Source organism: Schistocerca gregaria, chromosome 3, assembly GCF_023897955.1.
Source record: "Schistocerca gregaria isolate iqSchGreg1 chromosome 3, iqSchGreg1.2, whole genome shotgun sequence".
Taxonomy (NCBI): domain Eukaryota; kingdom Metazoa; phylum Arthropoda; class Insecta; order Orthoptera; family Acrididae; genus Schistocerca; species Schistocerca gregaria.
In genome coordinates this window covers 717,981,384-718,125,562 of record NC_064922.1, presented here as the reverse complement: position 1 = coordinate 718,125,562, position 144,179 = coordinate 717,981,384, and positions in this window count along the sequence as shown.

Sequence of the window (144,179 nt, the reverse complement as noted above, 5' to 3'; positions counted from 1 at the left end):
TCCTTCGTATAAAACGTAAGACAGGTCGACTAATAGGGAGTGGGTTGAAACCTTGCAAGGCCTTACTAGGGATTGTGCTTTTGAACGTCAATGTGGACTCCCTTATTCAGATACTAATGTGCGTTATGCGATTGCACAGAACGTTTCTGTTGTTCGTATAAGGGAACAGATTTTGAAACTAGTAAATCCCTCCCTTCAACATTTAATGGACATATTGGATCGGCAGGACGCACTTGACTTCGATCAGGAATCATTTGAAACTTCGCCAGCAGTGTGTCAGGTTAACCGGCCCGCCGGGCGAGCTGCACGGAGCAGTAAACAGCCCTTGTGCCCTGCCGCGCCGCTGCCGCCAGGCTCTCAGCCACGTGTGCCGCGCTGGCAAGCAAATGCAGTGATAAAATCATGCCCGCGGTGTGCTACTAAACATTCGCGTGAGAATTGCCCGTCACGCCAAGCTATTTGCTTTTATTGTAATAAGAGAGGACTTGTTCAGAGTGTTTGCCAGAAAAAACTCAGATCGGAAGCTCAAAACCGTTCCAGGCCTTTTGCTTCGCTCAGGAATCGGAAGCTAACCCGGGATACTCAGGCTCGCGAAACTTCGCCCATGGAAATTTATGTAGTTCATTCCACTCCGCGCAGTGCCACTCTCTCTAACAGTGACTGTGTTCGTCCAAAAAATGGTGTGCGTCGACATCGCCGGAACTCCCGTCAAGTCGCAAGTGATTATGTACCAGTGTCAGTTCACGTTACACGAGACAGTCGCTCTTGTCGTCAGCAGGACATTAAACTTTTTGTAGACTTGGACATTAACGGGAAAGGGATACCATTCCAGCTCGATACCGGAACTGCAGTTTCGCTGATCAATCAACACACTTACAAACTGCTGGGCACATCTCCGTTTTCTGCCGCAAATGTTAACTAGTTATTCAGGTCAACGTATCCCTGTGTTAGGACAGTGCAGCCTTCTTGCAACATACAAAGGACAAACAAAACTTACGTCAATTTATGTCCTTCGTTCTTCTTCTGCAGTGAAATTGTTTGGTTTCGATTTATTTCAGTCGTTTAACTTGTCTATAGTAAATCAGGTCTTCTCAGTGAACCAGAGTGTGCCTTCAGACAGTGTTTCTCGCCTATGTGAAGAATTTGCAGACACTTTTGGTTGCGCTAAGAACCATAAAGCACATTTGGAACTGAAAGTAAACGCGCTACCGCAATTTTTCAGAGCGCGAAATGTTCCCCACGCATTGCGTGCTGAGGTCGCTAAAACATTACACGATTTGGAATCACAAGGTGTGATTGAACGTGTGCAGGCTTCTCTCTGGGCATCACCCTTAGTAATTTTGCCAAAACCTTCAGGAAAATTGAGACTTTGTGTGGACTTCAAGAAACAGTGAATCCACAACTAGTGATGGCAACTTTTCCTTTCCCCGCCCGGAAGACCTTTTTGACAAACTGTGCCCGGGTAAATATTTTTCGAAGTTGGACCTAGCAGATGCTTACTTGCAAATACCGGTGGACGAAGACTCCCAGCGCGTTTTGGTGGTTAACACGCATCTCGGGTTGTATCAATTCGGGTGTGCATCCGACCCTGCATTGTTTCAGCAATATCTACAAACTGTTTTTGCGTCGGTTCCTACTGCAGCTAATTATGTGGACGATATTGTGCTCTACGGAAAGACGGAAGAAGAACATTTGGCCAATCGCAGAACATTATTTCAGGTCTTGCGACAAAATGGTCTTCCCTTGCGGAAGGACAAATGTGTGTTTTTTGCTCGGGCCTTGCCATACCTGGGACATTTACTCAATGCCCAAGGCATACATCCCAGTCCAACGCACCTTCGTACAATACAGGACTTGCCGTCGCCTCAGAATTTGAAGCAGCTACAGAGTGTGCTGGGAAAAATAAATTATTACCATCGCTATGTGCCGCATGCCTCTTCCATTTCAGCTCCGCTTCATAGCTTACGCCATAAGGGTGTTCCGTTCATCTGGACGACGGAATGCGAACGCGCCTTTCGCCAGTTGAAATCGGCGTTGCTTTCCAATACTTGCCTTACGCCATTTGATCTCCAGAAGCCTCTTTTGTTAATGGTGGATGCATCGAATTTCGGGATCGGTGCTTTGCTTGCGCACAAAGATGGATCGCACGATCGTCCTATTGCCTTTGCGTCCAAATTGCTCTCGTCTGCGCAAGGAAATTATTCACAGATCGAGAAAGAAGCATTGGCTCTCGTATTTGGTGTTACAAAGTTTCATGATTTCTTGTATGGTCGTCACTTTACCATAATCACAGACCACAAACTTTTGACATGGCTTTTTCATGCGGCGAAGCCTGTACCTCTACGTACAGTGCAGAAATTCATTCGCTGGTCTATTTTCCTCTCGCAGTAGCGCTAAGATATCTTGTATCGGTCCACTGCTAAGCACGGAAACTCCGATGCGTTGTCCCGTTTGCCTGTTGCTGAGGATAGGGCATTCGATTCCTCCGAACTTGCTTGCATGTTCATTGATGCGGAAACCGATTATGTGGTCTAATCATTTCGGATTGATTTTCGTCGTGTAGCTACAGCCACGGCTGCCGACCCTGTCCTTGCTCCCGTTATGCGTTTTGTTGCTACGCAATGGCCCTTGTCAAAGTCACGGATCGGGGACCCGTTGGTTCGCCGATTTCTTGCTCACAAGGAGAGACTTTTTGTACGACGTGGTGTTTTGCTGTTGTGTTCTGATAATGATCAGTCCAAGGTCGTAGTACCACGTTCGTTACAGTCCTCTGTCTTACAGCTTCTCCATCAAGGACATTGGGGTATAGTGAGAACGAAACATCTTGCTCGTCAGCACTGTATTTGGTTCGGAATCGATGCCGCGGTTACGAATATGTGCTCTTCTTGCATGGTGTGTGCCGAACAACAATCAGCACCACCGCTGAAATTCTTTGCATGGCTACAAGCCACTTCCCCTTGGCAACGCTTACACATCGATTTTGCTGGTCCCTTCTGGAATGCTTGATGGTTGGTTGTGGTAGATTCATTCAGTAATTTCCATTTTGTTGTCCGGATGTCTTCCACGACATCATCTGCCACCATCCAAGCGTTATCCGCTATCTTTTGCATTGAAGGTCTTCCACAGACTATTGTTTCCGACAATGGCCCACAATTCATGTCCGCACAATTTCAGTCATTCTACAAGGCCAATGGTATTCAACATCTGACGTCCGCGCCGTTTTGGACAATTTTCTCAGATCTTCAACACACACGACACACTGAAACGTCCCCTTAGAAAAATTATACATTACTGTGCTTAAACTGACACACAGTACTTTTAGCGCAACGCAATCGCACTTTCAATAACCCCTACAAAAGAATCGCTCTGGCTCGCAATAACCTATATCATTCATGAATCACTTACCTCACAAAAATCTTCGTTACTCAAACTACTGCAATACAGCGAGCCGCACTACTGCCAGCTAAATAAAAGATTCAAACTACTGAAGGCACTAACTACTGATAGGCATAGTTAGCAAATGAAAGATTTTGATAGAGAACAAACAATGTATTGACCTTAATAGTGTTCAAAAGTCATAATATATATCAGTCCATGATATCCAATATTAGAGATTTACTCTTTCTGTAGGACACACGTCCAGATCGTCCGCTCTCTAAATTCCGCCATCTCTCTCCCCACATCCACTACTGCTGGTGGCTTACCTCCAACTGCGAAACGCTACCCACTGTTAACAGCCAACTGCCCAACACTACAATAGCATATACTCCAACAATGCAAACCAACCACAGCTTTCACACAGCACAGTCAGTAATTTTCATATAGAGCGCTACGTTACGTTACCAACATAAAAACAAAAACAGCCTACTTACAATACATTATGAGGCCCCCAAGATTAAATCACCAAGTTTAGTTCAAAAATATGATAAACAGACCTTTTTCAGCAAGTCTGTAGTGTTTCGTTGGTGTTTTTCAATGACAAATTCACCACAAATGGAACAAAAACTGTCAGCAGAGTTTTTACAACCACGATTAGATATTGTGCTGAGCTCATGTATAGGCAACGGGCAAGTGAGGTTAGGCTGAAAGTAAAGAAAACACTATCTGTTAAAAAAAATAGAATCGACCTTTTTCGCCAGCAAATGTTTCTCAGCAGTGCTACCAACGTTATCGACATTCATTACACCTCCTTTTTAAATGACTTTAACTATTTAACAGCTCTTACATTCCTTAAATAATCCTTTAATTTAATAAATTTGACTCTAAAATGTGAAGAAATGTTGGGTGATACAGTTTCTTAGGTATTATCTTTGGATTTCCCATCTTACAAAACATAAGAATAAGATATTTTCAGCAAAAAGTTTTTACATCGTTGGCCTGTGTTTTTTATACACAAACTATAAAAATGAATTTATTATTCAGTGACGGAAAGAGAGCTGCAAATTTAATAATAGATTGCTAGCTATGAAGGCCGGTATTTGAGTTATTGCTGATATTTGATTTATGAGTACAATGCCTTGGACAAAGGTATAACTACCGAACGTTTCGCCTTCCAGTGTTGGTGACATCAGATTCTTTGACGACTAATTAAGCAATTTCATTCTGGTAAGATCTCAAACAGCTGAACTGCTGACAGCAGTCCCTGAAGCTGCCCGAGGACTATGTGGTCATCTGTATCGCCAACGTGTACGATGAGCGTACAGTTCGCGAATGGGGCTGAAGACTGTCGATAATTCATGATCGACGGCTGACTCTCGAGTCCGCAGTCACGTTCCTATTCTTTGCGTTGTCGTAGTTATTACAATGGGACAAAGCAATGAATACCTAGTAAATAATATAATATGTGCACAGTATTTGACCAATCATTGCAGCAGCTCCATCTTTAATTATTAACAGAAGTAGCCTTAAATACCGATCCTGTTACACACAAAAATGCCATCCAATGGAAAAATAGTAATAGCTTATAACAGTTTTGTCATGAAGTCAGGCATTGAATTTACGGTTTTGTGCACGTTTTTATGCGCCATCTGGTCTTGTATGGCTTTATATCTGAGTTATTTGATTTTAATACAGATGTGGTGTTGTCCTATGTTTGTCCATGACTGAAATTTTGTTTTTGATTTTCTTATCCCCGCGTAACCAACTCGTCCTTCATGTTCCACTTACTTCTGAACGTGAATATATCGTTCCTCTTTCCTCCGAAAAACTAAAGACACGTTCAGACGTCACCAATCGCAGATAGAAAGGCGATTAACCATTTGCAATTCGATATAAGCACAATACAAAGACACAGTGATCAAGAATATAAAAAATTATCTTTTCACTGTGTGTCTTGGTAATGAGTATTTTAATGCCGTAAAATAATAAACGTTCCAAATTATGCGGCGGTTCCGTTCTGCAGCGAATGAGGTAGGTTAGGTGGGGGGGGGGGGGGGGGAGGTATGGGGAGTGGCACAGAGGCGGTACAGAGATCAAGAAACATAGTAAAATACCAAAAATCTTGCTCACAAATACAACACAAGGCATAAAGCAATAAGCAAAATACTCATGGTTTCTTATTAAAAATTTATTGTATCAAACGCCTATCAACTTAACACATGTAAACTTACAACTGAGTGTAGTTTCACCTCCTTTCTCATCGAAGCTGCAATACCAGACTTTTGACCAGTCATGGCAGTAGCTCCAACTGTTTCAGTTAACGAAAGTTATTCCGAACGGAGGACATATATGTCAATTATTACCTCAATTATGTTTCTCAAGCAAGGAAATACATCGGCGGCCATAGCCTTATCGGGCATTAGCACTATGTCAAGGATTTCCTCTGCGTCACATCGTCCCACAAATACATCAACCTGAGCAACATCTGCTTTCATCCAAAGTCATAGAGAAAAAGTCTAATCATTAGTGTTTTTTCAGATCAGTTTCCATGTCTTTTGCCGTTTTTTCCATGCGCCAGCAAACTATTCTCCGTGAAAGAGGAACTGTTTACAATACCTGAAGAGTATCTGGACACAGGATTGATCCAGCAGAAAGGAAAAACTCATTAATAAATTCTGAAACGCTCTAGGAACGCACTGTTTCAACTATTTTAAGAGTTATGTGGTAGCTCTCACCCAATGTGGCATCATTGTAGATGACATCGTTCTCTGCCAGAACATACTTTACAGGGAAGCGGTAAAATCAAGGGCAAAACCAAATGAAAAATTATAAATAAAAGTAACATTTTCGAAAAATCATAAATGCCTGCAATTCTATAGGTATGGGAAGGGGAGGCTGGCTAAGTTTATAGGTGAAAGTGTACTAGGTGGTGGTGGTGGTGGTGGTGGTGGTGTTGTCACTCATGGAAAAATTCCTGTAGAAGTTGGTGTTAGAGGTGCACTTTTCTTAGATTGAAGTCAGCTGATAGGTATAGCTGTTTAAATGAAGTCTAAGGGCTCACCTCCCGACGATGTAATGTTTCCAAGTAGAAAGAAATTAGCATATTTCATCAGAATATAAGAGGTATTTGAGATAAAAGTGAACTGCTTATAGATGTTGACTACGAAATTATTTGTATATCAGACCACCACTTAAATAATCTGACAATTCAGAGGCCTCCTTTACCAGGCTACAGATTAGCTGGCTGTTTCTCAAGGAGTTCCTTCCGGGGTGGGCGAGTGGCTCTGTACGTAAAAAACAGTATTCAATTTGAGTCCTTAGACATATCACGACTCTGCAACGAGCAGATATTTGAATGTTGTGCAGCGGTAGTTGAATTTAGTGAAACTGAACTTCAAATTGTTGTTTTTTATAGGTCCCATAACTCTGATTTCAGAGCATTTCTGCTCAAACTAGAGTGGGTTCTAGATTCACTTTGTAGGAAGTACCAGAAACTAGTTATATTTGGTGACTTCAATATAAATTCTGTATATGATGGTGCAAGAATAAGGATGTTGGTAGATCATCGAAATTCACATGATCTGATGCCAACTGTGTGTTTTCCAACTAGGGTGCAGGGGAACAGTAGCACAACCGTAGACAATATTTTTATTCATTCTTCATTACTAGATGGGCATTCAGATAGTAAAAGCGTGAATGGTCTTTCAGAACATGATGCACAAATTTTAACACTAAAAGGCTTTAGTACTCAAACCAATGTCATATTTAATTACAAACTATGTAGGAAAGTTAATCCAACAGCAATAGAGAGTTTTTTAAACCTTGTCAAGGAACGAGGGTTGCAGGGTGTTTATAGTGCCGATAACTTAGATCATAAATATAATGCTTTCCTTAACATATTTCCTAATGCTCTTTGAGAGTTGCTTTCCATTACAACATTCTAAATGGAGTACTAGCAGTAATGGGCAGCCCGAGTGTCTGATTAGTGGGATAAAGATATCAAGTAGAACAAGGTGGGAATTATAGCAAAATGTTAAAAGAAGTCAGAATCAAGCTACAGTAGCCCGTTACAGACAGTATTGTAAGGTGCTTAAAAATGTTATCAGGAAGGCAAACAGTATGTGGTATGCAAATAGAATAGCTAATTCATAGGATATAATTAAGACTTTATGGTCAATTGCGAAGGAAGTGTCTGGTCAGCAGCAGAAGGTCGAAGATATAAAGTGAATCCGCAGTAAAAATATTTCTGTTACTGATAAATCAGATATATGTACAACATCTAACAAACATTTTCTCAGCGTTGCTGGTGAATTAAATAAAAATATAGTTTCTAGAGGAAATCATCTAACTTTCATGGCAAATGCCTTTCCAAGATTGATGTCTGAAATACTCCCCTGTGATACAGACAAGAGGTAGATTGAGTCCATAATTAAATCACTGAAGAATAAGGACTCTCATGATTATGATGGAGTGTCCAGCAGAATACTGAAGTACCGTGCTGCACATGATGGGCTTGCATTTAGTCATATTCGTAATTTTCCCCTTAGGAATGGCCAGTTTCCTGAAAGATTAAAGTACTCAGTAGTAAAGCCACTTTATACAAATGGGAAACAGGTAATGTAGATAATTTTAGACCTATTTCTATGCCATCAGTGTTTGGAAACGTTATTGAAAAGGCTATGTATGTAAGGATAATTGATCATTTTGTATCACACTATTTGCTATCAAATATAGAGTTCGGCTTTAGAAGTCATTTAACAACTGGAAATGCTATATTTTCTTTTCTCTGTTAGGTACTCGATGGGTTAAACAAAAGGTTTCGTATCCGTGGCATATTTTTTGATTTAACTAAGGCATTTGATTGTGTTGATCACAAAATATTGCTCCAGACGTTGGACCATTACGGAATATGGGGAGTAGGTCACAATTGGTTCAACTCTCACTTTAGCAACAGGCAGCAAAAGGTCATTATTCACAACGTTGAAAATGGCTGTGATCTGGAGTCTGAGTGGGTTACTGTCAAGTGGGGGATGCCCCAGGAATCAGTGTTGGGGCCACTCCTGTTCCTTATTTATTTAAATGATATGTCCTGTAGTATTACGGATAACTATAAAATTTTCTGTTTGCTGCAAAGTAAAGGGTCTTGTGTGCAACATTGGCTCGGTTTCAAATAGTGCAGTGCATGACCTCAGTTCATGGCTTGTAGAAAATAAACTAAGGCTAAATCGCAATCAGACTCAGTTTTTACAATTTCTAACACACAATTCTACAAGATCTTACTTTTTAATTTCACAGAATGGACATATGATTAGTGAAACTGAACAGTTCAAATTTCTAGGTGTACAAATTGATCGTGGAAAGCCCACGTTCAGGATCTTGTTCAAAGACTTAATACTACCATTTTTATTCTTCGAACGGTATCAGAAGTGAGTGATTGTTCGATACGAAAATGAGTCTACTTTGCTTATTTCATTCGCTATTGTCTTATGGTATTATATTTTGGGGTAACAGTTCTCATTGTAAAAGGATATTGTTGGCTCAGAAACGGCCGGTTCTCATTGTAAAAGGATATTGTTGGCTCAGAAACGGCCGGTTCTCATTGTAAAAGGATATTGTTGGCTCAGAAACGGCCGGTTCGGGCAATAAGCGGTGATAGTTCCCGAACCTCTTGTCGACCAGTGTTCACGAGTCTGGGTATTTTGACACTGGCCTCTCAATACGTATATTCATTATTGTCATTTCTTGTTACCAATATTAGTTTATTCCCAAGAATAAGGAGCCTTCACTCGGTTAATACTCGGCAGGAATAAAACCTGCATTTGGATCGGACTTCCATAACTCTTGAGCAAAAATGTGTGCAGTATACTGCTGCATCCTTTTTCAATAAGCTGCCACTCGAGTTTAAAAATCTTACCATTAATCCACGCGCTTTCAAATCGAAACTGAAGAATTTTCTCATGGATCACTCCTTCTATTATGTCGAGGAGTTCCTTGAAAAATTATACTGATTTATATTGCATTGCTGATTGCGTTTACTTAAACTTATGGACTTACTTTTTTAAGGTTCATGAACATTTATATTTATCTGTTATTACGTTTGTCGTAATTCCATGTACTGACACGTTCCATGACCTTGGAGATTTTGGTCTCTAATTGGTCCTACGGAAGTTGTCGAGTAAATAAAAGTAAATAAATATATCAAATTTCTTCCTTTCCTCTTCTCTGCTTTAGTTCGAGTACTATGCCCTGCCTTTCCTTAGTATGTAGAGTGATTAGGAATTTCTCATCAAGTATTGGAAAATATCGCTTCACATTGTACTTCTTCGACACCGAAAATATAGCGATACGAACCAAGCAGAGGAATCTTCTTCCCACTGTGCATTTCGACGTAGGGATTGGAATGATATTTGTGTTGAGGACTTTAACTTCTCCTGAGTCAGTTTTCGCTCACTAATTTAGCCCTCGGCCACTGACAGTTAGGCACCGACAACACTCACGACACTAAGTAAACGGGTCTGTCCTTTCGCGAACACTTCGGTAACAAACGGTCGATATTTGGCTGATAGCGCGCTCGAGCAAACAGTATGGGCATTCTTGGGCGCCAGCGCCCGCTATAGCATATCACACCCCCCCACCCCACCCCTGGTTTACTTGTATCTACGGAACAGTCGCTTAGTGACGTCAGCAGACCATTGCCAAGAACGCAAAGAGTCACCCGGACGTGTGTTACGGAGCTCGTAGTGGGGATGATTTGGTATTGTTTGTTTTGATTAGTTCTAGGGCACACAACTTATCTAATTTCAACCCTTCTTCTTCTCTGTTAAAGTTGTTTCTGTGCTTCAGAACTTAAATAGCCTGTTTATACCCTCTAGCGTACTGTTGGTTAGATCCTACTAAGACCACAGTATGAGAGAAACGAAATTGTTAGATCCCTGGCCCAGTGCACGCATAATCTGCTACTGCAGATTTCCACCTCTATTCTAAGCGATTTATTGCTACATATTCGTTAAGGAAGGTGCCAGTGCTCCATTTTGCACTGACACGGAGAACGAGCCTTATCGTTTAAGAACCGACTTCTAAAGAAACTGCTCCTACAACAAACAGTTAAATAGAGTAATACACCTTAAAGGGTCTACAGCTTCTAGTAGAAGAGCCACCCTAAGAAAAAGTTTTCATTCCTTTTTTAAAAAAACTGTTATAGATCTCATCTGCAGACTTCTCAGGAAACACCGTATTAACACAGTGTTTAAACCAATAACAAACGTGAGCGAATATTAGACCACTGCTAAGGGCCCACGCCCGCCAGTTGTCACAGCTGGAGTATATTAAATCCCCTATACATGCGGACCAACTTCAGTTAGTGACGACCTGCATTCGGGGACGATTTCTTTACTAGAAAACTTAATTTCAAAGCACCTTGGTTTACCGACAGAGTTTCACAGCTTTTAGCGTCTTGTCTATTTAGACAAGGAATTTAATTCGTACTTGGTATTTAGACGCGCATGTAAGCATACGTTATCTTATCTGTTGTACTACTACCGCATTTGGTTCATACAGAGGCTTCAGATATCAGTTATTAACAGCAATACTTGTCCTTTCGTATATTTAAATATTTTCTAAGATTGAACATTTCGCGAAAATGTTTGAGGTGGAACAGCTTTGTACGAAATTAGGAATTGTTAAAAAATACTTTTTATAATGTCAATGTAAAAAGATACTCGACAGTCATAATAAACAATGACATGAAACTTTACTGTTTTCACTGTTACTCTGGTATTTCATGCCACATTGCTTTCATACATATGCCTGTGCGTGTGTGTTTTTATAGCAGTACGTTGAGTGCCCATATAGAGAAAAGTTTTTACTAGTTATCATTTCTCTGAAATGCAAACCATCTAGACTCTAGAGCGACGTCTCATGTAAACTGCTCTAATATGACGCGTCAGAGACAATTGCTTGTATCAGCATCGTAGGATTAAAACCCGAACTTTGTTTTTGGAGCACAGTTTACCTTTGATATTTACCTACAACAAACATATACGCTGAGACCACACGTAAGGCGTGCGTGGGATGGAACCACTGGAACACGACAGTCGTTTGATGGATGCCGCATCGATCAGTTACTGTCGCTGACAGTCGCTGTCATCCGAAATGCGGCCGAGGAAGGGAGCGGATTTACGTGAGATGATATTTGTGCACTGGTTGCGACGGATTGCGATATGTGGCGTAGAGATGAGACATGTTGGCCTATGTAAGCTCCCGTACATATAAAAAGCAAGCATACACACACTGGCATGCACGGAAAAGCGCTAGATCCGACACACATTTTGTTTGTCAGTGATGTAAGAGTTTTCAAATAACGATGATAAGCTCGGTTAGACTTACATCTTGAAAAGCATTGGTATTGTGATAGCTAGTAAGTGATCCTTGAATATTCAAAAACACTTGTTGTGTAGAAATATAGAATCAAACTTTCAGATTACAGAGATTGGTTTTGGAGAGCGCTGTCCTTGAGCAAAAGACTTTTTCTTTGTCTTCTTTTTATTTTCGAGGCATGTTTCACTTAAGTTGCAGCATCGTCAGTGGGTTTTAGATATTCTGTGATACACGAAAAATGCTACTTACTACTAGTACACGTATAAATTTGGGTTTATTAAGTCAGTATTTACAAATCTGAAAAAGAGATTACATTCTGAATATGTACCTTTTGCAACATACTATTTCCTTGATTTTATGTCATTCAACGTAGTTGCTCTGTTTCACACTTTTTATTTAATGTAGAACAGTTATTTAATCTGAATATTTACAACTGGGATTGTTAACGTTATGCCTACCATTAAGCAATACTATGTGGAATGTTGTGTGTTTGTGCCTCTTCATTTTTGTTTTAATTTTGTGATTCAGTTTCTCTATAATGTTTGTATCACATCCATTCTCCGTTGTTACTTGTCTGATTGCCTCTAATTCGTTTTTGCAGTTGTTTTCACTGAGGGGAGTTTTGTTCAGTCAGTGTAGCATACACCGGAAACTAGCTAGTTTGCGCACGGTCGGTTGATTCGAATTTTTATGTATGGCTGTGTCCGTGACTTTCTTGGACAAGGAAAAATGCTGAATGCTGTTGTATCTGTGTATCGTGAGATCAAGGAAACTTAACGTATTTTTGTTTCCTGTTTCTATGGTGAATTTTATTTTGGTGTGAACTGAATTATACAGTTGTGCTACTGCTGGATGCTACTGGGTTTCAGCTAACATGTCTGAGGAATAAAAAGAAAAGAAGAAATTGCGTTTTGCTCAAGGTGGACTCTCTGCAAAAACAAATATATCTGTAAGAACTTCAGTCTCAAGACGATAAGTTCAAATTACATTGTAACCCATGCCTTATACGACAACTACCCTTCCAGAAAAAAAAACACCACAATGGAATTATCCGAAAGTGGCGGAAATCATTAGAAGTTTTGGAAATGCACAGACAAACAAATTATTACAATTTCTGAAAAAATTGGTAATTTGTTCAAAAGAAACAGCTGAATGAATTAAGCAAGTCAATAATGCGTTGTTCCACCAATGGCACTTATGCAAGTAGTTATTCAACTTGAAAATGACAGAGTTGCTGGAAGTCATTCACACGTACATCAGAAGAAATACTGATCAACAGGAGTATTATACCATCATAATCCCGAACTAGTTGCAGGGCCCCTCCCATAACGTACCAAACTGTCTCAACTGCTGAGAGATCCAGAGACTTTGTTGACGAAGGCAGCGTTTGGAGAATACGAAAACAACAAGTACCAGCTCTCATCGTGTCATGGAAATCATTAACTTGCTTACTTGTAAGCCCAGGATGGCTTGTCATGAAGGACAGCAACACGGAACGTCAAACATTGTTCACCCACCACTGTGCTGTAAGAGTGGCATTGATGACAACCACAAGGGTACCACTGCGGAGGGAAGTGCACATCACACATTCTTGGTTGTCGCGCCGTATGGCGGGCTACAGTCATTCTGCTGTCCCTCCACTGTCTGGGATGTCTCCACACACGTCTTCAGCCTGGAATCTCACTGACTGGAGTATAATTTCCTTGTGATGAACCCCAATGACCAGCGAAGACATGTCCGGAGATGCAAACGGGAGTGGTTGTGTGGGGTGCGATGTCTTACCATAGCAGGATCGCCTTGGTTGCCATCCGAGGCATCATTACAGCACAGCGGTACGTTGACGATACTCTACTCTCCATTTTGTTGCTTTTCGTGGCTAGCCGTCCGGGGATTACACTTCAACAAGATGTAGCCAACCCACACACTGAGAGAGTTTGTATTGGTTGTCGCCGTTCTTGGCAAATCCTAAATTGGCCGCAAGGATGCCGAATCTCTTACCAGTTAAGAAATTTTCGAGCGCTGTGGGCAGGCGCTACAACCAGCTCAGGATTTTGACGGTCTGAATCCCCAGTTGTAAGAATGACACGATATGCCTCAGAACATTACAAAAATCAATCAATTTATGCCGAATGTTTTCATAAGGGCCAGAGGTGAACCAACGTGTTATTTAGTTGATCCTGAATAAATCATTAAGTTTTTCTGAAATTGTAATAATTTGATTTGTGTGCATACACGTTACAGACCGATCGAGGTGGCGCAGTGGCTAGCACACTGGACTTGCATTCGGAAGGACGACGGTTCAATCCCGTGTCCGGCCATCCTGATTTAGGTTATCCGGGATTTCCCTAAAACGCTCCAGACAAATGCCGAGATGGTTCCTCTAAAGGGTATGGCTGACTTCCTTCTCCGTCCTTCCCTACTCTGATGAGACCGATTACGTCGTTGTCTGGTCTCCTCCACCAAACAACTTAACCCATGCCCGTCACAGCCATCGTTTTCCGTTCTATTCGGATAATTCCTTCGTAGTGCGAGGTCTTTCTATTTGTGTTACACTTTAATTCTCAAATACCAAAAACAGCAGTGCGTCAACAAAAGTGGTTTTCATAATATTGCAAGGTGTTCGAGGATTAAACCTAATATTTCATTCCAATCGAAAAACAGGGTTGTGTAAAACGCAAGGATGACCCTAACTTGAAAATGATGAGTCACAGGCAAGTAACATAACTCGATGAACCTTCAAGATACATATTTTAGTACAGAAGGTAACAGAAAAATACACAGCGAGACAAATTATCATAATCGACAGTGTTTCGGATGCGTTACGTGTTCACGCTTCTCACTGTATGAGGGTACGTCTAGAATCACTACACATTTTGAATCTGCTCTTATGCGAGAAGAGCACGCGACCCCACCCCCAGTAAGTCCCTTCACTTTGCTTTTCGCACCATCGTGAACACTAACTCGGATGTGCGTTCGTCAACGGAACACAACGCACCGGACATCGGGAAGAGAGACCACCGCAGGGCAGTCGCAGTACCACTGCGGAGCGTGAGATTGCGAGCCTTGCTGTCCCGTTAAATGTTGTTGCAGTCTCACCTGTGGTTCTGTATGGGTCCTGTCTTGCCAGTTTCAGAATGCAGCCGTCATCTGCTGCTGTTGTTGACCTTGTTCGACCACCTACTCTCCTTCGGGCAGCAGTGACTAGGGTTCCAAATGTTTCCCCTGTAAGTAGGCTGTCTAGGTTTTTTTATTGGTAACGCCACATAGCGCTCTGTATGAAAAATCACTGCCTTCACCATTATTTGCAGCCCGCTCCATTTCCCTATGCACAATTACCAAATTACAACTTTGAACATTAGTTAATTCATTACATGGTGGCGCTAACACACTGCTTTCGTCTTCACTGTCATTTCTCACTTTACTTTGGAGCCTATTATTACGTTTTTTCACACGCCATTATTGTCACAATATTTCACACGATAACACAGAAAAGCACAATTTGAAGAGCAAAAATAAGAGAACACATTAACATATAACTGAAAATAATATCTGGTTAATTGCAAGAGCAGCAGCGAAATACTTCGTGCAAAACTACATGCATGCCACAAATGTTTTACTGTACAACAATGAAAGACTACAACCACAAAGGATATTCTCCCTATAATTACGCACTAGCGATAAACAATAGCTACACTAACTACACAAACTACAAGAAAAAATCAGAAGATTCCAGTGAGGCATGCTCAGCTAATGGTAGACATATGAAACGTCCCCTAAGAAAAATTATACACGATAGTGCTTAAACTGACACACAATATGTTTTAGCCCAACGCAATCTGACTTTCAGTAATCGCTACAAAGAATGGCCCTGATTAACACTAACCTATACGTTTCACAAATCACTTACTCACAAAAATCTTGGTTACTCGAACTGCTGCAGTACAGCGAGCACCACTACTGCCAGCTAAATAAAAGATTCAAACTACGGAAGGCACTAACTACTGATAGGCGTAGTTAGCAAATGAAAGACTTTGATAGAGAACAAACAATGCATTTACCTCAATAGTGATAAAAAGTTATAATGTATACAGCAGTTCATAACATCCAGTCTTACAGATTTCAAAACTCCGCCATCTCTCTCCCTATATCCACCGCTGCTGGCGGCTCACCTCCAACTGCGCAACGCTACGCGCTGTTAACATCCAGCTGCCCAACACTACAATGGCGAGTATTACAACAATGCCAACCAGCCACTGACGGCACACAGCACAGCCAGTGATTTTTCATACAGAGCGCTATGAGGCGTTACCAATAAAAAAACCTAAACAGCCTACTTACACCCGTGTGAAACATTACAGTCAGTATTGCTAAATTCGTAGCCTACACATACTTCGTTCTTCTTCCAGGGTACCGACGATTCTTTACCGTGTGTTGTGATCCAGATCTTGGCTCCGCGTGATGTAATGAGAAGAACTAGATGATTCACATACACTACGGTTTCCCGATCCCTCAATTCCCTCGTATTGCGGGGACTCCCCAACGCCATGTGACGTGTGGCATCCTGTGCACAAAAGGTGTATGTTTTGAAATTTTTCTGCATTTCATTGTAAAGTAATCAGTGCTCATACGTTTACTATGTTATCAAAGAATGCTAAATACAGAGGTTTCACTACCAGTAGTTAGAGTCGCATTCTGAGATAACACGTTTGTTGTTGTTGTTGTTGTGGTCTTCAGTCCTGAGACTGGTTTGATGCAGCTCTCCATGCTACTCTATCCTGTGCAAGCTTCTTCATCTCCCAGTACCTACTGCAACCTACATCCTTCTGAATCTGCTCAGTGTATTCATCTCTTGGTCTCGCTCTATGATTTTTACCCTGCACGCTGCCCTCCAATACTAAATTGGTGATCCCTTGATGCCTCAGAACATGTCCTACCAACTGATCCCTTCTTCTGGTCAAGTTGTGCCACAAACTTCTCTTCTCCCCGATCCCATTCAATACTTCCTCATTAGTTATGTGATCTACCCATCTAATCTTCAGCATTCTTCTGTAGCAATACATTTCGAAAGCTTCTATTCTCTTCTTGTCCAAACTATTTGTCGTCCATGTTCCACTTCCATACATGGCTACACTCCATACAAATACTTTCAGAAATGACTTCCTCACACTTAAATCAATACTCGATGTTAACAAACTTCTCTTCTTCAGAAACGCTTTCCTTGCCATTGCCAGTCAACGTTTTATGTCCTCTCTACTTCGACCATCATCAATTATTTTGCTCCCCAAATAGCAAAACTCCCTTACTACTTTAAGTGTCTCATTTCCTAATCTAAATCCCTCAGCATCACCCGCCTTAATTCGGATACATTCCATTATCCTCGTTTTGTTTTTGTTGATGTTCATCTTATATCCTCCTTTCACGACACTGTCCATTCCATTCAACTGCTCTTCCAAGTCCTTTGCTGTCTCTGACAGAATTACAATGTCATCGGAGAACTTTAAAGTTTTTATTTTTTCTCCATGGACATTAATACCTACTCCGAAATTTTCTTTTGTTTCCTTTACTGATTGCTCAATATACAGATTAAATAACATCGGGGATAGGCTACAACCCGGTCTCGCTGTCTTCCACTAGTGAAAATGTGACAGAAACATAGCAATGACTGGAACACTATCTTCAACTAGAAGCACATCATTTTAAGTAAACCCTAGTTGGACATACCTAACGCATGCAGAGCATTCTGGAAGCAGCTGTCATAGAGAAACCATGACTGAAGCGAAAAAGTTTACGTCATTTAAATTCGACAGTTGACTAACGTCAAAACCACTTTTTCACTTCAGTGATGGTTGCTCTATGGCAGCTGCTTCCAGAATGCTCTGCATGCGTTAGGTATGTACAACTAGGGTTTACTTAAAATAATGTGCTTCTAGTTGTGTTCCAGACATTGCTACGTTTTTGTCACATTTTGACTAGTGGAAGACAGTTGGTATTTAACTAAATTCGTACTTAAGGTTACAGTCAAGGTTGCTAAACCCACGAAAAGGTTGCATCCTTATAATCATACGAGGTGTTGTACAACAAACGGGTTGCAATGGAAGTAGTAGATACGCGGAAAGATGGACAACTCTGTAAACATTTCGGAGATGAAAAATTAGTTTCTGGCTGTTTTTACTGTTGGCGCTACCTGGTAAACAGTTCGATCATAATCTTTAATCTGCCACAGAATTGACAACCAAGTGAAATACAATGGTTTCATATTGCTTAATAGGCAACAGAAGTAATTGTGTGTTTTTAGTCTCGAACAGTGAAGTCTGCAATAGAATAATCCTTATTTCCAGCAATGTATACTTCGAATACAATCCCTTGTTAAATAAACTGCTTTCAAGGGTTCTCATTTTCTTTAGAACATAGCCCTAAAAGTAAATTCATTCAGCCTCGTTACTGCAATCCATTTGGTGCACCGTCTATGGCGGAAGATATTTAATACAATTATTATGCAGACACTGGTAGTGCTATTCTACACGCATGTGGTGTTATGAGAGACGACTGCCTATATGGGTCTTTAAACATTCGGCTGTTTCTTTTTTTGTCCTGGTTTTTCATAGGAAAATAGGACGGTGAAGGCAACTGGATCCTGTCTGATCATCTGCATCCGTTCAAGTCCACTGTGCATACCTACAGACTTGAGGAATTCCCTCGGGACAATGTGACACCCCACATGTCCAGAATTGCCACAGAATGAATTCAGAAACGGTCTCCTGAGTTTAAAAACTGCCGCTGGCCACCATACTCCCAAGACATGAACATTATGGAGCATATCTGGGATGCCTTGCATTGTGGTGTTCTGAAGAAATCTCCACCCTCTCGTACTCTTACGTATTTATGGACAGCCATGTAGAACTCATGGTGTCAATTCCCTCCATTACTACTTCAGATATTAGTGGAGTCGATGCCACATCGCGTTGCAGCACGACTACGTGCTCGTGAGGGCCCTACGCGGTAATGGACCGGTGTACGAGTTTCTTTGGCTCTTCAGTGTATCATGAGCAACTGGAATGCTGTATTAGGGAAAGGAATGGAAGAGAGGGTTAGAGGAGAACACAGACTTAGTAAGAGCAATGAGAGAGGAGAATAACTGAGTTCTGCAATAAACTTCGACGTGTAATAATGAATAATCTCTTACAAAAATTAAAAGAGGGTGGATTACTTTGGGAAAAGGACTTTATATACGCAAAAGTTTCTCCTGAATAACATTCGAGTCACACAGATTTTCGGAAATCAGATTCTGCGCTGAGACATATAGCCAGGAGCAGATACATACTCAGATCACGATTTGGTAAAGGTTACTATTAGACAGCTGCTGACATTTTCACAATGCCTTACCAAAAAAAGAAGCTCGAAGAAAGGGAAGAGGTAAGGAAAAGCTCCCAGAAAGGGAAGAAGAAAGGAAATTAAGCTTGACGAATTCAGTGGACACGTTGTGTTTTTCCAGCCATTTCTTTAGCGAGACAAATTTGCAGAGAATTTGGCAGCATGAGCAGATATCTCACACTGGCCGGGATGCACAAACGGCATCGGTTGGGAAGGATGGAATAAAGTTGTCCTAATCCTTCCTGAGGGAAACTGGACTGCAATTGTTGTATCCGGCCTTTGATACCCAGTATAGTGCCACCTGAGCTAGTCCAGACAAACATGTTCAATATCGAGGAGGTCTGGGGATGGCCACGGAGTACCTCAGCGTCACACACACAGTTCATAGGGAGAGGTGCCATATGTGGACAAACATTGTAACACTGAAAAATAGCGCCACGAAATTCCTACGTGATAGGTGACACATGAGTCCGCAGAAGGTCCGCGACGTACCGTTGCGCAGTCAGATTCCCTTCAGTCTAGCAGCCGTGGCCTGAGGTCACACACGATGGCTCCCGGCACCATAATGGCAGCAGCAACAATGAAAGTACAGGACGTCTCCGCCTACTCGCCGACGATGGTCATCCCTGGTAGTGCGAAACCGCTACACGTCAGTCAACATTTATCAGCAGTCCATGCTTCCCCGGTCGCGACAAGCCTCTTTGCCTCTGCACAACTACTGCCCCTACATGCATATGAACCTGCTTACTGTATTCAAGTCTTGGTCCCTCTCGACAATTTTTAACTCCCACTCTTGTTTCCTTAACCACAATGGTGACCTGTTGATGCCTCGGGATGTCCCAACAACTGTTCCCAGTTATAGTCCTCCCATAATTTAAATTTTGCCCTACTGCGATTTAGAACCTTGTCATTAGCTATCCAATCTTTCCATCTAATCTTCAACATTGTTCTGTAGAACACCATTTCTGTAACACTTTTTTCCCGTCTTATCTGACCTATGTGGCATTTATGTGTCACTTCCATTCATTTCTAAACTCCACACAGCTATCTTTAGAATATGTTTCTAACAATTAAATTTATATTTCTCTTTCTCAGAAACACGTTTCTTGACAATGATTCGGTAACTTATACCCTGTCTACTCTGTCCAACTATAGTTACTTTGCTACCCAAATAACGAAACCGATTTATTGTTTTTAGCCTTCCATTTTCCGACCTTTAATCATCTGACTGGTTTCAACTACACTCCATTACCTATTTTTACTTTTGTCGGCTTCCGTTCAAGACTTTGCTCTTTCTATTCATTCGGTGATCCACGTCTTTTGCTGTCAATGGAAGACTTACAAGACCGTCGACGAACTTCATATAATTTATGTCTTCTACCGGAAGTCCAATTCTTTCCAAAATTCTGCTTCGTATGTTTTATTGTTTTTTCGATGTACACATTGAGCAATATCGAGGATGTGCTACAATAATGTCTCACACCATTTTCGGCTGCTGGTCTCCTGTCATACCCTTTGACACTTATAACTGCAGTATGCTTTCTGTACATGTTGATCATCGTGTCTCTGTATTTTCTCTCTATTATAGAATAACAACAAATTTTATAATATGGGTATCCGCAGCTGAACATTACATATTTTCCTGAAAAATAAAATCGCGAGCAGCTGTATTGTGATCCTTTCATAGTGCTACATCTAAATAAAGAAGCGTAGCAAATGAAGGAATGAAGAGTTATAAAAAGTTATTAAACCATAAATTTTTCTTTTAAAATGACAAGAATACAGTGAGGAGAATATGGCTTCATCTACATAAGGCTGTAAACGATAGAGGCAAATTTAAATACAGAAATCAACTTAATTTAATTACCAGACACTGACATTAACAAGCTGAGCTCATTGGACATTCTATCATTTCCAGTCAGGCAGTAATAACTCGTGAACAGTGATCAAAGTAAATAGTTAAAGTAAGCGGAATGAAGAAGGCAGCCACATTAGGAAGTCAGATCCAAGCAGAACTATAAAACTGTAATACCAGAAAATGTGGTACTCAACAATGACAGCGAAATTAAATACCAATCGTAATAAAAAGACAGAGAAGGGGTCGTACAAGTGAATAACAAGTACTTGCAATTTCACACGGCTGCCGTCTTTTCCGGGTAAGCCACCCCTGCTCATTTTCTTTTTACTGACATATACCCTCCGCATCCTGCCGTAATCCACCCATTATGGTTCTCATGACATGTATCACACCCTGCTGGTAAGGTTATAAAATAACAAGGCTTAATTTACATATTTTTGCTGTTCCTTTATTTATTGTAATTTTATTCTACGGTCTTTTCTTGAGCTTTCCACTACAACCTGTCTCTTATCACGATTTCTATTTAATTTCACTTTCATCGAAATGCCTCCCTTTTTCTGGATTTACAACTTTATGGGTCTGTTGCAGCTGACTTCCTTTATGACCTTCTTCATCATTCCGCCAGGCTTAACTTTTGACTTTCATATTTTCACGAATAATTACAACAAGACTGGGAATGAGTGCACGTCTAATAAGCTCAAATTTGGCCTGTAAACCATCTGAAAATAAGTAAGCTGACAATGACTTCTATGTTTTCATTTTCATATGTCAGTTACGTTCCTAACATATGATGTTACGTTCTCCTTACATTCTTGCCATTATACATATAAATAAATTGTAATTTTACATTTCTTTCTAATTATTAATTCCCTCATGGCTTCTTCATTAGATATGCTCGAAGATGCAGCTCTAACGTTATGAGACTGGTAGTACTATTAAAGGATCATGTAACAGTTATCTGTGGTTTATTTTGAAAGAGGGCATATCTTAAGATATTAGAGTCAACATTACCAAAAGCTTTCTCAAAGTTTAAGGATACTGTTAACAGTGGTTTGGGTCTCTTCAATCTAAGAGAGGCCAGTAAAGCCTCACATGTTCCTACCTTTCTCCGGAGCACAAACTGTTATTCCTTGAGGACGTTTGTTTCTATTTTGCCAATACATATATTAATAACTTACACCTCTATGATACATTAAAAGTAGACTGGTAAGATTCATGCTATAATTTCTCATTCTTTTTAGTGAAATGCTGAAAGTTATTTGTTTTGATTGGCTAGCAAGACGAGAAAGCTGAACTTCCATAGTGCATGGAGCAGAGGTGGCAAATAGCGTAAAAAAATAATTGTTCAGTCATTATTAAGAAGGTGATGAATGACCGTGAGAAGAAATAACAGTATTACAATCAGTATTTGCTTTGTTTCGCAATGGTTTTTAAAAGGTACCGGACTTTGTAAAATTAATCGCGAAAAAATGCAGGTTTATTTTTTTATTTTTATTTTTTTAACTGAAGGGGTAATATGCATACAAGGTTGCTGCAATGGCGGCTGCTCAATAGCATCACTCCAAATTTCATTCATCGCTCACAGTCATAAATCTGTAAAGCATTTTAAATTAGATTTGGACAAGGAATAATGATAAAAATAAATACACTCTAGGAAATTGAAATAAGAACGCCGTGAATTCATTGTCCCAGGAAGGGGAAACTTTATTGACACATTCCTGGGGTCAGATACATCACATGATCACACTGACAGAACCACAGGCACATTGACACAGGCAACAGAGCATGCACAATGTCGGCACTAGTACAGTGTATATCCATCTTTCGCAGCAATGCAGGCTGCTATTCTCCCATGGAGACGATAGTAGAGATGCTGGATGTAGTCCTGTCGAACGGCATGCCATGCCATTTCCACCTGGCGCCTCAGTTGGACCAGCGTTCGTGCTGGACGTGCAGACCGCGTGAGACGACACTTCCTCCAGTCCCAAACATGCTCAATGGGGGACAGATCCGGAGATCTTGCTGGCCAGGGTAGTTCACTTACACCTTCTAGAGCACGTTGGGTGGCACGGGATACATGCGGACGTGCATTGTCCTGTTGGAACAGCAAGTTCCCTTGCCGGTCTAGGAATCGTAGAACGATGGGTTCGATGACGGTTTGGATGTACTGTGCACTATTCAGTGTCCCCTCGACGATCACCAGAGGTGTACGGACAGTGTAGGAGATCGCTCCCCACACCATGATGCCGGGTGTTGGCCCTGTGTGCCTCGGTCGTATGCAGTCCTGATTGTGGCGCTCACCTGCACGGCGCCAAACACGCATACGACCATCATTGGCACCAAGGTAGAAGACGACATGTCTCCATTCGTCCCTCCATTCACGCCTGTCGCGACACCACTGGAGGCGGGCTGCACGATGTTGGGTCGTGAGCGGAAGACGGCCTAACGGTGTGCGGGACCGTAGCCCAGCTTCATGGAGATGGTTGCGAATGGTCCTCGCCGTTACCCCAGGTGCAACAGTGTCCCTAATTTGCTGGGAAGTGGCGGTGCGATCCCCTACGGCACTGCGTAGGATCCTACAGTCTTGGCGTGCATCCGTGCGTCTCTGCTGTCCGTTCCCAGGTCGACGGGCACGTGCACCTTCCGCCGACCACTGGCGACAACATCGATGTACTGTGGAGACCTCACGCCCCACGTGTTGAGCAATTCGGCGGTACGTCCACCCGGCCTCCCGCATGCCCACTATACGCCCTCGCTCAAAGTCCGTCAACTGCACATACGGTTCACGTCCACGCTGTCGCGGCATGCTACCAGTGTTAAAGACTCCGATGGAGCTCCGTATGCCACGGCAAACTGGCTGACACTGACGGCGGCGGTGCACAAATGCTGCGCAGCTAGCGCCATTCGACGGCCAACACCGCGGTTCCTGGTGTTTCCGCTGTGCCGTGCGTGTGATCATTGGTTGTACAGCCCTCTCGCAGTGTCCGTAGCAAGTATGGTTGGTCTGACACACCGGTGTCAATGTGTTCTTTTTTCCATTTCCAGGAGTGTAAAAAGAATGATAGCTTTGAATCAGTGTAATTAATCTAAGTTACACAGCGATAAAGAAGACCACCTTCTGCTTTCCGTCCAAACAGGGGTGGTGGCAGAGGAAAGATATACATGAAGCTGAAGCAGACCCAGTAATTATGTCTTGAAATAAATTCATAACTAAAAGATAACACAGATTTTATTTGTTGTTGTTGTTGTGGTCTTCACTCCTGAGACTGGTTTCATGTAGCTCTCCTTGTGACTCTGTCCTGTTCAAGCTTCTTCATCTCCCAGTATCTTCTGCAACCTACATCCTTCTGAATTTGCTTAGTGTATTTATCTCTTGGTCTCCCTCTACGAATCGTACCCTCCTCGCCGACCTTCAATAGTAATTTTGTGATCCCTTGATGCCTTAGAATATGTCCTACCACTCGATCTCTTCTTCTAGTCAAGTTGTGGCATAAACGCCTCTTCTCCCCAATTTTTTTACTTATGCTACAGATACTTACAACATTCCGTGAGAGCTCGGGAATCTTTGGAAGCTCTTTTTTATTGTTCTGTCGTAATTCCTGTCAGTACCGGCCTTTCTGGTTTCCTTAACAGGAATTTCTACATTGTTCTTCAAGGCTACAGGTATTATTCCGGCCATCTCGCACATCTAGTACATTTAGTGGAACTAATTTTTCACGGCTCGCTGTATCAAGGTTCTAAATAATTCTAAGTGGATGTCGTCTACATTCCTAAGTGAACCAAAGAAAGGTTAACATAATAAGGAGTAGAAAACATGCGATTAGCCATAACGTGTGAAAATTTCGTATGATACTATAGACGAAGTGAAGAGTTGCTTTGTCCTTCTTCTTAGTAGTCATTTTGATGTTGGAGATCATATGTGTTCTCGACTTTCCTCCATTTTACCACCATGGATCCAAAACTACACCTGATAAACGAAGTGAGATTACCACAGGAAAACCCCTCTCTCGCCATGAAAAGCCTACTTAGTATCAAAACAAGACTCAAATTGCGGAGGGAATTTCTGAAATCGCACGGTCGAGAACTGAATTCTTTTGCAACCCACATCCTCACTTACTTGTAACCTATATTTCTATCTTTGGCTTCCTCTACAACTTTTACACTCAACAGTTCCATCTTGTATCATCGAAGTTATTCCCTGATGTCTTAACACATGACCTGCCTTATCCTGTCTCTTTCTCCTGTCAGTATTTTCACAGTTACGTTATCCGTCCACCTAAATTTCACCATTCTTCTACAGCAATAAATCTCAAGCGTTTCGATTCTCTACTGCTCCGGTTTTCCCGTAGTCCATATTTCACTACCATACAATTCTACGCTCCGACATACATCCTCAGCAATTTGTTTCTCCAACTGAGTCCACTGTTCGATACTAGCAGAGTTCTATGGGCCAGGGATGCCCTCTTTCCCTATGCTAGTCTGATTTTTATGTCTTTTTCGCTCCATTCTTCCATTATTTTGCCGCCTAGGTAGCAGAATTCCTTAACTTCATTTACTTTGTGATCGTCAATTCTGATGAGTTTCTCTCTGTTATCATTTTGTTACTTCTCATTGCTTTCGTCACTCTCCGATTTACTCAGTCATTGTACTACTAGACTTTACATTCCATTCACCAGACTCTGTAATTCTTATTCACCTTTATTGAGCGTAGCAATGTTATCATCGAGTTTTATCAGTAATAGCCTCTCGCCCTGATCTATAAACCCCTCTCTTGAACTTTTCTTCTATGGTCGTCAGTGCTCCTTCGATATATACCTTAAAGGACAGAGTAGAAAATCTGCACCATGTCTTACTCCTTTTGGAAACCGAGAGCTGAATTTTTATCTTCCAATCTTACTCATCCTTCTTATTTCCTGTACTTATTAAATATTCATTTTATTTCCACACAGCGTACTTCTGTCACTATCAAAATTTCTAACATCTTACAGCATTTAATGTTGTAGAACACTTTTTCCAGGTCTACAAATCTCATAGAAGTTTCTTGATTTTTCTTCGGTCTTGTTTCGATTGCCTAGGGCAAAGTCTCAGCTGTCTAATGGGTGCCTTTAACTTTCCTAAATCGAAACATCATCATTCAATAGACCGTAAATTTTATTTCCAATTCTTGTCTATGTTATAGTTGCAAACAGCTTTGACGCATGGTATGCGTGGGTGCTGTTTTTCTGAATATCTGATCTAACGACGCCGGGCTCATATACTCTGAGCTTCAACTTAAATAGTCGTTTGTTCCTTAAAAAATGCCGTAATGAGTTTACAAATTCCTATGGGTCGTTGTCCATCTCTTCTGCTTCATTTAATCTTAAGTCTTTCAGTTCCGTTTTAAATTCTGGATACCTAGACTTCCGTATCAACTCATGTCATCAAAGAAGTCCCTCGTTTCATAGAGGCCTTCAGCACACTCTTACCACAAATGCACTCTCTCCTCTGCGTTCATCAGTGGTTGTGGCATTCAGTACAATGACTGGTTTGTTGATGCTGTCCATGGTGCTCCATCCTGTGTAAGCCTCTTCGCCTCCGATTAACTATTGTTAACTGAATCTGCTTACAGTATTGCTCTCTTGGTCTCCCTCTATGAATGTTCCACCCCCACGCCTCCCTCCAATCGTAAACTGCTGATCCCTTGATGCCTCAGTATGTGTCCTACCAAACGATCTCTTCTTATAGCCATGTTTTGCCACAAATTTCTCTTCTGCCTTGTTGCCTTCAGTATCTCCTCATTATTTACGTGATCTACCCATCTAGTCTTCACATTATTCTGTAGCAAAACATTTCAAAAGCTTCTATTCTCTTCTTGTCTAAATGATTTATCCCCTGTGTTTCACTTCAATACATGGCTACACCGCATACAAATAGTTTAAGAAGAGACATCCTAGCCCTTTCTTCAGAAACGCTTTTCTTGTCATTGCCAGTCTACATTATATATGCTCAGTATTTAGACCATCATCAGATATTTTGCTTCCCAAATAACAAAATGCATCTGCTACTTTAAGTTCTTGTTTCCTAATCTAATTCCCTCAGCATTACCTGATTTGATTCGACCACATTCAATTATCCTCGTTTAGTTTTTGTTGATTTTCATCTAATATCCTCTTTTGGAGACACTGTTCCACTCCATTCTAATGTCTTCAAAGTCCTTTACTGTCTCTCACAGAATTACAATGTATTCTGTGAACCTCAAAGTTTTTATTTCTTCTCCTTGTACTTCCTACTCCCAATTTTTTCTTTCCGTTAATGCTTGCTCGATATACAGATTGAATAACATCGGGGATAGGCTGCAACGCTGTCTCACTCCCTTCTCAGCCTCTGTTTCCCTTTGGTGCCTCTCGATCCTTATAACTGCCATCTTTTTTCTGTACCAGCTGTAAGGATTGGAGAGAGTTTATTCAACTTAACATTGCCGAAAGATTTCTCTAGGGCTACAAATGCAGTAAAAGTAGGTTTGTATTTCCTTTCACTATCTTCCATTAGAAGTCGTAGGGTTAGTGTTGCCTGCCGTGTTCCAGCATTTCTCCAAAATCCAAACTGACCTTCGTCGAGGTCGGCTTATATCAGTTTTCCCATTATTCTGTAAGGGATAAGTGTTAGTATTTTGCCACCGTGATCCATTGAACCGGTATTTCAGTAATTTTCACAGCTGTCACCACCTGTTTTCTTTGGAATTGGAATTATTATATTTTTCTTGAACTGCTACGGTATTTCACCTGCCTCATACATCTTGCTCACCATATGGAATTTTTTTTGTCGCGGCTGGCTCTCCCAGGGTTATCAATAGATCTAATGGAATTTTGTCTACTTCTGGGGCCTTGTTTCGAATTACGTCGTCCCTTTTCAAATTCTTTACGCCGTATTACATCTCCCTTCTCATCTTCATCCTCTTCCATTTCCAAATGTTGCCTTCAAGTGTATCTCCCTCTATGTAATACTTCCACCTTTCTGCTTTCCCTTTTTTGCTTAGGGCTGGTTTGTTTACGTCTTTGCACATTAACGGTATGTGACTAGTTATGCCACTCCAGTATGCTGTTTTCCTAGCAAGTGTCCTACGATCTCCAATCTTCTGCATTTAACTACTATTTTGAGAGCGGGACTATCAACTGTGACAATGGTTCTCAACGGTTTGGTCAGTTATCTTTCGTTTTCAAGTGAGTCCACAGGAGATACGTACTTGAGAGGGTGGAGGAGGCAGTGTGAGGAGTTGGCGCAGTTCGTGTAGAACTATTTAAATTGATTCATTCTCTCTGTCTATCACACTCAGTAAGTCACACACACACACACACACACACACACACACACATTGATACATAGTAATTGACGGAACGGCATTGAGTAAAACAGAAGCAATATCTGAATTTCCCAAGTAATTCGTTTTGGCCTCAGCTATTCCTATTATACATAAAAGATTTATGTGACAGTCGAAGGAGTCCTCTTAAGAGGCATCTTCGGAAAGTAAGGTCCGATCGGTCGCGAAATGGAAATCACAGCGAAAATAATAATTGTTTTATCTGCAAGGCATAGCTACATAACTACTTTACTACACAGTCCCCGCTCTGCCTGAGACATTTGTCGTAGCATTGTACCAACTTCATCACATAAGACAGCAATTATCTACTTTGTTCTGCAGCTTGTTGTCTGTACGGAAATGTTGTCTTCATATCCTGAAGCTCATGTGAGCACATAGGAAACTGTGAGGGAGCCAAGTCCTGGCTGTATGGTGGGTAACGGAACACTTCCCGTCGTAAACGTAGCAAGAGCCACCTCATTGCCCCTGCAGTGTGCAGACGAGGACTGGCATGAAGAAGGAAATGTATACAGTTACGTTTTGTTGGGTGCATGAAATCAGGCGATATCTCTCACAGGCAGTCCTACTTGGCGGGACACACTGTCTTCCAGGTTTCTTTACGCTCTCACTGTGCGATCAGAAGGTAAAAGAATGACGTGATGAGATAGATGGTCATACTAGAGACACTTTAAAAGACACCTATGAGAAGCTTCATCTGATTTTCACCGTAGCTTCTATTTCGCTGTGTATCAGACCTTACTTTATGAATAGCCCTCGAACATTGCTTTCAAATGGTGCTATAATTTACCATCTTGTCATGAGATGATCGAAACCAGCTGCAAAGTGCTTTAGACAAATGTGCTGAAATTGGCGACTGATTCTAAATAATGAAAAGTGTGAAGTCATTCACATGAGTAATAAGAGGTTTACGCTAAATTCCAGTTACATGATAAATCACACAAGACTAAAGGGGGTAAATTCAATTAGTTACTGAGGGTTTACAATTACAAATATCTTAAATTGGAACGATCACATGGACTGTGTTGTGGGGAAAGCAAATTCAGGACTGCGACTCATTGGCAGAACGCTTAGAAAATGTAACAGGTCTACTAAAGAGACTGCCCACAGTACGCTTGTCTGCCCTCTTTCGGACAACGGTTGTGCGGTGTGGGACCCACATCAGATGTGACTGAAGAAGGACAACGAAAGTTGATAGAATACTACAATATAAAAAATGATCACCGTAAGAAAATGAGAGAATGATTTCAATGTTCATTTTTCCGGCACGCACTTGGAGAGTGGAACGGTAGAGACTTACTATGATGATGGATCGATGAACGCTCTGTGAACCACTAAATTATCATTTGTAGAATAGTCATGTATATGTAGTTATTTCATGGATAGTGTACTGTCTTCATAAGATAAGAACTCAATTTATTTTCTGTATTTATCATTATAATTTAAAATTAAGTTTGCTCAACGAGCCAACAAGTTGTGTTAGATACTGGCGTGGCGATCAGAATTTTCCACGTTGAAAAGTTGCTGATTTTTGGCGAGTCGTCTAAACATATGTTTGAGTGGGTAACCATTACTGTAAAGCCTAGGGGAAAAATTGCCGAAAAAGCTCAGTTATGGCTGATTTTTGGCGAGTCATCTAAACATATGTTTGAGTGGGTAACCATTACTGTAAAGCCTGGGGGAAAAATTCCCGAAAAAGTTCAGTTATGGCGCTGAGTCTAGGCTCATGGCGCCTATTAGCCAAAAACATTCTTAACACGTGCGGACTAAGAATTTGCAGAGCATGCACGCTAGTTTCGGTACCAAGGAGAGTCATAATAAAGGAGTATCTATGCAGTCCTCTGAAATAAAACCTAGCGTGCAATTAGAGACGTTTTACAAAACAGTCTTGATATAATTCTTTAATGTAATTAAACTTCTGCTGTTACTGCTGAGTTCGGGCAACTTTATTTAAAATATCCAGAAGCTGTACCTTCATTTTATTCTAGCTTCTTACTTCGAGTATCTGGGAGTAACGTTACAAAGCGATTGGAAATGGAATGTGAACGTCATTTTGGTAGTAAGGAAGGGTAATCCTCAGCTAAATTTTATTTGGAGAAATTCGCGGACGTGTAGGACGTCCGTAAAGGGAGATGGCGTCTAGAACGCTAGTGTAACACATTCTTGAGTACTGTTAGAGTATTTTGGATCCTCACTATGTCGTGGTAAATGAAGACATCAAGTATTTCATAATTGGACTGCTAGATTTGATATCATTAGCTTCAATCCGCATTCAGGTATCACGTAGATTATTAATTAACTCAGATGGAAGTCCCTGGAGGGAAGATGATACTTTCTCCGCATTGGACTATTGCACAAATTTAGAGAAGCGATATTAGATGCCGACGGCAGGACGATGTGAGTGCCGCAAACGTACATTTCGAGTAAGGACCATTAAGGTAATAAGTGAAGAATTACGAATCATACAGAGAGTTTTATGCTGTAATTTTTCCGTCGCTCTATTTGCCAGTGGAACAGGAGAGGAAATAACAAGCGGTGGTATAAGGTAGCTTCCGTCAAGCACTGTACGTTGGTTTGCGGAGTATATATATAGATGTAGATAATTTCATTCACATGTAAAACTATATGCTCTAAAATTCGTTATTTTGTGTCTAACTGTAGATATTTTATTTAGTTATGACAGTTTAAAGAACTTAAATTGAAATTCCACAACTTAAATTTTTATTTATTTTTGCTAAATTATGTATAAGTTAATGGAAACAACGTGTTTGACAGCAGTGTAAACCACCTTGACCTCTTTGCCTCAAATTTAATCTTTGGACTTCTTTTTGTTTGCGTTCTGTAGATGTTGTTTTGTAATAGAGTCAAATCATATTTAGTTGAAATTTGTGCCTAAAGGGAGAGTTGTCAAACCTATATCTGAAGAGTCCAAAGTAAAAATATTAAAAATGTAGACATTTCAGGTTCTTCCGTAGTTAGTAATTTATTCAAATTCTAAAAATCCTGAAATAAATAAGCAGGACGCAAGGTATGTAGTTAAAAATTTTACAATGATTGCTACCCTATTATGTATTTATTTAAGTGTTTTAGTTATTTTCCTCTACGTCTTACATTCTTCCCAGGAACTCAGCATATACTTTAATATCTAATGTTTTCTGTGCGCCATAACTGCGCCATGAAATAGACTACGTCTGCCGGGACAGACTGTCCATTTTGCTTCCACAAACCCACACTTCAATAACTGACCTGTTGCCGGGGCAAAAATAAACTTTAATGGCTCTCTCATGCCACACGTATTTGGAGAAACCATCTAACCTAAAAACGTTCTACTCGTAATACCCGTATTTGAGAAATTTTCGGGAAGAAGGGTACACAGATCTATGTGCCCTTTTCCGGGAAACCCTCTGAAGTTAATCAGCGGGTTATGTAGAACGTATAGTTTCATTATCTCAGAGATAGAGGTCGGGGTAGCGTTTCCTTGATGTGTGTCCACGCAGCACATGTCATTTCAGTATTTTGTACTGAAATTTAAAGCAGATGTTTCAGTACAGCTCACTAAAATACGAAGGTCCGTGTACAACATTCCGACTTTGTAAACCGCAACACAGTAATGGAATATTAGAAAATTTGAGACTATCAACAGTGACATTGAACCCACTGACGTCAGAAAAACAAAAAGATGTCCAGGACTTACTTATCGATATGGATGATGAAATTAATTCGTGTGACACAATATACTTGAATACTGCCACTACCATTCAGATATCATTTAGAAAATAGACATCCATGCATGACAGGAAGAAAAGAGACAACGGTTCTCCACTAACTAGAAACTATACCACAGAAACAGTCCGTTGTAGCGCACGGACGACAGCCCAAAACAGTTGTATTTTGGTACCAATTTACTTCCTGTTATTTCATTTTTGTACTTTACCGAGGATCCATGATCGGAAGTATTATGAAGAACAATATGACCGCTATGTGTTAATTTGCTCTGAAGGTTAAAATAACATTTACTGAAATATATGGTTTTTTATTACAGCGTTCTGTCGCAGATACATGAGAAACGTTATTTTTCACAGTAAAAACATAGGTTAAAATGATCTAGTACACTCCTGGAAATGGAAAAAAGAACACATTGACACCGGTGTGTCAGACCCACCATACTTGCTCCGGACACTGCGAGAGGGCTATACAAGCAATGATCACACGCACGGCACAGCGGACACCCCAGGAACCGCGGTGTTGGCCGTCGAATGGCGCTAGCTGCACAGCATTTGTGCACCGCCGCCGTCAGTGTCAGCCAGTTTGCCGTGGCATACGGAGCTCCATCGCAGTCTTTAACACTGGTAGCATGCCGCGACAGCGTGGACGTGAACCGTATGTGCAGTTGACGAACTTTGAGCGAGGGCGTATAGTGGGCATGCGGGAGGCCGGGTGGACGTACCGCCGAATTGCTCAACACGTGGGGCGTGAGGTCTCCACAGTACATCGATGTTGTCGCCAGTGGTCGACGGAAGGTGCACGTGCCCGTCGACCTGGGACCGGACCGCAGCGACGCACGGATGCACGCCAAGACCGTAGGATCCTACGCAGTGCCGTAGGGGACTGCACCGCCACTTCCCAGCAAATTAGGGACACTGTTGCTCCTGGGGTATCGGCGAGGACCATTCGCAACCGTCTCCATGAAGCTGGGCTACGGTCCCGCACACCGTTAGGCCGTCTTCCGCTCACGCCCCAACATCGTGCAGCGCGCCTCCAGTGGTGTCGCGACAGGCGTGAATGGAGGGACGAATGGAGACGTGTCGTCTTCACAATGAGAGTTGCTTCTGCCTTGGTGCCAATGATGGTCGTATGCGTGTTTGGCGCCGTGCAGGTGAGCGCCAGAATCAGGACTGCATACTACCGAGGCACACAGGACCAACACCCAGCATCATGGTGTGGGGAGCGATCTCCTACACTGTCCGTACACCTCTGGTGATCGTCTAGGGGACACTGAATAGTGCACGGTACATCCAAACCGTCATCGAACCCATCGTTCTACCATTCCTAGACCGACAAGGGAACTTGCTGTTCCAACAGGACAATGCACGTCCGCATGTATCCCGTGCCACCCAACGTGCTCTAGAAGGTGTAAGTCAACTACTCTGGCCAGCAAGATCTCCGGATCTGTCCCCCATTGAGCATGTTTGGGACTGGATGAAGCGTCGTCTCACGCGGTCTTCACGTCCAGCACGAACGCTGGTCCAACTGAGGCGCCAGGTGGAAATGGCATGGCAATCCGTTCCACAGGACTACGTCCAGCATCTCTACGATCGTCTCCATGGGAGAATAGCAGCCTACATTGCTGCGAAAGGTGGATATACACTGTACTATTGCCGACATTGTGCATGCTCTGTTGCCTGTGTCTATGTGCCTGTGGTTCTGTCAGTGTGATCATGTGATGTATCTGACCCCAGGAATGTGTCAATAAAGTTTCCCCTTCCTGGGACAATGAATTCACGGTGTTCTTATTTCAATTTCCAGGAGTGTATTATAGAAAGATGCAGTTAGTAGTAGTACACTCAGTATTAAAATATACTTGTGTATTATTCTAATATATTACAGTGAATTATTTAAACTGCCGTATCTCCCATAACCGTTTTGTCCTATGAGCCTGTCTTTCGGAAAATGCCTCAATTATGTACGACGGGGGCTGTTACTGAATGGATATAATATTATAAAAATCAAATTTTTATATTTCAATTGATATTATCCAGTGCCTTCTCACTGACGGCTAGTTTCAGCTCGTAAATCATGTAGCATTATACGGGACAGAACCACTTCGAAACTCACGTGTTGAATTATCAGCAGCTAAACTCACGTATTGCTCAGGAGGTAACGCTACCGAACCGCGCGCCTACAATTTGACGCTCCAATAGGGAGGCTGGGAGTGGGCCACTTGGGGGTGGAGCCAGGGCCAACCGCCGGGAGTGGACACGCCGTCCATTCTCTTCTGCTGGCAGCTTCTGACCCTGTTAGATACTCTCCTCTCGTGCTCTCTTCAGCAGCAGGTTTGGCATTTTGTCTAGGTCCGCCTTCAGCCACTTTTTACTGAACGTAACCATCATGTCTATCATAGAATGTTACCTTCATCACCTCAACGGATGCCTACTGCTTTCTCTTCCTCGCCAATCCTGACCCATTAATATCTGGTGTCCTGAGTCGGAACGCTTACCGTTAGCCGCGTCTTATCGATCTAACTGAAGTTCAACATGCCGTACCCAATGAGGCTGCCAGTAGTACTTTGCGCTTGACACGCCAGGTGCGACGCGCAATTACAAGAGCGCCTATTCGTGGTTCGCCATGCAGACATCCGCCGTTTTGGCGTTTTCTCCCAACAGCTGCCACAATGGACCCTTGGCCGCTTGCGTGGCCAGGCGCATCGCCGCGAGACAGCCAGCCACCACCTCTGCTTTTCCCAGGAAGTCCGGTGGCACGCCACGCCATAGGTAGCCGTCTTCCACGCCGCTCCGATGCCGCACGGTGACATGTTCCAGCCGAGCGCCGCCATCCAGGAAACGCACATGTTCCGGCCGACTAGCTGAGGCACGTCGCACAGCCATCGACACCGCCGACATCATCTCTGGTGCTGTTTCCTGCCACTTTCTTCCAATGGGATGCAGCCATCGACGTCCCACCACCGCCGCTACTACAGCTTCAGTAAGTTCATCAATAAATTTTTCTTCGCCGTCGCCTTCTTGCAGCCAGCTATGCCGTCATCTTGTCGAGTGTAGGCCCTCTTTTGCCCTCTAATTGTAAAGTTTTTGGCGAGCACTGGGTGTCCTAATATTGTAACCATGCCTCAAACCCATAGTACCACCAATGGTGGAGGGAACTCCCCACACATGAAAAAACCTGACCCAGTAGCTGCCCTTCAAGTAGAAGTCGATAAGTTAACGTTAAGAAAGATAGAATTGACGGAAGAATGCCAAAAAATGGCTCAAACTCGATCTGCCGACCTACGTGTGTCAGAAACACAACCTGCTACAAGCACCGTAGGTAGCACAGTACCCCAGCCACCCATTGTAACTTCGGCTAATAGTTTTCCTGCAGACAATTTCATTCCGATGTTTTCTGGGGAACCTAATGAACAAATTAATTCCCTTCTACAAACTGTCGAGATGTAGGCCGCACATGCGATTGGCCGAACGATTTACTATTAAATGAACTCCACCTTAAATTGTCAGATGACGCCCATACTTGTATCGAATCAGTTCACAACCTTAGGGACACAACCTCTTTTGTCACGTTGGAGGCTGAATTGAAACAGAGGTATTGGGACAGGTGTGACGCCAGCTATTACACGGTCAAGTTGTCCACCTTCTGCCAGAAGCTAGGGGAGGATGTAGAGACATTTGCTGACAGAATTCTCACTGTGGCTTACCGCACTTCCACGCTGGGTTCGGATTTCGCCCGTAACGAGGTGTTCATTGAAATGGCAGAAGCCCCCTCGATTGACATATTTATAAGTGAATCGACCCATCTGTTGGAGGAGAGGTAAAAATAGCATCACCTACCTCGTTGCATGATGCTACACGACTCGAAATGATGATAGAGGAGGTAGCGCATTTTATCGCCAGTTCGGTGCATCTGAACAATCAACTGCGTCCAATTTTTAAATGCGAGCAGGCATGCCAACGCTGCAGAAAGACGGGCTATGCTGCTGCGCAGTGCCGGGTACCTTATTGTTCTCGGTGTGGAACCATAGGGCATATGAGTAGAAACTGCCTGCAGAACCGGGAACAGGTGCCCCTCACACAATGAGCTGAGGGAACACATCACCACGACCCCGAAATCAGCCTGGGAACGGTCGGGGGCACGTCACTCTGAACGACCACAAGCCTTGTAAAAGTCACGCACCCAGTCCGCCACGGTATCGTAAACGAGGCATCGAATATCACCCTCAACGGAAAAGTTCCAAGAAAAAATCCAAGAGTGCTTATCGACATTGGAGCGCAAACCAGCATACCATTTGTAGAACATAGGGATAGACGAGTGTAAACAACACCCCGTTACTGCATTAGCAGTTTGAGTGAAGGAATAATCATACCCGCTGGGTATAGCCTAGTTAAATTGAAAATCAGAACTAGCCACTTCCCTTTTGACATGGATGCAGTCAGGAAACGAAGATGAGATTTTGACGTCTTCCTGAGGAATGATTTCCTCCACCGATATAAGAGTGCAGTAGGTTACAGGACGCAAACTCTCCATCTCGGCGAGGAAACCCACTGTTTCGGCGGCCTCCACTGGAAATCAATCACTGGAGAGAAGAGGTACCGTGTTTGCGTCGACATGAGAGCAGCAAATAAGGTAACCACAGCTGATACGTACCCTCTTTCACGTATCGACAAATCACTGGACAGGCTAGAAAATTGTTAACGCTGCACTACCCTTGATAGGAAGAGTGGGTTCACCAAATACCGAATGCACCACAGGACAGGCCAAAACCAGTGTTTGTAGCTCCCTCCGGTCTATATGAATTTTTGAGAATGCCATTCGGGCTCTGCAAAGCGCCAGTCACCTTCCAACGCTTTGCTGACTTAAGTCTAAGAGGACTGAAACCTACAATGTGTCTAGTTTATCTAGATGATATCATTGTTCTTTCCAGAACCATAGATGAACATGTTACCAAGTTAAGAAATGTTACGTCTAGACTAAGAAGTCCGATTTAAGCTTGAAAATAGAAAAAAATGTTCCTTTGCTGAGAGTAAAGTACACCATCTAGGGCATAGTATTAGTGCTGATGGAGTAAAGCCAATTCCCTGCCCAATTGAAGCAGCTAGGACATTCCGTTCCCATAAAAAGTAAAAGAATAGCCTAGCTACGTGAGACTCACCATCTATTGTAGGCATTTTGTAAAGGACTATGACACAGTAGCCAAACCCCTTACCCACCTGTCGAAAAAAGATGTACCCTATCAATGGAGCCCCGAGTGTGAAGCTGCTGTGCAGCGTATCACAGATATTATGACTAGTTCTGCTTATTGATCTGTCCCTATTTCGAAAAACCATTCATTACTTTCTGTGATGCGTCCGATTTTGCAGTGGGGCCTATTCTGAGTCATATTATTGATGGTTACACATCCCCTAAGCTGAATCAGGAGGAAATTAATTACAGTACTATGGAGAAAGATTGTTGACATTAATGTTTGGAGTGAACTATTTTAAATGCTATCTTCATAGGAGAATGTTTCAGTAGTAACAGATCATGCAGCACTTCAGTGGCTATTAAGTTCAAAAGACCCTATTAGTCATCTCACCTGCAGGGCCCTGAAGTTGAGTGAGTGAGATTACCAATTGAAACACAAAGCTGGAAAATTGCACCAGAATGCTGACACCCTTAGGAGAAAAGTAAGAGTGACCAAATGTTAATTTACGAAATAAAAGACTCATAGGAGAATGACGCACAATGTTGCCAATATCGCTCCCCTCTGGATTTTGTTACAGAAGATGGAATTCTATACCACAACACCCTCCTGGGTAAACGTATAGTAATGCTAAGGACCTACTATCCAGAATTACTGCCCATTGTCACAAAAACATTCACGGTTGCATAGTGGACGAATACACAAATGCCTGCATTGTCACGAAGTATTGGTGGGACAAAATATGGAGATATGTTGCAAACTAATAAACTGTCTACCATGTGCCCAAAGGCCATCACCCCATGAATCAAAATTCCCTTACAATCTCATCCTGAGACATCAAAAACCTTTCCGTTTGTGGCTTTGGACGTAGTCGAGCCACTTCCGGTAAGTACAGAAAGAAGTAAATACATTATATCCATTACTGATCTCTTTCCCGATACCTTACTTCGGTACCCATCGTTGACATATCAGCCGAAACAGTAACACGAGCTTTCATTGATCATCTTGTCCTTCCTTTCAGAAGGCCTGAAGCCATTATAACAGGTCGAGGAACCAATTTTATATCCGCCTTATTTGTCCAAGTTTGCAAATGGCTGAGAATTACAAAATGGACAGCCACCCCTTTCCACCCTCGGGCAAACGGCCACATTGAGCATGTCCATTGCACTGTGAAACGAATGCTTTCCTATCACATCAACTCAGCACACAGTGACTGGCAAAGGTACATTCCGTACGTTTCAAGTGTGTACAATAGCTGTTTCCACGAAGTTTAACTCTTCTATTAACTTCTCTCAAAAAATTTCACTAAATAAATGAGATAAATAAAATCTTTAAACCAACAAAGAAAATAAAATAATTAAAGATAAAGGTAAAAAACTTTTTCAAGCTAATTACATTAATTTATCATACCGAAATCGTGGTTATGTCCCACGAACTCAAATAAAACCAAAAGATATAATAGCAAGCTTAATAAAAATATAAAAGAATAAAAATCACCACCTAAAAATATTAAAGCTAATAATATTTTTATAAAAACAATTCTAGTATACTCAGCTAAAAAAATTAAAGTAAAACCACCCTCACCTTATTCAATATTAAATCCTGAAAGTAACTCAGATTCACCCTCAGCAAAATCAAAAGGAGTATGATTAGTTTCAGCTAACAAGAAGCAAAACAAGCTAAATCTAAAGGAAAAGAAATAATAAAGAATCAACAATAAAGCTGATAATTTATAAAATCAAACATGTTAAAACTACCAATTAAAATAATTAAAGATAATAAAATTAAAGCTAAACTAACTACATAAGACATTGTTTGAGCAACAGAACGTAGAGAACCCAATAATGAATAATTTGAATTAGATCAACCAGCAATCATAACGGTATAAACACCTAATCTAGTACAACATGAAAAAAATAAAAATCCATAAGAAAAAGAACATATATAAGTCAAATAAGGAAAAATTACTCAAACAGCCAAAGAAATTATTAAATTAAAAACAGGAGAAAAATAGTAAAGTAAGTAATTAGATATAATCATAACTGGCTGCTCCTTACAAATTCAGTTAATAGCATCTCTAAATGGTTGTGGAATTCCAACAAATCGTACCTTATTTGGACCCTTTCGAATCTGAAATAACCTAAAACATTACGCTCAAACAAAGTTAAAAAAGCAACACTAATTAAAACACAAATAACTAATAAAAGAAAATTCAAAATAAATATAAATAAATCATAAAGTATCAATACTATTTGTAGAATAAACCTACATAAATGAGTTCTAAATTCAACACATTAATCTGTCAAAATAATAAATAAACTAATATTAATCAATATTACAAAAAATATTTCAACCATATGGTCCTTTTGTACTAATATGGCTTAATAGTCTTAGGATAGAAACCGACATGGCTCACGCCAGTCTGACCTCAGATCATGTAAGAATTTAAAGGTCGAACACCCCTAATCATTGGGCTCCTGCACCCAAAATTTTTCTTTATTCAACATCGAGATCGCAATCTGATTTGTCGATATGAGCTCTCAAAAACAATTACGCAGTTATCCCTAAGGTAACTTAATCTTATGATCATAAATTATGGATCAAAACAACAAACATAAATCAATGATATAATAATGAAAAGTTTATTTATTCTTCATGTCACCCCAACAAAACATCATTAAATATAGAAAGACAAACAAAAAACTATTTAAAAGTAAAACGTGAAGCTCTATAGGGTCTTCTCGTCCTAAATAAGAATTTAAGCCTTTGGACTCAAAAGTTAAATTCAAAAATTTATTAAGAGACAGTTGATTTCTCGTCAAGCCATTCATTCCAGCCACTAATTAAGAGACTAATGGTTATCCAACATTGCACGGTCAAAATACCGCGTCTCTTTAAAAATCCGCTCAGTGAAAGGCCAGACCTCAAAGTATTTTCAAGAGGACATGTTTTTGATAAACAGGCAGAGATCAATTTTGCCTAGTTCCTTATAAGTTCACCACGTAAAAATTTTAAACAAATAAATATACTAATTCTATTATTATTACAAAATTTTTTAAATTAAATTAATAATCATAATAAAAAACCTAAAATATTTATAAAATAAAAAAAATAATGAACTAAAATGTAATCTTAAAGACAGCTGGTTTAAAGCTTACTATTATATTTTTATTAAATAAATTATAGGTTATTAACTTCAAAGCATATTCTTTAAAGAATGAATAAGTTAATATTTATACATAAACAACTAATTTCAAAAAATTTAATTTCTTCTTAAGAAACTAGATATCATGGGAAACAATTAACATCTGATTTCTATAAATTATTCAATTATAATTATGATACATTAACTATAAATTATTTATAAATCAACCCAAATCGAGACAAGTAAAATAAATACTAAAATTTTGATAAACCCTGACCCAAAAGGTACAATAAATAAAATCTACTTAAAAAATTTAAAATAATATTTCATAAAACACTTACATTACCAATACACTATAATTTAAAAATTCAATTCTGTAAAATATACTAAGACTAAATTCCATGTATATTAAATAATTAAATAAACAAAAAATAAATATAAAAAATAATCAAGATATCCTGATCTGCACAGAAAAATTGTCAGTGAAAATGAAACACTTTACTAATAAGTTAAATCTTGTACTTATATCTTGAACTTCTTCCTAGATACTTTCCAGTACATCTACTATGTTTCGCCTTATCTCATCTAAATTGAAAGTACTTTAAAATAAAATAGAACAATCAATAACGAGAGCGACAGGCGATATGTACACACCTCTGAGCCAGTATCAGTTAAATTAAATAATTAAAATTACTGTCAAATCCATCTTCGTTAACAGTACTTCACAATCAAATCCGTTATAAACAAAATCTATTGTAACCCACCTCCTCTTAACTATAAGCTGCACCTTGACCTGAAATATTTTATAATTATAAATCTTGAGAATTATAACTCTAAAAAGATTCTCTGATAACGGAGATATACAAAAAAATTAATTAAGTAGAGTAAATCGTTTATTGTCAATCACGGGGTAGGTTCCTCTGAATGGAATGAGATACCGCCAAATTCTTTGGGTTTAAAGACCTTAAATAATAGTACCCTGGTAAATATAATTAACATTTAAAGTAATAGGGTATCTAATCCTAGTTTATTATTTAAATTTCACAGATTCATAAAAAGAGCCACAAATAAATTTAAACATTTCACCTTACAAATTTATATTTTATCTCTAATAATATAAACAACTGTTTTAAACAATAATATTCACTTGTATCAATCGTATAACCGTGGCTGCTGGCACGAATTATTTCCGATACTAAATCAATTGCTAAATACAAAATCACTTGATAATTAAATCAAACTCCTGCAAAAAGAACATTTAGTTTAACAAAACTTACACATAATACAAAGAAAAAGTAAATAAACAAGCAAAAATAAAACTTTTAGGAATAAAAAATAAGAAATTTAAAAATTTATAAAATTAAGAAAAAATAAAAGATTCAAATATGTAAAGAAAAAAAAGAAAAAATCACAAACATTAACACAATTTGGATCAAATGGATTATGATGAGGAATAATTTAATTTATTGCATCATTAGTATTATTCTTCATTTCATTTTTTGAGCATTCTTTAGAAGAAGATTAGCACCAACAATTAAACTAGGAATACTATGACCTCCAATAGGAATTCAACCTTTTAATCCTATACAAATTCCATTACTTAATACAGGTATTCTTTTAGCATCAGGAGTAACAGTAACAAGAGCACATCATAGTTTAATAGAATCTAATCATACTCAAGCGTTACAAGGATTATTCTTCACAGTATTATTAGGATTATATTTTACAATACTTCAAGCATATGAATATTGAGAAGCACCTTTTACCATTGCAGATAAAGTTTATGGATCAACATTCTTTGTTACAACAGGATTCCATGGTTTAAATGTAATTATTGGGACAATCTTCTTATCAACATGTCTACTTCGACACTCAATAAATCAATTCTCAACAAGACATCGCTTTGGATTTGAAGCAGCAGTATGGTACTGACACTTTGTAGACGTAGTATGATTATTCTTATACATTTCTATTAATTGATGAGGTAGATAATTGTTTTTCTAGTATAAATTGTACATTCGACTTCCAATCAGAACGCTTGATATAAATCAAGAAAAACAATCCTAATTCTATCTACAAGAGTTTTCATTAGATGTATTATTCAAACAATCGTTATAATCCTTGCTACAACATTATCAAAAAATTAATTAATGATCGAGAAAAAAGATTACCATTTGAATGTGGGTTTGATCCAAAAAGAACAGCACGAATACCATTCTCACTACGATGCTTCCTAGTCACTGTAATCTTTTTAATTTTTGATGTAGAAATTGCACTAATTCTACCAATTGTAATTATCTTCAAAACATCTGAACAGTATCAACAAAATTTTTAATTTTAGTCCTGCTAGGTGAACTATATCATGAATGAAATCAAGGAGCCTTACAATGAGCAGATTAAAAAGTTGTAGTTAAATATAACATTTGGGTTGCATTCAAAAAGTATTGATATAATCAGTCAACCTTAAATAGAATAAGAAGCGAAATATTTCAGTCAGTTTCGACCTGGAAGATTGGTATATAAGTACCCTTATTCTTATTAATTGAGGCCAAAAAGACTCGTATTACTGTTAATAATATAATTGAACTATAAAGTTCCAATTAAGGAAATGTAAAGCCAATACGAAAACTGCTAACTTTTTATATTAGCGTTTAAACTCCGTTAACATTTCTAAAATTTATATACTTTAAATAAAACATTACATTTTCACTATTAAAATAACATATCTTATAAAATTTAAAAGATAAATGAGAATCATATCAACCCTGAATATAACTAATTAAATAAATAAATGATGTATATAAACCTTGACCACCAAGTAATTCACCTCAACCATAATCAAATGACTTAGATGAATAATAACCTATTTTTAAAGAAATATATGTAATAAACTTAGTTGAAAGAAAAGGTATAAATCATATAGACCCAGCAAATCTGACAAAAGAAAGTATACTCAAAGAAAATAAATTATGAGAAAAATCAAAATTGGAAATAAGATAACCTACATGAGCACCTAAAACAACAACTGTAATAGTTAAAAACCTTAAATAATAAGGCAAAGCAATCACATAAGGAATAGGAAAAATTAATCTAGACAAAAGACCACCACCAAAAACAGCAACAAACAATAAACCAATTATACCAAATGAAATATATTAACCCTTATCAAAAGAAAATCTAGAATAAAAATTATCACCAGATATTGAATAATAAAACAAACGAAAAGAATAAGAAGCAGTTAAACCAATTGAAATAAAGGAAAAAATTTAACAATTAATTCATCTTAAACAAACCATCTCAAGAATTAAATCCCTTGAATAAAATCCTGCTAAAAAAGGTATATACCACACAAAGACAAAATAGAAACATTAAAACAAACTTAAGAAAAGGTATAAAATTAACAATTGCGCCTATAAAGCGAATATGCTGTGAATCTTTTAATTTATGAATTATTGATCCTGCACATATAAATAATAATGCCTTAAATAAAGCATGAGCCAATAAATGAAAAAATGCAAGGTTTGGGTAACCTATACCTAAAATTCTTATTATTACACGAAGTTGTCTTAAAGTAGAAAGAGCAATAATCTTCTTCAAATCAAATTCAAAATTAGCACCCAATCCAGCCATAAATATAGTTATACAAACAATTAAAAGAAAAATCAACTGCAGTTATAAGTATCTAATATTAGTCTGAAGCAGTTTAATAAATAAACACCAACAGTAACAAGAGTAGAAAAATGAACCAAAACAGAAACAGAAGTAGGGGCAGCTATAGCAGCAGGAAGTCAAGAAGAAAAAGGAATCTGAGCTCTTTTAGTTATAGCTGCCAAAACAATGAATATAATAATAAGTTTTATTTAAAAAGAATTAGAAATAAAATCATAATAATAAATATAATTTCAACCACCGAAATTCAATATTCATACAATAGAAATTAAAATAGCAACATGACCAATATGATTAGAAAGTGCAGTTAATATACCTGCACTATAAGATTTCACATTTTGATAGTAAATAACTAAACTGTAAGAAACTAAACCTAAACCATCTCAAACCAGCAAGATTCTAATTAAATTAGGGCTAATAATTAAAAAAAATATAGAAATAATAAATATTAAAACAAAGAAATATTCACCCTTTAAACAAACAATATTTAAAGGCAATCAATGTAAAAGTAGAAGATGATATTCACGAAAATAACCAAGAGAACAAGTATAAACACCATCATAGTAGTTACCATGCTGAGAATAAGAATATATATACATAATATAAACAGCTCCAAAAAAAGATAAAATAATTAAGCAAAAAATCTAAAAGAAGATCAAGGTATAATTCTATTTAATAATCTAATTTTACCTACCAAATTTAACGAAGGCGGAACAGCCATATTTGATGATCTTAAAAGAAATCATCATAATGCCATTCTTGGTATCAAGTTAATTATACCCTTGTTAATTAATAATCTTCATCTACCTAAACGTTCATAAATAATATTAGACAAACAAAATAAACCAGAAGAACATAAACCATGGCCAACCATTAAAGAAAGAGAACCTACACAACCCCATCAATTTATAGTCATCAATCCACCAATAACCATTCTTATATGAGCAACAGAAGAATATGCAATTAAAGACTTTCAATCAGCCTGACGATAACAAATAAATCTTACAATAACAGCACCAGACAAGCCTAAAGATAATAAAAAATAATGAAACTTACGCCCAAATAAGAAATAAACTTCATAACACGAAAAATACCGTAACAACCTAACTTCAATAAAACACCAGCAAGAATCATTCTACCTGAAATAGGGGCCTCTACATGAGCCTTAGGGAGCCATAGATGAACTAAAAGTATTGGCATCTTAACTAAAAAAGCCAAAATTATAAATACATAAGACACAAAATAATAAGAATAAAAATCAACCATTAAAGGATAACACTAAGTATTAGAAAAATCATAAACCTTAAATAAAACTAATAATAAAGGTAATCTAACAACTAAAGTATAAAAAATTAAATAAACACCAGCCTGTAAACGCTCAGGTTGATAACCTCAACCCAAAATTAAAAGTAAAGTATGAACTAATCTAGCCTAAAAATATATAAAAAGAAAGAAGACATAATCTAGTAAATGAACAATAAAGCATAATTATTAAAATCAAAACCATAAGAAGAAAAAAATTTGAATGATATGAACTTAAATATAGTGAACCTCTAGCAGTAATTATCAAGGAACAATTCAAAAACTAAGCAAATTTAAACTAAATGAAAAATAATCGATATCAAAATAATATCTAATTATATTCAAATCAGCATATGAATTCGGCGATCCCCCAAAACAGTTCTCTCCACTTTCTCGATCATGTCGTGAGACCGGCTTGTGCGAGCCCAAGGTTGTTTCGGTTTGTTGTCTCACGGTGTTCTTCCTTCATTAAACTGTCACACCCACGAACGCACTTTCCACGCATCCATAACTCCATCACCACATGACTCCTTCAACTGTCGATGAATTTGAATTGATTTTACACCACGCAAATTCAGAAAACGAATGATTCCACACTGTTCAAGTAAGGAAAACGTCGCCATTTTAAGTATTTAAAATAGTTCTCATTCTCGCCGCTGCCGGTAAAATACCATCTGCTACACGGTGCTGCCATCTCTGGGACGTACTGACAATTAATGCGGCCTCATTTTAAAACAGTGCTCATGTTTATATCTCTCTCCAGTCCGGAGAAAAAAATCGGAGACCTTAGAACTTGAATGCACCTCGTATAATGAAAGGAAGAATGAAGAAACTTACCCCTCTGCATGATGGACCTTATTCAATGATGTGGCTTTCATCCTCTGTCAATGCAGAATGACAACCCCTGACCACCAGATGGTCGTCCATTTTCACAGACTAAAACCCTATTCAGGAACTACGCCTCTTCCACCACCTTCTGAGACAAGCGCCAGACCTTCTTCAGGTTCTGCCCCCCCTTCTCCCTGTGAAGCTGAGGAAAAGGCAGATAACACCACCCCCAGCTTGCCCTAGATACCCTCTCACATCTAAACACCCATATGCCCTTAGATCCAGAGACTAAACACCAAGGTCCTGCTTCTTACTCAGGAGATTGCCAGTTATGTCAACAAAAACAAAGATAACATAGCTTATGCAACCACCCTGTTACTTTCCTTTCCAAATGAACATTCACATTCTACCTATAGAATATGTATTTTATGCTCCCATGCTATAACTAAGATGTCACCCTAGCCTCTCTCTCTCTCAAAGAGTTTATCAGACATTTACCCACTTAGCCTGTTGTGCAATGCTGGTCTATTTAACCCTAGTTTTAACATCTATTTTTCTTATGTTCCCATATGGCTGCGACAAAGCACTCAGTCAAGAACATTGAACACAATTTAGACATCCTCCATAGAGCTCATAAGGGCCGGTATCTTAACATTTTAGAATACATTGAAATATACACCCACAAAAATAAAGATCCGGATTTAATCCTCAACGAGCAAAGCGAATTCAATCATAACGCCTATTTTAGCATTTATGACAACTAAGATGACAACTGTTGCATGTGGAGATCCAGGCAGAGGGATGAGAGATGGTGCACGGTGGAGAAGCCAGAAGACGTGTGCAGCACCTGGCATCAATGACGGGGCCATCCTGTACGGACCTCTTGTCCGCGGCGATGGACATCAGACGACTGAGCGCACCGCGCCACAACACCGAAATGGCGGAAACCACGGAAGCAGACCATAGAGTAAAACAAGTTCACACCAGTACCGTAGATACATATATCACCCTATGTGTTTTAGATCGTATAAAAATGATAATTGTACTGTTTTTTTAATTTTGACAAGTACAGATTTTAACATTGACATCTACATATTTTAATTAAGTATTTTTAATATAAAAAAGATCTACTGAATACAGTATGTGCAAATGGAATGTAACAAATGTACCAGATGCCACCTGTCGGTAATGGTCTTATAATTAATGTAAATGACGTGCACTCTGCCAACCAATTTTATGCGACTTTTTTTTTTTGGTCATCAGTCTACTGACTGGTTTGATGCGGCCCGCCACGAATTCCTTTCCTGTGCTAACCTCTTCATCTCAGAGTAGCACTTACAACCTACGTCCTCAATTATTTGCTTGACTTATTCCAATCTCTGTCTTCCCCTACAGTTGTTGTCCTCTACAGCTCCTTCTAGTACCATGGAAGTCATTCCCTCATGTCTTAGCAGATGTCCTATCATCCTGTCCCTTCTCTTTATCAGTGTTTTCCACATATTCCTCTCCTCTCCGTGTAGAACCTCCTCATTCCTTACCTTATCAGTCCACCTAATTTTCAACATTCGTCTATAGCACCACATCTCAAATGCTTCTAATCTCTTCTGTTCCAGTTTTCCTGCAGTCCATGTTTCACTACCATACAATGCTGTACTCCAGACGTACATCCTCATAAATTTCTTCCTCAAATTAAGGCCGGTATTTGATATTAGTAGACTTTTCTTGGCCAGAAATGGCTTTTTTACCATAGTGAGTCTGCTTTTGATGTCCTCCTAGCTCCGTCCGTCATTGGTTATTTTCTGCCTAGGTAGCACAATTCCTTAACGTCTTTGACTTCGTGACCATCAATCCTGATGTTAAGTTTCTCGCTGTTCTCATTTCTGCTACTTCTCATTACCTTCGTCTTTCTCCGATTTACTCTAGAACCATACTGTTTACTCATTAGACTGTTCATTCCGTTCAGCAGATGATTTAATTCTTCTTCACTTTCACTCAGGATAGCAATGTCTTCAGCGAATCGTATCATTGATATCCTTTCACCTTGTATTTTAATTCCACTCCTGAACCTTTCTTTTGTTTCCATCATTGCTTCCTCGATGTACAGATTGAAGAGTAGAGGCGAAAGGCTAAAGCCTTGTTTTACTCCCTTCTTAATATGAGCACTTCGTTCTAGATCGTCCACTCTTATTATTCCCTCTTGGTTGTTGTACATATTGTATATGACTCGTCTCTCCCTGTACCTTATCCCTACATTTCACAGAATCTTGAACAGCTTGCACCATTTTATATTGTCGAACGCTTTTTCCAGGTCGACAAATTCAGTGAACGTGTCTTGATTTTTCTTTAGCCTTGCTTCCATTATTAACCGTAACGTCAGAATTGCCTCTCTCGTACTTTTACTTTTCCTAAAGCCAGACTGATCGTCACCTAGCGCATTCTCAATTTTCTTTTCCATTCTTCTGTATATTATTCTTGTAAGCAGCTTCGATGCATGAGCTATTAAGCTGATTGTGCGATAATTCTCGCACTTGTCAGCTCTTGCCGTCTTCAGAATTGTGTGGATTATGCTTTTCCGAAAGTCAGATGGTATGTCACCAGACTCCTATATTCTACACACCAACGTGAATAGTCGTTTTGTTACCACTTCCCCTAATGATTTTAGAAATTCTGATGGAATGTTATCTATCCCTTCTGCCTTATTTGACCGTAAGTCCTCCAAAGCTCTTTTAAATTCCGATTCTAATACTGGATCCCCTATCTCTTCTAAATTAACTCCTGTTTCTTCTTCTATCACATCAGACAAATCTTCACCTTCAAAGAGGCTTTCAATGTATTCTTTCCACCTATCTGCTCTCTCCTCTGCATTTAACAGTGGAATTCCCGTTGCACTCTTAATGTTACCATCGTTGCTTCTAATGTCACCAAAGATTGCTTTGACTTTCCTGTCTGCTGAGTATGTCCTTCCGACAATCATATCTTTTTCGATGTCTTCACATTTTTCCTGCAGCCATTTCGTCTTAGCTTCCCTGCACTTCCTATTTATTTCATTCCTCAGCGACTTGCATTTCTGTATTCCTGGTTTTCCTGGAACATGTTTGTACTTTCTCTTTTCATCAATCAACCGAAGTATTTCTTCTGTTACCCATGGTTTCTTCGCAGCTACCTTCTTTGTACCTATGTTTTCCTTCCCAACTTCTGTGATGGCCCTTTTGCCAATGGAGAGATCATCCTGACACTTCAACTACAGGCCTCATGTCCTGTGGATACATGTTATGTGTCTTTAAATCAGTGGTTTCCATTGCCTTCTGCATCCTCATGTCATTGATCATTGCTGATTCTTCCGCCTTTAGGGGCACTTTCCCACCCCTAGGACAAGAGAGTGCCCTGAAACTCTATCCGCTCCTCCGACCTGTTTGACAAGGCCGTTGGCAGAATGAGGCTGACTTCTTATGCCAGAAGTCTTCGGCCACCAATGCAGATTATTTATCAAAATTTAGGCAGTGGCGGGGATCGAGCCAGGGACTGAGGACGCTTTGATTATGATTCAAAGACGCTACCCCTAGACCACAGGTACAAGCATGTGACATAGCATGAGAAAATTGCTGGATTTGAACGGGTTACTCCTGTAACTGAAATAGCAGGCACGTTCTGGTACATTTGTTGCTGATTAGATAGGATGAAATAGATTTGCTTCTGTGAAATAGTAAATTAGTATCATTATTTTTACAGATCTGAAGATGGTTCTGAATGAACTGAAACCGGTCATATAAATAAATAAAAAATTTCAGTCAAGACAGTTTTTAAGTAACATCATACGCGGGTAACTGCAAAACCCACCCATAAATCTACTTGCACACCTAAGCCCTTAACATGACTGCTGACCAGACTATAACTCTGAGGGGAGTTTGGAAGGAAGCGACCTCCACCTGATGGAACGCAAAGCTGAAAAGCATCGCAATAACGAAGTGCGCCATCATGGGGTATCTTCCTGTGCACCACCTTTTACCTTGCTGGCACTCTGCATCTCCGTGCCTGCTGTGAAGAGTAGTACCACGATACCACCTTCTGTCTAGTCTGACACATCTTAGGAACTGACTACCTGCTCCCGTTCCAAACCCTTAAATGGTTACGCCATTATGTGACCACCACAGCCTATTCACTTATGCCACCATGAAATTAAAAAAATTCTTTATAAATGAGCTATAGTACTTTTACCCAGTAAGCCTGTATAAATAGATTCGTTCGAGAAAGGAGTTAAAGTACTAATCGCAACAGTCACTAGTACCACTATAATATTATTAATTTATGTGAACTGCACTTTATAAATGCTTAATTGAAACGTCCCAAGGAGTCGTGAAAGTCTTTCACTTAGAACATGCCGGATCTGCTGGCGTGAGGCGCTGCTCCACTATTTCAGCTTTAACCGGAAGCCTGCCTCCATTGCAGCATGGCATGTCTGCTTGTGCCTCTTGCACACTACCTGATTCACTATACTGAAAGTCTGATAAGTTGTTTTACCATTCAATTTGGGCAGCACCCTAAAAATTCTTTACACACATCTCCACCAATAAGAGAACTCCCAGACAACTTTAAGAATTAATACCTCGAATTAAATATTACATAGCTGTTCACTGTACCCCACACTTTGAACATGAGACTTAGGGAAGTCGACTATCGAAGTGTCTCCTTTATACTCTTGATAGCTTTACAAGTATTAGCAGAGAGCACACAACTCAAGAAAACCAGGCTTCTAGCCTTGGGCATACCCGACAAGAAAAAAATTACAGATAAGTCAATCCCATCATTACAATATGATACACCACCAGAACACTAAAACAAGTGCACCCCATCAGTAAATGGTACCTAACCTCTTCTTCCCCACCCACATATATTCCAGAATGCTCAGTATTACACATATTTTAAATGATTAGAGGTGATGAGCAAATTCCAACTCACTGTGCGTTTCCAGTTGCCAGCCGGTTAATAATTGCTACCCAATAACTTGTATTGTTTCTCCGCTTTTTTATTTTTTGTTACATTTAAACATTTCACGGCCATTTTTCTGCGCAGCCAAGCCCTTGATATACCATATGCGTTATACCATGCCTGTATTTTTATAATTTATGTCATTTCTTTTGTACAATATCCACTTGTATTTTATATTTATGACCTCAGAATGTAAAGGCGCACCACAGCCATGAATTGTAGATATGTTGCCCGCATCTCGTGGATGTGCGGTACCATTATCGCTTCCTGCGCCCGGGTTCCCGCGTTCGATTCCCGGTGGGGTCAGGGATTTTCTCTGCCTCGTGATGGCTGCGTATTGTGGGTTGTCCTTAGGTTAGTTAGGTTTAAGTAGTTCTGGAGGACTGATGACAATAGATGTTAAGTCCTATAGTGCTCAGAGCCATTTTTTCTAGATATGTTGCACTATAGCAATACTCCAATTACGTAGGATCCCTCTTCAATCGTGATAAACGATTTTGTGAGATAGCGATTCTGGAATACTGTTATGCACCATGTTCGTGCTCAGAGCCAAACTGGTATGTTTAGAAGAAAGGAAGCAACCGAGTTATCAACTCAACAGAGAAGAGTCGAATGCGTTCCTGAAGTTGAGAAGAGCTCTACCCTCTCGCTGTAGAGCGGTAAGCGAAATATAATTTGTGGTAGGATAAAACTAAATGACGTAATAAGATTGGAGCACCCACTAGCACTAGATTGTTGATGATTAGCACCCATGATGTGACGTCATCACCAAAGCGCTGTTAGTCGTTATCTCGTAGGAAATATAGTTAGCAAGAGACTTCCACAATATTGAATAAAAATTTTTATTGTACAATAGCGCAGTAGTTTGGCCCCCCTTTTTGCTAGCTCACTCTGCTACTTCATGGATATCGGGAATTTTGAAGTAGTTAATCCCCACGACCCCACGAGACAAAATCGCCCCTATGGAGGCAGAGCAGAGTTCCTCCCTTGCGCATGCAGTGCACTGGATTACTACCACTGCTCTGAGTCGCTCATCTATTCGTTTCAACTTCAACCATTACTTTGCACCTCCTTCCTCCACAGACATATGCCTTACACTTTGCGGTTAGCGCCCGCAGGGTGCCCAGGTGATCGGATTATTCTTTCAGTTTTCACTTTCATAAATTGATCACCTACATACCTCTTTCATCTATGCATCATTGACACATCCCGATGAGGCTCGTCTTCGTCTGCACCCTGGTCTGTAGTCAATGCTACTCAGACATTTGGCCTCGCCCCAGAGTAAGGGGGAATGAAAAACCTCGCATACGGATACCATTTGTATTTCTTCTTCATTCGTACCCTCTTGTAATCGATTTATTTAGTGATGAGACGAATGTAGCCACTCTCAGGTCTGGCGTTCTTTTTTCGTGGCGTGGGGGTTAAGCAGAGCTATTTTGGCACCCAACAACACAAACACATTAACACACCATTAGCTGCAAATGTTTGACACTGTCCTCCCACACTATCACTTCCTACTGTCGAGGCTATGCGACTTTCATAGCCCCAGGCAACGAGACGCCCCACTTCCAAACCAGCTAGTTCTCATTATGCGGAAAACCTACGAAATTCTTGTTATCAGTGAGAACCACCTAACTCATTTTGTCCTATCCGAGTGTGCCTTGAAAACCTACCAACATGGGAGGTACTACATGTCTTCAACACATACCCTTCGCACCCATAGAAAAGCGTGCGAAGTCTCATTGTTCGACACTGAGCAGTAATTGAACCCCAGTTCCGTTGCTATAGGCAACAGTATTGTATACACCGTACCCCACGCAGTAACAGCCACTCATATGTTACGAGTTCCTTCGAGCAACCCGTACAACCTGTGTGCTACTCAATGGTAGTGATTTGTTATTTAATAACTCTCCCTGTGATATCCCTTCCCCCACTGAAAAAGTGTTTGCACACTTAACTTACGAGCATAACGTGCGCCCCCTCCCCACCCCCTCTCATCTGTTATTTACCAGCGCAACCAATGTTACTACCGATGCCTAACAATTGGCCAGCTCTCCCCAACCACTCACATTCCCAGCTGATCCAATCTTTAACCGACCTGGTAAACGACGAGTCAAGGTAGATCACGCAAGCCATGCCACTGCAAATATTTCAGATTGACACAACCACCAGTATCTCAGTCATATTGTCATTCCCAGTTCTGTATTTAAACCTCTTATAGCTATGGGTAGCTTACTGAAAAGTACTTTTTGTGCGACAACGGTCGTCCCTCCCTGCTGCCACTGAACAGCAACCTCCTGCGAAATATCAATCATTTTGTAATGGAAAGAGGTATGTTTCTTGTTGCCCCATACTGTAACAATCCAATAGAAAACGGCCATTGTCTGAATACAATGTGAGTATTAAAGGAATAATAATAAAATACCCCCAAAAAGAAAAGGCATGGCCCTCATTTAGGTATAAGCAACAAACTGAATCACTGTATGCGTGTGAAGTAATGCTAAAGTGTTAAACTCCTTTCCCCCCTTGTGTTCTGTGCTTCGTTTCTTTATTTTTTTTCGGAACTCCCCACTAATGCTCTCCAGCAGAAGTTGCAGTGTGCCACAGCCTGCCGCTGCCCTCCGTGGCCATCGACCTTAGCCGCTTCCAGCGCCAACAGGTGATCGCAGCACCTTGCGCTGTCACTCGAAGTGCCTCACAACACTGCCGCACCATCCACCGTCGTCCAAATTTTGTCACGCGAGATATTAATACAAAAAATACTGTCATTCTTTAATACTTGTCCTAAGCAAAAAGGTAAATTTAAAAAAAACTTTAAATGTTGTTGTTGTGGTCTTCAGTCCTGAGACTGGTTTGATGCAGCTCTCCATGTTACTCTATGTAATGCAAGCTTCTTCATCTCCCAGTACCTACTGCAACCTACATCCTTCTGAATCTCCACAGTGTATTCATCTCTTGGTCTCGCTCTATGATTTTTACCCTGCACACTACCCTCTAATACTAAATTAGTGATACCTTGATGCCTCAGAACATATCCTACCAACCGATCCCTTCTTCTGGTCAAGTTGTGCCACAAACTTCTCCCAGTCCTATACAATACTTCCTCATTAGTTATGTCATCTACCCATCTAATCTTCAGCATTCTTCTGTAGCACCACATTTCGAAAGCTTCTATTCTCTTCTTGTCCAAACTATTTATGTTTCACTACCATACATGGCTACACTCCATACAAATACTTTCAGAAATGACTTCCTGACACTTAAATCTATACTCTATGTTAACAAATTTCTCTTCTTCATAAACGCTTTCCTTGCCATTGCCAGCCCACATTTTATATCGTCTCTACTTCGACAATCATCAGTTATTTTGCTCCCCAAATAGTAAAACTACTTTACTACTTTAAGTGCCTCATTTCCTAATCTAATTCCCTCAGCATCACCCGACTTAATTCGACTACATTCCATTATCCTCGTTTTCCTCTTGATGATTTTTATCCTATATCCTCCTTTCAAGACACTATCCAATTCGTTCAACTGCTCTTCCAAGTCCTTTGCTGTCTCTGACAGAATTACGATGTCAACGGCGAACCTCTAAGTTTTTATTTCTGCTCCATGGATTTTACCAACTACTTCTAATTTTTCTTTTGTTTCCTTCACTGCTTGCTCAATATACAGATAGAATAACATCAGGGAGAGACTACAACCCTGTCTCACTCCCTTCCCAACCACTGCTAACCTTCCATACCCCTCGACTCTTATAACTGCCATCAGGTTTCTGTACTAATTGTAAATAGCCTCTCGCTCCCTGTATTTTAACCCTGCTACCTTCAGAATTAGAAAGAGGGTATTCCAATCAACATTGTCAAAAGCTATCACTAAGTCTACAAGTGCTAGAAACCTAGGTTAGCCCTTCCTTAATCTAGCTTCTAAGGGAAGTCGTAGGGACAGTATTGCCTCACACGTTCCAACATTTCTACGGAATCCAAACTGATCTTCCCTGAGGTCGGCTTCCACTAGTTTTTCCATTCGTCTGTAAAGAATTCGGGTTAGTATTTTGCAGCTATGACTTATTAAACTGATAGTTCAGTAATTTTCACATCTGCCAACACCTGCTTTCTTTGGGATTGAAATTATTATATTATTCTTGAAGTCTGAGTGTATTTCGCCTGTATTATACATCTTGCTCACCAGATTTTAGAGTTTTGTCAGGACTGGCTCTCCCAAGGCCGTCAGTAGCTCCACTGGAATGTTGTCTACTCCGGGGCCTTGTTTCGACTCCGGTCTTTCAGTGCTCTGTCAAACTCTTCACGCAGTATCTTACCTCCAATTTCGTCTTCATCTACATCCTCTTCCATTTCCATAATATTGTCCTCAAGCACATCGCCCTTATATAGACCCTCTATATACTCCTTCCACCTTTCTGCTTTCCCTTCTTTGCTTAGAACTGGGTTTCCATCCAAGCTCTTGATGTTTATACAAGTGGTTCTCTTAACTCCAAAGGTCTCTTTAATTTTCCTGTAGGCAGTATCTACCTTACCCCTCGTGAGATAAGCCTCTACATCCTTACATTTGTTCTCTAGCCATCCCTGCTTAGCCATTTTGCACTTCCTGTCGATCTCATTTTTGAGATGTCTATATTCCTTTTTGCCTGCTTCATTTACTGTATTTTTATATTTTCCCCTTTCATCAATAAAATTCAGTATTTCTTCTGTTACCCAAGGATTTCTAGTGGCCCTCGTCTTTTTACCTACTTGATCCTCTGCTTCCTTCACTACTTCATCCCACAAAGCTACCCATTCTTCTTCCACCGTACATTTTTCCCCCATTCCTGTCAATTGCTACCTTATGCTCTCCCTGAAACTCTGTGTTACCTCTGGTTCTTTTAGTTTATCCAGGTCCCATCTCCTTAAATTCCCACCTTCTTGCAGTTTCTTCAGTTTTGATCTACAGGTCATAACCAATAGATTGTGGTCAGAGTCTACATCTGCCCCTGGAAATGTCTTACAATTTAAAACCTGGTTCTTAAATCTTTGTTGTACCATTATATAATCTATCTGAAACCTGTCAGTATCTTCAGGCTTCTTCCATGTATACAGCCATCTTTTATGATTCATGAACCAAGTGTTAGCTATGATTAAGTTGTGCTCTGTGCAAAATTCTACCAGGCGGCTTCCTCTTTTATTTCTTTGCCCCAGTCCATATTCACCTACTACGTTTCCTTCTCTCTCTTTTCCTACAACCGAATTCCAGTCACCCATGACTATTAAATTTTCGTCACCCTTCACTATCTGAATAATTACTTTTTTTTCTTCATACATTTCTTCAATTTCTTCGTCATCTGCTGAGCTAGTTGGCATATAAACTTGTTCTACTGTAGTAGGTGTAGGCTTCGTATGTATCTTGGCCACAAAAATGTGTTCACTATGCTATTTGTAGTAGCTTACCCACATTCCTATTTCCCAATTCATTATTAAACCTACTCCTGCATTACCCCTATTTGATTTTGTGTTTATAACCTTGTAGTCACCTGACCAAATGTCTTGTTCCTCTTGCCACCGAACATCACTAATTCCCTCTATATGTAACTTTAACCTATCCATTTCCCTTTTTAAATTTTCTAACTTACCTGCCCGATTAAGGGATCTGAAATTCCATGCTCCGATTAGTAGAACGCCAGTTTTCTTTCGCCTGATAACGACATCCTCTTGTGTAGTCCCCGCCCGGAGATACGAATGGGGCACTATTTTACCTCCGGAATATTTTACCAAAGAGGACTCCATCATCATTTATTAATACAGTAAAGCTACATGACCTCAGGAAAAATTATGGCCGTAGTTTCCCCTTGCTTTCAGCCGATCGCAGTACCAGCACAGTAAGGCCGTTTTGGTTATTGTTACTAGGCCAGATCAGTCAATCATCGAGACAGTTGCCCCAGCAACTACTGAAAAGGCTGCGGCCTCTCTTCAGGATCCACACGTTTATCTGGCCTTTCAACAGATACCCCTCCGTTGTGGTTGCACCTACGGTACGGCTATCTGTATCGCTGAGGCACGCAAGCCTCCCCACCAACGGCAAGTTTCATGGTTCATGGGGGGAGGAAAAAAATTGAAATCTATTTTAAAAATTGAAAATGTATTGCCAAAAATTATGTAAGGTGGTAGTTCACAGGAGGGCCATAGGAACTGTCAATTTGCATCGCGAAGCTTCAGTCCTGCGGAGGAGAGAAGGGTGTTTAGTGAAGGCCTTTACTGAATGGATATAATATTATAAAATCTTAATGTTTTATATTTCAAATGATGTTCACCAGTGCCTTCTGCCTGGCGGCTAGTTTCAGCTCGTAAGTTACGTTGCATTGTACCTGACAGAACCACTCTGAAACTCACCTGTTCAACCATCAGCCGCTAAACTCACCTGTTCCTGATGAGGTAACGCTACCAAACCACGCGTCTATAAGGAGGTTTGAAGTTGTTCATGTGGGGGCGGAGCCGCAGCCAACCGCTGGGAGTGGACGCGACATCCGTTCTCTTCTGCTGGCAGCTTCCGACCCAGACAGACGCTCTCCTCTACTGCTCTCTTGGGCAGGAGCCCATTCAGTTTCGGCGGCTTCTCTAGGCCTGTCTTCTACCACTTTATACTGAAATAAACCATCGTGTCTATCATCAAATGTCTAACTTCATCACCTCAACACGTGCCTACTACTTTCCCTTCCTCCCCGATCCACAATTAACAATTGTTATTTACAATTGTAATGTTATACACTGTCCTTAGTCTTCAATAGAAAAATCTGCAGTCTTACACCTATCAATCTGTATACATTCCTTCCTCAGTCATGGCCAGTAGCCATAATCTTTGTCCGCAGCTCGTGGTTTTGGGGTAACGTTCCCGCTTCCCGCGCACGAGGTCCCGTGTACGATTCCCGGTGGAGTCAGGGGTTTCTCTGCCTTTTGATGACTGGGTGCTGTGTGTCTTTCATATCATTGACTCGCAAGTCGCCGAAGTGGCGTCAACTAACGAGGACTTGCAATACGGCGGCCGAACTTCCTCGCATGGGGCCTCCCGGCCAACAATGACATACGATCATTTCATTTCATTTATTTTCTCCTCATTAGAAGACAACAACGCCAACTGCAAAACAATCAGCGAGGTAAAAAGTCGTATTCTTTTGAGCAATGGCAAAAGTCCGTTCGGAGGACAGGTAACTGTGTAAAGATTGAAAAAGTGGGTTAAAAGTGTGGCTGTGGAAGTAGATAATAATGAAACACCTTTGCAGCTAGGCACAAAGTGGTCCTTGTTCGCTGCATGGAGGTAATATCAGCTTGATCAGAAGATGATCAGTCCTTTAAGAAATGTCACTTACTCATGACTGCTTATACGTATACCACACATGTGCCTCTATTGAAAAACAAAAATTTATGCCACAAAAATGGTAGCTAGATCCAATAGAAAGTGCTCATCAGCTTGTTAACAATGGTTCAAACGGCTCTAAGCACAATGGGACTAAACATCTTAGGTCGTCAGTCACCTACATGTAGAAATACTTAACCCTAACTAACCTAAGGACACCACACACATCCATGCCCGAGGCAGGATTCGAACCTGCGAACGTATCAGCAGCGTGATTCTGGACTGAAACGCCTAGAATCGCTCGGCCACAGCGACAGGCCAGCTTGTTAATAACTTTTACCAGGCAATTAACACGGCTATGATTAGACTGTTTCGTTTCAGTTATTCTGTAAACGTGTACCACTCATTCTACGAGGAAGAAGATGCACAGTATAAAGACGTAACTTACGAGTAAATCTACCCAAAGTATACATTTCGATTTCGATGTGCTTTGAATACGTTGTAATGTAGAGCAAACTAAGTGACACATATTTTTGTATACGTGCCCATATGACTGTTAATGGAGTGAAATACCACTTTGCAAAAAGCTATGTATAACATTTCTGAAGGAGTACTGTTGGTAGGTTAACATATTAAATGATCTAAAAAAAATGAATTCTATGGTTTCTAGCGTACGTTACAGCGGTACACCCAGATTGGTGGAAAAAGTATTCTTTTCGAAATACCTTAAGGGAAAAGCTTACTATACAACCGAACATGACAATGTGTGCTAGAGGAAACGCATAGATCGCGCAAACAGCGATATAGAGCCCAATCTAGCGCAACTCTTATGGATACAACTTTATTATATATCACAGAATTTTGTGTTGACAATGCTATGAGATTTACTATTAGTCAAATGTAGATATCAAAAAGAAAATAATTGTGAGGAGGGTATTTCAGAAAAGTGACTTTGACAATTTTTGATGCAGCGTTGGAACACGCAATAAAAGCCATTTTATTTGAAGTTTCCTTTCTTTCATATTCTTTACTATTTCAACGGCATTCATTCAGATAATTTTAACTCAGCTTTTTCAAGCGTGTTTTTAACTCCATTAGCGACCGGAAGGGCACATCTAAAAAAGTATGTCTCTTATTTTGTTCTACAATATATTCAAGCTGGAAGAAAATCGAAGTGCATCCCTTGTGTAGTTTACTTGTTGCTCATAAAAAGTATTATCTTCTTCTTTGACATAATGTCATTGTTGTGCTATACCTTCCAGAAAGTACTGTTTAGTAATAATGGGAAACTAAAATTTAAAAAACCCTTTCCCCAAGATTCGCTGTTAACGTATATTGTAAATAATAGGTAACCCTTTCTAGTTTGTAAATGTGTATGTCGTATGAACCTACTGTCTGCGAACAATCACGTAAATAGGATGGGTCCTTTGTCGTTGTTCATGTTGTATTGCTGTATTCTGCGAAATAAATTCGTTGTTTATTGGGTGTAACACTCCATGCAGATGACTGCAATTACAGCATACAGAATGTAATGGGCTTAGATTGTTGTAATGACTTCAAAATAAAAATTCGTACCTGCGGAGCTACTAGCAATTATTCAATAGAGGGGATCTGTTTCACACTAGCGAAAATCAACTGGTGCTCATAGCTCCGCAGGTACGCATTTTCTTGGTTTGTTCCGTACTATCACCTCTAGAAGTTGAATTTCCTACATTATGAGCAACAACAGTACCTGTAAATGTAACCCAGTGTTAGAGGTATTTGAATGATTTTCACTTGTAACTTGTAACCCTTTCTTTCCCAAACGAGGGAACCCTACCTTAGATTGGTACATTTATCTGTCGTCACCATTCGTGGAAGTTTGTAACACCATCATGGAATCACTCTGTATATACATACATTTATAGACGTGGATCCTACAGCTTTGACGCTCTGTACGGTCTTTGGATGGCGTCTGCAGACGTGGTCTCCTATGTAAACCCTGATCTACTAAGTCCCCTCTAAAGCCTCTACACGTGTGTAACATACACATCTATTTTTAATAACTTGTATGGATGCAGTTATTTTCGCCAGGTCAAAAACGTTTGACATTGCACTCGTATCGCTAAGATATGCAGTATCCCATTGACCGGACTACTTTCAAGAGTGTCACACGCTCTCACGCTTCATCAGAGGACGGGAGAAATTGCGGGTAAGGAGCAGGAAACCGGCACAAAGTTTTATTGCCAGAAGCACAGTTCTCTTGTAATGGAAACATGCTGACCAGAAAATATTGTAACTTGTAGATATTAACAGGCAACCGCTTCGCCGAACATAACCGAAATAGCGTGTATAATGGATGTCGACTTCCATATCGTATGTTCATCAGCGAGTAAGGCGTCTACGCCACTACGTCCACCAGTGGGGATTAATAGAAAGTAGAGCTCTGATGGTGGAAGTTCAGCATATACTCGCTTCCATCTGGCTGCGAGCAGTTTTGAAGGACGCGGAACACTGTACGCCTCCCATAGGACGGCAGGAATGCTAATGGAAGTCGTCGGGCCTTGTGCTGGCGCGGTCTAACAGCATTACGGCCGGCCTAATGCACTCTGGTGGCCCGCAGACAGCTGACTCGCCGTCGTCCGTGTGGCGCCACTAGGCTGCTATAGAACTGCGCCACGGCTGCCAGTTTCCGCCGCTCTCGAGGCCGTCGTAATGCGTGGTGGATGGTACCTGACGGATACAATATTCAGTTTCTCGGACGTACTGACTGAAATTTCATCCCCACCATGAGCTTGTCCCAGTACACAAAGTAACCCAATCCCAGTTTTGGGGCACAAAACGGTAATTGGCCCTAAATGATACTAGTTATCGAAATAAAAATCTTTACTAAATAATACGCTTTAACAGGATTCAAAAGTGTAGAAGGATTCCTTCTAACGTCATACACAACTATAATCCCATACACCATAAGAACTGTAGATACTATTGATTTTTAGTAAATGAATTTTGCGATAAGATTAATCAGTTACTGAAGTTGTCTGCTCACTGATCCCCACTTACCTGGAACACTTGGCTTCATATGATATGCTAATTTCCTGTTGCCTAGATCGTGACCGCCAAAGGACCTGTTTTCCTAAACGTTCTTATTCCTTGCCTACATTGCTTACTTCACGCCACTTTGCCACATGTGGGAGACTTCTTTTCTTCGATTGTGATGATAGCTATTGTAGCATCCTATTCTGTCTTAACTCATCCTATTCACATGAACAGACCATGTCAGCTGTTTTTATTGGATGTTGTCAAAGACAGCATTTGAAAATGTTTTACCACAAAACTTCTTCGAGCACATGAATCAAGTCTCCCGTCTTAATATAGTGATGCTATTGATCATTCACCATCGTCACAGATTTAATTCTACATAGCAAGAAGAGTGACAGAAACTGCCTTCATGTCAAATTTTCATTACTAAGTCTGTTGTTATTCTGAAAAGTTATTTTTTTACAACACTAAGAGTGGAATTCACTTCCTAAGACGACCATAACTTATAGATAAATCAGGCAGATTAATAAGAGCACACAAATATAACTAGTTAATTACATGCAAGAGGCCACCCTAGTTCCTTAAGTGAACAGGGCATGAAGTAACAGGGAAGATGGTTAACAATGATGAGTGGTCAGTGTTAGTACTGCTACTGATATGAATTTGAGCCGTTAAGCACTTAAAAGGGCAATGCCAAGGTAGAAATTTATTTATTTATTTCTCAGCCAAATATTAACCGATTTTAAAAATTCAAAATACTAACATAAACTAAATAAAAAGAGCTACTCAGAAAAATTAGTTATCTTCTCTGTTGTTCTGAAAATACTTCAAAAGGAAATGTAAAGGCAGAGTTAACACGTCTATTACATTTCTCATTTTTCATTCCTTATTCGAATAATATTCTCTGTTGAGCATAAGATTTTTTCTTCCATACGCAACTATAAATCCATCTGCAGACAAAACTAGAAAACCTTAACTGAATTAGACTAAGTTTACAAATAAAATAAAGATTTTAATAACAATACAAATGTTAAACACAAACATAAATGTTAAACACAGACATAAACATTTAAAAATGTTTTACTAATGTTTTTCATCTCTAATAAATGTTTTGAAAATACAACCCAGAAGGTGCTAGAAAAGCTAAACGAAATAGAAAGAAAGCTGTAGAACTGAAAGAGCAATTCAAGCTTAGCAGAAAGCAACCATGAACACATTACAAAAAGGACAGAAAAGGAGATCAACCCGTTATCAAATCTATTGAAAAGGAAAACAGTGAATCAAAGATGAGATGATAATTTGTTAAAAGACATTGAAGAAGACAGAGAAGTTGAAAGACAAATGATTCCATACTGTGATCATACATAAGATTTTGGAGACATGCCACAAATTAAATATTGTGAAAGTCCATAACATGATTATATATTAAATGAATCAGGAATGCAGGATTTTCATTTGAGATACACCTTTCAGACTACTTGTACTGTGGAACTGGAGCGAAAGTAGAAGCAAGACTAGCACTGGGATCCTGGAATTATTCACATAAGTGAAGCTCATAAAAAACTGATATTGCCTATCATGATCATAATGATTTAGAATCAAGACATCACCCTAATAAAGAACTTCAGTTAGCTGCCAAAGAAAGAATACATGAAAATAATGCTTTATTAGGAACAAAAGCTGCCATGGCCGTAAGAGGAATGAGGTATGAAAAACGAAAATTAGGTATGGATATTGACGTTGCACCAGCTGGAGCAATCTGAAGACTGTGGCTTGATGAAAATGGTTGACAATTAGAAAATTAATATTTTTTCTTTTAATTCAATTTATTGTTCTTAAATGAATATAATACATGGCACAATATAGAAGATGAAAACAGCACTGTCAGTAAAATGTATATAGGAAGTACTACTACAATGTTATGTAGAAGAACAGCTATTCATCAAGATAATGCTAGAAAAAAATAAAAACCTCTTTTTGCATATATGACAAATTTAGGAATTAAGAATCTTGGAGTTAAATATATAAGATCTTTTGTTTCATCAAGCAAAGAACTTAGAACTGAAGAGAAAAATTAAGCATTAAAGTACTATAATTCCATTTTGTGGAATGTGCATTCAGTATCTTTCTTACAACTGTGAAAAGTCGTGAGATACAGAGGTAAGACGCAAATCCAGAAAAAAATAATTATTCTATACATAAGCAAGATCGAAAATTGTACGAAAATGAAAAAATTTAAATAAACTGAGAAACATAATACACCATAGTATGTAAAATCTATTGGAAGTTGTTTTATTCAGTTACATAGGGTAGAAATACAAAAATTATTAATCTTTATAAGTTTTTCTCTATATAAATAAATATTTGGCCTCATAAATTGTCATGTAGCTGAAAGAGCTATGTGCTAACCACATGCTTGCGCCCCCCCCCCACCCCAATACATATCCGCATACAGAGATGATTCTTAGCTAAGAATTACCATTGTGGCCAGTAAGTACCATTGAGCATTCATGGCCTGTTTGAGTGGAGTTAAGTTTACATAAATGATAACTTTTCAATAGATCATACTTTGCTACCAAGTGGCTAAACAAAAACAAAATCAATTAATCTTTTAGTGAATAATGAATGATTAAAGACTACTGAACCATTTTAAGTAATGTTCAAATAAGCAAGGAAGAGAAAAGGTTTGTTGAAATTTACATGTTACATTAGGGATTGTTGTTGTGAAAAAGATAATCGAATTGCTAACAAAAAAGAATGAATGGAAAGGACTAATACAACATGGAGGGGGGTTCCTTCGATTACTATTAGCTTAATTACCATACCTAGCAACAATAGGTTCACTTGCAGGCGAATCTGCAGCATTGGCAAATGCAGTAACAAACAAGGAAAAACGCCGATGAATAATTAGAAGAAAGAAGACGTAATCTTGTGATGGAAAATAAAGTGCCAGCTAAAACAAGCTTCAGTCTTTGACCTGGAAATGGCTTTATAAGAGTAAGAAAATTCAAACATATAACCACATAATTTACGAATATTTAACTCATTTTGACATAAAGATTTAGTTAAACAATTGCAAGTAATATATAATCATGGTGGTTTCACAACTTTTGAATTACCTAATGAGCCAAAACATTTAGGACATGAACTTCTTTTTTGAGATTAGTTATATAACACTAAGTAACAGCTAAAGTGCTGTTTCGACTATATCACAGATATAAAATAAGTTTTTGATTAGTTTGGAGAAAATATCCCAAAACACCTAGTACATTATTTAAAACCAGTTATTTATGTTACCAAGTCGAAATAGTACAGAATTATGATGAATTAATATGTAGTCATGTGTGTCCATTTATTTTAAAAATACTGTGCATGAATTACAGTTTAATGAAGCTTTGAATTTAATAAATGGACGTTTCAGAAATTTGGTGCATAAGGAAGATTAAGTGATTAATGGTCATAACCATTTGGAAGAAATAAGAAACCTTAATTACAAGTAAAAATTGATCTAAAAACAACTTTGTTAACAAGTACATAACATTATAAAGAAACTAAATGATAAAATGAACTATAATTGGAAGAATAGTAGGCATAAAAGATCCAGTAGATGGTTATAATGCTGTTACTCAACAATACATAGAAAAAGAATACCTCACAAATCATGAATCTATAAGCACTGTAACACAATTAGACGCTAAGGTTACTAAAAACTTTTAATGATGAGGTTTCAAAAATACATAAACATAATTTTAACACCAAACAAGTGTTGATTAAAAATTGAAAATAATTTACATAGGGATTATATTTACTTTAGGCATATGTAATACGTTAGGAAATATAGTATATGATAGAAAAATAATAGTATTTACTATTATGATATGAAGGTGAAGAAAATTACACAATTTTGTGTATGATTCCAAGCTTAAGACAGATACTGTTGTTGGTAAGAATTGAATCAGAAGTAAACGATTCAACGATTTTGATATTACAGTAAGTGTATCTGATAAATAAATGTGCCTCATAAACTGGATGAAATAAATAATTATAATCAATCAATAATTATTTTGTTATTAATGTACACAAATAATATTTTCTAACTGTAAGATTAAAGGATAAAGTAGAAACTGTTACAATTGATGTAGAGTTAATTATAATTGGTTTAATAATTTAAATCTTATTAAATTTTAATTCTATATAAATCACAAGTCGTATCTGCTTTTTGAAGAGCAGAGAAAGTTAGTAAGACACATAGGCCATCACAGAAGTCGGGAAGGAAAACATAGGTACAAAGAAGGTAGCTGCTAAGAAACCATGGGTAACAGAAGAAATACTTCAGTTGATTGATGAAAGGAGGAAGTACAAACAAGTTCTGGGAAAATCAGGAATACAGAAATACAAGTCGCTGAGGAATGAAATAAATAGGAAGTGCAGGGAAGCTAAGACGAAATGGCTGCAGGAAAAATGGGAAGACAATGAAAAAGATATGATTCTCAGAAGGACAGACTCAGCATACAGGAAAGTCAAAACATCCTTTGGTGACATTAAAAACAACGGTGGTAACATTAAGAGAACAAGGGGAATTCCACTGTTAACAGCAGAGGAGAGAGCAGATATGTTGAAAGAATACATTGAAAGCCTCTGAGAGTGAAGATTTGTCTGATGTGATAGAAGAAGAAACATGAGTTGATTTAGAAGAGATAGGGGATCCAGTATTAGAATCGGTATTTAAAAGAGCTTTGGAGGATTTACGGTCAAATAAGGCAGAAGGCATAGTTAACATTACATCTTTGGGGGGTAGTGGCAACAAAACGACTATTCACAGTGGTATGTAGAATATGAGTCTGTGCAACATACCATCTGACTTTCAGAAAAGCATCATCCACACAATTCCGAAGACGGCAAGAGCTGACAAGTGCGAGAATTATCGCACAATCAGCTTAATAGCTCATGCATCGACGGTACTTACAAGAATAATATACAGAAGAATGGAAAAGAAAATTGAGAATTCGCTAGGTGAAGATCAGTTTGGCTTTAGGAAAAGTAAAAGCATGAGAGAGGCAATTCTGACATTACGGCTAATAATGGAAGCAAGGCTAAAGAAAAAACAAGACATGTTCATAGGATTTGTCGACCTAGAAAAAGCGTTCGACAATATAAAATGGTGAAAGCTGTTCGAGATTCTGTAAAAAGTAGGGATAAGCTATAGGTATAGACGGGTCATCTACAATATGTACAACAACCAAGAGGTAATAATAAGAGTGGACGATGAAGAACGAAGTGCTCGTATTAAGAAGGGTGTAAGACGAGGCTGTAGCCTTTCGCCCCTACTCTTCAATCTGTACATCGAGAAAGCAATGATGGAAATAAAAGAAAGGTTCAGGAGTGGAATTAAAATACAAGGTGAAAGGATATCAATGATACAATTCGCAGATGACATTTCTATTCTGAGTGAAAGTGAAGAAGAATTAAATCCTCTGCTGAACGGAATGAACAGTCTAATGAGTACACAGTATGGTTTGAGAGTAAATTGGGGAAAGAAGTAGGTAATGAGAATTAGTAGAAATGAGAACAGCGAGAAACTAAACATTAAGATTGATCGTCACGAAGTCAAAGAAGTTAAGTAATTCTGCTACCTAGGCAGTAAAATAACCAATGACGGACGTAGGAAGGAGGACATCAAAAGCAGACTCGCTATGGCAAAAAAGGCATTTCTGGCCAAGAGAAATCTACTAATATCAAATACCGGTCTTAATTTGAGGAAGAAATTTTTGAGGATGTATGTCTGGAGTACAGCATTGGTAGCGAAACAAGGACTGTGGGAAAACTGGAAAAGAAGAGAATTGAAGCAATTGAGATGTGGTGCTATAGACGAATGTTGAAAATTAGGTGGACTGATAAGGTAAGGAATGAGGAGGTTCTACGCAGAATCGGAGAGGAAAGGAATATGTGGAAAACACTGATAAGGAGAAGGGACAGGATGGTAAGACATCTGCTAAGACATGAGAGAAGGACTTCCTTGGTACTAGAGGGAGCTCTAGAGGGCAAAAACTGTAGATGAAGACAGAGATTGGTATACGTCAAGCAAATAATTGAGGACGTAGGTTGCAAGAGCTACTCTGAGATGAAGAGGTTAGCACAGGAAACAAATTCGTGGCTGGCCGCATCAAACCAGTCAGTAGACTGACGACAAAAAAAAGCCTGACAGAGTAACAACAAAGAATACAAGGTCTTCATGTAGTATGCACCTAAGAGGAGTAGATTTGTTAAGAAAATTTGAAGGTGAGGGAATGAGTGACAGTCCTGAAGGACAGACGACTCTCTCAATGTCCAATTTGCTCATGCCTTCAAATATTAGTGTAGAAATTATTAATCAATTCAATAACCAATGAGAAAAACTGTAAAAGAAGAAATGTAATTTAGCTCAATACAGAAGATTTGTGGCAAGGAGGTCTAGTTTAATACATTCAGATAATTAGAAAGAAATTTTAAAATGAATAAAGGATAAAAATATTTATTAAAAATATAGAATTTTTTTTAATTTAAAAAGGGAAAATGGTTTTTAAGAAATATGCCGCAGAATAATATGAAATTAGCAAACTGAAGACAGTTATTAACCAACTGTGTTTGTATCTAAAGATAAGAATAAATTTTAAAAAAGGGATAAAGTTACTTTTAGTAAAGTTAAAGAACTTTTTGAACAAGACTACACAACCAACTGCTCAAAAGAATTTTTTGAAATTGGATCTATTATTCATGCTACTCCAATCACACATAGAATGAAAGATTGAAATGGTGAACAAAGAAAAGGAAACTGTTCAGAGTGAACATTACAAAAAATAAAATATTTTTATGTCATCCTGTTGAACAAGTATTGAGAGAGACGATACATAAAGTAAAGAAGTTATTAAAGCATTACGATTTACTAATACACATAATTGTTGGATAAATAAAGGTAAAATTGTTATATAAATATAAAAAAATTATATACATAAATGTATCACGCAGTATGGTAGAGAAAGTTAGCAAATTCGTTTTTTTCTATCTGTGTGTAATCTCGATCATGATGATGATGATGATGATGATGATGATGATGAATGTATTTTATCTACAGTAATAATTGATTGACTGATGACAATGTGAATTATGTATCAGATTTCAATGGAGAAGAAACTTTTAAACTTAATTAGTTTTTTAAAAGTCAATTTACTTTGTATAGTATATTTTTTAAACATGTTCTTTCATTTTCCATATCTTTCTCTATCCCTTAATTTCTGTACCCTTTTCATTCTAGAAGTAATTTGAATGTTTCTTTAACGATATTATAGTTATATGGATATTCTTCAAAAATTTCGGAAACAACAGAATCTAGTTTTTCTTTAGGTAAATTTACTAACAATATACTTTGCATTATATGTATTTTGTTTCCAGTTTTCAGCTGTGCAATAATTCCTTGTTGAATAACAATTCAATTAGTTCTGTATATATTGAATACTTGAATAAATTCTTTCTTTGTTTGAATTAATTACATGATGATATGTTTAGTGCCTCCATAAAATAATTTAAAATAATATTGTAAATCATCTAAATGGATTTTATACATTTATTTCTCTTTCTTATCTTTATGTACAATTTTCAATTTTGTACTATCTTTTCAACTAGTTTGTAATTAAAATGTTCTTGAGTTAATAGAAACAGTAATTTGTCATCATCTGAACAACTACTGCAATAAGTTGGAAAACGACGTATTAAATGTAATTTCAATTGAACTTCACAAACTTAAGAAAAGTATGTTTATTACACGCCACATAAGTTATCTGTTCTTTTTGATTTCCACGACGTTATTTACATCCCTTACATGTAAACATTCTTCCTCTTATCCTTCTGGTTCTTCGTCTTTCATTTGTAATTTTATTTAAAATTCGACTGGGAGTTGTTGAGACTGAATGATTTTACTTTCTTTTACACAGTCAGCATAGAAGATAAAGAGATATCGCTGGGTTAAGATAATATCTTTTAACCCTTGTAACTGTATATTTAAAAAATCTATAATCATAACAAGCCATCTACTTCTTTATAAATTGTTAGGAGTTATATTTTTTTATATTTTCATCTATACATGTATAGAAAGATACTTTTTAATTTTTATAACCTATCTGTTCATAATCTCTATCATTTTCTTTTAACAAACCTATAACATTCTTTTTTCTTTTTAAAAATTAGTGGTAGGTTTTTCCTACTGCTAACTTTCTTTTGTAAATCCATAAAAAAGTAAATTTCTCTTTTTGATATCTCTCTCATCTTTCAAAGGAAACCAAAATTCTCAATATATTAAATCACCAACGATTTTTATATTATTTTGGTTCATCTAATCACATACATTCAACATAGACGATTCTAAACTAGAGACAAATTAAAAGATGTACTTGGCATAGCTACCATTTGTTAAAAACAATTTTTAATATATATTTTATTTTTCAGTAAAACAGTGGTTTTTCTGATTCTTATTTCAGTGCCTGTAATTCCAATCATTGCCTTATTTATGTAAATTCCATAATGCATTAAGTTTAAAACTTCCAGAGGGGATGAAGCCCCTCTATGAAATTCCATACAGAAGTTTTCCCATGGATAATTTTATTCCTCTGTAAAATAATATAATCTCATTTCTTTAAATACTTCAGAGGTGTTGCTCTACACCACTGGTTTTAATACCATATAATTTTCTGGACACTTGGATGGCACTTACTGAAATTCAATATAGAATATTGAAATACGATTTGCAATGTCTAGATTTATTATGTTATACGTCAATTCTTCTTGAGTGTAATCATTTAAGATATTAAAATAAATTCTTCCAACAAGTAATTTTGAAGTTTCTTACATTCATTGATACAAATTTACTGAATTAGAACTGGGATTAAATCCTCACACTCTAACACTATTTGGATATGTATTCGGATATGTATTGTAGATAACTGTTTTGGTAAACTTTTCTCTCAGTTCTAATAACATTGTAAGTTAGTTCATAACCATCCTCAATTAATTACAAAAGTAACAAATTTTGGTCTTAAATTTTGATTAAATGTTCTAAGTGCAACATGAAGTAATAAACTATTTATTTCTTCGTTTCTTTCAAGTAACTTTTACAGCTTTAGCAACTACTCCATTTAAATTTTGTATATGATCTGCTTGAAAACTATGAAAATTTTCTATGTGAGCTATTTGTCCTTTATATACCTCTTTTATTTCTTTCTTAATTATATATTACTGCAGTGATACCAAAAAATTTGAATGTTGTGAAAGACATTCTGAAAATAAATCATGGATTGAAAACAGTTCTTCAGCTTTTTTGTGAATACCAAAAGCAGACAAGTGGAAATATTATGGGACATTAATACGAGAAATGGTACCTATAGGATCACAAATGAAAGACAGATAGTTAAAATTTTTATAATTGGGAAGTTAAATATTTTATCAAGAATGGATGATTTTGAAGCTCAAGGATCAGAATGGACGTTAAATAGAATCGTTTTTCTTCAACTAGGAATTAACAGATATTTACAATTGAGAGGAGCATCTTACATTGAATTATCAGATAAAATGAAATATTGGAAAACATTTTTTGATGTAATAGTAAAAACAGAGAATGTGTTCTTTGAGGTAGAATTTTGAGGGTCTTGTCGTATTTGATAATACGCAAAAATTGTAAATAGAATCAATGTATCCTTTCAATGTCTATTTCCTCGATGAAACATATCAGGTTTATCCATCAAAAACTGCAAAAAGTAAGAAAGAGAAATTTGTCAATTTTCTTTACTTCAAGGGCTGATAAAATTCACACTACTGTTGCATTACATATTTATATAGGCTTGTTCTGAGTCAATTTATTAAACATGTTTAAGTGAAATTTATCTGTGATATGTGCTTTCTCCATTTCACTAATAAAGAGATGTTATACCATCTCGCATCAAGCTGCTTGTTAACAAACCATTAAAAGCAGATATTCCAGAGAAAGTTTCCTACATAAATTTTCGTAATTATCAAACTTGCATTTGCTATTTACACTGATTTTGAAAGTTTGCTATTGAAAATGGACAACTGCCAATGGAATCCAAAGAATCATATACAATTAAATATCAAATTATGGAATAAGTTTATTTTGTTTTTACACTAAATATGTAGGTGGACACTACAAAAACCTGTTGTTTATTGAAGACCAAACTGTAATAAAATTATTTATTGGATGTACAAAAATAGAGGAGAAAGGAATTGGAAGAATTTATTTTGAAGTTGAAGCAACCTTGCTATTTTACTACACCAGGGTTATTTTGGGGAACATTCTCGAAAATTACTAAGCAACCACTTGATTTATTACATGATTACAATATGATTTTAATGGTCAAAAAGAGAATAATAGGAGGAATATCACAGTACAGTGAAAGATATGTTAAAGCAAGGAATAAATATATGAAATATTTTGGTAGTAAAAAGATATCAAATTATGTAGCATATTTAGATGCAAATAATTTATATGGTTACACTATAAGTCCATATTTACCATATGGTGGATACAAATGGGATGGACCAAATAGTTTTCATTGTGAAAAATAAGATACTGCTGCAATTAGATACGTTTTTGAAGTTGATTTAGAATACCCTAAACAATTATTTGATTACCATTAACACCTGAAAATAGAGTTGTTGTTGGAACAAACATAATAAGTTTTTGGATGTTCTCAAAGATCAAAATAATTATGTAGTTCACTATAGAACTCTTAAGCGGTATTTATCATTATGAATTAAATTTTAAAGAAAGCAAAGAGTTTAAAAATTTTAGCAGTTGAATTTCTATTAGAGTATATAGATTTAAATACAGAAATGAGAACTAAATCAAAAGTTATTTTGGAAAAGTATTCTAAAAATTGATGAATGATTCAGTATTTGGTAAGACATGAAATATATTATAGAGTTGCTATAAAATTAGTATAAGGTGGAGATCAATGTTGTAAATGAATAGAAAAGTCAAACTTCAAAAGCGAGAACTACATTTGATGAAAATCTTGCTGCTGTTTATACGAATAAGCAGAAATCACATTTAATAAATGCATATATGTTGGTATGAGTGTATTTGATTCATCAAAATACTGATGAACGATTTTCACTATAGAACAAAGAAACTGAAGTATGAAAATAATTTTTACCTATGTTATCGAGATATTGACAGTTATATCTGTAATTACAGAACTGTAAATTTTTATGAGTATATGAAAACAGTGACTGATAAATTTGATACTAGTGATATCTTCAAAGTAATATTTATGGTATTCGAAAAGTAAATAAGGAAGTTTTAGGGAAATTGAAAGATTCAAGTAATGGAAAAATAATGAAAGAATTCTGTGGTTTCAGACCAATAATACATGATTGTAAAGTTGGTTATAAAACAGCAACCTTAAGGACATAAGGACTCTAGCATCAAAAATAGAATAGGCTTCATCATCATCATCAGTTTTCTGCTATATTAGCAGGTCCTTTGCCACCACATTTTCTGCCATCCATTGCCTCCTCCTTAAGGCTGTCGTATGTTGTACCGTGTATCACGTCATCCAGTACCTGCAATCTCTTCGTCCCTTTCTTCCTTTTATCTTCTACATAACCTTCTAAAACTTTTTCATCAGTCTGTCATTCTTCCTTAATATATGCCCAATAAAAGTTCTTTTTCTTCTTTTTATTACACATATATCGAATACGCTTAGAAAACTATGAAAATGTTTGCTTCCCATTAGAGAACAGTAAAGAAGAATTAAAAGGACCGGAAGTGAAAAACACAAAATATTCACAGTTGAAATAAACAAGAAAGCATTGCGCCCTCATGCCAACGAAAGGTAATTTTAGGAAAATAAAAACATACAGGACAATATGAACCAATTAAAATAATAAATCTTAATTAACGTACTTCTGTATATATGGTGACTCTAATCAAGCAGCTCAACAACTTAGTCTCTCGAAAGAGATTAAAAACCAACATGGTAAGAGAGAAATATTTTATGTAATATAACTAGATGTTAACATTTATATACTAGATATGAAGAAAAATTTCTACTTTACCACATAAATATAGTAAATTAATTACTGATTGGGATTATCGATTAATTGAAAAAGGTACTAAAATATAAAAGTATAAAGGAAGTTAAAAACAGAAATAATGAACTTCATAATATTGAATTTATTCTGTGACTGTAACTCGATGGTAAAAATGGTGATGATAAGGAGTCGAGACTCTGCGATTGTTTAATATTGCTCTCAGTGATGTTTCAAGTGTTTACAATTCACATGCAGAAGAGCAGAGACACCATTAAATAACTTCAGAAAGTGTGAAACACAAAGGGCTTACTGTATTCTCCAGACAATTACAAGAACAAATGGCTCCACCATCATTTGAGAATGCACAGCAAATTGTCATACTACAAATCCAAAGTAATTGAAAAGCCTTATTCTGTTTCTCTAATGTGACCTGTAACTGCAAATCCCAATGGAAGTGACAAACAGCTGCAGGTGCATGCTACAAAATGCACAAAGGAATCCAAAAGCCACAGTTCACAGGTACATATAGGCAATCTGTATGAATCACTTTGTAAGAAGACTGTTTAGGTTTTCTTATTGGTAACACCACATAGCGCTCTGTATGAAAAATCACTGGCTGTGCTGTGCGCAGTCTGTGTCTAGTTTGCATTGTTGTCTGCTATTGTAGTGTCGGGCAGCTGCAGCTGGATGCTAACAGCGCGTAGCATTGGGCAGTTGGAGGTGAGCTGCCAGCAGTGGTGGACGCGGGGAGAGAGATGGCAAAGTTTTGAAATTTGTAAGAATTGGTGTCATGAACTGATATATATATTATGACTATAAAGGTAAATACATTGTTCGTTCTCTATTCAAATCTTTCATTTGCTAACTGTGCCCATGAGTAGTTAGTGACTTCTGTAGTTGGAATCTTTTAGTTAGCTGGCAGTAGTGGCGCTCGCTGAATTGCAGTAGTTTGAGTAACGAAGATTTTTGTGAGGTAAGTGATTTGTGAAAGGTATAGGTTAATGTTAGTCAGGGCCATTCTTTTGTAGGGATTTTTGAAAGTCAGATTGCGTTGCGCTAAAAATATTGTGTGTCAGCTTTAAGCACAGTCTTGTATAATTTTTCTAAGGGGACGTTTCATATGGCGACCCTGCTAGGATTTTATATCTGCACTGTTTTTCTGTATTATTCTGGAAAGTAAAATATGTTTTAGTAGTAACTTTTGTGGTATAGCTACAATGAGACAGCCTTTATCGTAGCACAACAACACGTTACATTATAGTACTTTCTTGATCACGGTAATGTACGTAATAACTACGATATCTATACGTAAAGCATTTCACTTTCGTTTATGATGAGGTAAGTACATTGACTTCAGCAGAACTTTGCTTACAGAGGTGTACTGTGTGAACCCTTCATATTTTTTGGAACCATTGTGATACTATGAGAGCTTTGAATATTTGGTATGGGATCATGATTTTTAAAGTACATTTGAGGCAGATGACACTATTGAAATGAGCAGAGAATTTTTTTTAGGTTTTGAAATTATTGGAGGAAGCTACGACGATTTTGAGAATTGACTGAGATGTTATGATATTATTACGACGACGATATGTATTATGTTGTTGAGGTATGTTTGTGATAGGTAAGATGGTGTTGCTGTATATGAGGAATTTGATTATGCTACGTATTTCTTATGATGAAATACTGAAGAAGTGTCAACGAATATGTATAATAAGCTAAGGAATAATGAGTAGTGGTTAGGGACTCTGATTTGTGGAAAACGTGGTATGAAACCAAGAATCGTACATTAAGAGTTATGAAATGTATGTAAAGGCGTGAATGTATTACAATGCCAATGGAACTTTTTTGGACACTGTTATATCAATAGGAATTTGTTTCTACAGATTTATAACGCAAGTTGTTGACCTGTGAAATTTTTTTGTATGAGACTGCCACTGTAGCGGAAACTGGTGTCGTAAATATTTCGGTAAGACAGTTAATTGACCACCTGCACGTAATGCGTCGTGAGCACCCAGCTGGGCGACAGCCACCGGGTAACAAGCCATTAGTGTGTGCCTTTCAGAGGCACAGGTAAAAAAAAAGGGAGGCCATTATCCTCGCTATTGACATTCCTTTGTAGAAAGCACTGCAAATACGACACGCTCATTTCTTGGAAACATTCTTACATCTGCACATCTGATTATGACAAGTCTCTTTCTACGAGAGTTGAGAGAACTTCTTCTGACTTATGAAATGCCACAAAGCTTTTGTATGATGTTTTTATTCTTCTCTTTGCATAATTGGTTATTTCAGTTTATATCTGTTTTCCAGCTGTGTTGCAGCATTGGTTTTATTAAATAAAATTAAATGCATTTGCTAATGTGAACACTTTCTGTCAACAGATCTATTAAATAATTATTTTATGATCCACATTGCTGTTTGCCATTCATAGTGCTACTGAATGTCACTTTGTATTACTAGGTTAAGCCAATTTTATTACTGACTTGTTTTTATTGTTTGGTGTGCATTGCATTATATTAGTTGTAATATTGCTGCCTTTTTTTGCCAATTTCTATTTTTTTGTTATTGCTGTTTGTATTAATTGTTTTGTGCTGCTTCATTGCCTCGTCCCTTAGTTTAGCATCTGAGCTCAGTAGGTTTAAGTTAGCTTAAGAGGGGGTAGACTATATAAGAAACTAACTATGCTGAATTGGAAGAAAAGCATTGAGAAGCTATAAGAAAATTGTTTGGCCAAAAAGTAGTGTACAGCGGAGGAAAACTATTTTTGAAAGAGGATGAGAACAGAATACAGAAAGCATGCTTGGATAAGATTTTTTTTGGCTGGAGCAAATGTTGAAATAACAGGGGCGATCTACGGAATGAAGTTTTGGGTTGGACTCCAGTACCAAATGTTACCCTGAAAAATACCCTGTCCTTTCCTTTTGTGTTATCCCACTATGTGTTTATGTACCCTTGTGTATTTATTTTCTTCCTGTCTCTGTGTACTGTTTTATAGAATTTTTTCTGTTCTAATACTAAGCTACATTCGCTATGATGAGGAATACTGTTATCCTCAAATATAATTTGCATCAATAATATGTTATTTACTTTGTAAAGATGTTTAGACATTACTTATTCTATTTTGTTTTAATGCTCATGTGTGAAGTTGATGTTCAGAAATTTATTCTGATTTTTTATGTATGTACTCCTGTCATAATTCCTGTAACACTGATATATATGTTATTTCGATTCTTTTGTGAAGCCTGTATTAATGCAAATGTTATCTGTACTATTATGTTCTTTAATGATATATTTTGTACATTTGTTATTGTATTCTCATGTTATAAAATTGTAATAGACACCTGTTCATCAAGTTAAGTAACTTGTAAATTACATTTCACTGCACACGTTTCTGTTGGTCATAGTATATGGACAATATGTGAGAAGTAGGGACTGATAGTGTTTGCATAGCATTGCTGGTTCTAAGCATTGCTGGTTCTAAGGACATTTCAAAATAATTTTTGTGAGTGCACAAGTTGTGGTTATGGACTTGCTATATTATCCGCAAGACTCTTCAATGGTGATTGTGTGCCTGCACAGTCAAACAGATGGCTGCTGGCCATCTCTAAAAGGACTACAGTGGGTCTACACCTTTGATGACCAACCAATACCATTGTTTCTACAAGGACTGCAGTGGGTCTGCACCTCTGGTGGCCCACCAATACCCTAATCTCTACCAGGACTACAGTGGGTCTTCTCTGTCATGACCTACCTAGCAATAGTCTTTAACTACGACTGACTCTGCTGTGGGTTTGCTCTGTTGTGGCCCATTACCTGTCTGCATGTCAAGAGTCAGCACTGTATTTTAGTTGGAAGGACAACACAACTTCTTCAAAACTGCATGGAAATCCACTACTTCCATCTGCATTTTCTTTTACTACTCAGACTTCGAGAAAAACACTGCAAATTTTACTTTGATGAATGATCAGGACTGCTTTTATGGACTGTGAGAAAATTTTAGATTTTGACCAACAATGTATCGCTAAATGTGTGCATTTCATTTCTTTGATATTGTAATTATGAAAAAAATTTTCAAATCTGTATTGGCCACTGCCCAAAACAATTTGTAAATTTTTTTGTGGGGAGCATGGGGGCTATGTAAGTAGGCTGTTTAGGTTTTCTTATTGGTAACGCCACATAGCGCTCTATATGAAAAATCACTGGCTGTACTGTGCGCAGTCTGTGTCTAGTTTGCATTGTTGTCTGCCATTGTAGTGTTGGGCAGCGGCAGCTGGATGCTAGCAGCGCATAGCGTTGCGCAGTTGGAGTTGAGCCGCCAGCAGTGGTGGCCGTGGGGAGAGAGATGGCGGAGTTTTGAAATTTGTAAGAATTGGTGTCATGAACTGATATATATATTATGACTATAAAGGTAAATACATTGTTTGTTCTCTATTAAAATCTTTCATTTGCTAACTGTGCCTATCAGTAGTTAGTGACTTCCGTAGTTGGAATCTTTTAGTTAGCTGGCAGTAGTGGCGCTCGCTGTATTGCAGTAGTTCGAGTAACGAAGATTTTTGTGAGGTAAGTGATTTGTGAAAGGTATAGGTTAATGTTAGTCAGGGCCATTCTTTTGTAGGGATTTTTGAAAGTCAGATTGCGTTGCGCTAAAAATATTGTGTGTCAGCTTTAAGCACAGTCTTGTATAATTTTTCTAAGGGGACGTTTCAACTTTTGTGTGCAAGCGTAATTCAGTATAATCATCACCCATATAGTATCTGCTGTAGACTGTTGTCCATCCGAGGCTGCTGACTGGATCTCTTCTCTGTGTGGAGCGCTGCCTTGCCTGACGTTTGAGGCCCCCTATATATGGTATTTGGACCAGTTTGGTTATAGATGATACTCGATGCCGCCACCTTTTTTTTTCAAATCGCAATGAATGACCGTGAAATCATTGATTGGTGCATGCCTGTGACCCCACATATTGTTTTGGAAAAAGTGGCTCGCATCCTATTACGGGGATTACTGTTAATACTAATACTTAGAACATTTTCTTCTTTCGATCAACCCTTCGTGCTCTGGTCGCTACAAAACCTTACAAAATAACAAAAAGGTAGACTGATGCAAGATATCGTCAGTTCCTATTAAACGAACTGCCTGTTCAGCTGTTTGTTTCATGCGTGATTGAGCACCAGCACCATGTCAGAGAAAATCTCACAAACAAATGTAATGGATAATGAGGCGATCGGTGCTGTCTAGTACATTGGCCAGCTCGTTGCTGCGACTTTAATCTTTACGATTTTTGCTTGTGGGGTAGTTTAAATCTTTGATATACGCATGCCCCATTAATGATGTGTAAACACTGCATGAACACGAGCTAACTTCCTCCCGCATTCAACCAGGAGTTTTTCAGGAAGTGAATGATTGGTAAATAACACTTAAATGAAGCGCGCCTTACTACGAATGAAGACCGCACTGAGCATCTCCTTCAGTAACAGCTCTCATGTGCACGTGCTATGTAATAGGAAACAGATTACACTGGAAGTTGTGCTGGTTCACAGTCACAGAATAAAGTGTTTCTGTTTGTTTCCTGCAGGCTGTAAGGCGTTAGTAACTTCAAACGGCTTGCGGTAGAAGGTATTTTTTTTTTTTTTACAGTAGTCAAGATGAACAGATGCTCATACTTCATAAGGTATACATATTAGAGCCGGCACATTTTATCTTGTTTTGATTGTCACGTTACTGACTTATTCGGAAATCGTCACTTAACGTGTACAAATTCACAATGAAAGACCCATTAGATAGGAGTATTTAAGTGAGACCGAGGGGTATGATAAACAACAGTACTAGTACTGTCGGTAAGTGACTGATGTAAACTTACTCTCCTTTTACTCTCTACTCGGATTTGCATGCCTCAAAGAAGTGGGAGAACGTTAAAAGCATTCTCGACAGTACAGGAACAATACAATTCGGTTGCAAGGCTTACAAAAATTGCACAAAAGGCCTGCCGAGGCAGAGGCGAGTGTCAATATTCCACGGCAAGACGTGGCACCTAAGGCTTTGTGAACACAGATATAGGACCTCCTGTGGTGTGAGTTCCCACCAACATTTTACAGGAAGTATCACGGTGGACAAATGTTGAAAACAGACTTTTCGCTTGGATTGCCATCAGATGCCGAAGGTGAAATGGGGTCTCATGTAGACACAGCAGGATTGTTTGCACTACATAGGGATCACAAGGACTGGTTCAAAGAAACTACGCCGGCCTTGGTGGCCGAGTGGTTCTAGGCGCTTCAGTCCGGAACCGCGCGACTGCTACGGTCGCAGGTTCGAATCCTGTCTCGGGTATGGATGTGTGTGATGTCCTTACGTTAGTTAGGTTTAAGTAGTTCTAAGTTCTAGGGGACTGATGACCTCAGATGTTAAGTCCCATAGTGCTCAGAGCCATTTGAACCATTTTGAAAGAAACTACGAGTTACGCAGATAAGATAAAAAGTGAAGTCACTTTTTTCTGTGTAAGACGACAGACTAACAATGTTATTTCACTTAATACAGGTGAGCCCAAGGAAGCACACTAGAATGTTTCAGGCAGTATTCTTGTGTGGAGTCGCTGGGAAGATCTGGAGATTAGCCAGTAACCAAAGAAACCTTGCCAATGCTATGTTTCCTTTTAGTAAACATTGAACAAAAAATAACTTCTTATTTTAGTTTATCTTCTCCTTCATCCTCAACTTCATTTGAGCCTGCATCATCGACTCGGTTGCCGTCGAGTGCCACCACCAGAGCTGAACTGTCAGTAAACATGGAGAGATTTTGGGCTGATTAGCATTATTGTCGTTGGTTCCTTCAACGACTAAATTTCCAGTCACCCCAGGCTTCACATAAAACACTGTGGTGAGATGGAGGCAAAACTGTGAGATTGGATTTACGGAAACTTCATTTTGTAAACGTGTATTTCGAACCATTGAACTTTCTGCCTGCGATTCAAACCGCGGGTGTGACATCATCCCCTTTGAATTACTATTTGGTTTCAATTAATATTACGGCTGTCACTAGCCAGTTCGCGATTGCAGACAGTTCACTTGCGCTCTTATTAACATCTTTCCCTTGATCATTTTGTCAGGTACGCTAAGGCCTATTACATTAATGTTCCCATTGTTTGTAACTTGTTTTGTCAGTTATTTTATAGGAATAAATCATAGTAATTATGCTTCGTGTCTCATTTAGTAGTTTTAAGATTACTCGTTTATGATTTAGGAGGGCGCCCTAACACTTGAAACGCCTGTCAGTCTCCCGGTTCATTTAAACCCTTGTCACCTTGCGTGATCCACACTACTGTCATTTTCCTAATGCCCTGTACATTAGCACGTGGTCTCACGAGTAACACCTCGCTACTAGTCTGCGGTAGCAGGACAGTTGGTAGTAGACTACATATCTGCGCAGGTGGTCAGTGTTTCGATTACCCGTACGCGGTAGCGGTCTGCCGGCAGACGTCCGCCTGCCGGCACCCCCAGAGCTCTTGCGAGGCGGCAGAGCTGAGCCGTGGCCGCCTGCCGGCTCCCAGATGCAGAGCAGCAGCCAGCCAGCGCCTACCGCTGCTGGCCCGCCGCCAGTTGTAATAACACGGATGATTCACGGCCACCCCCGGCGCCTCCCGTTCAATAGCGTATAGGATAGGCGGCGGGTGCCACCATGCAGAGGCCCTGCTCCGCACCGCTCCACGCGCAGCCAGACTCCGTGCCTCTTCACAGACATCGATCGCGCCAGATCCATCAAAGTTAGTGTGAGCTTCCGTCAGCTCGCTAAGCGACTCCGCGTGCAGATATCCGTTTCCTTTTCCGTCAGCCATCCGCTGTCTACGCACGCAGACCTCAATCCACCACTGTGCTGTCTTCTCAGTCATCTGTAAAGTCCAGAAAAGACAATTAGAGCAACCGTTGCGGTGTAAAATAAGCTTGTGTCGTATACTACCGTACACTGCTTTCTTTTAAGGGGGTAGGACGTCAAACGGGGCGTCTTGGAGCAGGAGAGACACTATATGACATTGTATTTCTGTCTATACTTTTAGGAATAAATTCATAAAACTTTATCAGCATGACCAGGAAGGGTGGAGGATTCACAAACATAGCAGTCGAAGTTCAAAATAAATAACTAAATAATTTTTTTACAGGTGAAAGTTCATCTTTTTTCACTTCTTTTGGCTGCGTTTATTGCTGTAGGTACACGTTTCTTCATAAGTAAGAGAGATTCTTCCATGAAATTTGGACAGCATACAAACCATACTTACAGGTGTATGAAACTCTAGAAATTATGTAATTTATGAAAAAAATGAGTGTGCTGTTACATTTTAAACTTCATGTTTAGAAAAATCTCAAATTTTGTAGTTAATTATCTGAGTTTTTGCCACAGTTGTTAATAGATTTCGAAAATTCTAGAGTTTTATACACCTGTAAGTATGGTTTGTATTTTGTGCAAAATTCATTGAAGAATATCCACTACTTATGAAGAAAATGGTACCTATAGCAACAAATGAAGCCAATGGTAGGTGAAAAAATGTGAAATACAAATGTCAAAAAAAAATTATTTTCTTATATTTTTGAACTTACACCACTATAAGTGTAAATCCTGAATCCTTTCTCGTCATTCTGACGAAGATTTATGAATTTATTTTTAAAAGTATAGACAGTGGAAATTAAAATGTCCTGTGGTGACTCTCCTGCTCCTAGTCGTCCCGTTTGACGTCCTACCCCCCTTAACAATTGTGTTAAGATGGGCACCAAAAATACACTTCTTCTTTTTTTACAAACACCAATAAAACAAAGTGCTATAGCTAGTGTTAGCAATGTAAGGTAGGAGTAGTTTACTGAAACTGTCCGTGACGATTGGATGAAATACCTGTGTATTAACAAATTTCTTCAAGATATACAGCCACTACGTACATTGGTATAGCATCGTTTTTCACCAAAACTCATTCACGACTTCAACGATCTTCAGTTAGCGTAAGATATTTCTTTCCCCAGCAGCATAAACTTCTTAATTGAAAGCGTTTTAAATGCTGAAGGCGCCTTGTGAGAAACTATATTTCTTTTAGCTACCAAGTTTCTCGAGCTGACTATTCATGCTTAATTCGCCGTCAAACCCGGCATTGACCAGGTATTCATTTTGCTAATTTTCTGTTACAAACAACAACAAAGTATTAACAGTGTTTGTAGTGTAATATCGATAAATTTCACATCCTTGTATTCATAAAGCAACCTTTGAAACTATGAAACAGTCGTACAAACAAATATGAGTAATGTACAGGCGTAGAAGTACAGTATCGCTGACAGTTTGTGTACGCTGGGTGTAGCTGCTTCCCGTTCTACAACGCGAGTTTGTAAACATCTCTATGTCAACGCCTCCTCATAGTTCTACAGACGGCTGCTTAGCAGCTGTATGCTATCAAAAGCGCTGCGAAGTATCAGGAATTTCCTTATGTTGACTCGACTGTAGGAGTGTCTGAGTGGTAAAGAATAAAGGTATTAAGGCTTCATGCATGATACGGGACTCTTTCAGACATCTCAGTATTTATGACGTCGTATGTCTTCAAGCATGTGTCGTAGAATTACATACTGTATTTGTGTAGGTACATTCAACGGAATATGTGGGTACGGTCTTCGCAATATGTTGCGGATGGACTTTGCACCAAAGTAGTAATAAAATTAAATGTCATTCATGATGCGGCCATTTTTCAACCATCTCACTCTTTATCAGATCTTATCTCCCAATCTACGGGTCAAAAAATGACATAATTTTATAGTTAGATACAGTGGCATATATTGATACTGACTCCAAAATGTGATGTGAGTAGACTAGTTCTAAACAAGTAATAAATTTAAGCGTCATTCCAGACACGTCAGTGTTTCAGCCATCTTATTATGACGTGACGTCTTCTGAAATACATCTCGCACTAATAATCTTGTAGGTGCAGTTATTGGGGAACGCAGGTACTGTCTACTAAACTTATTGTGAATAGAGAAGTTAGCACAGGAGGATTCATTTAAACGCCATGCATAAAGTTTAAGTTTTTCACGCATCTCATTACCAATGACGTCATACCTCTTGAACGATGGTGCGTAAGTGGTGCTTACACCCACAGTGACTGTTAACTCACAGTCAGGGCTAAGTGTACCAAGTGCGGCAAAAATCGAAGCAGTGGTTGAGGAAGAGATTTAGCATATTCGGACGTATGTATACACATACTTATATGCACATGCTTCTGTAATTCGTGGCATCCAGTTCCACTTTTATCTGTAATTCACAAACAGTTTTAATCTTAATAACGTGGATTAGCAATCCGTATGTGAATGTCTAAGTTTCATCTAAGATCAGTCTATAGTTGTCTTACACAAATCAAAACTATTTCTTTCATCACCTATGTTTTTTCTGACCGTAAAATTAAGTACATGTCTGTGTGTGATTAACAATTATGTCAACATACAGCATGCAGGGCGGTACTAAACAAAATGTCGAAAATGTAAAGGTGGGTAGAGTAAGCCTAAATAAGTAGATTCCGTATTGGAATGTAGGTGTGATAATGAAAAATTACAGTGCTAGTTTGTAAAGCAGTATGAAGCACTGGAAACTGAAAAGGCGTGTAAAGAGAAATGATATTACAAACTCATTAATAGTTTACGAGAGGTGCCCGGAAGAGCGGCCACCTATAGCGATACACTAATCAAAGTGACGGTGTATGGATCAGCGTACATAAGAAAATATGTCAGGCACGTCGATCACATATCCAGCAGCAACAGACACGCAGCCAGCTAGATTCTCTTCAGATGTCTCGTATACCAGTCCCTCCATATAACCCCACAACAAAAACGCAGGTTAAACCGAGAGGACGCACTGGGGAAGGAAATGGACCTGCCGGTCCTACCCACTCCTGATGTATACAGCGTCCAAGTGATTCATGACCTTTCAGTTTAGTGAGCTGCGGTTTCATCGTGCTGGAAACACATTCGTCTGCGGACAGCAAGAGGAACATCGCCCAGAATTTCAGCTAGACCTCCTGAAGGGAGATGCTGTATGTGTGGCCAGTTAAACGACTGTATAGAATGTACGGTCCTGTAAGCTATTGTGCACAGTGCCTGCCAAAACATTAACGGAAAACCTCTCTTGGCAGGCATGTTCAAAAATGGCTCTGACCACTATGGGACTTAACTTCTAAGGTCATCAGTCCCCTAGAACTTAGAACTACTTAAACATAACTAACTTAAGGACATCATACACATCAGTGCCCGAGGCAGGATTCAAACCTGCTATCGTAGCTGTCGCTCGGTTCCAGACTGTAGCGCCTAGAACCGCTCGGCCACCCCAGCAGGCGTGTGCTGTGTCATGTTGCTTACCATGAATGCACAAGTGAGACTTATGCATGTTCAACATATCAAACCCGCATAAATGTAGCTTTAACTGTGGCAAAAACATCTGCAGGGAAGGTTTCATTGGCTGCAGTCTGCTCTAGGTAGCAACGAGCAAGGTTGAGACGTGGAAGATAATCGTCAGAGGACATTGTTAGCCCTCTCTGTAAATGAAACGGATGCATTACGTATTCATGTAAAGTCCTCAAAACACTCTGATGGCTCACTTCCAACGCACGTCCTACAGCTCTCGAGCTTGTCGAAGGATTATCCTTAAATGTCTTTAGTATTCTTTTTTCCACTGCAGGAGTACTGGGGTACTTTCCACTGCCAGTTCCACTCCTGGAAGCATAAAACGATCCATTCATGCGTGACTCTCGATGAAGAGGATCGAATTTTTGTCCATGAAGCTGACTCCTATAGGTGAAACGATGCATGCTGCTCGAGATCTGTGCAGGAAATGATGAATCCAGACAGTGAAGCGCCTTTATACGCCGCAGTCATCAGTGCTTTCCACCTGTTCAAAGCAGCATTGTATGGGACTGGGACCCGGAAACGGCGCAGAGGCTTCGTTCCCGGCGTAGCTCGCAGTGGTATACAACCCCACAATAGGCTACAGCAGTCCACTCACCGCATCGCGGCCCCACACCGAACGCTGGTTATTCCGCTATAGGGTCCCCAGTGGACGCCCCTCACCCCCCGCCACAGCTGGAACGTCTCACACCAGACTAGTGTAACCCCAATGTTTGAGTGGTAGAGTAATTATAGTGTACGGGTAAGTGCAGAAAGTGTTTGCACACCAGTCGCCGACATGGTGTAACTGAGATGGAATAAGGGGAACCAGCCCTCCAATCGCCGAGGCAGATGGAAAACCGCCTTAAAATCCATCCACAGTCTGGCCGGCACACCGGACCTCAACACTAATGCACCGGTCCGATTCGAGCCGGGGACCGGCACGCCTTCCCCACTGAAAGCAGTGCATTAGACCGCACTGCTAACCGGGCTGGCTAAGGCGGCGTTACCGCAGACACATTTTTATACGACATCTGCTTGTTTCGGTCACCTCTAGCTGCATTTTTGATATCTAGTTTAGGACCGCTTTGTATGTACTGAAATGAGTCACACCTTATTCTTCTTCCTTTTTTTGTGTAAAGTGGCTACATTAACTATCAAAACTATTCGATTGTATAACTACCTCAAGAGATAAATTAATAATAGATTACTCAAAATGATCAGAACTTCCGCCTCTTGATGATGTCAGCATGGTCGTGACGTGAGCAGGGCCGTTGTCACAAGAATTTATTGTTATGGACGATTTTAAACTCTGTTTATCTTATATATGGCTTTGTACGCAACAGAAAGGAAAGCTGGATTACGGAGTAGTATGGCAACTGTCATCGCAGGACTGCTGGAAAGGAGCAGAGATGATTAGTGAACAAGACAATACACGAATGGAAGGTTTATTCAGCTTATATCTCTCCAAGCCTATGAAGATTTACGAGCTGTAAACGCGAATGTCCAGTGCAGCAAGTGTCCAGCTGAGACTATCTGAATGTGAGAATGGCATGCTGCCGAGGTACATACATATGAGGTATATGCATATCCTGATAAACTGTGTGATTTCCTCAGAGATGCTACATTTGCACGGAATGAAAAGATTTAAGCAGTTCGAAGACGAGGCGTCACGGTGTTTCAAGACCTTTCTCTGCTTCATTCTGTGTATGCGCTCTTCTAATAGGTACAGAGATTCCTCACTAGAATCTACTAATTTCCCTCTACATCTGAAATACACAGCTTAAATCCTCTCATTTAAGGCAAAACTATCCCCTCTGTGGTAACCACACAGTTTAGCAGGATATGCATGTACCTCGTCCGCATTCCTTTCTCACGTTCAGATAGTCGCAGCAGTTTACTTGTTGATCTGGACATTGGCGTGTACAGCTGCCCTCAACTAGTCGTTATTTACTGCATCATGAATACGCCACTATGACGTACAAATTCAATAGCGAAAACCACGAGAATGCTTTGACAAAGCTGTTTTCTTGCCTGGAAATACGTATGAGGTTGCATGTGAACACAACTGTTTCATTTTAGGCGCAAGAAAAAAACTATTTTACGATACTGTAATAGTTCTCCTGTCTCGGCAGGATATGCCGTGTGCTGCACTCTACAAGCAGGTAATCCTTATGAGCCCAAAGATAGCAGAAATTTTATATCTCCAGTGGCTGTCGGAAAGTCTTTAAGTCCATACTGTAGCAGAGTTTCTATAACTGCGTGGACACGTTACTCATAGCGAACACCCATACTCTATCTTGCTACACTCGGTAGCAAACGGCTGCCCGCAGCGTTGTCCATCAAAGGACGCCCGCAAAGCGCCCTCTCGCCGATTTCTTTTTAGACACAGTGACCGTTGTTCCGAGCATTGAAATAACGTTTTACGGCGTCATTTAAAAGTTTTCCAGTTTACGTGTTAGATATACATGTCAGTTGGGCTGTGTTACCAGCGCTCATCTCTATATATGTTTATGAATTTCCTGCATTACTTCTTCCACAGTCGTAACATACAATTACTCATAGCAGCATAGATTTTCACAGAAAGTCAGCTTTCTTACAATTAGCATTATGCACTTACTTTCTCAGATGCTAAGAAAGGATGGACCATCGGTTTCCTTGTGGTCATATGGGTAGTTAAGGGCGTACTTGAATTGAAGACATTCTTTTTAGGCTTCTGTACCTCAGTCGGTAAAACGGTATCCTTATAGGATCACTTTTTGTCTGTCAGTTTGTTTGTCTGTCTTTTCGACTGTTAAGAACCCATTTTCTCAGGAACGATTACAGGTATCAAGCTGAAATTAGTAGCACATTCTATGGTCTAAGGTTCCCGTAGCGGTGAAAAAATGCAATCTTGAGATACAACCATTATTGCAAATATTTTGATACTCGTGAACTCACTCACCAAAACCTGTAGTGTACTTCCTGCTGATCTAAAATCATGAAATTTCACAAGAAGCAATGTTTCACAATAGAAGCAAAGGAAAAAATCCGAAACATTATATTTGTAATCATATTGCACAAAATATTTTTTGTCACTTATCCGACTTGAAATACAGAATTAAAACATTGTAGAAATTATTGGATTTTCGGAGATCGATATCTTGCTAATATTAAAGTCAAAGAAAGGGAAAAATCGTTGTGATTATCGACTACCGGGATGCGTGAACAGCCTATGTACATAATTAAGTTCGTATGGAACCCTCGGAGCGAGAGGGTTAGAGGATTAGCTCGCAAATATTCTTTCATATCTTATAAATGACTTAGACTAAGTCACCTATCAATTATTTTGCAAGTGTATCAGTTTTTACTGTGCTTTTGATTATGGGTATTAGTTTTACAAGAAGACAAATGTGTTATCAATATTTATTCGCATCTTCGTGTTTAATGCTTGTAGTTGATTAAGGATGACAGCTCACTCCTGCGACAGCAACTTCATACGTACGTGAGGCTGAATACTACGGACTAACATTCTATTGAATTTATAACGAAGTAACAGAAATTTTTAGAAAGGGGGAAAAATTTGGAGGCGGTAAAACACAAAAAAAAAACAGTCAGCAAATTTTCCCTTTGGAATTACACATTCAGAACCACTACACCATGATGACACTGAAGAATATTAGATTCTGTGCAGTAACGTACACCACATAAAAGCTTTAACCGCCATTAAGTTATTCTGTAACATCTATTTATAATAATAATTATAACAAATGGTATCAACAGAAACGTGATTTTGTAAATATTCGGTAGTACGCCTGATGTCAAACTGATGTCACGTATGCGTGAAGTCTTGTGAGCTGTAATCGGTGCATGAGGCAACCGCACACAACGATAACGAAAATCAATAGTAGTTTATGCGGTTGTCGATACTGCGTGTGACGTCAACGTGGAGATGGCTCATAGGAATATTTGAAATCGCTGCGCTCTTGTTACTGCAATTTAATAACAGCGAAGCTCTCTCACCTTACCTTTCTGTACGTAACGAATTTAGAAAAAGAACTTAATTTGTTCAGCGTGAACATTACGCATCTGAGAACTGTTTTCAAAAATTGATTAAGTATATTTAAGGAATCCTACTTTGTTGCTAGTACGTGACATATATCGGGAGTTTCGTAGCAACACTGTCATTATCATGAACAGCATACTAACATCTAATGCACAATATACGCTATTCTATCCAGTAAGTGGCATAGCACCATTGATAAATAGAGAGTATGAATGTAAGCCTGTTGCTGAGGTAGAATACTCAAAATTTCTGGGTGTGTGCATTGATGCGAAATGGAGTTGGAAGAACATGTCGATGACCTGTGGAGACGGTTAGGTTCAGCTACTTATGCTATTAGGGTTGTTGCCGATTTTGATGATAAACGTATCATTGAGGCCTGTTCTTGTTGTGGTCTTCAGTCCTGAGACTGGTTTGATGCAGCTCTCTATGCCATACAGTAAAGCTGCATGTCCTCGGGAAAAATTACGGCTGTAGTTTCCCCTTGCTTTCAGCCGTTCACAGTACCAGCGCAGCAAGGCCGTTTTGGTTAGTGTTACAAGGCCAGATCAGTCAATCATCCACACTGTTGCCCCTGCAACTACTGAAAAGGCTGCTGCCCCTCTTCAGGTACCACACGATTGTCTTGACTCTCAAACTATTCCTATTTGCATTCACTGCTTTCATATGGCATCATATTTTGGGGTAATTCGTCGTTAAGAGAAGTAATACATAAAAGCGAGTAGTCAGAATAATATCTGGAGCCCACCCACGATCACCATCCAGACATTTATTTGAGGATCCTGGTATATTCACAGTACCTTCACAATGCAATACTCAAGAAATTTTCATTAATAACCCACTCATATCCAAAAATAACAGCGAAGTGCACAGCTATAACATTAGAAAAACGGAATATATTCGCTCTTCCAGGATGAATCTGACTTTAGCACAGATAGGAGTGAATTATACTGCCATAAAATCTTTGGTCATTCGCCAAATAGTATTAAAACTCTGACAGATAGCCAACCAACATTTAGAAACAAATTAAAAGAATTTGTGAATGTTAACTCCTTTTATTCAGTTGAGAACTCTTAGATCTGAATTAGTATTTACAAACGAAACATTAAATACTTTGTGTAAAGAACGAAACTAAACTCCTCCCGCACGGGGCATGAAGGCCCAACGGTACCTACCAGACGCCGTGTGATCCTCAGTTGATAAGCATCACTGGATGCGGAGACGGAGAGGTATGTGGTCAGCACGCAGATCTCCCGGCCGTACGTCAGTTTTCGAGACCTGAGCCACTACTTCTCAATCAAGTAGCTCCTCAGTTTGCCTCGGAACGGCTGACTGCACCCTGCTTGCCAACAGCGTTTGGCAGAGCGGATAGTCACCTATTCAAGTGCTACCCCAGCCCAACAGCGCTTAACTTCGGTGATCTGACGAGAACCGGTGTTACTAATACGGCACCTGTGTAAAGAATATTTATGTCGAAGTGATACGTTCCACATAATTACGAAATGTCATATTCATGACCTACGGACCAAGTATTAATACATGTATGTAATTAAGAAACCTTCTTCATTTAAGACCAGTAATTTGGTTATTGAAAAATAGTTTTCTTCTTTCTTAATCAAATCAGAGATCAGTGGAGAAAGTAGTGTCGTTTCAGTAATATTTTATCATACATTGGCTAGAAATGACAAAAACATAAAGTAGTTTCTTGTTCTATCAAATGATCTACACATGCCAGCGAAAACAAAATTAACTACCAGCCCACGTATTTTAAAATTTCAATCGTACGCCCACCTGTGTAGCTAACTACTTATTCAAAATTAAGTCTTTCTAATTTTTAAATTAAATTACGAATTCATTGCTTCATTTTTATACACTTGTGGTAAGTTCTGCAACACCTTCCTGCAGTATAATCTTCTTAGGTAACGAATCTTAACGCAGACTACATAGTGTTAGCTACTACCGTGTTGGGGAGTACCCAAAGGCATACACACTCCTCTCACCTTACGCTTTGAGAAGGTTATGCTCTAAATAAGAAGGGCAGAAGAAAATGCAAGAATACAGAAATGAGGTGGAGAGAGGCGTAGGTAGAATAAGTATGAATTAACAACCAATGGAAATGGAAACATGAATTAAAGAGTTAGAGGTTTAATAATAATAATAATGTCGTGTGACGAGGGCCTCCCGTCGGGTAGAATGTTCGCCTGGTGCAAGTCCTTAGATATGACGCCACTTCGGCGACTTGCGCGTCGATGGACATGAAGTACTGATGATTAGGACAACACAACACCCAGTCCCTGAGAGGAGAAAGTCTCCGACACAGCCGGGAATCGAACCCGGGCCAGTTGGATTGACATTCTGTCGCGCTGATCACGCAGCTACCGGGAATGGACAGAGGTTTAATGAAATGGCCGGAGAGAGGTTATTACTAGCAATTGATGCTGCATACAGGAAAATTAAATCTAATTTCAGGGAAAAGAAAAACAAAGGAACATACGAAACTCGAACGTTGATATTAAGGCAGAGGAGAGGTGTTACAGAATGTAACACCTGTCAGTGGTCTACACGATGTTTAGAGACACTACGCAGCATTACTGAAGCAGGAGGCTGAAGTGGTAGATCTTGTAATAACGTCAGAAATGAATAGACTGCTGAAATTTTTGAACTGAAACCAATCGCCAGGAACTGATGAAATTCCTAGTCACCAGAGTAATTAGGAACTATGGGAACTAGGAGCTTCATTAAATATTTGCACTCAGTTGCAACATTAAAAAAGGATTATATAATGACACTCATTAAACTCAGCAAAAGTTTGCTCGGTGTAATAGTGTAGTGCTGCAGAACAATTAATAGATTGCACCAGAAAGAAGTAGAGGACCAATGAATATTTCAAACAACTACGTGTTTCCGTTTTACAAAACAACAGGATATCGGCATTCTGTAGTCCAGATGGTAACAAAAATAAGAACACAACAATTCAGCAGATCTAGTTATCGCCGAAAGGGTGATAGGAGGGACAGAGAAATTTGTAATTAATATACAGTATAAAAACATAGAATATGTGTTGTTTGATTTGTTTTGGCCAGTTCGTCTCGATCGACTCTAATTTTCTAAGATGTTCATTGTCCCAATGTTAATCCGTTACACGTTAAAAGCACCGCTCTGATCGTTCGTCAATACACCATTGCCAGCAATAACACAAGTCATTAATAAATGGCGAATATTGGCTTGGTGCATAAGTACGTAGCCTCTTTCCGTAAGTTCGATAAACGTAACAGATAAACAGAAGGGAAATTTTAGTCATCAATATCATATTCTCCTCCAGTTTTTACAACGGTCTGCAAACTCCGTGGAATCTGTTCGATTTCGCGACTGTACAGAGCTTGTGATGTTGAGATAAAGAACTGGTCGAGCTATGTTCGGAACGCATTGTCATCCGGAAACGAAGTTGTTTGAAGGTCCTTCGATAGACAGGGACAAAAGTAAAATCCTGGGTGCTGAAGATCAGGTGAAATGGTGGGTGCGGAATGGCTTCCCAACTCAACTCCTGTATAGTGCTTTTTGTCAGCCTAGCAGAATGCGGGGGGTCGTTATCGTAGAGTAGCAACACTTTACGCAGTCTTGTTGGTCGTTGTTCTTCAATTGCGTCTCTAAGAAGACTCAGTTGTTGACAGTTAACGTCAGCAATAATTGTTGACCTTCAGAGAAGGAATTCGTAATACACCACACCCTTGCAGTTCCACCAGATGCATAACATTGTCTTTTGTGGATGCGCGCATATTTCTGTACGGGATGTTGCTGGTTAGATTGGCCTCAGCTATTTCTTTCTTTCCCTAACGTTATCGTAAACACATCATTGTCGTCACCAGTAACGAAGCAGGATATGAATTTTCGGCGTTGTTCACAAACTTATTGACGACGAACAAGATGTAGATATGACCTCCCACTGTTTTCTTGTGATTTTAACTTATAACATGCGGTACTTACTCATTCGATTTTTGAATTTTCCTCATTGCAATGAAATTTCGTATGGTAGACGAATTACCAGAGTTCATCACATGTGTCAGTTCTCGAATACAGTGACATGGATCATTGTGGATAAATGTGTTTAAACGATCTTCATCAAGGACGGACGGTGTAACAGAACGTGGAGAGTCACTAACGCGAAAGCGATAGTCTTTAAAATGTGAAAACCATTTTGTCTAATGCCATTATAACAGTACAAGATGCAAATTTTTCTGGTTGCCTCCGCTGCTGTCACCTCTTTACTGAAATGAAACAGAAGAACATGTCGGAAATATTACGACTTCTCAACTTGGCACACTATTTTCTAGAGTGCATCGCACCATTCACTAACTCCAAACGAAAAATGATGACGAAATGTAAAACGCAAATAGCACCAGTGAACTACAAATGATAAATGATTGTCAATAAATAAATAAACCAAGTAAACCTGTGAAGTTATGTCCGAACCCAATAATTCAGATTCAGTATAAAAGCAAGTTCGTTCAAAATATGACAGCACCATAATATTGCAGTGCGGCAGGTGCAGGCAGACGTTCTAACGCACCAAACACAGTATTTCATACATTTTTTGTCATGCAAGTGGTAAATTTCAGCTCTATATTTACTATCAATATTGGCTGAATTCCGTGGCGTACAAAACCTACAGTGAAACTGATTGCACTGGCAAAGAGCCGGCAGGTGTGGCCGAGCGGTTCTAGGAGCTACAGTCTGGAACCGCGCGACCGCTACGGTCGCAGGTTGCAATCCTGCCTGAGGCATGGATGTGTGTGATGTACTTATGATAGTTAGGTTTGAGGAGTACAAGGTTCTAGGGGACTGATGGCCTCAGAGGTTAAACCCCATAGTGTTTAGAGCCATTTCAACCATTTAGAACTGGCAAAGAAAGCAATTAAATTTGCTTAAGGATGATTTGTCACTTTTATTGTAAATTAAGAACGCTAGGATTGGTAAACTTTTAATGAATCTTCTGATAGTGATTAGTTTTCTGGTAACTTTGAACTGTATATACAATACGCAAACTCAAGTATGAGCACATTTTAATCAGGTTTAAAGTGAGAATATGCACATATACCTTCGTCCGCCTCGGTAGCTACGCTGTCAGTGCGACGGATTGCTAATTCGATTTCCGGCTGTTTGGAGATTGTATCCATCCAAAGACTTGGTGTTGTGTTGTCCTCAAGTTTGTAATGTCGTAATTGACGTTCTACTGTTGAGCTTTATTGAGATAGCTATATTAGCACGTCCAGAGATACAATAAATTTTTAAAAAGTCACTCATTATAGAATATTCAGCCAACAGGTATATACGTCTGGCCAGAGTCTGAAACGGGGTCTTCAGTTTGGGACCATGAACGAGGCTTGATTCACGCTGCTTCAGTCTTTAACGTGTCTATCATTTCAGCATTTGTAAATATTTTGGCGATTATCCCATTTTACACTCTGAAAATAAGTAGTGGATTTTCTGGAGTGTAATAAAAAGAGCTTGCAATATTTTCCGGTTGTGAACGATCGCCAAACTTAATAATATTTTCTGAGTTAGCCCTGCTCAGCACTTACTTTTGTCTCACGGTTCAACGAAATTTAATTTACTCTATGCTTCAGCGCTCAATATTTGTCAAGTGTTGAGCACTGAAGCTTAGAGTAAATCGACTACGTACTGAACTGCTCTGTCTTTATATTGCTGGTGCTTGTGGTGTTATTGCATACCTTGAGAGTTTGACTTTGACTTTATGGAACAACTAAAGTCAGTCACCATCTATCAGTTTGGTTTGTGGAGCGCTCAACTGTGCCGTCATCAGCGACCGTACAAAGTCCCAATTTCTACACAGTTCAATGTAGTCACTTTCATGAATGATGATGATAATAATGGAATGATGAGGAAAACACTCAGCCCCCAGGCAGAGAAACTCCCCAACACGGCCGGGAATCGAGCCCCGGACCCCCTGATCCAGAGATAATAACGCTAGCCACTAGAACACGAGCTGCGGACCCCATCTACCATCTTGTTATGGATTACAGTATGTGGTAACCTCTCAGAAGGAAGTGAATGCCGGTATTTCAGTTTTGTCCAATAAGGAAAATTGATGACAGTTGTAGTCTCTGGATGTTCTCTTCAACAAAGCACATGCAAGTGCAGTGCATGTTGCAAGAGCAGTCTGTTCGATCCAAAATGTACGGACCTCCCGTCATGTTCCTAGAGACGTCATTGTTCCCCCATCTGTCATCAGTTGGTTGTGGACACGATGCAGGGACATAGGGCAGTACGAAAGGCGAACTGGACAAAGATACCGACACATAGAACACCACGGAAAGACCGTTATCTGGTCATTTCGGAGTTCCGGCGCCGTACGGCTACCGACATAGAATTGTAAGACGACCTCAGAGAGGCCGCTGAAACCACTGTGTCCCTATTAGACTGTAAGGAACGGTCTACCAGAAAGGACCTCGCGACTCAGAAATCCTGTTCGAGTACCTCGCTTGACGTGACAACATTTCACAGCTCAGTTTCATTTCTATCATTCCGACGTCAACTGACGAATTTGTCGTTGGTGAAACCTGTTACCCATAAACGATACAACATTTCCTCTGATGCTGGGAGATGGCCGTGTTCGTGGTTGTAGTCACCTTGGTGAGCGGGACCTGACAAATGTTGTACAGGAAATTGATCTTTTCGTGTTCTGTGATGTTGTGGGGAAGCGTCAGTGTAGACGTCCGTGCGGACCTTATCGTGGTTCATGCTCGCCTTATCTCATGCTGTAGGCCCATGTGTTGGCTGCTGCATACGGTAGTGGGCTGAATTCCTTTTGAAGCACGATAAAGCAAGATCCTATGTGGCGGGCTTCACCAGTGATATCTAACGAAACCTGAATATAGAAGTAATGGAATGCTCAGAGATGGGTGCCGACCTAAGCCCCGTCGAGCATGTATGGGACATGCTTGACAGACGTATTCATGGTCGTTGTGTTCCACCATAGACTCTCCAATAACTCTCAAAGGGCTGTCTTTGAAGAGGGGAAACGTATACCACAGTATGCACATTCTGCAGTTTCACATGGAGCATGTACAGAGATGGCAAATTGCGAAAGCACTACGACATAGACCTAGGATGACGGAACGAATGACTGTGTTAAATTCTTCCGACACCTGTGGAACATTTCAGTTGCAATTACTGAAATTTAGTAACATAATTTGGTAACACAGTCAGACCTCAGTAATTGCTCGGCGGAGAATGACAGTAGCTCAAAGTCGTGTTCACGTAATTCGTTTGAGTCGTGTATGTGCCATGGTCATTCTAAGAGATGTAAGTTTTATAAGGATAAATCGGAGCTTATCTTTAACAATAGACGGGAATTAGAGACAGCCAAGACTCACTTTCTGCACCAGGAATAATAATTCCATCTCTATCACATTGATTTGTCATAGCTAGCCCCAAAACAACCTAACAGTATATTGTGCTCTTAGGGATATTTATGTGCAGCTTGCACGCGAATTTTAACTCACAACGACGTATAAGGCGCCATCTTATGCCACTAACAGCCAGGATTGTAGCTCCATTTTGAGTGCAGTAGTGAGAAAAACTTTATTTATTGTATTTATAGATATTTTTATGAATTTATTGTTTTTTAACACAGCCTAGCAGACAATTACCGTCGTATGACGGGAAACGGATCTGAGAAAACATGCTATTGCGATTTGGGCGCAGTGTTTCTGAGAGGGCTTGGGTGGAGTAATATGAACGCGTGGTGTATGTTCTTTCTGTCATTCCTATGATTGACTAGCATGGTGAGCCTTGGATCATCCTTCTTAAGTGTGGATTGACGAATAAATCCGACTTCCTGTAGGTATCTCAGAGTAACGAACGGGAATAAAATGGACAGGGACTGCGAATAAGCGGGCTTGGTGGGAGTGTGTACAGGCGTTAGGCGTGTCGGGGGTAGTCCAGGGAGCTGCGATAAAGCTGTGTCCTGGATGAGGTAGTGGTTACCGCACCTGCCTATTAAGCAGCAGATCCTTGGTTCGAAACACGGGCCGATGTGCATTTTCGCTAGTCGCCGCTGACATCGCGTAAGGTCCCGCAGCAGGTGGCAGAATTGTAATCCCTTTAAATTTATATATTATGTAGGATTGTCAGTGATTTCATTGTTAAGCACTATTGACAACAATGTACATATATTTCGAACGGACTGTCTGGCAAATATGTCGTTAATTTAATTTCAACGAACATGACATGGAGGTAACAGAAATCTGTTCTTGACGATAAATTAGAAAAACAGTTAAGATCGCTGAACATCTCACTTTTCGAAATGACAGTAGTCAGCACGTTTAAAATGACATTTTCCAATTACGAGTCTGAGGCGTCTTGTCGCGGTTCGCGATGCTCCTCTCGTCGGAGGTTCCAGTCCTCCCTTAGGCGTGTGTGTGTGTGTGTGTGTGTATGTGTGTGTGTGTGTGTGTGTGTGTGTGTGGGTTGTCCTTAGCGTCAGTTAGTTTTAGGTAGATTGAGTAGTGCGTAAACTTAGGGACCGATGATCTCAGTAGTTTGGTCCCATAAGACCTTACCACAAATTTACAATTTCAAATCACGAGTAATAGGAAGATATCAACGTTCTTCTTAATAACATTTGGCTTGAGCTTTGCATAACATGTGGGAAAGGTCCGAAACAGTATAGCGTGCCTCGAGTCTTCGATGAGATGAACAGCGGCATGTGGTCACAACGACAATTGCTCCTCTTGGCTACTCTGCCACAGGTTAAGTAGCATACGAAAGCGCGCGCTATTGCTACACTACGTTAGCTGCAGCCAATGGAAATTTAAAGTACTTAAAAAAGCATAAAAGTTTGTAAATAAAATGTATGTATAGCGTTATAGAAATGTGAGTGTTCCTACAAATATCCTAGGTCTTTAAGAATCTTTTAATACATTTATGGGAGACTTTAAAGTAGAAACACGAATAGAAACAGCTTTAGAATCGTTGATCTCTAGCTGGTGACGCTTCTTGATACTTCTGGCGACGTCGCTTCGTTCCAGTATACTTATGACACATTTTTCGCCATTAAGAATTCATATTTTTATTCCTTTCACTAGGCTACAGCTTTTAATCACAAGCCCTCGTGCTATACAGAATTTCTCTCATACTGTAACTTGAATGACATTAACCCTTTCCGACTCTTTTCCACTCGTTTATGACTTCTAGTGCCAAGAATATCAAGCAACATAAGGTACAACGTCTTCTCGAGGGTTGGATCCCTTAAAATTCCAAATCGGAAGTTTACGCCACCTTGCCTACACTCAGGGTGTAATCGACGTTTTCGGAATAGCCCCTCCCCTCCTCGCCGTGTCTGCCGCGGCCGCTGTCCGTCCGCCAGCCACTGCCCGGCACTCGCCGCTACCGCCACAGCCCGCTGTCTGTCCGTCCGTCGCTGTCTTCACCATGAGCCCTCCCACCTCCACTTTAAGCTACACCTCCCCTTCCCCCACTTCCACTACCACTTCTCGAAGTGCCGCCTCTGGCCTCCCGCCTTACATCCCGCCTCCCCTTCCCCCAGTCACCCATTTCCCCCATCTCCACCCCACCTCTACTCCCTTCCCCAAACTCACAACGGCCACCACCCTGACGTACGCCGCAGCTGCCGAATCTGCACCAATCCCTCAAGTGGTCAACATCCCTCCCCTCACCCCCCCCCCCTCCAAATGCTTCATCATTTGCCCACGTCACATCACGCCGGGCCACAATTGGCACCATGAACCAACTGCATCTCTGAGCACCTCCACCAGACTTGAAGAGTCTGCCATCCACCACCGGCCTCTCCTCTCAGGCTCCTCTCACCAAACAGTTCACAGAAGTGCAACAATGCTGACTCTGCTCCTGTCACTTCCAACATAAAACCACAACCCCTCCCCCATGCCATCGTCTCCAGGGATACCACCTCTCCTCCTGTCACTCACTTCCTGGCCCCCACCCTCCATACCTCTGTTCTGCCAACTCCACACCCCTAGTTCCTCAAAGCACATACCCTCACAATGGAGATACGAAAGTATGTCCCTGGTGCACCCATCTCTCAACTGATTACCCACAGATCTCCTCTGTGAACTCTCATGCATCACTTTTGGCCCCAGAGCATCCCTGACACCCTTCCTCTCCTCTCTTCTTCCTCTCCTCACCAGCTGCAGCCTCCCTGTTGCCCACCAACCTTAACCACTGTGATTACCATGCTCAGCCCATTGATCACGGAGGATGAGTTTCTGGCTGTACTCTCACCCTGACCTTGAAATCGCCTCTGCCAGCTATATCCACAATGCCTTCGTACCCACTTACTTCATGTGTGTATTTTTCAGTTTTGCTCCCTCCATCGACCACCTCTGCACTCAGATCACCCAGATTTTTCACTGCCGCCACCCAGTTGAATCCTCCAAATCCCCTTCCCAATCCTACTGCTGACTGCGCTGCTTAATGTTCAATAATCCACTGATCAAACTCTCTAAAAACCACTCTATACCTGTCCCTGTTGCAATGCCCCCATTTTGTCTAAAACTTTCCCAACCTCACCACCCCTCCTTCCTGTGACACCTGAAATGGACTTCATCCCACCTACTCCCACAAATGTAAGGCAAAATCGCCTCCTGCAACCTCCATGTAATTGCCCCTATCATTCCCATTGACCTACCATCCACTACAACAATTCCCACCATACATCCCCCATTGCTGAAAACATTCACTACATCCCCATTGCTGAAAATATTCACCAACACCTGCACAAACTCCAACAAGTCTCTCTGGCTACCCTCACTACCATTCACCTCAACATCTTCGCCACTTCTTCATCTGATTCGACACCCTAGTTTAAAGTTCTCCTCGTTTCCTGTCATGGCGCGGCATGAGCGTCACATTCTCTTCCAGAACATCCATGCCTTCCACACAAACACCTCCTCATGAACACCTTCTCCCTACACCAAGTCAGAGCCTTTCTCCTGAATGAAATGTTTCTCCAGCCCCACCATACTGTCCACACCTCTCCTTATATCCTCCATATAAGTGGAGGGTGCAGTCATCATCAGAGACTGTAAGCACACCTCTGTCCAACCACAGACCCTCATCAATGACCACACCAAACACTTCATCCTCAGTGTATTTTCCCCTCCCTCACCACCACCTACGACACTATCTATGTTTCCTCCACTGCTGCTATTCCCTGTGATTTCATCTCCCACACTGACTGCTCCTTGTCCGTCTATGTGACTGACATCAACATCCACAACCGTTCCCCTGCCACCCTCTGGCGGTGGCATCAGCTCCTACCCACAATCCAAGGTGACTTTGTTCCTCTTCCTCAACACTTCCATCCTGAAAGCAACACCACTCTCGATCTTGTCACTGCATCTGCCAACCTCCTTTCGCATATCCTTGATCCACAGGTAGCGACCACCTCGCCATCCTTCTCACGATAATGTCTCACTACTTGCATCTGGCTCCCCATCCTTCACAGCCTCCCAACATAGTCCATGACTACCATTGCACCAGCTGGGATGCCTGCTTGGAATCCATTGCCACCCAGAACAAAAGCCACTGTCTTACATATCACTGCAGGAATCTCGCCGCATCTATCGTTCCTTCCTATGCACTCCTGACAGAAATATACTCCACAGCCACCCACAACTCCAGCGACATATTCGGAACCTGATTACAGCAAAGTAAAACCAGGACTGGAACCAGACATCTATGTGACTCAACGCTGCCCTCCCTATCAACTGCTCCAAGTATTGATTGGCCTTCCATCACCTTACTGATTCCCATTCTACTCCCCAGTACCCTTGCTCCATAACGACTGCCCCCTTCTCGACAACCTCAGGAAGGCCAAGCACTTTGCTTGCCGCCTTTCCAAGATCTTCTCCATCCCTGATAGCTCAGTCACTCCACTTGCTCCCAGTCTCCACTAATAGGGACATCAACACTCCAGTCTCAGCACAGCACATTAAACCTATCCTCTGGCCAAAATGTAACACGTCCCATGGTCACAACTGTATCACCTACTACCACCTCAAAGTATGCCCCTTCTCCTTCCTGACTGTCCTTGAAAATTGGTACAACATCACCTCTCCAATGGATTCTACCCTGACCTGTGGGAGACTTCTTGCAACCTCTTGTTCCTCAAATCCCACAAACGACCTTCTGCTGCCTTTTACTGTCATCCCATCTGCCTCACCTCTGTCATAAGTATGGTATTTAAATCTATCCTCTCCTGTCGTATCCATCACCACCTTAATCAACACCACCTCCTCCCCCTTACCCTATATGGCTACTGACCCTCCTTCTCCACCGGAGACCAACTCGTTAATCTTGTCCACCTTCTCTCCCTTCAACTGAACTCCCATCGCTCCGCCATTTTTGTTTTCCGTAACCACCAAAATGCTTACTATCGCATATGGCATCCCAGTATCTTCTGTAAACTCCAAACTTATGTCCTACCTGTCAATTTTCTCCCTCTGGTCGCTTCCTTCCTCTCACGCCATCCTTCCTATGGCACCCTCCACGATACAAACTGTATTCTTTATTCCACTGCCAGCGTCCTCCAGGTCTCTGTCCTCTCCCCCTCCTCTGTCTCCTGTACACCACTGACATGCTCTTTTCATCTCCATGATTTCTACCTAACCATTTATGGTCGTCTCATTCAACTCACCACCCCCCCCCCCCCATGAGATAACTTGGCCTCACCCTCAACTGCCACCACAAGTTGACCCTCATCTCCCGACCATCCAGCAGAAAGCCCATACCCACCTACAACTCCTGAAACTCCTATCTGGCTAGACAAGGGAATTGCATCCTCCATACCTACAAATCCCTTATCCTCGTATCCTATGTTACGACAGCATAGCCTGAATCTCTGCTTCGACCCCCCCCCCCTTTACGCTGTGCAATCAAATCCTTGAACACCATGCACACCACATTGCCTTCCATCCTCTACATGCTTTCTGTATGACGTCATCGCAATCTTCCATCCTCCACATCTTCCTTTTTTTCAAACATAACTGCATTCTTTACCCTGTCTGTAGGCTTGGTCCCCCCACCCCCTGTGTATTCCTCCCTTTACCCGTTGCCACGCATCTATCACTGTATCCAACCCTCCTATTTCCTTCTCCACAATCTCCATATCCTTTATCAGGGGAATTTCCGACACACACCCGCTCCTGGATGATGAACTTGGCCATGACGTCTACCCATCCCACCGACTGTATCGTGACATTGTCCCCCCTCACCATTCACCTCCCATCCTTCATCCAGAGCAGTTTTCCATTCTTCCCCCCTTGGTCTCAGCACTTCCTTCTTTGTGTTTGCCTCTCCTGTCCTCCCTTCCCAGCCCCCTTCCATTCGCCCCCACCCCATCCCCCCTGCTCTGACCCCCTCTGGCACCTCTCTTTCCCCCTTTCTTCCCTTCTCCCACATATCCCTAAGCCTGGCAGACTCTTCCAGGTTGTTCTATGTCAGTGTTCAGTTTGGTGCCATTCTACAGTGACATCAAGCGCTGTGGTTTCAATCATGTTCTGGACTTACACATAGTTCTGTTGTCCGTGACTATTCTGTGCTACGCTACCCATCATGTATCTGTTTTAATCATTCTGCAACTTTTATGCTCTGGATGCTCTGGCCATAGTTCGCCTTGTGTTGTTTTTAATCCTTGCTGTGTGTGTGTTTTTTTGTGTTAACTACTTTTTAGGCTTTATCTCCAGTTTTACAGTCGTGGCATTTTTGTGTTCTCTCTTTCATCATGTTCTCCCTTTTTAGGCCTATGTTACGCCATATTTTCTCTTTTATGTTGTAATCTCCCGATAGAAAAAATCTAATTATAATATTCATATTTACTGTAACCTCCCAACAGAAAAACCTCGTTCAAGTTCCCCATAGAGAAAAATAACTTTCCAATAATAAAGTTTCAATTTTTAATGTGACCTTCCATTACAGACTGACTCCATATCGAGATTAATAAGTCTTTACGTCAGCAGCGCTGCGTCATGGCCTTTGAAATCATCCTGAGTAAACTGAAAAATTCTTACTTCACAATGATGTCGCCAGATAACGCTTTCTGTATATCAGCTCCTATAAGAAATTTTTTGGCACAGCCCAGTGCAGTGCTGACTACTAGATTTTCAATTGTTGGAAAACTGATTTTCTTTCGCTTAATCAACGTGAGAATGCACAGGAAAAATTGGTAAAATTTTTAAGCTCAGATAAATGACGGGCAAAAGTTTTCTTCAGAACAAAAGTTATTATTGTAACATTTCTGCAAGGCATTACATGGGACATTAACATTACAACTGTGGTTAAATCAGTTGTGGCAATTAACATATGAGGGCGGGAACAAAGAACAATAAAATTTCTTTTTTTGCCTTACTTCACATCGCTCAGGCACCGCCATTGTTCTGCACGACCGGCCCAACACAAGTCAACCGCTGCACTACCCTGTCCGAACTCCATAACTGAAGCGCTCTGTGCGAGCTACTGAACTCGACGTACTGCCAACACTGCTCTGATCTGCGATTCTACTGTAGATATTGCACATCGTAGGCATCGCGTTACCAATCAATCGAAATTACATCTGCCCAAGTGCTTTAGCAAATAGTAAGGAACGCCTATGAAGTCCTTACAATGTTGTTTTAAATGTCTACCTGTTATGTACGTAATGTCTCTCGGCTGAAGAGTAGTGCCTATGCTGTTTCCAGCTCGCCCTGATGGGGAATTGAAATACGTTAAGGAAAAGAAACAGGTACAATGTCAACTTACACCTCTAAAGATATTTTACATCAATGCATGGTGCCTTCATCGTAGTTTTCACGCCATTTCCTATGTGCCCCTGAGACGGCCAACGGCTATCGCACCTACAACATCATCTTGAGAACAGCATTAAATTACTGTATTTGTAACCAGTGACGGTCACGTGAACAACGTATCAGTGGGAACAGAGTCCTCCACATACTTCTTTGTGCAGCGTCTTCATCGAAACACTGACTTAACAGCATAATCCATGAGTACCAATAGCCATGCTATTGATATTTCTACGGAAACGAAGCCGCTAGAAGTACCACGAATCGTCACCAGGTGGCATTCAACGATCGTGCAAGTGTTTGTATTTTAAAGTCTTTCATAAATTTGTAGCAAGATTATTGAAGACTTGTTCTATTTGCTAATGCGGTACATACAGATATACAATTTTTTTACATAAGCTGTATGCGTTGGATGCAGGTAATGTAGTGCAGCTGTCTTGCGAGTGTTTGTACATTATTTAGTGCGTGGCAGAATAGCCACCCAAGGCTATTGCCGTTGTGACCACACACCGCAGTTCACCATGTCACTAGCTCCAGCCACATGTGTAAACACCACACTAAAGTACTTCTGATGTTTTGTACACTTTATGAAAAGTCCACCAAAATGTCATGCTTCCATAATTAACAACAACTTTCGTATATTTATTTGAAGATGGCCTTTTAATATTAAAGAAATAAAAATTAAATATTCCTGAATTCGAATCAAGAACAGCTGCAACATGAGTAAATTACACATTCATGGAGTACAGAAGAAACTTAAATCATTTACTGAAAGCAAGTCTTCCGGTCCAGACGCTGTATCAGTCAAATTCCTTTCAGAGTGTGCTGATGCAATAGCTCCACACTTAGCAACCACACGTAGCCATTCGCCCGACGAAAGATCTGTATCCAAAGATTGGAAAGATGCACAGGTCACACCGGTATTCAAGAAAGGCAGCAGAAGTAAGCCACTAAATTACAGGCCCGTGTCTTTAACCTCGAAATACAGCAGGACACGTAGGATTTATTGTGTTTGATCATTACGAATTATCTCGAAGAGAGCAGTGTTATGACATGCAGTCAGCGCCCAATTAAAAGGCATCATTCACGTGAATCACATTGGCTACTTACTCACAGGAAGCGTTCAGCGCTATTGACAAGGAATTTCGAATTGATTCAGTATCTCTAGATTTCTATAAGGCTTTTCACACTGTACCTCACAAGCGATTGTAATTAAATTGCGTTCTAAAGGAATATCTTTTCAGTTAGGTGTCTGCCGGCCGGTATGGTCGTGCGGTTGTAGGCGCTTCAGTCTGGATTCGAACCTGCGACCGTAGCGGTCGCGCGGTTCCAGACTGTAGCGCCTACAACCGCTCGGCCACAACGGCCGGCGTTGTTTATTGTCTAGTAAAGTCATCGAAGATAAAGCAAATTGAAATATGATATCTGTATGGAGTTAAAATTGGCAGTTGACCCTAAATAATGAAAAGTATGAGCTCATCCACAGGAGTGCTCAACGGAATCCGTTAAACTTCGGATATGGGGGTAAATCAGTCAAATCTAAAGGCAGGAAATTCAACTAAATGCATAGGAATTATAATTAAGAACAACTTAAATAGGAAAGGACGCACACAACCTTTTATGGAGAAGGCGAACGAAAGACTCACATGTATCATGTAACGGTACAAACTACCGTTACTAGATGAACAGGTCTAATACGCAAGGATTGGCTTGTGGAGAGCGAGCGCGCGGCATGGTGTGCGATTCGCGGAAGCACGTGGCGCGCTTGCACGAAATTAGCAACGGTCGGTGGGATGTCTCCGATGCCGTTCGGCCACGTGGCCAGCACCTTGGGGCATTGTTTGGTTTCTCGCGCATTACGCGAGAACTATGAAACTTACAGTGAAGAGCAATGCAGCAGAGGATTTTAGTCGGCAAAATGCACCTTCTGAAAGATCGATCTTTATTTCAAGTCACGAAACGCTAAAGTTGTAGTAACCTCAAAATCGGTTAATCTCACGAATACTTGAAGATTAATAAAAATAGTAAATGGCAACTTACAGGTATGAACGAGCACTCATTAAAACGTTTCGTCATAGCGGATCAAGTGCCATAGTCATATGTTAAGATTCATAAACGATTAAGCCAGTAAAGAGCAAAAAACAAAGTTTGAAGGAAAATTGTTTATAAAATTGAATACAAAATTTATGACGTAAGGGACTGCACTATATAATATTTTGGGTGACATCACACGTTGTTTAAACTAGTTATATTGTACTATACACTTAACTTGCAATAGTTTTCATTGTTTACAAAATATTATTAACATTTATCGCCCATAATTAATTAATTACTATAGATATGAAGATTTGAACAACGGAATGTGTAGATCGCTATAGATTACGTCTGAAAACAGTGCTATATGCAGTTCTATGTTATAACTTTACAGCACAAATGTAAACAAGAAAATTTGAGCTTAGTTGCGAAGATTTGCAAAAACTGGAACTTGATTTACGGGCGATAGAATAATCCTCGAAATGAATGTAGCATAGTAGGTAAGATATACTCTTTACCGCAGTTCCGATGGTGTACTCATTTCTGACGAGGGATGTATGTATCAAAATTTGTAGCCTTAATTGGTGAGATTAGTACTTGCATAACCAAGGGGGGTAGACGTCCTGGCCTATATAAGCGAGCAGCCATCTTGGCCAGGGATCAGTCTTTGGTCAGCCGTTCGGCAGTCGGGGAGCCAGTGGGTGGCGAGCAAGCCCTACTTTTGGGTGGCCCATTTGGTAGATTGAGTAAGAAATTTTTTTCGCACCGATTTATTTCGACAAGGAGTATTGTTTAATAGTGCAAGTGTGTAAGCATATATTTGATAAACTATAAGTGCTACGATTATTTGTGTGAGTGCGTAAATCGTAAGTGAACATGTTTCGAACTGTGATTTAGCGCCAAAACTGCTAGAACAAAGAGGACAGTGGGAATTGTGGTTCTGTTCAAATTGAGTGTGTAATTTTCGTTTATAGCAGCCTACATTACTGCTATTGGTGGAGTCAAATTATTATTAAAATAAAACTGTAAACCATCTCACGAGTGCTAATTTCATTGCTTGAAAGAAAAGGACAACGCCAATAAATAGTGATTGGACTGTGTCGTGAAAAACTGATTTTGCTATAATAATCGTCTAATTTTTGTTCCTTAGTATAAATTGTACTCATGAGTATTATTTCAGAAACTACAACTAATGCGCGGATGTGGAACAGTGTACTAATGCACTAAGTGTGAAAATCATCCCCTGAGACTTACGTGAGAGCCAAAATTTACAATAACATTATTAACGAACATTTGTATATGCATATTCGTGAGAACGCTTCAAGTGCACTTATTTACCGCCCCGGCGCAATGGGCAGAACATTTAGAGATGCAACACATCCACAATGTGCTTGTCTGCCGTCCTTTCTCGTGGTACTGCTGCGCAGATTGGAGTCGTCACCAGGTAGTACTAACGGGGAAATGGAGAAATTTCAGAGCGGATCAGTGCGTTTTGTATTAGCGAAAACTAGTAGACAGTGTGTCACTGACATGACACAGGATTTGGGGCGGACGTCGTTAAAAAAAAGGCGTTTTCCATTGCGACGGAATATTGACACGATATTTCAATCACCAATATTCTCTTCCGAATGCAAAAATGTTTTGTTCACGCCGACCTACATACGAAGAAGGGTTCATCACGATAAAATAAGGAAAATCGGATGTCGTACGGAAACATATAGGTCTTCGTTTCTTCCGTGCTCTGTTATAGATTGGAATAAGAGAGAATTTTTAATATGGTTCGATGTAGATGTAGATGTAGGCGTGCTGAATCCGATAATTTCAATAAATGAGGTATTATATGACACTGAATATTTTTTTGAATTGATTTAATTCATTCGGTTACCAGAATACGTGCTCACCATAGTGAAAAAAATCAGCCGCCATTCCATTTTTCTAACGCGTGTACTCTATGAACTTTTCTCTTATCCGCTGGCTGTCAACGCCAGAAGAGCTCAAATACAGTCTTAATCTCATTTATTAGTATCTGTCGAATCTACATAAAGGCTTGAGTAACACCACCAGCAGTCGATCAATGGTGTAAACGCCCAGAAGATGACCCCTACGTCGGGCTGAAATCGGTTAGCGGTATAATAATAATAAATGCGATGAAGACTGTTTTTGAATAATTGATTAATCACACTAATCGCTGCTTCGTCTCCACAACCATGCTGTCCAAAAAGCTCTGCGAGAGTACCTTCTCTTTGTCCAGTCTCCTGCCTCCTCCTCTGGGTGGCACGGCGGGTCGGCTGCGACGCCAGCGGGCGGCTGTCACGTGTCGTGCGGGTTAGCGGCCATTGTCGGGCTGCGGCGGCGCGCTACATTTTCGCCTCTGCCCGGAATCGTGGCATTTATACGCCCCGCCGGCCCTGAATGATGGAAACGCGCTATAAATGAACGCGGGATTGCTTTGTCAATTCGAAATAGCTGCAGAAGCGCACAATCGTCGGTGAAAGAACCTCCATTTCAGGCATGTTTTCAAATGTCAGAAAACAGTGAAAAAAGCCCCACTGTGCCATGCGTCGACACGCCACATAGATGATTACTCTGCAGACTCAACTGCTATGCATTTCTCTTTATAAGCATCGAAAGTGAACTCAACTTGTCAAATACTTTTTCCTTTCTCAACACGAGTGCTATGGCCCCTCATGGAGAACGTTCAGTACCAAAGCTAATGTGTCAAGGGCATACGCTGCGAAGGACGGAGCACATGAGTTGTCTCTGTTAGAAAAATGAGAATTATTCTCCAACAGAACTGTCATCCCTCTTCACTGCCTCACCGAAGAGAATGTTCGCTGTCACACTAGTCGCCATTACAATGGTTACTCCAAGAAGAAATGCAGATGGTAAACTGGTATTCATTGGACAAATATACTGTACGAAAACTGAGCTGTGATTACATTTTCACTAAATTTGGGTTCATAGATCATGAGAAATCAGTACCCAGATCAACCACCTCTGGCCATAATAACGGCCTTTATGCGCCTTGGCAATGAGTCAAACAGAGCTTGGATGGCGTGTACAGGTACAGCTGCCCACGCAGCTTCAACACGATACCACAGTCCATCTCGAGTAGAGATTGGAGTATTGTGACGAGCCAGTTGCTCGGCAACCATTGACCAGACGTTTTCCAGTGGTGAGAGATCTGGAGAATGTGCACGCCAGGGCAGCACTCGAACATTTTCTGTATCCAGATAGGCCCATACAGGACCTCCAACATGCAGTCGTGCATTATCGCGCTGAAATGTAGAGTTTCGCAGTGATCGAATGAAGCGTAGAGCCACGGGTCGTGACACATCTGAAAAGTAAAGTCCACTGTTCAAAGTGCCGTCAGTGCGAACAAGAGGTGACCGATACGTGTAACCAATGGCACCCCATACCATCACGCCGGGAGATACACCAGAATGGCGATGACGAATACACACTTCCAATGTGCGTTCACCGCAATGTCGCCAAACAAGGATGCGGCCATCATAATGCTGTAAACAGAACCTGGATTCATCCGAAAAAATGGTGTTTTGCCATTCGTACACCCAGGTTCGTCGTTGAGTGCATCGTCGCTGGTTCTCCTGTCTGTGATGCAGCGTCAAGGGTAACCGCAGCCATGTTCTCCGAGCTGCTGCAAACGTCGTCGACCTGTTCGTGCAGATGGTTGTCTTGCAAACGTCCCCATCTGTTGACTCAGGGATCGAGACGTGGCTGCACGTGGCTGCATGAGGATAAGATGCCTGTCAACTCGACTGCTGGTGATACGAGGCCGTTGGGATCGAGCACGGCGTCCCGTATTACCCTCCTGGACCCACCGTTTCCGTATTCTGCTAACAGTCACTGGATCTCGACCAACGCGAGCAGCAATGTCGCGATACGATAAACCGCAATCTCAATAGGCTACAATCCGATCTTTATCAAAGTCGGAAACGTGATGGTAGGCATTTCTCCTAATTGTGCGAGGCATCACAACAACGTTTCACCCAACAACTCCGGTCAACTGCTGTTTGTACATGAAATATCGGTTGGAAACTTTCTTGATGTCAGCAGGATGTAGGTGTCGCCACCGGCGCCAACGTTGTGCGAATGCTCTGAAAACCTAATTATTTGCATATCACAGAATCTTCTTCCTGTCGGTTAAATTTCGCGAATGTAGCACGTCATCTTAGTTGTGTACCTATTTTAATGTCCAGCAGTGTACATTGAAGAAAACCATATGAAGTAATTGCAATTACCAAGTTAGTAACAAGTGTATCATCGTCATCAGTTTCTTAACCAAGCGTTGAGGGTCGTGATCTCATGTCTGCATTCACTTCTTCACATCATGAAACTTCGACTAGACTTCTCCATCAACAGCTATCTTCATCTCTTCTTAAAACAACGTGAAGAGGTTGGGTGGTAATCTTCTTCGCTTAATCCAACAATCTATTTGCTGCTCTTTTTGGTGGTCTTGTGCCTTCAGTTCTGACTTACAAGAGGTTTTTCCCTCTGAATATTCTCGTCTCAAACCGTACCCAGGAACTGCAAGTATCTATGACTGAACAGTAAGATATGCTTCTTGTGATGGTAAATTCTTCTATAACTAAAACATTCTTCCTTCTCTCTGTCCGTGGAGCACGTATCGTGCTCCGCCAACACCACGTCACGAAGGCGTCGATGCTGCTCTTGTCATTAGCTTTCACGTTCCGTGTCTTCGAGCTGTACAAGAACACAGGAGACACCAAGGATCCCACCAAGTGCACCTTCGTTGTTTTAGATATTGCCCGGATTTGCTGGAACTTAGTGAGCTTAGTCATAGCGGTTCGGCGAAGACGGATTGTTCATATTATATCTTTACCTCACTTTCATGTTGTTTCATTGACCAGATACAATCAGACACTATATTCCGATCCTTTAAGCACCATGACTCTGATAGAAACCTAGATCATTAATAACAGTTCCGAGATTTCATGTTTATCTCTGGACAGAAGCTTAATCTAAAAGTTTTCGCTCTGGAGCCCAGATACCTACGTTTTTCCTCACGTTCTGCAATGAGGGTAGAACCATCTGGGAAGTGCAGATTTTTTATTTTCCTACCGCCAACTGAAACTCCTCCATCTCGCCCATCCAGTACTACCGTGACCGCATTATCTCATACGTAAGCGGTCGTCAAACTTTCAACCTTAAGAGGCAACTACGACAGTGTGGGGTGTTAGCCCAGGCTGCATATGTATCCGTATTATTATTAACTGCTAAAACCTTTTCAGCACTCACGGGGTAGGCTGTACCCTTGTTCCGACTGGTCTACTGCTCTCTAAAAAGCGATACGAGGAGCGACATTTGATTGTTTATCATGTCATCACCAAGTTGCCGATTGCTACACCGGTTACTGTCGGTAGATGAATCCTGAAGACCCTTCTGCTTCTTTATTTAAGCAGCTGCTCATTTAACCTGACAAGGGCTGAATAGACTGCATGGTAGATCTCAGTACATCAAAAGAATATCTGAGGAGGTACCGCGATTCGAACTCGAGTCCTTCCGCACCGGCCTTCCTTAGCCATGTTCACCATTCGTCTATATAGATGGTTTTATTAATCAGTACATTACATATACGAGGGTTGTCCAGAAAGTAAGTTCCGATCGATCGTGAAATGGAAACCACAGTGGAAACCAGAAACGTTCTACTTTCAACAGTTAGGTACACCTTCCACCTATATCTCTAAATAGTCGCCGCTCCAACTTTGAGTTGTTCGTAGTGTTGTATCAACTTTCCAATAACCTCGTCTTAGAGAGCAGCCGCCTGTGCTTTCGGACAGTTGTCTCCGGTGTGCAGCTCGTAGTCTATGAAAAACTTATGTCTTCACAGCTAGCGGTTCTTGGGAGCAGAGATAATACTCAGGGGGAGCCGATTATGGACTGTATTTGGGTGATCAAACAGTTCTCATCGCAGCATCTTCATTACCCCTGCAGTGTGCGGCCGAGAGTTGGCATGAAGAAGGAACTGCTCGAGAGTCGTGTTATGTGGGCTGCACGATACAGGCGAAATCTCTAACCAGGCACTCATACTTGGCGGGAGACGTTATTCCCTGCGCATCTTTACGTGCTCACTGTTCACTCAAACCTGGAAAGAGAGACGCGACACTATCGACGGGCTTACTAGAGACACTGCCCAACACATCTGTGCAATGTTTTACCGGATTTTCCCAGTGGTTTCCATTTTGCGACTGATCGGAACTTACTTTCTGAACAACATACGTATTAGTATGTTACGTGCCGCCAATAGACTGGCTATGGAAAGGGCGTGATAAGTTCACAACCGGTACTGATCGTTAAAAGTCAGTATCATTCGGAACACATATTGTTCGGTATGGTATACTGCAGACAGATGCCAATCTCCGCGATCTAATAGTTGTGGCATTATATGTGTGCGGAGAAGTATTGTTGATTCTACTATGTGTATGAATGGCTTTGATTAATAATAATGTCTCAACTCACCTTTAAATTCTCAGTTGTATATGACATACCATTACAGCAGTAAGATAAATGATTTGAGTGCTAGCTTCGATCCCATCTCTGCATTCAATTACAACAGCCTGAAATTATTTAACATTCCTTTCTACAAATAAGTATCGCATTTGGAGATGACAGTCTCTGTAATGCTCATACAAGAGTCTATGTTACTTCCGATTGAAACGTTATACCGTAACAGGTGGTCGGAATAAGTCGGGCGGGCTAGAGACTCGTGAGAACCGCAAGATAAACAATAAAACAATACCCTGCCCCTCACGTCCCCAATCCCCGCTCTGTTCATGCTAATTACCCCTCTACCCCTCATGTAAGCGGACAACATTACTGAGATCACGGCCGAATTCACCGATGTCGTTCTATATTAAGCATATTTTAAATTATTACTATCTCGGTAGATATTTTCGTTTGTTACAGATCAGGAAAACTACTCTATTAAGATGCTTTTAACGTTAGTTGACGTTTTTGGAATCGGCTGGTAGTTGCTATATGTCTATTATTAGAAATACGGCTTAGAACAACGGGCCGCCGTTATATTTGAATTAGACTCCATGCGGTCCAGGGACCGCAGTTTGGCGGCCAATGCCGTAAATGTTACGGAGGTGGGATGACGGGTTACAACCTTGAGCGACTTCATTTGTCACAACAAAAAAGTCCGAGTACTCACCATTCACTTTTATGTTTGCTGTATGACTATTATCAAATTTCTTAGTAATTATGTGATCTATTTTGCAATCCGTGACTAATCAATGCCACAATTTGTCCCACATGACAACTATAAACCCTACCACCTTTTAATGAAATCTTAAACCGATTTAGTCACCCGAAACTAACATGAATAAAGACTTTGGGTACGCACTTCGTATTTATGAAGAATGTGATTTACAAGAAACCCTGAGTAGCTTTACCTTGGTCGCTTTGTCCCTGATAGTTCTAAGTCTGCAAACTTGTTAAGAAATGGAAATAAGGCAACCAACTACACTGTGTGTAAGACTGAGGCTGCAAACTTTCTAACAATTTAGACCTCATCGAAGAAATTTTGTTTTCTCATTCCATCATGACGGAATTCTCGTTTCTTCTACCTCTACCAAGTTTATTTATTGAACTTTTCTGTCGAGTAATAACATGTATGAACAATGAACAAGTATTCTCTTACAAAACATCGGATATAAAAGAAGTCGCTGCCCATTTGAATAAAAGTTGCTAAACCAGAGAACTCTCATCATTTTATCTTAACATGTCAATTTTTTCACCTGGTTTTATGTCATTCACGTCTCTTGCTACTTTATGTTAACTTTTCCCCTGCTCAACCAACATTCTCTATAGTGAAATACGTATATTTTAATCGTTGCCTGCCTTACAACTGTTCATCCCTCTAGCCTTTTATAGCACCATATTCACTACAACGTGGCTTATCAGTAACAATTACTAATTTTTTTACGATCCCTTATCCCTTCGCTATATCAATGTTTCATATTTTGTCACTAAACTTAATCTCTAAATTTTCAGATGGGACGAGTTTCTTAACTACCAGGTTATGCATAGACCACGATTTCTATCTATACGATATTAGCCTGTATAGTTTGCACACAGTAAATTCTTCGTTCTCTTGTCATTGTTTAGTAACTAGACACTGGACTTGCTTTCTTTAATCAACGTATTACTTAGTTGTTGAAGTTGAGCAAATAACAATCCACTTACACTCTTAATTGCTTTCATTTGTTTTACTTCTTCGTAATCCAAGAAACAATACTAAAAATGCTTTACATTCAATTCAGAACGTTTTAAGTATCCCTTGCGTTATGTCACAGCTTTGCCTGTTACCAATATGATTATATAAGACAGGATATGATCTGTTTCCGGTTCTAAAATTTTGTATCACCTACTTAACTGCTTCACAAGAAATTTATTAATCTCCTTTTAAGGTAATTTATCATTTATGTTCCACTTTCGTTACTCCCAAACTGACTTCACAAACATTTTGGCGTTACTCTAGTATATCACGATAATTCTGAGGATTTAGTACAGCCTATTCCAACTCAAACAGTCAAAAAAATTCTTGGCGTCAACAGATGCTAATCTGATGTTTTACACGTTTATCCCCTCTCCAGTTCTAAGTTAGTATAATGTGAAAGCACTTCATAGGAAATTTGATGAATGTTACATTATAGTCACCAAAATAACTTCCTCGTTCCTACATCTGCTAGTCATTCATGTAACTGTTAACGTGTATGGTACGTCTACTATAACATGTTTCAGTTCAGTATCTAAGTGCATACCATTTTGACCCAAAACAACTTCCGTCACCGCTTCTAATCTACTGTGGGACTGTCCTCTGTTGAAGATAGTTTTGGACATACTACTGACATCTTTCTGTACTTTCTTCGGTATGTATTATATTTCTACCATCTGCGATGCTTTCGTTTCCCTAAAATGGTATTTAATGTAACTGAAAGCGTCGTCAGTATCTTCTTTGAGAATTACCTAACTCATTTAGCATATTTCTTCACGTTAGTGTCATATCTAATAAATTTTCGTTATAACTCTCCCGGTTCTGTTTCAAGAATCCCATATTTCCATCTGCCGTAGATATAATAGTGTAATAACTGAAATATCCGTAGATTTACAGCTCTTGCTTCCTATCTACCAATGGTACCCTGTAGTATCCCCTTATTACATTCCACTGTTGTTCTAGTAACCTATACTCGGGGACCCTACTTCATTGCCTTAAACAAACTTCACTATCACTATAATTGCTTGAAACAACTTGAATATCATTTAGTATACATCACCATTAGATTATGTTCTGTGTCCGTATCCGAAGCTACGCTGAAATAAAATGTTTAGTTCCCAGTTCCTCGTTTAACTACGTCGCAGCCATGTTGAATTCTACAAACCCTTTTGAATTATTTAAAGTTAATGTCATTGTCTGAATTAATACTGGACGTTCGCTACAACTGGTCAAAAACTTCTACACTCTTGAAAAAGCGTCTCTCTGGTTTCCTATTAGACAACAATAATTATTCCAATTTAGTTTTTCTCCTTTCCTATACCGTTCCTATCACTTAGTTCCACATAGTTTCCGAATTCTCACACATTGTGTGGTGTAATTTGCGTGTATGAATAAAAACTACTGTCAAAGTATGCCTGTAAGTCTGCAAATATTTGGTCACTGTGTTGCTCACGTAAATTTTAAAACGTTAGTTTCTTCTTCTGTATTATACCTTTGACAGCACTTAAAGGAAGAATGCTAGGATCTAACTCTCAGTTTACAACGATGTTATTGGATGCCAGGTTGGATTAGACAAGGATGGGAAAATAAATTAGGCGTGTCATCTCACACAAAAACTAACTTACCATTTGCCTTAACTGAATTTATTGATATTAGTAGCCATCCTTCCGAGTAATAGTCCAGTGTTAACCACCGCTATAAACCATTGTGTTTGCACCAACTGCTAAATCATTCACTAAGGCTATTGTCATTACTTTACACTCATTTCTTTAGAAATCTCCGCACTCTTTCCACTTCATTTTAGTAATCTACACGTAATACTAGTTTTGCAGCCCCATATTCTTGTGTAGACTATTCAGTTTCCCACAAAAGTCAAACATTTTTCTCGCCCCAGATGAAGGACAATTAATTTTACTAAAATTTCTCTTGATAGGCCTTCCTAAACAGTCACCACTTAGATACTTCAATCAGAAACTAGTTTGCCTCGGACCTTCATTTTTATTTTAACAGAGCCAACAGTTTTAGATTTTCTGTATGCTGCGCTATTATGGAGCGAGTACTATTATTCTGTTAACGTCGTACGTGCTGTGACTAAGCGTTTGTCCCCATACACTTTCGATAAGAGGTGTTAGTCCACGGAATTTAGTAAGTAGGGCTAACCACTAAAGTTATTACTCGGATCGTGAGTTTCATTTGCACCACTCAGTGAGTAAATGCGTTGCCCGCGGGAAGGAAAGTGTTAGCTTCTACTCGTGCAATGGTGCTTATGACAACTTATGTGATGTAGGTGTGCAAGAGAACTTTATTTACACAAAAAATGATTGCATCGTTTATTCAACATACATTGTTGTGATGTTTGGGTTGTGCAGTACGTTTATTAACGAGAAACTATGGAATAGCTGCTTATTTTTGGCTTAAGCGCTCACGGGGCCACCAAATAACTCGGGTCACATTATCCACAAACGTTTAACGTATCTAACATCGGTCAAGATTACCATCTTTGGGATTTATCATTCTTCGCTGACATCCAATTACTGAGTCCACATGAGTATAAGATAAACCACATCCTTCACTCCTGCTGACGCTTGCAATCCTCTGCAAGAGCTATGACGCCTGGAAGAAAGGCGCTGCCACTTTGGAATACAATCTGAAAAATATTTGATGGAGCACGAAATTTTCCGCTATTTTATCAGTAATAATTTCAAAAAAAGGAAACCATGTAAATAATAGGAAGATCCAATACTAGATCGCATGAACGGGAGAACATAGTTGTGCGTTTTGGTAAAGCTAAGTAGAAAAGTCATTTCTGGAGAAAGAACTAACTTCAGTATGTATGAAGTTTAATTACGGAGCGCGTTCTACCGTGGTTGTTCTATTTATTTGCATGTGATTTTCCTTATGTGGCGATGAGAACTGTACAGCCGTACCTGACGTCATTGTAAGTGGAACAGAGAGAATGGGAAGTGTCTCTCTCTATCTGACGTCGTTGCAAGTGCTACAAAGAGACTGCCTCATCCCGTGTAGCTCCAAGGAATACCAATCTCCTCTGCACACAAAAAGTATTGGCACAGAGCGTGGCTTCTCGGTATAATGCTGGGTTTTCATGTGGCGGGACGCCATCTGCTGACGCAATGGACTCTGCGTGTTGTTGGCGGGCCAGTCGCTAGTATGTTGCTGTATTGCGCGATAGTGGTCAGCATGGAGCCCAAGAAGAAGGAACATACAGTGGCGTGGCGTGAGAGAGTGGTATTGCTCCATTCACAAGGGAGAAACTACCGACAAAGCGGAGCAGAGGTGCCTGTTAGCTACACCACTGTACGAGCCATCATTCATAAATATAAAGAGACTGGGACAACAGCGAGTAAGTGTCGTCCTCGACGTCCAAATGTGCGTACAACCATAGAGCGTCGCCGTATCATCGCACTTGCTCGGAGGGAACCTGGTACAAGTGCAGCATCTACGGCTGAGGTGGTTCAGAAAACGTCCAACAAGACGTTTAGTGTTGAAACTATCAATATGTGGTGAATGAGGCTGACATACATGGACGCGCTCCCAGGAAAAAGCCATACATATCGGAAATTAACCGGCATCAACGCCTGCTGTATGCCAAGGAGTATGGCGTTTTGGAGCACTGTGATATGTAGCGACCAACTGAAGTTCGGATTTGATGAAAGAAAGAAAGTTTGGCGCAAGCCGAATACGCACCTCGATATCTAACATTTGCATCCCACAGTCAAACACGGTGGGGACGGTATCATGGTCTGGGGCGTTATGGTGACGTCCGGTGCTGGAAATCTAGCTGTAATCAACGATACAATGGATCATATGAGATACATCGACGTGTTCCGAGGTAATTTCCACGCTAGTACACAGACATTGGGCCTTACTGGCGTGTTTCATTTCCAGCAAGACAACGACCCAAAACATACAGCCATGAAAACCCGGGAGTAGTTACTGCACAGTGCCGCCATAAGGGTTCTACCACCACCTAAGGCCCCTTATTTGAGCCCCATTGAGAACCTGGTGGCTCATCTCGACACACAAGTCAGAAAAAGGCGTCCATTCGGTAAAAACGACTTGGAGTAAGTGGTCCTGGAGGAATGGTCGAAAATTACCCCTGATATCACCCGGAATTTAATACAAAGCATTTCTAGACGTTTACATGATGTCATAGAAGCTAAATGGATGTGAACATCAGTGAAGAAAACGAACACACTATCCGATTCATATGCGTATGCTATTACTTTTTTGGATGCAGAAGAGCGAAGTTTATTTTCATAACACTGTATGTTACTTTACGGACAGGTGATTTGGACATATTTGTAGCCTATATAATGTAAGGTGGCACGTGTCTGGGGTCTGTTCTGAAATATACGTTTCGATTAACCTACAGCCACAAAAATGTTACTGTGCCAATACTTTTTGGTGCGATTATATGAGCTGACAAGGCATCGGAATCGTACTGATCTAGTATTTGCACTGCATGCTGAAAGGATGCATAGGGCTGTTACAAAATTTGTCCTCTTATTTTGACATCAGGTACACTGTACTCACAACATCGCATCTGAATATAAAGCACAGCAAGAACATTTGAATTTGCACTTCCTTGTCATATCTTACAAATCTGTTACCCACACGCGATATATTTGTTCTAACGGTTTTTTGCAATTATAATATTGATACTTCGCTGCTACCACATTCACTTGTTGGTCGTAATAGTTTGTTAGTGCCTGTACCACCTATTAATAACTAAGTTCACTCGGAGTGGCATTAGGATATAACTTCTGCATAAGTCTGAACACTGCACTTCCTACCATTGATAATAGCTATGCAAGTTTCACGGTACCTGGTACATTGAGGGCAATTCCTCGTCTTGTTCACATAAAACAGTCAAAAACTTGTATAGCTGCAGTAGTAGGCGGTGCTTGTTGTGCCGGGCACGCAGCTTTGGCTAGTAGCTGCAGCACTGTACTGAGTGGCGGGGAGATTTGTTGAGTCTGCAACTGGCATGTAATGCTGGCGGCTGTAGTGCCTGAGCAGGAGGAGGGAGGAGGGACAGGCGCGAGGGGCGGGGGAGGAGGGTTATGTTGGTAGATACAAAGGCAACAAGCAAGTAAAAGAGACAACGAAAATTTCTGCAACGCCTACCTAAAATCACTGGTTAGTGAAAATTACAAGAAGCTGTTGAAGCAATATGCGCCCCTGCAAAGTAAAAACAAGCAAGAATTAAGGCGCCAGCACAATAAAACACACACACACATAATTCCGTGGCCATCAGCACGGAGATCGTTTGTAACCCTTCATTGCCAATTGTTGGGTCTCGCCCACTCGTCTCGTATAGGGTGCCTAATGGATGCAGCGTTTTCCGAATGCTATACAACAATTCAAGCAAATAACTTCACTAGTTTTATCTCTATTAAGCAGATTGATAATTTTTAACTTGGGCCGGCAATGGTGGCCGAGCGGTTCTAGGCGATCCACTCCGAAATCGCTCTGCTGCTACAGTAGCAGGTTCTAATATTGCCTCGGGCATGGATGTGTGTGATGTCCTTTGATTAGTAAAGTTTAAGTAGTTCTAAGTCTACGGGACTGATGTCCTCAGATGTTGAGTCCCATAGTACGTAGGGATATTTTTGAAATTAACATGGATTTTTACAAGAAGTAGTCGCAAAAGAAAGGCCTCATGCAAAAAGGTATCTTCGTCGATATAGAAAAGTCCAGCTAATCACCTGATACGGATGAGTATAATCTGTTCTGTGAATGCCAGTCCACAACAGTCCACTGAGCTGATCTGAGAGGCCGATTCTGGCAGGAGCTGCGCTTATATTCACATCTTACATGGGGCGCTCCTGTCGTGGTGCGGTCCTAATCAGCGCACCATTGGCCGAAATTGTTTCACCGACTTCTCTGGTCTTAATCTCTTCATCTTCGTTCCTACGCTTGCGGTGACGCCAGGACACGGATCGTCGTATAACTTAGCAATTTGTGGACGAGATTGTCCTGGCAAATCATGTCGTAAACATTTAGCAGGTGCAGGAGAAACGTTGGCGTTGACATGGTGGAGTTAAAGCCTTTGCTGACGTGTTCTTCAAGTCAGTGCGCCGCTCGGACTCACCTGTGCCTCAGATAGCCACTGTTTGGTTTGTAAATAATCTCAGTTACAGTGAGGGAATTACGTGTAAATTAGTAGATGAACCTATAAGTACATGAATAATTGTGTTAATATGTAAGAAATGACTTCTGCAAAGATCTGCGTTGGCGTTTCATGGTAAAAATCAATAAGCTTCGCTCATTTTTCACAAATTTCTCAGAAATTGTATAATTTCTTCAAAATTTACCGATTTTTGCTGTGGTTTATGAAACATTGACTCAAAATCTATTGAATTTTGTAGATGTAAACTATTTTTAAGAACTTTTTACATTATTTTATAATTTTTCCTATTTATTAAGGTTTAATTTTTTGTTGTGGTTTCCTGTTCCCTCAGAAAATCATGTTTTCCTAATAAGGGGAACTGAAAACAAATTTCAGAAACTATGTGAAAATATCTTTTATTATTTAATATATTGCTATGAACCACGGACCTTGCCGTTGGTGGGGAGGCTTGCGTGCCTCAGCGATACAGATAGCCGTACCGTAGGTGCAACCACAACGGAGGGGTATCTGTTGAGAGGCCAGACAAACGTGTGGTTCCTGAAGAGGGGCAGCAGCCTTTTCAGTAGTTACAGGGGCAACAGTCTGTATGATTGACTGATCTGGCCTTGTAACATTAACCAAAACGGCCTTGCTGTGCTGGTACTGCGAACGGCTGAAAGCAAGGGGAAACTACGGCCGTAATTTTTCCTGAGGGCATGCAGCTTTACTGTATGATTAAATGATGATGGCGTCCTCTTGGGTAAAATATTCCGGAGGTAAAATAGTCCCCCATTCGGATCTCCGGGCGGGGACTACTCAAGAGGATGTCGTTATCAGCAGAAAGAAAACTGAAGTTCTACGGATCGGAGCGTGGAATGTCAGATCCCTTAATCGGGCAGGTAGGTTAGAAAATTTAAAAAGGGAAATGGATAGGTTAAAGTTAGATATAGTAGGAATTAGTGAAGTTCGGTGGCAGGAGGAACAAGACTTCTTGTCAGGTGACTACAGGGTTATAAACACAAAATCAAAGAGGGGTAATGCTGGAGTAGGTTTTATAATGAATAGGAAAATAGGAAAGAAGGTAAGCTACTACAAACAGCATAGTGAACGCATTATTGGGGCCAAGATAGATACCAAGCCCCCAACTACTACACTAGTACAAGTTCATATGCCAACTAGCTCTGCAGATGACGAGGAAATTGAAGAAATGTATGATGAAATAAAAGAAACTATTCAGAGAGTGAAGGGAGATGAAAATTTAATAATCATGGGTGGCTGGAATTCAGTAGTAGGAGAAGGGAGAGAAGGAAACGTAGTAGGTGATTATGGACTGGGGCAATGAAATGAAAGAGGTAGCCGCCTGGTAGAATTTTGCACAGAGCACAACTTAGTCATAGCTAACACATGGTTCAAGAATCATAAAAGAAGGGTGTATACGTGGAAGAAGCCTGGAGATACTAAAAGGTATCAGATAGATTACATAGTGGTAAGACAGAGATTTAAGAACCAGGTTTTAAATTGTAAGACATTTCCAGGGGCAGATGTGGACTCTGACCACAATCTATTGGTTATGACCTGTAGATTAAAACTGAAGAAACTGCAAAAAAAATGGCTCTGAGCACTATGGGACTCAACTGCTGTGGTCATCAGTCCTCTAGAACTTAGAACCACTTAAACCTAAGGACATCACACACATCCATGCCCGAGGCAGGATTCGAACCTGCGACCGTAGCAGTCTCACGGTTCCGGACTGCGCGCCTAGGACCGCGAGCCCACCGCGGCCGGCAAACTGCAAAAAGGTAGGAATTTAAGGAGATGGGACCTGGATAAACTAAAAGAACCAGAGGTTGTACAGAGTTTCAGGGAGAGCAAAAGGGAGCAATTGACAGGAATGGGGAAAAGAAATACGGTGGAAGAAGAATGGGTACCTTTGAGGGATGAAGTAGTGAAGGCAGCAGAGGATCAAGTAGGTAAAAAGACGAGGGCCACTAGAAATCCTTGGGTAACAGAAGAAATACTGAATTTAATTGATGAAAGGGGAAAATATAAAAATACAGTAAATGAAGCAGGCAAAAAGGAATACACACGTCTCAAAAATGAGATCGACAGGAAGTGCAAAATGGCTAAGCAGGGATGGCTAGAGGACAAATGTAAGGATGTAGAGGCTTATCTCACGAGGGGTAAGGTAGATACTGCCTACAGGAAAATTAAAGAGACCTTTGGAGTTAAGAGAACCACTTGTATAAACATCAAGAGCTCGGATGGAAACCCAGTTCTAAGCAAAGAAGGGAAAGCAGAAAGGTGGAAGGAGTATATAGAGGGTCTATATAAGGGCGATGTACTTGAGGACAATATTATGGAAATGGAAGAGGATGTAGATGAAGACGAAATGGGAGATACGATACTGCGTGAAGAGTTTGACAGAGCACTGAAAGACCTGAGTCGAAACAAGGCCCCCGGAGTAGACAACATTCCATTGGAACTACTGACGGCCTTGGGAGAGCCTGTCCTGACAAAACTCTACCATCTGGTGAGCAAGATGGATGAGACAGGCGAAATACACTCAGACTTCAAGAAGAATATAATAATTCCAATCTCAAAGAAAGCAGGTGTTGACAGATGTAAAAATTACCGAACTATCAGTTTAATAAGTCACAGCTGCAAAATACTAACGCGAATTATTTACAGACGAATGGAACAACTAGTAGAAGCCGACCTCAGGGAAGGTCAGTTTGGATTCAGTAGAAACTAGATTAAGGAAGGACAAACCTACGTTTCTAGCATTTGTAGACTTAGAGAGAGCTTTTGACAATGTTGACTGGAATACTCTGTTTCAAATTCTGAAGGTGGCAGGGGTAAAATATAGGGAGCGACAGGCTGTTTGCAATTTGTACAGAAACCAGATGGCAGTTATAAGAGTCGAGGAACATGAAAGGGAAGCAGTGGTTGGGAAGGGAGTGAGACAGGGTTGTAGTCTCTCCCCGATGTTATTCAATCTGTATATTGAGCAAGCAGTAAAGGAAACAAAAGGAAAGTTTGGAGTAGGTATAAAAATCCATGGAGAAGAAATAAAAACTTTGAGGTTCGCCGATGACATCGTAATTCTGTCACAGACAGCAAAGGACTTGGAAGAGGAGTTGAACGGAATGGATAGTGTCTTGAAAGGAGGATATAGGATGAACATCAACAAGAGCAAAACGAGGATAATGGAATGTAGTCGAATTAAGTAGGGTGATGCTGAGAGAATTAGATTAGGAAATGAGCCACTTAAAGTAGTATAGGAGTTTTGCTATTTGGGGAGCAAAATAACAGATGATGGTCGAAGTAGAGAGGATATTGTAGACTGGCAATGGCAAGGAAACCGTTTCTGAAGAAGAGAAATTTGTTAACATCGAGTCTGGATTTAAGTGTCAGGAAGTCATTTCTGAAAGTATTTGTATGGAGTGTAGCCATGTATGGAATTGAAATATGGACGATAAATAGTTTGGACAAGAAGAGAATAGAAGCTTTCGAAATGTGGTGCTACAGAGGAATGCTGAAGATTAGATGGGTAGATCACATAACTAATGAGGAAGTATTGAATAGGATTGGGGAGAAGAGAAGTTTGTGGCACAACTTGACCAGAAGAAGGGATCCGTTGGTAGGACATGTTCTAAGGCACCAAGGGATCACCAATTTAGTATTGGAGGGCAGCGTAGAGGGTAAAAATCGTAGAGGGAGACCAAGAGATGACTACACTAAGCAGATTCAGAAGGATGTGGGTTGCAGTGGGTTCTGGGAGATGAAGAAGCTTGCACAGGGTAGAGTAGCATGGAGAGCTGCATCAAACCAGTCTCAGGACTGAAGGCCACAACAACAACAATTTGGTAAAATTTTCCCAATTTTGTCTTCTTTGGCTTCAATTGTATTGTTATGAACACTGCTGTTTGGGTGCACTCTTACATATAGTTACAGCATATTCACATCTAACTTTTATTTTCTGGTATCTTTTGTCAAAGTATTTACATGTGTTATGATACACAACACTTTGATCTTTATCATTATAGAAGTCTTAAACGTATTGTATTCATGTACACTGACTACACTGCTTGGTGTTGCTCATTGAAGATTACAAACATCAAAACAAAAAAATTTAATTTTCAATCTATAAATGAGTTAAATATATTATTATTATTTTTGCTTCATTTCTTCATATCTCACTGTAATCCATCCTGGAAAATTTGTAAATCCTATTTAGTTATTAATTTGAGACATCTGTGTGGTAAAATAACCTTAAACGTGTGATAAATCTCCTCCTGTCTAGTATTCATATGTTCACAGCCAGCAGTGTTGTACATGACATTTCCCTGTAGTTCACTAATTTTTTTAAACAAATTAGAATTTACAGCGTAGTACAGTTTGTGGAGCAAACCCTCCACTTATATAGACATTTTTTAAAAATAAGTTTTACTTTTTTAAGAAAGATAAAGACTACACTGTTGGTGAAAGTAATGACTAATGTACACATGGGAATGTACAATTTTTTTATAACGTGCGATCTGTGCCCATTTATGTACCTCCACTAAATAAATTTCATACTTAATGGTTTGGAACAAACTGGTGGTTGTGTATTCCACAGTCTTATCAAACAACCAATCTTTATAATCTCATGAATATATTCCGTTTTCAACAACACATGTTTTGACTCCTTTAGACTTCTTGACTATTTTCTCACCTACTTCTTAAGCATTTATTTTTCCTCTTAAAACACAAAGTTCTTCTACTATTTTCCCATTACATTCATCTTCCATTTTTCCTAGAAGTGTCTTGCTTACTTGTCGAATATTAATTTATTTCAGAATGAAAGTACCGGTAAAGGTAGTCATGACCAATATAATAAAAATTACTCTAAAAATGCTTGTTGTTTGCTAAAAAACAATCTCGTAGCTGCTTTTGGAGATTTTTAATTCCTAAATTTACAACTCATTTCAGACCCATATCATCATCTGGTGACCTGTCAGCAATTAAAATTTGAGATTACAAACGCTTCCCATTATATAACTGCAACTACGCACAATTGATAGGTTCAAAGCGTACAAAAATAATAAAAAATCGAAGATTTCAAAATGGGCAAAATGAATTTACCACCTGCAATTATATAAGCTCAACAGCCAGTTGCAAATTCTGTACATCAAGAAGTGCATGTGGCATATCAGGTGCAATAAGTTATAGTTCGCACATACAGAAACCAAATGTACCAGACTCATATATGCAGCTTACACGCACTATGGCCGATGGATGGCGTCTTGGGCTACGAAAATGCCACACTGCCGAGCCATCAGTATCGTGGGGAAATTTAATGTACGTCATATATCCAGATTGTTAACAACGACAAAAGCAAAGCTCAAAGGCACAAAAATGTGTAAGGTATGACAGTAAATATTACATACGTGAAAATTACAGCTTAGAAAAATAATCTCACATTTGGGGCAAATCTAACCATACGTTTGGTATTATAAATCGTGAATGAAAAGGGCACACGAATATATTTGCAGTGACAACTGGAGACATTATTAAAAATATGAAAATAACCGGTTCTTCCCCTGTCTGCTCATTAAGTAATCGGTCATGGAAACGCTATCTATGTACGATAATTTCTAGCTCATCCTAGATACCCAAATAAACACCTCTTGTCTCGTAATGAACCAGTGCAAACTGTTTTAAGCCTCAGGAAGCTGGTAACACCACTGACGTAAATAAGCTCCTACAGCACTGCCATAGGAAGGATAACCAATTTTCCCTACATAACGTTCTAATCTCCCTCCCAGTGCGTCAGACGCAAAACTTGTCGCAAGCTTCTGACTTCATCTTATAAACCCCCCCCCCCCCTCCCCCCCCCGCTCCTCAAATGGAAAACTTATGAAGTGGCTGCTCCATGCTATCCCGGAGGAGCTTCCTCAAATTGTTAAGGCTATTGAAAGTTACCACCACGTTATCTACTGTAGTGTTGCACAAGGAAGCAAGGTAGAGACATTGGTTATGGGTGGCCGGTATCCTCTTGCTACTACACAAACGCACACTTGGATTAATACAGTTCTTTATTTACAGGAACTGCAAGTTTTTACTTAACTACAATAGAGTCCACGTGTTGTGGTACAAACACATCAGTAATAGTCCTCTTGCCGGCAATATCAGCAATCATGCTATGGTCACAAATCTAGTCCCTTCATACTGTCGTAGCCTGTGACATGAACTGCGTGATCTCAGTGATCAAACTGAGATGCCAGACACGAAGAGTGAGTCACTGAGGCCCTCCAGTCAACGGCAGCGGTAGTGGCTTAAATATATGCTGTGGAGAGAGGCGTTGGCAGCATGGCGCTCGTCAGTGTGTCTCTGTCCTCTCTCGTGATAGGCGCACTTGATCAAGTGTATAACAACCATCTTCCCTCTACATATTTGCCGACCAACTATGCTGTTGCTATGGAGGACAGTGTATCCCCGTGCATACGCCGCCTTCTGGCTTGCGATGCTACAGAAACAACCACCAGGAAAATGCCGCCAGAGCACACGTGGAAGTCTGAGGTCATCTGCTAGGGCGATGACTGTGAGCTCGACAAACGGTCCACGTTCATCGAGTCGGCGAGAGGGAACGGCGGGAGTGGCACTCCGTCCATCCACTCCTCCAGCGGTGTTCTGATGGCACCAGAAGGTGGCTGTGAACGCCGCGTGATCCCGTGAGGCCGTCACTCTGGTTGAAGAAGAGCAGCAGAACCACGGGGCAAATGCCGCACACGAATGAGGATCGGATGGACGCGCTGCAAACAATCGGAACCGGCAATCAAGTGCATAAAAGAACCAATGCGTTATTGGATCTCATCTCGCTCCCAGCGCTGATGTCGACCAAAAACCTTATAAAGAACAGGATCACGGGGTGCGTAGCGATACTTGCGGACCATCGGAGGCGCAAGACGTTGAGGTGGATGCAGCAAGTTTAGGAGTGTTCGATGGAGATGGCCATGCAGAAGTTCCACCAATGATAATCTGTCTCGGGGTGGGAAAGATAGGAGGCGAGAAAGAGTAGCACCGCCTGTTTCCATGTGTTGGTGGTGCGAATCTCGGCCATCCAGTGTTTAAAGGTGCGTACGAAGCGCTCTTCTCCTCCGTTGGATGGGGATTGAAACGAAACACTTGTTAGATGACGAACGCCATTCCTTTCACAAAACCGTTAAAATCACGTGAAGTGAACTGTGGTCTGTTGTCTGACATAAGAACTTCCAGCAAACTTTCTATGCTAAATATGGAAGACAAGGCTTGAATGGTGCTACGTGATGTGGTAGAAGCCGTAGCGACCGCAAATGGAAACTTGCGAAGAGAGTCTACCACTATGAGCCAGCGGGTGTTCCAAAATGGTCCTGCAAAGTCAGTGTGCACTCTTTGTCAGCGGGATTGTCTGTGTGGAAACGGATTGATTTTCCCACGCATGTTCGACACTTGATGTCATATGTTCAATGTGGACGTTCATGCCCTGCCAAGTACACTGCCTTCTCTCTAAGTGTTTATTGCGAACAAATCCCAAATGTCCTACTCGGAGCAATGGCAACACATCAGTTGGAACGCTTTCGGAATAAGCACACGTGATTGTCGATAGTCATTTTGAACTAGAATGACACCCTGTTGAACGGAAAAGTTATGCCGACGGGCGAAATATCGCCACACAACTGAGTTCTGGATACTGTTCAATGAATGAGGCCAAGACTTGAGATTGTAATGCAACAAAATATTGAGACGTGGGTCTGCTTCCGTGGCCTGCGCTATTTTTCTACACTTCAAGAGAAAAGATTGCAACAATTCAGAGCCATGCGCATCGATTTCGCAACAAGCTGCGGCAGATGCATCAAAATCAGAGTCCTGACCAATCGGAAGGCGAGATAGGGCGTCTGCATTGCCGTAGGTCTTATACAATTTCATACTGATACTCCAAACGTAACAAACCAAAACACTGCAATTTTTTGGCAGTGTTTGTGGGAATCGGCTTTGGCGGATGAAATAAGGAGTGCAAAGGATTTGTCACTAAAATGAACATGCAACCGTACAAATAGTGATGGAATTTGGTCACACCATACGCAATACAGACAGCGTCTTTTTCTATTTGAGAATAATTGCACTGAAATTGAGTTAACAACTTTGAGGCAAAACCAACATGACTGTCTTGCGCACCATTCTGTGCACAATTTCGTAGGAAGAAACTTCGACTTGCAAAGCAATTGGCTTGGCAGGGTCAAAAACGTATTAAATATCTGTCATTGGGAAGGGCATTTTTGAGTTTCTAAAATCCGGCGTGGCACTCTATGGTCCACACCAAAGGCACATTTTACCGACGCTAGCGATGCAATGGGGCCACGATCGGAGCGGTATTCGCTATGAACAGTATGTAGTATGTCATCTTGCCTAGTACTGACTGCAGTTCAGACACATTACGAGGAACAGGCAGGTGAGAGATTGCAAGCAGTGCAGTTGAAATTGGAGGTGGTGCTCACCCTGATTGTTTATTACATGACTTATGTACTGTAGTTCACTTTGAAAATGTCACATTTTTCAAGACGACACATGAGTTCTGCTTCGGACAATATTTGATAAAAAGTACACTAACTGGAACTGTGTTGCTCTGGTGTACGACGTGAGACGGCAATATCGTCAAGGCAATTTGAACAAAATGGCACTTTTGCAGTCAGTTGTTCCAAGTAACGTTGAAAAATGGCGGAGCGGAACACTGCCGAAGGGAAATCGCAAATACTTGAACAGTCCTGAATGAGTATTTACAACAAACACTTTCTGCGATTCTTCATCCAGTGGATTTGCATGTGGGCATCACGCAACTCTGTCTTAGAAACGTAACGTCCTGAACCAAACCTGTCGATCAGTTCCTCAGGGCGAGGTAACGGATAAGTGTCAACTACTGTCTGTAGGTTGACCGTAGACCTGAAGTCAACACAAATGAGAATGCGGCCAGAAGGCTCGGGCAACAAAACAAGAGGGTTTGTCCACTGACTAGGTTGGGTTGGAGCAGTGGTACCATTATCTTGAAATTCTTTCAGTTTACTGGCTACTTCGTCTCTTAAAGCAATTGGAAAGGAGCGAGCACGGAAAAACTTAGGCTGTGCATTGTCTTTCAATGTAGCATGTGCTCCAAAATTCTTAGCTTTTCCCATTCCTTTTGAAAGTACACTGGTCAAAACAATTAGAGGATCATTTGAGATATCGAGGTTCTGAATTATTGTCATCGACCTAATGAACTAAAATGGTTCTACGTCTCCCTGTCCGTTCTACGGAGTGGAACCCCAACTTTACGATCACCGAGATAGTGGTAATAACGAAAAGTGGCTCCAGAGGGGGTTAGTTTTGACTTGTGTTTACTCTACCAAACGAAATACACTAGTAGTTGAGTCAGATAATGTAAGACGGAGGTACTGCAATGCAACAACAACGTGACTTACCCAAAGATCTAGCATGGAGAGTCATACGACGGTTGGAAGCCGAACAGACACAGAGGGCGGCGGCTGCAGCTATTGTACTGTCCCTGAGGGTAATTTCTAGATCCTGGACGTGATTTCAAACAACAGGAACCGTTAAAATAAGGGAAGGCTAAGGCCGTGCACGGGTAACATCAGCAAGAGATGACCGTTATCGCATGTTAACCGTCCGACCAAACAGAAGGCTGCAACGCACCCTCCAGGCAGCAACAGGAAGCGCAATATCATCACAAACAGTCCGAAATCGCCTTCGGGAATGTGACCTCTACGCACGGAGGCCTATGGCGTGTGTCCCATTAAAAACCACGACACCCCTTAGCCCACAGAAACTGGGAGGAGGAACATCAGGATTGGAGTCGTAACGAATGGCGCTGGGTGTTGTTCATACATCAATCAAGATTTTGTGTTCAGCAGGATAGTCGTCGTTCCTTCATTTGGACAGACTGTGAACTCGGAACAATCCTGCTTATGTGAAGCAAACTTCACCACATCATGGTGGCAGAAGAATGGTGTGGACAGGAGTCGGTATTGCCGGATTTAAGGACTTCTATTCCATTCAGAATGGCGTTAGACTTCTCAGAGGAATACAGACGAGATTCTCCGACATCTTGTTGTGCCCTACGCTGGTGCCATTGCGGACAGATTCCTTCCGCTTGGACGATAACGCTCGTCCCCACGGAGCTGAACTGGTGGACAACATTTTTGGATCTGTGGGAATTGAACTCATGGACTCACCAGCTTGTTCACCGGACTTAAACCCGACTGCGCATCTCTGGGATTCACTTGGCAGACGCACTGCACCTCACACAACGGTTACAGAGCTGGATATAGCACTCATGGAAGAATGGCCAAATATCCTTCAAGAGCTGATTGACAACCTTGTACTGTCTATACCACATAAGTGTGCAACTCTACTTGTCATCCGAAATGATCACACACCATAATAGAGGGCAACGAGAAAGACTCTTTCACTATTATGGTAGCCCCTCGGTGCCTCTATCTACGTAAACGCCATTTAAATCTCAAGTAGAAAGTTGAGACAGCAAAATATCGTACTGCATTACGCATAAATAACAATTGTACCGGATATCTGTATAAAATATGTTATTACAGGGTGTTTCAAAAATGACCGGTATATTTGAAACGGCAATAGAAACTAAACGAGCAGCGATAGAAATACACCGTTTGTTGCAATATGCTTGGGACAACAGTACATTTTCAGTCGGACAAACTTTCGAAATTACAGTAGTTACGATTGTCAACAACAGATGGCGCTGCGGTCTGGGAAACTCTATAGTACGATATTTTCCACATATTCACCATGCGTAGCAATAATATGGCGTAGTCTCTGACTGAAATTACCCGAAACCTTTGACAACGTGTCTGGCGGAATGGCTTCACATGCAGATGAGATGTACTGCTTCAGCTGTTCAATTGTTTCTGAATTCTGGCGGTACACGTGGTCTTTCAAGTGTCCCCACAGAAAGAAGTCACAGGGGTTCATGTCTGGCGAATAGGGAGGCCAATCCACGGCGCCTCCTGTATGTTTCGGATAGCCCAAAGCAATCACACGATCATCGAAATATTCATTCAGGAAATTAAAGACGTCGGCCGTGCGATGCGGCCGGGCACCATCTTGCATAAACCACGAGGTGTTCGCAGTGTCGTTTAAGGCAGTTAGTACCGCCACAAATTCACGAAGAATGTCCAGATAGCGTGATGCAGTAATCGTTTCGGATCTGAAAAATGGGCCAGTGATTCCTTTGGAAGAAATGGCGGCCCAGACCAGTTCTTTTTGAGGATGCAGGGACGATGAGATTGCAACATGGGGCTTTTCGGTTCCCCATATGCGCCAGTTCTGTTTACTGACGAAGCCGTCCAGGTAAGAATAAGATTCGTCAGTAAACCAAATGCTGCCCACATGCATATCGCCGTCATCAATCCTGTGCACTATATCGTTAGCGAATGTCTCTCTTGCAGCAATGGTAGCGGCGCTGAGGGGTTGCCGCGTTTGAATTTTGTATGGATAGAGGTGTAAACTCTGGCGCATGAGACGATACGTGGACGTTGGCGTCATTTGGACCGCAGCTGCAACACGGCGAACGGAAACCCGAGGCCGCTGTTGAATCACCTGCTGCACTATCTGCCCGTTACCCTCAGTGGCTGCCGTACGCGGTCGCCCTAGCTTTCCAGCACGATCATCCGTCACGTTCCCAGTCCGTTGAAATTTTTCAAACAGATCCTTTATTAAATCGCTTTTCGGTCCTTTGGTTACATTAAACCTCCGTTGAAAACTTCGTCTTGTTGCAACAACACTGTGTTCTAGGCGGTGGAATTCCAGCACCAGAAAAATCCTCTGTTCTAAGGAATAAACCATGTTGTCCACAGCACACTTGCACGTTGTGAACAGCACACGCTTACAGCAGAAAGACGACGTACAGAATGGCGCACCCACAGACTGCGTTGTTTTCTATATCTTTCACATCACGTGCAGCGCCATCTGTTGTTGAAAATTGTAACTACTGTAATTTCGAAAGTTTATCCGCCTGAAAATGTACTGTTGTCCCAAGCATTTAGCAACAAACGGTGTATTTCTATCGCTGCTCGTTTAGTTTTTATTGCCGTTTCAAATATACCGGCTTTTTTTGAAACACCCTGTATATGGCTATTGTGTATGATATCTTATCTGATATACTAGTTGTTTTGAGCAGTGTAGTTCAGGAAATACTTTGAGCAAGATGGATACACAAACTTTTGGAGCAAAAGTAGCCACTGAGAGTACACTACTGGCCATTAAAATTGCTACACCACGAAGACGACGTGCTACAGACGCGAAATTTAACCGACACGAAGAAGATGCTGTGATATGCAAATGATTAGCTTTTCAGAGCATTCACACAACGTTGGCGCCGGTGGTGACACCTACAACGTGCTGACATAAGGAAAGTTTCCAACCGATTTCTCATACACAAACAGCAGTTGACCAGCGTTGCCTGGTGAAACGTTGTTTGATGCCTCGAGTAAGGAGGATAAATGCGTACCATCACGCTTCCGACTTTGATAAAGGTCGGTTTGTAGCCTATCGATATTCAGGTTTATCTTATCGTGACATTTTTGCCCGCGTTGGTCGCGATCCAATGACTCTTAGCAGAATATGGAATCATTGGCTTCAGGAGGGTAACACGGAACGCCGTGCTGGATCCCAACGGCCTCGTCTCACTAGCAGTACAGATGCAAGGCACCTTAACCGCACGGCTGTAACGGATCGTGCAGCCACGTCTCGATCCCTGAGTCAACAGATGGGAACGTTTGCAAGACGACAGCCATCTGCGCGAACAGTTCGACGACGTTTGCAGCAGCACGGACTATTAGCTGGAGACCGTGGCTGCAGTTACCCTTGACCATGCATCACAGACAGAGGCGCCTGCGATGGTGTACTCAACGACGACCCTGGTTGCATGAATTGCAAAACGTCATTTTTTCGGATGAATCCAGGTTGTGTTTACAGCATCACGATGGTCGTATCTGTGTCTGGCGATATCGCGGTGAACGCACATTGGCAGCGTGTATTCGTCATCGCCATGCTGGTATATCAGCCCGCGTGATGGTATGGGGTGAAATTGGTTACACGCTTCGGTCACCTCTTATTCGCATTGAAGGCACTTTCAACAGTGGACGTTACATTTCAGATGTATTACGACCGGTGGCTTTTCTCTTCATTCGATCCCTGCGAAACTCTACATTTCAGCACGATAATGCACGGTTGCATGTTGCAAGTCCTGTATGGGCCTATCTGGATACAGAAAATGTTCGAGTGCTGCCCTGGCCTGCACATTCTCCAAATCTCTCACCAATTGAAAACGTCTTGTCAATGGTGGCCGAGCAACTGGCTCGTCACAATACGCTTGTCACTACTCTTGACGAGCTGTCGTATCGTGTTGAAGCTGCATGGGCAGCTGCACCTGTACCCGCCATCCAAGATGTGTTTGACTCAATGCCCAGGCGTATCAAGGCCGTTACTACGACCAGAGTGTGTTGTTCTGGGTACTGATTTCTGAGGATCTATGCACCCAAATTGAATGAAAATGCAATCACATGTCAGTTCTAGTATAGTATATTTGTCCAATGAATACCCGTTTATCATCTGCATTTCTTCTTGGTGTAGCAATTTAATGGCCAGTAGTGTACATTGTCTTTGATGCTAAGTCCAAACTAATCAAAGCCATCTAAAACCGAATATGTTTTCACTGTCTCTTGATTTCAAAATAGTGAAATACTCTATCCTAGTGTGAAATCTCTAAGTGGCAGGGTAACTATACTGTCCCCCACTGGAATTTCATGTTAGTTGTAAGCAGTGAGGTGCTAGCTAGATTTAAAAAAGCGTGGTGAGCCTAACTGTTCGTACATTGCACAATTAAGCAAAGTCACTGACACACTTGTGTCCAATTGAAGGGTAATACGACGGCCAGCAATTTGTAATGACACTAATATTTTCTTAGAAAGTCGTTAAACAGCACTAGTGCGAGAAGGAGGCAAAACCGTAATCTTACTATTGCCAGAACCTCCTGTAGGTTTTGAAAACACAGCGTTCATTATATGTGCAACAGCCAATGTTCTCTGGGAGAGGGGATTTGGCGTTTTTGTGCCATTCCAAAGAAACTGTTTGGGCATGGCCATTTTTCCACTGGTGTAAAACGTTGCGTTACGTGATGGGTAATCCTGTCTTCTGAGGCGAGTGAAACATGTAGGGCAATACTTAACCACATTCACAGGTCTATTTACATGTCTACGTGGCTGTACGCGCGGCTGTGTGTGCGCTTGCTCTTGTGGCGGCTTGGGGCGGTCACGAAAAAGGGACGACTCAACCTGACAAATCGGGGCCTGGTCAGACATACCGGCTGCTGTGGTACCCGAATGATATTGCTCTAAGATCTGCAATTAATTGGGCAGTGATGGATCAGAGAACTTTAAGGTCTGTTCCCGTATTCTACTATCCGGAACATTAAATGTTATTGTATCAAGAATAATTAAATCACAGTAAAGTTGCCACAACTACACTTAAATTTACAGTTCCTAGTCATGTCCGTTAATTCTATGTACCAGTAGCGCTATGTCTGTTCCGGCTTTTTCTGCAAGCGAAAGAAACATCATCAATCTGTAGCTCGACTTGCTGGTCATTGTATGTAGTTATTGCAGCTATAACTTGGTCATACCTGATTTACCTGGGAGATTTGTCGATCTATGAGCTTGTGACAGGTAACGTCAGCACCAGTTAAGCTTTTTTTAAAACCATTACTAATCTTTAGAGAGGAAGAGCCATCGTACTTCATAGCACCATCTCTAATGTGTTCGTTCTTTACTCCAATCCTTAGTGTGTGTCTGATGGAGCTTTTCACCCACTTTCCTAGTATAACTTTCTCTAAATCCATTTGAAATCCCCATATGGACAAAGGTGGATAATTCTCTGTCGATGACCTCTTGGTTAAGTACAAATTTCTTCAACCTGTGTAAGACTGAACGACAAAACTCCTTCTTCTGTGATGGACGATGATCAGAATTCGCAGCAGTAATAACATCTGTTGTTGTCAACCTAAGAAAAACCTTGCATACTGAACACTGACCATTCCTATTTATCTATAATCTAAAAGAAGAGAATCCTCTATTTCAAACTCCGTAGAGATATTGAAATTGTTGTCTAAAGACTCAATCATTTTTTGTAGCTTGAGTGCCTCGTCCTTACTCCAATTACAAATGCCGAATTTATCGTCAACATAATGTTTGTACAGTACAGTCCTATTAACCAGTCATCCTGCTTTGCGGAGATTTCGCGTTCCAGACTATTTATAAAAATCTGAGACACAATCCCACACCGGCTTGCGCAAGCTGCTAAGCTGTCATTATGACGGAAAACCAGCTCTTTACAAAAAAAAAGAAAAAAATGGCCTACTAGGTCAACAAGTTCATTCATCAACGATTAATCTGATTTATTATGGGAAATAACGTTATTCTGAACCCTCTCTAGAGTTTCTGTAATAGGAAAACTCATTTATAAAGTAGTCATATCCAAGGAAAACAAAATTCAGTCACAGAGTAAACTAACATCATTAATGAACTGAATAAATTCAGAATTGTTTTTCAAGCAATGTAGAATGCGGAATGTATATATTTCTTTAATTTCATCTGTCCAGAACCTGCTAATCAAATAGTTTGGACTCCGACAGGAGCTAGCCACCGGGTAGATGGAATTTTCTTTTTTATGTAACTTAACTAGTCGCGCTAAAATAGGCATTTTATGGTTCATCATGAGCATATTATTCCTCTGTCTTTTGATTTCATACAAACCCTCGGAATTATTGTCTTCAGATTACATCACGCTTGTAAACTAAAGTAGCGGATTTTTAACCACCTCCACAATACCATTGTCATTAAAGAAGACTGAAGTCTTATACATGTAATCACTGTCATTTATTAAAACTGGGAAGCTGATCTTATCCGTCATCGTGACAGTCACTTTATTTTCTTTCAACCTTCCGTCCAGCTGTTGAACATGTCTAACTAGTGTCTTTGGCCAAGTGTAGTTTGTTGCTACTGACAATCACATTATAGGTAACCATTGTGAGTTTAGCCAGAACATGCTTGAACAATTTCCAAATTTCACATTTTCTTTTCACCCCTGCAGCGGTTTTCCTAGCCAAAGATGGTGTGATGGAGGCTGGCATACTGAAGTTATGACCTTTTCCTGACAGTTTCATTTCACCATCTGATAGCACCAAACGAGAGAGGTTGACTACACGTGGTGCGAGGACAGTCTCACTTACTTGTTGTTGCTGAGTAGGGTGCCCATTAGACTGACGCTGAGGGAGTAGCCAGATCTAGCGTTCTTGACTACTATATTAGTCGAATAGTGTATACATTACCTGTTGGATACTCACTAGTATCAGAGGAATCATTGCAGCATACTGATAATTTTTACTTTATGGACCGTCTGACTAAAACTGAATGAAACACAATATTTGTGCAATACGCGTTTTGCCTTTATTTTCTGCAAGGCATCTTCAGTGCCCTGGAATATGAACATATTTTTGCTATTTAGTTTACATTCTGGTCAATGTACTATGTTATAAACAGTTCTGGTGGTTGGTTTATGATATTGTGTAGTAATATTTTGAACTGTACTTAGAGGTTGTGTGGACGATTTTCTACACAATACGCTCCTGTTGCATTTTTGGTGTTGTTCCTCTTCTTATAAAGGCCAATTTGCGGGTTATTTCCCCACACTTCACAGCAATAGAAAATCGTCCACGCAACCTGAAAGTACTGTTCAAAATATTACTACATAGTAGCAAAAGCCAACCAGCAGAAATGTGTGTAACATATAGGTACATTGACTAAAATGGGAACTAAATAGCAAAAATATGTATGTGTTCCAGGCCACTGAAGATGCCTTGCAGAAAATAAAGGCGAAACGCGTATGGCACGAAAACTGTGTTTCATTCAGTTGTGGTCCGACCGTCCATAAAGTAAAAATTATCAGTGTACCATAGTATTGACCGTAATTGAGGAAGACAGGAATACAAAAGCTGAATATCAGAGGTCTCAAGTATTGATTTCATGTCTACCTAAATATCTTGAATATGTATGTTACACACGTAAGAGCCAAAGAAACTGGTAGAAATACGTAACATCATGTAGGGTCCCCACGAGCACACAGAAGTGCTGCAACACTTCGTGGTATGGACTTAACTGGTGCTGAACGTTGCACTGGAGAGAACTGACATCATGGATCCTGCAGGGCTCTCCATATATATACGTAGGAGTACGAGGGAGTTGAGATGTCTTCCGAACAGTAAGTTGCAAGGCATCCTAGATATGCCAAATAGTGTGTATGTCTGTGAAGTTAAGTGGCCAGTGTAATTGTTTAAACTCAGAAGTACGTTCCTGGAGCCACTCTGTAGAAATTCTGGACTTGTACAGTGTCACATTGCCCTGCTGAAATTGCCGAAGTCCATCGGCATGGACATTGGACAAGAATGGATACAGGTCAACACAATGGATGCTTATGTATGTCAACTGTCAGAGTCCTATTTAGACATATCTGGGGTTACATATCACTCCAACTCCACAAGTCCCACACCATTATAGAGCCTCCACCAGCTTGAACCGTCCCCTACTGACATGCAGGGGGCATGGGTTCATGAGGTTGCCTCAATACCCGTACACGTCCATCTGCTCGATACAATTGAGACTCTTCTGACCAGGCAACTTGTTTGCAGTCATCAACAATCCTATGTCGGTGTTGAAAGGCCAAAGCGAGGCATAAAGCTGTGTGTCATGTAGTCATCAAGGGTACACAAGTGGGCCTACTGCTCCAAAAGCCTATATCGATGATGTTTCGTTGAATGGATCCCACACTGACACTTACTGATGGCCCACCATTGAAATCTGCAGTATTTTAAAGAAGGGTTGCACTACTGACACGTTGTACAATTCTCTTCATTCGTCATTGGTCCCGTTCTTGCAGGGTCTTCTTCCGGCAGCAGCGATGTTAGAGATGATTTTTTATTGGGTTCCTGATATTCAAGGTAAATTCGTGAAATGGTCGTACAGTGAAATGAAATGAAATGAAATGTCGTGTGACAAGGGCCTCCCGTCGGGTAGACCGTTCGCCTGGTGCAAGTCTTTCGATTTGACGCCACTTCGGCGACTTGCACGTCGACGGGGATGAAATGATGATGATTAAGACAACACGACACCCAGTCCCACCTTTTTTGCATCATCATCATCAACATATTTATTATTTAGCTTCACATGTGTTTTGCAACACTTGGATATGCCACCTTTTTTTTCTCTTCCAGCCTTAATAAATACTTTGTAATCATGTAACTATTCTAGCAATTGTTCAGTCAATTTTGGAACTGCACCCCAAAATAAATCAGGTACAATAAAATACCAAGATGGATCTAAATCCTATGCTATTCCACAAGTTTTCCTAAAATTTTTAAACACATTAACCAATAAGAAAACGTCAATTTTGAAAACAGATCATGAGTTTCATCAGACTACTTCATATCAAATATTTTGCAAACCGATTTTGCCTTTTTATAATTTTCATCACTCGTTTCACAGTCATTCAGTTTACTATAAAACTCTTCTTTTACTGGAAGCTGTATCTCTTGAAATTTCTTGCAGCAACTCATGTAATCATACAGACAGAAACAATTTGTGATCAACAGATTGAATGAACCTTCAAGAAAAAAATTCTAACATTCTCACCTATCCTCTCTGAAATATGATGAAAGTCTGTCAAGACTTGAAGCCATAAATCTGAAAGCATCAATAAATTTATTTTCAAATTTTTTATTTTGTGTATGAAATTTATTGCTTTTTTTATCATATCAGAGTTCTTATATAAAGAAATGTGACTCATACCTTGAGAGATTACTTGATAAATTGGTACAAAATTAAGATTTTTTCACTTGTGAATTATATCTACTATGCAACTGATTTATACAATTTTTTGTTAAAAGATCATGATGCCAAACATATTATTTTAGATATCATGATATCTACAAATTAGCATATTTTACAACTTGTATGTCTTGATTTTTCTTCACTTGTTGCTAGTCTCATTTATTCCATTTTGGAATAAATCCTTCCAGTGTCTTCAGCCTCCTTTTCGTATATACAGTGAATTTTTTTTATCACAATTTGATTCTCAATGCATGAGTATATCCTGGTAGTACCTTTTGATGTATTAAATATAATAACAGAAACCACTTGACCTATGTTCCTGATATATTACTGTGTATAAGTTTTCTTGATTTGATTGACTATTGTTTTGTTTGTGGAACTAGTTTGATGTGTCTTTCCATGCTGCTCAGTCCTATACACACCTCTTCATATTTGATTACTAAAACCTAAATCCTTCTCAATCCACTTATTGTATTCATCCTATGGTCACACTCTACGATTTCTCCATTCTCTCCTACCCCCCCCCCACCCATACTTTCCTACTGCATGAAATTGCTGATAATTTGATGTCTCAGAATTTGCCCTACCAACCGATATCTTGTTCTAGTCATTGCCACACATTTCTTTTATCCCCAATTCTATTCAGTACCTTACAATTACCTACCTACATATTTCATCTTCAGCATCCATATTCAGCACCACATTTCAAAATCTTTATCAAACATGTTCAATTTCCGGTTTCGTTCCATACAAATGCTTTCAGAAAAGAGCACCCCACCTGAAATCTATTCTTGGTTTCACAAATTTATTTTCTTTTGCAGCGCTTTTCTTGTAGTTACAAGTCTTCATTTTATAGCGACTCTACTTCCATCACCATCTGTTATTTTTTTGCCCAAATAGCTAAACTAACCTGCTACTTAAGGGTCTCATTCCATAAACTAATTATCTCAGCTATACCAAATTTAATTTGACTGCATTCCATTGTCTTGATTTTGCTTTTGCTGATGTTCATCTTATATTATATTCTCCTTTCAAGACTCTGATATTATATTCTCCTTTCAAGACTCTGTCCACATCATTCAACTGCTCTTGCAAATGCTTTGCTGTCGTTGACAATTACAATGTCATTAGCAAATCTCAAAGTTTTTATTGCTTCCCCCTGAACTCCTATTCCCAATTTTTTGTTTCCTTTACTGCTTGCTCAGTGTACAGACTGAATAATATTGGGGATAGGCGACAAGCCTTTCTCAATCCCTTCTCAAGCTCTGCTTCCCCTTCAAGCTCATCAACTCTTACAACTGCCATTTAGTTTCTGTCCAAAATGTAAATAGCATTTCCCTTTTTGTATTTAACCCCAACAACCTTTAAAATTTTAAAGCGTATTGCAGTGAACACTGTCAAATACCGCTTCTAAGTCTGCGTATGCTATAATGTATATTTGTTTTCATTAAGCTATCTTCTACGGGAAGTCATAGGATCAGTATTGCCTCGCATTTCCCTACATTTCTCCAGAATCTGATCTTCCCCAACGTCGGCTTCTGCCAGTTTTTCCAATATTCTGTATTTATTTGTTTTAGTATTTTGCAATTGTAGCTTACTCAACAGATAGTTCGGTAATTTTCACACCTCTCGTCATCTACTTTCTTAGGAATTAGCATTATTATATTTGTCTGGAAATGTGAGGGCATTTCCTTCTCTCAGACATCTTGCTCACTAGATGGGAGGGTTATCTCATGTCTAACTCTCCGAGGAGTGTCAGTAGTTCTAACAGGATATCGTCTACTCTGAGGTCCTTGTATCAACTTAAGATTTTCAGTACTCTGTCAAATTCTTCACGTAGTATCATATCTCCTATGTCATATTCATCAGTGTCTTATTCTGTCTCCATAACATTGCTCTCAAGTATATATCGTTTGTATAGACCCTCTATGTACTCATTCCACCTCTCTGCTTCCCCTTCTTTAATAAGGTTTGGCTTTCCATCACAGCTCTTGAAATTCATACAGGTTGCTTCTTTTCTCCAATGATCTCTTTAATTTTCTAATAGGCGGTACCTATTTTTCCCCGACTTATATGTGTTATTAAATTCTTAAATTTGTGCTTTAGGCATTCCTGCCTGTTCTTTGTATTACCTTTTGCGTTCTTCATTCACCACATTTGTATACTTTCTCCTTTCATCGATTAAAGTCAACGTCTCTTGTGATACCCAAGGATTTGTATTAGCCTTCGTCTTTTTACCTGCTTGATCCTCTGCAGCCTTCAATATGTCATGTATCAATGTTACCCGTTCATCTTCCACAGAATTTCATACCCCTGTTCTTATCAGTCGTTCCTTAATGCTCTCTCTATAACCCTCAACAACTTCCGTTTCTTCAATTTATGGATGTCCTGTCTCCTTAAATTCCTACCTTTTTGTTATTTCTTCAAATTTAATTTATTGTTTGTAACCAGTAAATTATGGTCAGAGTCCCCATCTACCCCTGGAAATGTTTTGCAAATTTAGAAACTGGTTCCTAAATCTCCATCTTACCATTATATAATCAATCTGTAACATTCCGGTGTCTCCAGATTCCTTCCACGTATGCAACCTTCTTTCATCTTTTTTGAACCCAGTGGTAGCTATGATTAAATCGTGATTTGTTCAAATTCCAAACAGGCGGCTTCCTCATACATTCCTCTCCCCCAACCCATATTCACCTACATCTTTTCTTATCATCGAGTTCCAGTCCCCCATGACTATTCTTTAATAAAGAACCATCAGCATTACCACAAATAATCAATGGTACCTTCTGAGTACTTTAAAAATATTTAAGACTTACATGCTGACCTTCTTGGTATATCTAGGTTGGTTGGTTGGTATGAAGAAAGGCACCAACCAGTGAGATCATCAGTGCCACTGGAGTATAGGAGGATGGGGAAGGATGTCAGCTGTACCTCTTCAAAGGAACTATTCTGGCATTTGCCTGAAGCGATTTAAGGAAATCGTAGAATACCTAACTCAGTATCGCCAGATGGGGGATTGAAGAGTTGTCCTCCAGAATGTGAGTCCAGTGTGGTAACCACTGTGCCACCTCAGATGAGCAGTAGTTCTACTTTTTATGGTTTGTTAACTAGTCGGTTTCATGGATGATCATATCTTTTTTCTCATTGTTGAGGTGGACTAAACACGTGGCACAAATAAACTTTTCTTTGCAAGATTTGTAATTTGACTCAAAAGATTAACTTTGCATAACAACAGTGTACAACCCTATAAACCATATTAATATATTTCTCTTCTGTGCATTATTTTCTTTTTAATGGATAGACTTCATAGTCTCCATCAAATGAATAAAGATTGTTAGATACATTAATTTTAGTCTTAAGTTTTGGAATATTATCAAAGAATAATGGAAATTAAGAATTTTCAAGATTCTGATCAGTATCAATACCAACAATTTTGTATTTTAGACTATATACACATTTTTAACTACTGGAAATAGACCAAACAAAATTTTTTGATGATGTTTTACATTAATATATGTTTTTCTGTTGTTTATTTATCCTGATAGTGCCATGTAAAATGTTTCTCTAGGTGCCACATATCTATTAACTCTCAGTTCTATTAATTCCTAGTTGCACACCAATAAATTCTGTTTCATATCCAGCCAGAACCACGAGCTTGAATATTAGACATCTGTAATAAAAAATTTAGTTACTAATCCAAATTTTTTAATTAACTCTATCTATCTATCTATCTATCTATCTATCTATCTATCTATCTATCTTTCTCTCTCTCTCTATCACTCTCTGGTAATTGTGTAATTTGGTGTTTTAAATTTTAAATATACATCATATATTATTTCCAGCAGTTTCAAATGTGTACTCACAGAAGAATGTCAGAGACAGCAAAGGACTTGGAAGAGCAGTTGAACGGAATGGATAGTGTCTTGGAAGGAGGATACAAGATGAACATCAACAAAAGCAAAACGAGGATAATGGAATGTAGTCCAATTAAGTCAGGTGATGCTGAGGGAATTAGATTAGGAAATGAGACACTTAAAGTAGTAAAGGAGTTTTGCTATTTGGGGAGCAGAATAACTGATGATGGTCGAAGTAGAGAGGAAATAAAATGTAGACTGGCAATGGCAAAGAAAGCGTTTCTGAAGAAGAGAAATTTGTTAACATCGAGTATAGATTTAAGTGTCAGGAAGTCATTTCTGAAAGTATTTGTATTGAGTGTAGCCATGTATGGAAGTGAAACATGGACGATAAATAGTTTTGTCAAGAAGAGAATAGAAGCTTTCGAAATTTGGTGCTACAGAAGAATGCTGAAGATTAGATGGGTAGATCATATAACTAATGAGGAAGTAATGAATAGGATTGGGGAAAAGATAAGTTTGTAGCACTAATTGACCTGAACAAGGGATCGGTTGGTAGGACATGTTCTGAGACATCAAGGGATCACCAATTTAGTATTGGAGGGCAGCGTAGAGGGTAAAAATCATAGATACCAAGAGATGACTACACTATGCAGATTCATAAGGATGTAGGTTGCAGTGGGTTCTGGGAGATGAAGAAGCTTGCATAGGATAGAGTAGCATCGAGAGCTGCATCAAACCAGTCTCAGGACTGAAGACCACAACAACAAAAACAATGTCTCCTTTACCATACTTTTCGTATGTACGTACCATAACAGTTGTTTTTCTTATACAACATCGGTAGTTGAATTTGTAATATCATTTTCCTCTGGATGCCTTCAGTTATCATTCCTTCTCTGCTACGTATCCCTATGGACTGTCTCCAACAGTCCATCTCTGTTGCCATCAGGCTTATTATTATTTGTTGTTACCTGTCCATACTTCTGATCCACATCTCATAATGCTTTTGATAACTTTATTGAAGA